We start from the raw sequence: 113,382 nt of genomic DNA on the forward strand, positions 1-113,382 counted from the left end.
GTCGTGGTCACTTCGACAACAGGAACCATCGTCGCCCCGACAACCGCGATCACAGGGAAGTTTGGTGACGCGACAATCGCGACGACTTCAGAGGAAAGCGCCCCCGCGACCACGACCACGAGGTGAATATAGTCAAGCGCCCCAACGGGCGGCGGGATTACCAAGAAGACTACAACAAAACGTTGAAGGGACCATGCCAACTGCATCCAAAGTCCAACCACACCATGGAAGAATGCCGCGTCCACAAAAGCATCTATACGCGGCGGGCTGCTCATGATGACCCCGCCAAGAAAAACGGGAAACAAGATGGGCGCGCTCACGAAGACGAGGACGAAGACCAGGATAGGGACCCACGACACCAGTATGTTAGTCCCACTGACGTGGTCCACTCCATCTTCGAGGGAAAGGTTTCCATCGAGTCTAAACGAGAAAGAAAGCACTTAAAGAGAGCCTGCCTCAACATAGACAGCACGGATGGCTTGATCGCCGATCCGAAATTTCCTCCCTGGTCCCACAGGGAAATCTCCTTCAGCAGGAAGGATCAGTGGGTCGCTATCCCGGAGCCAGGTCGTTTCCCTCTAATCTTGGACCCTTGCATCAACAGCATCAGATTCGAGCGCGTGCTCGTGGACGGAGGAAGTTCCATCGACATCCTCTTTCGCAACAGCTTGCCCGCCCTCAAGATATCTCCGGCACAGCTAAAACCCTACGACGCTCAATTTTGGGGAGTCTTGCCAGGTCAGAGTTCAGTGCCCCTTGGACAAATAACACTACCTGTCCAATTCGGCACGTCCGACCACTTTCGAACAGAGTTCGTCAACTTTGTGGTCGCCGACTTCGATGGGACTTACCACGCTATACTGGGGCGACCATCGCTGACAAAGTTCATGGCAGTCCCACATTACTCATACCTGGTCCTCAAAATGCCTACAGAGAAGGGCGTCCTGACCTTCAGGGGCAATGTCTACACCGCATATACTTGCGAGGAGGAGAGCTTCAAGATCACTGAAGCAATCGATCTTTCAATTCGCATGGCAGAAACAGCAGCCCAAGCGGCACAGCTCCCTCACGACCAGCTCCGACTACCCGAGCAGGAGACCGCCAGGAAGAATTCAAAATCCAAGGAGTACAAGGAAGTACAGCTGGTTGAAGACAGCCCCGAGAAGATGGCCCTCATCGGGGCCAACCTGGATCCCAAATAGGAAGACGCGCTCGTCAGGTTTCTAAGGGACAACGTGAGAGTTTTCGCATGGAAACCCGCAGACATGCCCGGTGTCCCACGAAACCTGATCGAGCACTCTTAAATGTCTCGAAGACCGCAAGACCCATCAAGCAAAAGCTGCGACGATTCGCTCGTGACAAAAAGGAGGCTATTAGGATAGAAATAACACGGCTTCTAGCAGCCGGATTCATAAAAGAAGTGTATCATCCCGATTGGCTTGCCAATCCGGTTCTTGTACGCAAAAAGAATAATGAATGGAGAATGTGCGTTGATTACACTGACCTCAATAAACACTGTCCTAAAGTTCCTTTTGGTCTCCCTCGCATCGACGAGGTGGTCGACTCAACGGCCGGATGCGAACTCCTCTCTTTTCTAGACTGCTACTCTGGTTATCACCAGATCTCGCTAAAGGAAGATGATCAGATCAAAACATCTTTCATCACTCGTTTCGGCGCATACTGCTACACGACCATGTCCTTCGGACTCAAAAACGCCGGAGCCACCTATCAACGGGCCATCCAGCAATGCCTCCACGACGAGATTCATGATGACCTCGTCGAGGCTTATGTAGACGACGTCGTCGTCAAAACAAGGGACGCAAGCACCCTAATCGACAACTTAGACCGAACCTTTAAGGCGCTAAACAAGTACAAGTGGAAGCTTAACCCCAAAAAGTGCATCTTTGGTGTCCCTTCCGGTCTACTACTCGGCAACGTCGTCAGCCGCGACGGCATACGACCGAATCCTTCAAAGGTAAAAGCAGTACTTGACATGCGACCACCTAAGAATGTCAAGGATATTCAGAAGCTCAAAGGATGTATGGCCGCTCTCAGCCGCTTCATCTCAAGACTAGGAGAAAAAGGCCTCCCTTTCTTCAAACTCTTGAAGGCGTCGGAAAAATTCTCCTAGACAGAAGAGGCTGACGCTGCGTTCACCCAGCTTAAGACCTTCCTCACCTCACCGCCTGTTCTCACAGCACCTCAACCCAATGAAGACCTACTTCTTTACATTGCGGCAACCGACAGGGTTGTCTCCACGGCAATAGTGGTCGAGCGAGACGAGCCAAGTCACATCTACAAGGTCCAGAGACCCGTTTATTTCATAAGCGAAGTCTTAAACGAGTCCAAGGCCAGATATCCACAAATACAGAAGCTCATATACGCCATTCTTATAACATCGAGGAAGCTAAAGCACTACTTCGACCGCCATCGAGTCTTGGTAACCACCAGTTTCCCTCTTGGGGATATTCTGCGCAATAAAGACGCCAACGGCAGAATTTTAAAATGGGCAATGGAGTTATGCCCATTCTCCCTGGATTTCCAGAGCCGCACAACAGTGAAGTCTCAGGCCCTGGTCGATTTCATCGCAGAGTGGACGGACCTCAATGAGCCTCCCGTTTTCGATATCTCCGACCACTGGTCAATGTTCTTCGACGGGTCCTTGAACATCAACAGTGCCGGCGCTGGGATACTTTTCGTGTCGCCTAACAAGGACAAACTGCGTTACGTCCTTAGGATCCTTTTTCTGGCATCAAACAACGTCGCCGAGTACGAAGCATGCCTGCACGACATACGACTAGCCGTTGAGTTGGGAGTCAAACGCCTCTACGTCTATGGCGACACCGCCTTAGTTATCAACTAGCTCAACAAGGAATGGGACGCAACCCACCAGAAGATGGATCTCTACTGCAAAGAAATCCGCAAATGGGAATCCAACTTCTATGGCATAGAGTACACTCACGTGGTCCGGGATAAAAACCAGGCAGTGGATGTGCTGTCAAAGTTAGGGTCATCTCGGGCCCAGATCCCGCGAGGTGTCTTCGTCCAGGACATCCATGAGCCAAGTGTGGGCACAGACCTGGTCGAAAAGCAACCTATTGAGGCAATGCTCATAGACGACGTTACTCCGACAACCAGCAACCGTGATTGGCGCACCCCGTTCATCAGATATATATCGGATGGGTCAGGCTTTCAGGATAAAATGGAGAACGAGCGCCTCATTCGACGATCAAAGAATTACATACTAGTGGACGGCAAACTCATGCAAAAAAATGCAAGTTCTGAAGTGCTGCTCAAATGCATATCCCAGGATGATGGCATCAAGCTCCTAGACGACATACACGCCGGATCCTGCGGCAACCATGCTGGTCGGAAAGGCTTTTCGAGCAGGTTTTTACTGGCCAACCGCGGTCACCGACGCAGAAAAACTGGTCCGACATTGTGAAGGATGCCAGTTCTTCGCCAAAAGGACCCACGTACCTGCTCATGAGATTCAAACTATCCCGTCATCCTGGCCTTTCGTCTGCTGGGGTCTCGACATGATCGGGCCATTTAAACCGGCCCCCGGCAACTTTAAGTTTGTCTTCGTATTAATTGACAAATTCTCAAAGTGGATCGAATACATGCCATTGGTCAAAGCAACCTCTGATAAAGCTGTGGAATTCCTCAATCAAATCATACACAGATTCGGGATCCCCAACAATATAATCACCGACTTGGGCACTTAGTTCACTGGCACTACGTTTTGGGACTTCTGCGATGACAGAGGCATAGTGATAAAATACATGTCAGTAGCCCACCCACGGGCAAACGGTCAAGTGGAGCACGCCAATGGCATGATCATCGATGCCCTAAAGAAAAGATTGTACACCGAGAACGACAGAGCACCTGGTCGATGGATGAAAGAGCTACCGGCTGTGGTATGGGGTCTCCGAACACAGGCTAGTCGGAACACGGGGGTGTCACCCTACTTCATGGTTTATGGCACCGAGGCAGTGCTGCCGTCTGATATAGCCTTCGGGTCTCCAAGCGTTGAAAACTTTGACGAGTCAACGGCCGACAACGCCAGGGAGCTCGAAATCAACTGCATGGAGGAAAAGCGTCTAAATTCATGTCTTCGAACATCAAAGTATCTTGCAGCCATCAGACGGTACCACAACAGGAACGTCAAGGACCATTCTTTCCTGGTCGGCGATCTGGTACTTAGGTGGAAAACAAGCCAGGAAGGAATGCACAAGCTATCCACCCCCTGGGAGGGACCCTTTGTGGTCGCCGAAGTCACACGTCCTATATCCTACAGATTGGCGTATCCAGACGGAACACGCGTGCCTAATTCTTGGCACATAGACAAACTGCGCCGTTTTTATCCATAAGTTCCAGTACCTTTTTGCTTGTAAGTTTCTTATAATTGGCAATAATAAAAGTTTTCCTTTTTCGCTATACATTGTTTACACGCAGAGCTTTCGACAAGCATAGCAATATTCCTCTACGACGGAGATCCTTAACGACTATCAGTCAAACACAGTGATACATCACTCAGATAACTTTACAGCGCTCAAAATCATGGTCATGACAAAATCAAACTTTATTACAAACTTTACATATAGAGTTTACAATAAACACCCTGACGGGCGGTTACTAGTCTACTCCTACAGACTATCCTACTGGCCTACTGCTCGAGCTGATCACCCGCCTGGCCTTGCTGCCCAGACGAAGGGGTCGGGGCCACCGGCGCCTGGCTGGTCGAGACCGCAGGCGTCGACCGCCCATCTCCGGCAATAGACGCCCCCGATAACTCCCTGGCCGACCTGTCTGACCCCGGCTGGTCGGGGGGCGTGGCCGTCCCGCATAGATTGATGTCGCCGATCACCGCTGACGACAAGTCTAGCAGGCCAGCTCGAAGGTCGTCCGCCTCCTGCGGGCCGACTTCCCTGGGGTACCCCCTCTCCAGCCTGGACAAGTCGACCAGGGGATAATGGGCGCGCACCATGCTGAGGACATGAGCGCCGCCGAACTCCCCGGCGTCCTTAACGAACTGCTGGAGCCAATCCCACGCCCGTTGCGCCTTCTCGACTGGCGTCAGCTTCGGCGCGCGGCGCTGGTCTTCCGGAAGCTCGGGGCTAATCAAGTCTAGGACCGGGGCCACTCCTTTCCAAAGCCTAATACAGTTAGTCTTCCAGGAGTCCCGATCCTTGACCAACTCATCTAAGTGCTTCTTGGTATTTACCTTGAGCACTACAAACCAAGCAGGAGGTCAGTTTAATAACAATGAAAGGAACGTCGAGCAGCCAAATAAAGGAGGGCGGCACGGTTATTACCAGACAATTCCCGATTCCTCTGGCCTAGCTCCTCGCCTGCTCGGCGCCCAGCCTATAGCGCCCCGGCAAGCTCTTGACCAAGCTGCTCCTTCTCTTGCCGAAGGCGCGCGACCTCCTCCTCTAAGTCTACATGAACAATCCCCTGGTCAACAAAACCAACCACGCGGCTACATACAGCTGCTCGGAGCATGCGACTGACCTGTCCGCTGCCGATACTGGTCGGCTAAACGCCGAGTGAGCTCGAGACGATGCTCTTCCTGGGCGCTCATCTCGGCCACCTTCTCCCCAACCTCCGACCGTAGCCGGTCCACCTCCGCGGACAGGGCCTTGTTCTCGGCCACAATACCCTCTATTTGGTCGAAGCACCTCTTCCGGTACTTTGCCGTTTTCATTGCGCCCTGCAAGAAGAACATATGTCGACCCAGCAAGATAGCACAAAAGTGTCGAGCAGTGCAAAGGACCACTTACCTTAACTTCGTCCACGAGGCGCTTGGCCGCGCGCTCCACCCTCGCGGCCTCTTCCGTCTCCGCGAGCTCCTCGTGCCCGATGAAGTGGTCCCCGCGTTGGCGCCACACATATACGTGTTGGCGGCCATCACGGGGACGACCTTCAATTTCCTCCACGTCGTCATCAGAGGCCGCCTGGGTTTCCTCGTTCTCTGCACTGCCACCGGCTGTGGTCGCAGGCATCACTGGCCCCTGGACCAGGCCCGGGGAGCCTACGGACGAAGAGGCTCCTGCCCGGGGTGGCGTTGGGACCCCCCTCTCTTCGGCGGGGGCAGGGGTCGGGACTCTGTCTTCCCCTTCCGCGACGCTACTCGGGGGAGGGGTCCTCGTAGCCTCCTCATCCCTGGTCGGGCTGCTCACCGCGGTCCTCGCTGAGGCCGGAAGCTCCTCGGCGCTCTCAGCCACGGTTGCCGCCGCGGGCTGCTCCGTGGTCTACGGCGCGGTATCCTCAGCGCCAGCGGCAGGTCCGGCCACTCTCTGGCCGGCAACGTGGTCAGGATCGACGTCCGACGCCGTGCTAACAATAAAACGACATTTAAACAGTGTCAAAATGCAGCAATAAAATGCAAAAAATCACAGCACCAAAGTAAGAATGCAAACTTACAGGTCAGAGCGCCGGTGCGTTGCGGTGAACCGCCTCCTGACTCTACCGGTCGGTGCCTGCGCACCCGTCTCCACGACGTGCGTCGGCTCGACGTGCGGAGCAGGCGGGTCACTGGTCACCCGACCAGTGGTGGCCGGCGCAACATCCGGACAACTATGAGGCCTCCGGACCAACGACGGCGCAGCCTCCTCCTCCTCGTCGTCGTCTTCGGCGATCCAGACGAGCCGACGGCGTTTTGGCGCCTGGCTGCTCTCTGCTGGCAGCGTTGGCGCAGGGGAAGGGTCTGCTGCTAATGGCCTTTTCCCCGCCACTCTGTCCTCTGTGGTCGGGGCGGGGTGGGCCTGCTCCTCCTCACTGCTGGTGTACCGAGCACACCGAGCAGCGTCGTCCTCCGGCGGATCTTCCCCCGCGGGATTCTCCATCCCAGGTGCCAGTGATACGTACACTGTGCACCGGTCAACGTCTCCGATCTGCAACCGTAACAAAGACAAGTCAGCAGCTGGAAAGAACAAGAACTAAGGAGGTACAATCAGTAAGTAACGTTACCTTAGGAGCTGGTCGCCCCAGCTTGAAGGCCTGCACCCGATCACTACCACGAATGAAGCTCCTGTCCGTAAAGTTGAACAGCTCGTTCAACAGCTGCTGCACTTCCGCCTTCTCCAAGACCTCAGGCCTCATCCTGGTCGGGTCTTGGTTTCCAGCGTACTCGTACGCCGAGTGCACCCTCTTCTGGCAGGGCATCACCCGACGACAAATGAAGTTGCCGACCACTCCTAGCCCGTCCAAACGCGACCAGTCGATCAGCTTCATCAGGTCCGCTACTTGGCCGTCGAACTCTGGGCGGTCGGTCCAACTGACCCTCTTCTAGGGGATGTACCCCACGTCGTAGAACGTGGAGCTGCCCGGCTCTTCCCTGACATAGAACCACTTCCTGTACCATTCGGTAAGAGAAGTGTTCCATGGGCAGCTTAGATACCGGTTCTTCATCCCGTCACGAAGATTGAGGTATACTCCACCTGCAATCTTGGAGCCTCCAACCCCCCCCTTTTTCCTCAAACAGAAAAGATAACAGAACAGATCGAAGTGCGGCTCTATTCCAACATAGGCCTCGCACAGATGAATGAAAGTGGAAATGAGAAGGATTGAGTTCGGGTGCAGATTGCAGATCCTGATCTCATAGTACAAGAGAAGCCCCTGGAGAAAAGGATGGACAGGAACCCCAAAACCCCTCTTGCAAAAATCTTCGAACACTACAATCTCACCGGCACGAGGGTTGGGATAGCTCTCCCCCTCTGGCGCCCTCCAGCCGCCGAGCTCTGGGCTGTGCAGTAGCCCCATGTCGACGAGGTCATTGAGGGACTTCACACTGCTTCGGGACCTTTTCCATTCCTTGGCCATCAGCTCGGCCCTCTTCTTGGAGTCGCTCTTCGCCATTGATGATTACAGGAGTGACTACGAGCTGGGTTGCAGGTGGTTGTAGAAGGCAAGAGCGGAAAGCTTGAAGGCGATGGCAGAGTAAGCAATGTGGGGGTACTGTCAGGCTTTTATAAACCACAACCCCACCCCTCCCACTTCCCGCATTCTTGGGAAGTGGGCGGGCCCAGCGGCGGACGCGGCGCTTCGGTTTTCAATAATTATCGGCAGTTAATGCGGTGGCCTTTTCCTATAATTGATGTTTTCCTTTTCTCAAACCGCGCAAAGGGTGGCTGCGCAGTTACCATGCGCAACTTTTCACGCAACCACCTGACAATACGTCAGGAGGTCTCGTCACGTCAATCATTTACGTGGTAAGATGTTTTCTTCAAAATAACAGACAAAAATTGGTGGAGGGTCAACATTCCTGGGGACTGTGCCGACCACCGAGCACTATATGCGAAGTGGACTGGTCGCCCAGTCTGTCAATTTAGGGACTGCACCGACCACCGAGCACTGAATTCTCGGGGACTGGTCGCCCAGTCTGCCATCTCGGTAATCTGGGGACTGCACCGACCACCGAGTACTGTATGCTCGGGGACTGGTCGCCCAGTCTGTCAGCTCGGGAATCTGGGGGCCGTACCGACCACCAAGCACTGTACGCTCGGGGACTGGTCGATCAGCCCGCCAGATTGATAAGTCTATCCGATAGTAAACGAGTATGAGATGCTCGGGGACTGGATAATTTTAATTTTTTAGACTTTGCTACAAGGTTCATACTTCGCCTTCCAGCAAGCTCGGGGACTACATCGGTACGATGCATCTGGCGATGCATCTCAGTTTCAAAATCTCTTTGAGGAATTTTCTTTTGACCCTGGCACCACGTGCCTACGTGACCTACTGCCAGCCTCGGGGACTAAGTGGGCACACTTCACCTTGCGGTGAATATGCTAGCTTTCTGAAAGGCTATACTTTTCAAAAAAGTAAAGTGGGCACACTTCACCAGGAAAGAAATCTTTTTTGATTAAGAGCACCATGCATTCTTCGAACAACCTACTTCTTCGATGCCAGTTTTGGTCAACTATCTTTGAAGTTGGTCAGAATGTCATTACAGCTGTTTAGGCAGCTTTTCTACTTATTGAAGATGTCAAGTTTCACTGATCGAAGAAGCTCAAGACGGCGTATTACTTCACAATACATGGTGCTCGAGGACTAACTGTGGGGGTATAGACCCCTATACCCTTACGGCTAGACTTAGGCCAGGAGGCTTGGCCCATTACGAGACAAGTTTGAAGCTTGATCCGACAGCTTAGAGTTTCGCACAAGGAAGCAAGATGTGGAGATCAAGCAGGATTCTAGTCGGTTAAAATAGAAATTGTTATCGAACTATCTATGGCAATTGTAACCGACTAGGATTAGTTTCTAGATCTGTAACCCTGCCCTCCGGACTATATAAGGAGAGGCAAGGGACCCTCCTAGGACATCATTATTCTCTCAACACAAATCAATACAACCAGACGCAGGACGTAGGTATTACGCCAGCTCGGCGGGCCGAACCTGGATAAAAAGCTTGTCCGTGTCTTGCGTCACCATCGAGTTCGTAGTTTGCGCACCGTCCACCGATAAACTACTACCGTGGGTATATCCCAAGGTAGACTGCCGACCAGCTTTCGTCGACAATAACCCTTCAGGGCTCTCGGTTGCTTGTTATATAGAGCCGGGAATAGCCCAACTGGCATGGCATACAAGATAAGGTTTGTTACAACAGAATCTCAACAAACTAACACACAAGCAACCATGTACAAGACCTGATACAACACGTCAACTAACTTACTGACTAACTAGGGAAGATATCAACCGAATATCTTTAACAAACTGTGGTAAGGATTAAGGAATGGCAAGCTTTGGAGCCCAGCAGCCCACCTAATTAAGGTACTAGCACTAGCAGTGCGGGTTCGAGCTGACGAGCGGGAAATCCTGCGGCATATAGGCCTTGTTTAGTTACCAATAAATTTTGCAAAATTTTTCAGATTTTCCGTCACATCGAATCTTTAGACGCATGCATATAGTATTAAATATAGACAAAAATAAAAACTAGTTGCACAGTTTGGTCGGAATTGACGAGACGAATCTTTTAAGCCTAGTTAGTCCATGATTAGATAATATTTGTCAAATATAAACGAAAGTGCTATAGTGTTGATTTCCCAAAAATTTTTGGAACTAAACAATGCCTATCTAGCGGCGTAGGTGAATGTTATGGCGGCGACGCAGCAAAAGCGACCTTCTCGGCGGATTTCAGAGCTTCCGGTTCATGAATAAGGATTCAGGTAACTGTATGTTAGGAAGAAGAGAAAAATACGAAACTACCCTAAGAATGTTTAATTACATTTTTTCAGATCAACAGCTGTCAATTTTTTTTAGCGGCATCTGAGGGAGCCTTTCGCCACGTAGGCTGAGGCCAGCAGTCGAAGACGGGCGTGAGCGTGCCGCTGGCTCCAGAACGGAGGGGATGGCGTTGCTGCCGATTGGACATACCCCGTGGGAATGCCGTTGCTGCCGATTGGACAAACCCCGCACTAAGGATGGCAGCGGGACAGTTTCATGTCGGATATCCGCAGGTTTTGGTTCTCGTGGGTTCGGCGGGACAGTTTCATGTCGGATATCCGTAGGTTTTGGTTCTCGCGGGTTCGGATTTGAGGATGATTTTTCATTCATGGTTTTCGGGTTCGGTTTCGGGTTTGGTTCCACTCGTAGATATCCAATGAATATCCGAAATAAATCATTAGAATTAATTTTCATATTTTATAATATGATAATAATAACGTGTTCACTTAGATTATTAAGTTTATTTTAAGCTAACTCATGAAAATATTTATTTTTATTGCCTCTTGTTTATAAATGTAAATATGTGTATATATATCATGTATATATTTATAGAAAGTCCTTCTTGTTATTATTATGTTGACATAAAAAGCAGGTTTCGAGTATTCGCGGATTTGGTTTTAGGGATGGATTATCATCCGAATCGATGTTCGGTGCAGTTTCGGATTTCGATTTCGGGTTTTGAGTTTGGAAGCACATAGACTTCACCCGATCCGAATCTGCCCCGTTGCCATCCTTACCCCGTACCCACTGGGCATACCCGTACCCATGGTTTTGGATACGGGTAATCGGTAATCCATGTTCTCGCTTCTGGCGCATGGGCATCGCTACACTAAAGCAGGGTGTCACGTCTACGCGTGACGCCAGTAGGCTTATCAGGAATGCATTCAACATTAATTTATATTGTGTCTCATTTTTTTCAAGCTTCTAAATATTAATTTTATTTGGATTTGTTGTATGTCAAACACTCTATGTTTTTTAGCATTTTTTTAAAAAAACTTAGATGTACTTATCAAATATTTATGGTTTTATAGTAATAACTCAAAAAGACAGCATTCCAAACTACTTCAAACCAAGATAAGAAGGTGACTCGAATGGTTTTGACGGTTTGGAGATGGAGGGTGTGAGATGTTTGGTTTTTGGGAGGAAGATAGAACATACTTTTTCGTTTTAGGTAGGGCCAACCGAGGCAGCAGAGGCGATAAGAGGACGGGTAATAATACATCCGGCTGCCGATGGTATGGATTTTTATAGGATCTCTGAGCCTATAGTGAATTTTTCACTATTAATATATGGTCCACTTGTCTTCACCCACAAAGTTTCTTGCTTGTTGTGTTTAAGTTGGCTATAAGTTTATAATCTGCTTCTCCTCCCTCACTTCCTCTCTCCTTCACCTCAACATATAACCTACCTACTACTTGCTCTGATTGTTCGAATGTGCCGATCGTTGGACGGAATACGAAAATGCTATCTATCTTTCTCGAGAAGGTGATCTCCACGTAACCATGTCATAAAATACAGGAGTAGTCTTTTTTTTTTTGACCTGGGCTCGTTTTAAGAGCATATCCACCACTATAGAACAGGCCTTTGGTCACTTACCCAAAATGAACAATAATCTCGGCCAAAACAGAGTCCGGGACAAAAAAATAATTAGTCCCGGTTGGTGAGACCAACCGAGACTAAAAGTCCCCTGCCCAACGGCTATTATGACAGACATCGGCAGAGGGGACTTTTAGTCCTGGTTGGTCTCACCAACCGGGACAAAAGCCTAGCCTTTAGTCCCGGTTGGTACCACCAACCGGGATTAAAAGCTTTTGTCCCGGTCCGTCCCACCGGCCGAGACTAGTGTTGGAATTTAGTCCCGGTTTTTAAAAGGAACCGGGATTAAATGTCCCTCCCCATATTTGAACTCTTCTTCCCGTGGCCGAGCCCATCGATCTTCACTCTTTTGCTGTGTTCTTCATTTGGAGTTGCTTGTTCTAGCTTGCTCTCATCTCCGGCTATTGATTCATTTCATCGTTTCTACACCGTCATCGACTTGTTAAGAGGTCACTAGCTTCATCTTCTCAATATTTAGAAGCGGCGTATGTCATTTCCTAGTGTTATGTATATTATTTTTTATTTTATGGTTTTTTTAAGAGGTTATTAGCTTCATCGCCATTTCAAAAGCGACGCGTTTTTTAGAGAAATAGTGGTAATATGTTTTTTATTTTAATTAGTTTAGAAAAAAAATAAAAACATATAATACTTTAATTTGCAATTTTTGACCGATTTAGTTAGTTAATTATAACTAGTATACATACCACATTTCATGATTATTTAAGAAAATAGAGAATTTTTGTGCTTTTTTAATTTAGCTTGTTTAGAAAAAATAGAAATATAGAATTTTAGGTTTTTTGTTACTTTAATTTCTCTATTAAAAATAAAAACATATAATACTTTAATTTGCAATTTTTGACCGATTTAGTTATTTAATTATAACTAGTATACATACCACATTTCATGATTATTTAGGAAAATAGAGAATTTTTGTGCTTTTTTAATTTAGCTTGTTTAGAAAAATTAGAAATAGAGAATTTTAGGTTTTTTGTTACTTTAATTTCTCTATTAAAAATTAGAAACTTATAATACTTTAATTTGCACTTTATGACATGGTTAATTAGTTAATTATAACTAGTATGCATGCCACATTTCATGATTAGTTAGAAAATAGAGAACTTTTATGTCTTTTTAATTTTGTTGGTTTAGAAAAACCAGAAATAGAGAATTTTAGGTTATTTGTTACTTTAATTTCTTTATAAAAGATTAGAAACTTATAATACTTTACATTGCAATGCAGACAATGACACGTCATTGGATGTACAATGTCGATCGCCGCTCCAAAGAATTCATTGATGGTGTGCATTATTTCTTAAGAGTGGCCGAGGAAAACAAGCGGGATGGATTCATATGTTGCCCATGTGCCTTGTGTCAGAATTTGAAGGAATATTCTAGCTCTAGAAATATTCACTCACATTCGTTGAAGTCGGGTTTTATGCCAAACTATATTTGTTGGACCAAGCATGGAGAAAACGGGATAATGATGGAAGAAGGTGAAGAAGAACAGTTGGAGCCTGACGACATTATTGCTCAATACGGTGACTTCGGTGATACAGCAATGGGAGAAGCTGAAGATGAGGCAGATGCAGAAGGCGCACCTGTTGAAGATGATGCTCTTGGTGATGTCATTCGTGAGGCACAAAAAGATTGCGAAAGTAAAAAAGAGAAGACAAAGTTTGACCACATGTTAGAAGATCACAAGAAATTATTATACCCATCTGCCCAGGATGGGCAAAAAAAACTGGGTACAACACTAGAACTGTTAAAATGGAAGGCACAGAATGGTGTATCCGATAAGGCATTTGGGCAATTACTGAAGATCAAAAAAAAAATACTGCCAAAGCCTAATGAACTGCCCACTACTACGTACGAAGCAAAACAGATCGTCTGTCCTTTGGGATTAGAAATCAAGAAGATACATGCATATCCTAACGACTGCATCCTATACCGTGGCAAGGACTACGAGAATTTAGATGAATGCCCCGTATGTAAAGCATCACGGTATAAGATCAGGCGAGATGACCCTGGCGATGTTGAGGGGGAAGAACGTCCCAGAAAAAAAATTCCTGCAAAGGTTATGTGGTATGCTCCTATAATACCACGTCTGAAAGGTCTTTTTAGAAATAAGGACCATGCAAAATTATTGCGGTGGCACAAAGAAGACCGTAAAGTAGACAACATGTTGAGACACCCTGCTGATGGGTCCCAGTGGAGAGCAATAGACAGGGAATTTCCAGAGTTTGCAAAAGACGCAAGAAACTTAAGGTTCGCTTTAAGTACGGACGATATGAATCCTTTTGGTGAGCAAAGCAGTAGTCATAGCACTTGGCCTGTTACACTATGTATCTACAACCTTCCTCCATGGTTATGCATGAAGCGAAAGTTCATTATGATGCCGGTGCTCATACAAGGCCCGAAGCAACCGGGCAATGACATTGATGTCTATCTAAGGCCATTAATTGAAGAACTCCTTCTTTTATGGAGTGAAACAGGTGTTCGTGTGTGGGATGAGTACAAACAGGAACACTTCGACCTACGAGCACTGTTGTTTGTGACAATCAATGATTGGCCTGCTCTAAGTAATCTTTCAGGGCAGACAAACAAGGGATATAATGCATGCACACATTGTTTTGATGACCTTGATAGTATATATTTGAAAAAATGCAGAAAGGTCGTGTACCTTGGGTATCGTCGGTTTCTTTCTATGAATCACCCAGTTAGAAAGAAAGGAAAGCATTTTAAAGGTAAGGCAGACCACCGATGCAAGCCTCGCAATAGAACTGGAGAAGATGTATTTGAGATGGTTAAGGATGTGAAAGTAGTTTTTGGTAAGGGACAAGGCAGCCAACCAGTTCCAAAAGATGCAGCGGGTCATGCACCCATGTGGAAGAAGAAGTCAATATTTTGGGAGCTACCCTATTGGCAAGTCCTAGAGGTTCGGAATGCGATCGACGTCATGCACCTAACAAAGAATCTTTGTGTGAACCTTCTAGGATTCATGGGTGTATATGGTAAGCCTAAGGATTCACTTGAAGCACGACAAGACTTGCAACGCATGGAAGAACGAGACAACCTGCATCCAGAGAAGACAGATGATGGACGCCAATATTTAAGACCTGCTAGCTACACTCTTAGCAATGAAGAGAAAGAAATCATGTTTGAATGCTTAAGCAGCATCAAGGTCCCATCTGGATTCTCCTCTAATATAAAAGGTATAATTAATGTGCCTGAGAAGAAATTTCTGAACTTAAAGTCGCATGACTGCCATGTGCTTATGACGCAATTGCTTCCAGTTGCATTAAGAGGAATTCTACCTCCACATGTACGTCTGGCCACCGTAAAGCTATGTGCATTCCTCAATGCAATTTCTCAGAAGGCAATCAATCCACTAGAACTAGCTGCTCTACAGAATGATGTGGTTCAATGTCTTGTCAGCTTTGAGTTAGTGTTCCCACCATCCTTCTTTGATATCATGACACACCTCCTAGTTCATCTGGTCAAGGAGATCAATATTCTGGGTCCTGTGTTCCTACATAATATGTTTCCCTTTGAGAGGTTTATGGGAGTTCTCAAGAAATATGTTCACCAACGTGCTCGGCCAGAAGGAAGCATCGCCGAGGGCTATGGGACAGAGGAGGTCATTGAGTTCTGTGTTGAATTCATTCCTGAACTTGACCCAATTGGTGTTCCTGAATCACGCCACGAGGGGAGACTGAGTGGAAAGGGAACACTAGGAAAGAAAACATACATCGGTACGGGGGACGATTCTTTTAATAAAGCACACTACACAGTTCTTCAAAACTCATCCGTGGTGGAGCCGTATGTCACGAAACACAAGGACTTCCTACGATCGCAATTCCCAGAGAAGTATGAAGGTTGGCTTATGCGTCAGCACATAGACACTTTCAGTGATTGGTTACGAAAAGAATGTCAGGGTAATGACCAGATTGATGAGCAACTGTATTTGTTGGCTAGGCAACCATCATGGCACATCCTCACGTACAAAGGGTACGAGATAAATGGAAATACATTTTACACCCTAGGCCAAGATAAAAGAAGCACGAACCAAAATAGTGGAGTTCGCGTAGACGCCATAGACCCGAATGGAAACAGACAAACATATTATGGTCGTATAGAGGAGATTTGGGAACTAGACTACGCACCTAATTTTAAAATCCCTTTGTTCCGGTGCCAATGGGTGAAGGTTACCGGAGGCGGGGTGACAGTTGACAAAGACTATGGAATGACAACAGTGGACCTCAACAATGTTGGTTACAAAGATGAACCATTCGTCCTTGCTGCTGATGTGAATCAGGTGTTCTATGTGAAAGACATGTCTACAAAACAGAAGAGAGGGAAAAATGACAACAAATCAACAAACGAGCCAAAACGCCATATAGTTCTCTCAGGGAAAAGAAACATTGTGGGAATTGAGGACAAGTCAGATATTTCAGAAGATTATGAAAGGGATGACCAAATCACGCCTTTCAATGTGACCAAAGATCCGAGCATACTGATAAATGCTGAGGACACTCCATGGTTACGTCAAGATCATGACCAAGGAACATACGTCAAAAAGAAGATCACTATTGTGCCCGCCTAATAAATAGATTACAATATAGTATGTGTATGTGACAATTGTAACTTAAGATGTTTATATTAGTTTTTCTTATTTTATATCATTTCAAATAATGAAATGACATTTAAGTTTGCTATTATAATAGATGTGTCAATTATTTGTCAAATACAAAAATAGTCAAACTTGGTCAAATGACAAACTAAATTACTTAAAATGAAAAAATTATGAATACCAATTTGTTAGATATCATCAAGATCTAAACTTTTTATATAGACAACTTTTCTATTTGAGAAAGTTTAAGTTCACAATACCCACCAATTTTTGAATCTCACACAAACTATATGAAACTACATGTGTCAATTGTGGATTTTGAACTACACCTTCGCAACACTTTGTCAAATGCAAAAATGGTCTATATATTAAATGTAGATTTTGATGAGTGGAACAATATTGATATTCATGACTTTTCCGTTCAAGACCATCTAGGGTTCCGAAAAACCATGCGTGGCTATGAATTCTATCAAAATTCAAAATTGAGTGGTTCAAACTTTTCCAAAAGAAAAGTTGACCATTAGACAAAATGTAGAACTTGATGTGTGCAACAAACTTTGTATTCATTACTTTTCCATTTGGGACCATATAGGGTTCGGTCAAAGTGTGTGTTTCTAAAAACCAATGCTTTGACTTTGGTCAAACTTGGTCAAATGACCCATTTGATGACTTGAAATGAAAAAAATTTGAATACAAAGTTGTTAGAGATCATCAAGATCTACATTTGATATATTGTCCATTTTTCCATTTGGATAAATTTGAGCCAATCCTAAGCACATTTGTTCAAAATCCAAGACGGGTATTGGTCAAACTTGGTCAAATGACAAACTAAATTACTTAAAATGAAAAAATTTTGAATACCAATTTGTTAGATATCATCAAGATCTAAGCTTTTTATATAGACAACTTTTCTATTTGAGAAAGTTTAAGTTCACAATACCCACCAATTCTTGAATCTCACACAAACTATATGAAACTACATGTGTCAATTGTGGATTTTGAACTACACCTTCGCAACACTTTGTCAAATGCAAAAATGGTCTATATATTAAATGTAGATTTTGATGAGTGGAACAATATTGGTATTCATTACTTTTCCGTTCGAGACCATCTAGGGTTCCGAAAACCCATGCGTGGCTATGAATTCTATCAAAATTCAAAATTGAGTGGTTCAAACTTTTCCAAAAGAAAAGTTGACCATTAGACAAAATGTAGAACTTGATGTGTGCAACAAACTTTGTATTCATTACTTTTCCATTTGGGACCATATAGGGTTCGGTCAAAGTGTGTGTTTCTAAAAACCAATGCTTTGACTTTGGTCAAACTTGGTCAAATGACCCATTTGATGACTTGAAATGATAAAATTTGAATACAAAGTTGTTAGAGATAATCTGATGTAATGGTCAATATTGTTGTAAGCATAAATAAATAAGAAATAGAGAAAAAATTTTAAAAAATAATTCGATGTAATGGTGAATATCACGTATATCATGATTTTGGAGATAAATGATGATAAATAAACAAAATTTACGTTTAAATATTGCACAAACAAATTTTTGTATCAAAAACATCTGCTTTAAGATATTAAAATTAAATAATAAATTTTTCCATTAACAAAATACTAATTATTTTTAGGGTTTAAGTTTGTTAATATAAGTGATGAAAAGATTTTATGTTTCCAAATTTATTATGTAACCAATTAGACAAAATGAAATGAAACTATTATTTTTTAACAAATTAATACCTATTATTCTATTTACTATGCAGTTAACAACATTAATCTAATTATTGTATGCATAAATAAATAAGGAACTGAAAAAATACATTTAGTCCCGGTTCCTAGCTAGAACCGGGACTAAAGGATACCTTTAGTCCCGGTTCTGGCCAGGAACCGGGACTAAAGGGTGAACCTTTAGTCCCGGTGTGTAGTACCAACCGGGACTAAAGACCTTTTAGTCCCGGTTGGTGCTACGTACCGGGACTAAAGGTCCCACGGGGTATTTAACCGAGCAGTCGTCTTCCTCCTGGATCTCGTTGCCCTAATTCTTCATCCGCCGCGCGCCGCTCCTCCCCGCTGTCGCCTCGCCCTCGTCCCCGGCCGAGCGCCGTCGTCTGGAGCCCAGGAGCGTCGCCGCTGCCACTGCAACCGAGGAGCGCCCCCACCGCCACCGCCACCGAGCCGAGGAGCGCCCCCACCACCACTTCTTCTCCGGCGCCGACGCTTCTATCTCCGGCGACTGTACCGGCGCCGACGCTTCTTCCTCCTTGCCCTCATCGCCCCCGCGGCCACCTCCTCGCCCTCGTCAGAGCGCCCCCACGGCCGCCTCCTCGCCCTCGTCAGAGCGCCCCCGGCCGTCGCTCTCCTCCCCGGCCAGAGAACTCGCGCCGCCGTCGTCGAGGGTGAGCACGTACACAGAGAAAAAATGATTATTGATGATGTGTTGTATGAATTGTTGATTTGTTGTATGAATGAGATGTGATATGTTGTATGGATGAGATGATTTTAGGCCTTGTTTAGTTCCAAAATTTTTGGCAAAATGAGCACTGTAGCAATTTCGTTTGTATTTGACAAATATTGTTCAATCATGGACTAACTAGGCTCAAAAGATTCGTCTCGTCAATTCTGACTAAACTGTGCAAAACTATGAATCGGTTCCCAAACGCAGGCCCACGAGAAATACGTACCTCTCGCCAAAACGTACTCCTACATCTACACTTGTTGTAAGCCGATCGACGAAACACATGCGCTCACGAAACGTACACTTTTTAAAAATCAAACAATTCAAAATTTTTATGACATTTCTATAAAAGATATAAATATTATTAGATTAATTATTTATATATTTTTATACTATAAATTTACTTGAGACAATTAAAAACCTTGTTTTGTATCCAGTGTTGTAATTAGTTAGTAGGGATAGATATTGAGATGAGATGTATAATTTCTATTTTATAATTTATCTTTTGTATTATATAATTTATATGATATAATTTATCCTATGTTGTAATTAGTTAGTAGGGATAGATATTGAGATGAGATGTATAATTTCTATTTTATAATTTATCTTTTGTATTATATAATTTATATGATATAATTTATCCTATGTTGTAATTAGTTAGTAGGGATAGATATTGAGATGAGATGTATAATTTCTATTTTATAATTTATCTTTTGTATTATATAATTTATATGATATAATTTATCATGTGTTGTAATTAGTTTGTGGGGATAGATATTGAGATGAGATGTATAATTTCTATTTTATAATTTATCTTTTGTATTATATAATTTATATGATATAATTTATCATGTGTTGTAATTAGTTTGTGGGGATAGATATTAAGATGAGATGTATAATTTTTATTTTATAGTTTATCTTTTGTATTATATAATTTATTTGATATAATTTATCATGTGTTGTAATTAGTTTGTGGGGATAGATATTGAGATGAGATGTATAATTTTATTTTATAGTTTATCTTTTGTATTATATAATTTATATGATATAATTTATCATGTGTTGTAATTAGTTAGTAGGGATAGATATTGAGATGAGATGTACAATTTGTATTTTATAATTTATCTTTTGTATTATATAATTTATATGATATAATTTATCCTATGTTGTAATTAGTTAGTAGGGATAGATATTGAGATGAGATGTATAATTTGTATTTTTTAATTTATCTTTTGTATTATATAATTTATATGATATAATTTATCTTAGTTGTTGTATCGAATATTGTCTAAGTTTTAACACTTGATTAAATTTGCAGAAATGGCCAATCCGAATGACAACATGGATGATGCAATGATGGACCTAATCAACAGCGGTGCCAATCCAGATCCCCAAGGCGAAGATGATGGGAGTCAATACTTTGTTGATTATGAAGAACTTATGGGAGACAATCCTGATCAGGTCTATCTACAATCTAGTATATATGTATATATATGAAATTAAAATAAATGACATTTATACTAATATATTTATACTTGTTTGTGTAGCCCTCTAAATCGGCGACAACTTCTGAGAAGAGTAGAAAAGTGCGCGGCCCGAAGAAGCCGTTGGAGGGTCGGTACATTCTGTCGGAATTCGATGAGGGTACAGGACAAGTACTTGGAGCTTCTAAAAAATTTGTTGCGCACTGTGGCTACCTTGTAAGGGACAGGCTCCCGGTCAGTGCTCGTGAATGGAGGCAACGGAAAGATAACCCTAATATTAGTTTTGTCTCAGATCGTGACAAGGAATTGATTTGGTAAGATATCCTTCAACATTTCACGCTCGATACACAGGATGAAGCTTTGAAGGAGAAGGTTAAAATCTGGGCTATGCAGAAGATGGCCAAACAATTTCAGGCTTGGAAGAAGACATTATACAAGACTTTTGTTGCACAAGGCCGGACACCAGATTTCACCAACAAGGCCTACGTCAAGTTGAGGCCTTTTTGGGATGAGTTCGTAGAGTTTAAGAACTCAGAAGAGGGTCAGTCACGGATGATCAAGAATCAAGAAAATGCTAAACAAAAGCAATACCACCATCACTTGGGTTCAGGTGGCTACAGGACTGCTATTCCTAAGTGGCAAAAGCTGGAACAGGAGATTCTTGGGAGAGGGATCGAACCAGAATCAATGCACTGGCCCGAACGCGCCAAGTATTGGTTCTTTGGTCATGGGGAACCATAGACCTAGAGACCGGAAAGATAGTGTACGGCGAAAAGCTCGAGAGAGTAGGACAAAGAATGGCCTATGCTAGAGGATTAGTTGAAAGCGGCACCTGGCAGCCAAATAGAGAAAAGGATGAGCTGACATACGCCCTGGAGACTGCTGAACATGGTGGGCGAACCAGAGGCTATGGGGAGATATCATGGGAGCATGGCTTCCCTAAAGATAGACCGACTTATAGAAGCCGCCAACGAAAGAAGGAAGAGGAAGCAGAGCGGTTGCATAGGTTGGAGGCAATGGTGATTGAGTCACGCGAAGCAGCTCGTGAAGCGATAGCGCGAGAGAAAGCGCTTGAAGAGAGAATGAACGAGGAGATCAAAAGACAAGTGCAGATTGCAGTAAGTTCTATACAAGGGCAAACTGCATCAGAGCCTAGAGTCAACATTAGCCCCCCCGGTCTGTTGAAAAGTAGTTGCGCTTCCACAGAGATGCCAACTATTCAAGACGACGTGGGGCTGCACTTTCCGGTGGATGACATCACTGAGCCTCTGACAACATGTGAGCTGCACATTCCACAGGGGACTGCCACAGTCATGGTTGCTGTCGCTGTTGTAACTCTTGTCGACCCTACAAGGACACCAAGAATCCATGGGGCGATAATTCCACCTGGATATGCTAGTGTCTCGGTGGATAGAGTTGTCAAAGGCTTCAGTAATGTGCAGCTTGAGATAGAAGGAGGTGATGGAGAGAAGACTCTAGGAGAAGCAGAGAAGACTTTTATTTATTGGCGCAAGCGCTACATCATTATTCCTGGGGCATCACCTAGTAGTCTACCACCACCTCCTCGTCATGAATCTAATCCTAGGTGCGGATGAAAATTGACTATACATTTGTTCACTATATTTATTTTGCATTCTCTTAGTTAGCGGTTTACTCATATACCTTTTATTTTCACAGGTGGTCACCGACATGTCATAGTGCTGCGGGTGATGACGAGGGAGTGCAAGACATGGCTGCATCGCCTCGGTCTCCAACGCCACCACCTAGGGCTCCAACACTGCCACCTCGGGCTCCAACACCACCACGTAGAGCTCCAACGCCACCTAGGGCTCCAACGCCGCCTCCTCGGGCTCCAACACCGTCACCGGCCGCCCCATCGCCTCCACACGTGGCTCCAGCACGAAAGAAGAGGCCGGCCACAAAATCAAATGTGTCGGCCGCCCCGCCGCCAAAAAAGAAAGCCTCCGAAAAGAAACAAGCTATCATTCCTAAGAAGCTGTCCTATGATCAGATGACTGATGCAGAAATAAATGCTTCAGTTAAATCAGATGTGGATAGTTTCTTCAAGAAACTTAAGACTGAAAGAGAAGCCAAGCGAAACCCTGAGAAGCCGTACCTCTTACTACGGCCAGAAGATCTACGACAAAGGGTTGAGGCTGAACAAAAAAAGAGGCGTGAAGCTCAGAAAGAATCATCATCTTTATCAGACTATGATCGCACTTTAAGAAAATCCATAGAAGAAGAGAAGAACAAAGAGAAAAGAGCACGCAAGGGTGTAGCACAGCTCGGGGAACAATCAAAGCAATCAGTGCCCCCGCTAGTCATTGGAAATGAATATGGTTCAAACATTGACGTGCTAGACCAACAGATACCGGCAGATTTAAAAATTGAAGAGCTTGAATTTTTTTTTGCGGAAACTGGTCTTAGCTTAGCCCAAATGATAGCGGAGGCACCGATTGAAAGTGCTCCACAAATTGATCATTGGCAGAAGGAATATACATATGGCAAGAGTTTATACAACCCTGCGGCCCTCAGCAAGCTTGGAACGCAAATGTACATGCTAAACAAATGGTACATGGAAGCGTGTGCCAGAAAAGCTGATGACTATATTTGTGTCCGAATTAGAAACTATCATTACTTCCGTGGTGATGATATTATTTATGTTCAATTTAATGAGCTACAACAACTATGCCACATGGACGCTCTTGACAAATCTCTAATGAGTTGCTTCTGTCTGTAAGTGATTCTTCCTTTCAATAATGTCTCTGTAACTTATCATGTATATATATAACTAATTACAGAAACCCGCTATACATATGCAGAAACATGATGAGGGATCTCAGAGTTAGAAATGACAAGGAGATTGGATTTGTGGATCCAAATATTGTATTCAAAGACCACAAGACCCCGTATGTTTTATGGAGAACTCAAACGGAGAGAAATTTATGGAGATTCTTGATCAACCAAAAAGATAAAAGATATATACTCTTTCCCTACAACTTTAAGTAAGTGTCGTTATCGTGTGTACATTCTATTTAACTAATTATTCAGATCAATATGAAGATATATACTAATTTTGCCTACATATGCACACAAATGCAGCTTTCATTGGATACTAATTGTCATTGATCTCTGGCAATGTCAATTGGTAATCTATGACTCATTGAGAAAACCACAGGATGATTACCAAGAAATGATAGATATTATCCAAGGGTAACTCCGATCTCTATATATTAAATTCTGCTCTTTTAACTTGGTAATGGATAATTAATAATGATCGTTTTATTGCTAGGGTTTGGGCTGGGTTCGTGCAGAAACACCGTCCAGAGTTGAATGCATCACTTTCAAAGCCAACTTACTTCAGTGGGTTCTACGGCAGACACCGGGCAACAATTTGTGTGGCTACTATGTGTGCGAGTTTATGACGGTGTATGCCAAAAGAACTAATCTTGAGCACCTAAAAGTATGTAACATGTATATATAATAAGTATATTTCATTTATTTGTTGCTATTTAATAAATCCTATCCATACCTCTAACTTTTTTCTTTAATGTCTATTAAAGGAGATGTGGCTGAAGGAGCAGGTGTTGGATGCGGTGCGCCTAAAAGGAATTCAGGAGACAATCGCAGGATTTCTTAACGACCAAGTCCTGGATTCCGGCGGCGAGTGCTACTTCAACCCTCAGGAGCAGATGAAACCAAATAACGATGATCATTTGTACGATGCTTGAGTGGTGGAGATAAATTGTGTTGTAAATACTTTGTCCGTGAAGCATATGTGTAAATATTTTATTATGGACCTATAGATACATATTATTTATATATATATATATAGTGTTTTATAGTATATTTATATGTAATCCTTTAAATTATATAAATTATAGGTGCGCGTTCCATAAACTACCAGCAAACAATACGCATTTGAAAATAACAATAACATAATTGTAAACCCTAAATGGAAAACCAAATGAAAAGAAAAAGAAAAAAGAAAAAAGTCTTTAGTCCCGGTTGGTAGCAACAACCGGGACTAAAAGTGGAGGCCAGGTGGCACACCCTGGCGCACCTTTTAGTCCCGGTTGCTGTTACCAACCGGGACTAAAGGTGGGACATTTAGTCCCGAAACCTTAGCCCCGGTTCCGTAGCCGGGACTAAAGGCGCTTACGGCCCACCAACCGGGACTAAAGGTGGGACATTTAGTCCCGAAACCTTAGCCCCGGTTCCGTAGCCGGGACTAAAGGCGCTTACGGCCCGGGGCTAAAGCCCTTCCCTGTACTAGTGATCTAAGAATTAATAAAATGAAAGTTCCAAAACCTTGCTTTCTCAGCCACCCAAAAACAATTGGGAGCAGAACAACACGGCCGACTCCGGATGATGAGGGGATGGCTATTTGCTAGGCACCAATGAGGAACGAGGTGTGGCAATATCAATGGCAGACGACGTGTGAGAAGAAGAGGAAATGCACAACTGGTAGGGCCGGGCAATGTGGAAACTTAGCGAGTCTCGCGAGATTTTTTTCACCACGAGGAAAGATGGGAATTGATGATAAAGAGTTATTATTGGTGGTCCGTTTTTCACTCTCAACAACAAAACCGATTTTGGAGTTGATTTAGTGATTTGTTTGAAGATGTTGTAATCCTTTTATAAGTTTGTATTTTGTCAAAAACTTATTTGCAGTAAATTTCAGGTTTGGCTCCCGCGGCGATATGACAATAAACCCCGCACCTTTCTTCACTATGGTTAGAGGATCGTAGGTAGAAAGGTGTGGGGTTTGTTGTCATATTGCTGCAGGAGTGAAGAAACGTGTGGGGTTTGTTGTCGTATCGCCGCAGGAGCCAAACTAGCAGCAGCCCTTCTCCGTTGACCTCAAGACCATGGAGGTGGCGCCTGCAACAGAGGATACAAGGGAAGGGATGACATGCATATCGGTGTGAGTTTCCATGGCCACCAGTTTTGCAAGTTTGCTTGGATAGATGATGGATTTACTAAATTCATTTATGTTTTTATTGATGAAAAACATAGGTGTTTCTTCAATTTTTGCTTATGTTGGTAAATAATATAGATGTAACTTTTTTGATTCCAATGGAGACATCTCTCCCACTTGTGTTTCCTTTTCCCTTGAAAACCCTCCTTGCCGTGTACAACGTCTTCTTCAAATCGAACCTATGCACATTGAGGGGGTGCTACCATTCATTGGTTTTAGCTTCCTAGGATCTATTGGACCTCAGCTTTGGGACCTTCTAAAAGCCAAAAAACTCCCACGAGTTAAAAGCCCAAAAGCTCACTTTGTTGAGGAGCTTCTGGCTATTGGCTTCCTTGAGCTTTTTTTATTTTTGGAAGCTCCCATAGTTGTTGACGTCCACAAGGTCTTAGGAATCCCAAACAAACAAGTCCCAAGTCTGTATCAAATTAAAATACAACCTTGATAGATTTTGTTTTTCATTTGTTCTAAGACATTGAAATATATCATAGCTTTAATTTTTATACTATCTATATGCGAGTAGAGATAGATATCAAGTTCCATGACTTGTTTTGAGGACCCATAAATATATATAATTCCAAGGAGTTAGTTGCCATTATTATGTCAAAAACTAATCTATCTGTTGATGAGTATGACAGAGATTTCTCTCAATTTTCACATTGCAGTTTTCCTCGAGGATTGCACTGATATATGTGTATAGTTGAACATACATTTATTTTGATCAAATTGAATAACTATCTACTTATGATTATGATTTCAGTTTAAGGATTAATTGAACCATCGCCTGATCCAAGCCCAAATAAAAAATAACTTTTATTTCTACCTAAACTATATAAAAAATGTTGTGGTAAAAATATTATTTATTAGAAAAAATCATGGGTTTAAGGATTCATAATATTATATTTATTATTTATTTTTAATATTATAAGAAAAAGAGATACTCTCATAGAAAAGAGTGGGAAAAAAGGAAGGGAAACACCGCCCTTTTGACCAGGCAGACGCTTGACAGAAAAACAAAAATACAAAGAACACTGACACCATAATTAAAATTGTTACTAATGATTTGGCTCGGATTAGAATGGTGTTTTTGTGAGCGAATGATCAAGCCTGTTCCGCGATTTGGCTGGACGAAAATATAAATGCAGAAAATTGGACTCTTTAAGTACAATAAATATATGTAATATAAAAAAGTAATTGCCTCGTCGAGATAGAATGATCTGCTATAGATAAGGATGAAAACAGTTGGAAACATAATATAATATAGAAAATGAACGCGGTTGGTTTGGGATATTTCTACATTTTAGCAATTAAGGAGTACAAAAAATGGTTGCAAATAGTTGTGAAACCAAATGAAACCAACAAATTTTTTTGTTTGACAAAATTTAGAAATGGTATCGTAATATAGAAAACGGTATCATATATAATACAGAAAATAAAAGCGGTCCGTTCTGTTTTCATCCTTAGCTATAGATACAGTGATTTGGTGGTGTTGAGTTGATAATAACTATCACAAAAAAAGAATTGATATACAACTGCTCTATATATTTAGAGTGGGACTAGGGATACTAATCCTTTCATCGAGAAGAAAGGTGGAATTAATCAACTTAGTCAATGGGTAACTGAGACATTAGGAGCTGTGAGAACAAGATTGGTTTGTAGATCCTAGCGAACCACACCTTCCCACCTGTGACGATTATGTACAAACAAATGTGTAAGGGCATCTTCATCTTTTTGATGAGTCAGATTATGTGTAAATTAGTTGTAGTTAGGTGTTTCTGTGGTTAGGCTCGGTGATCGTAAGTGAATCAGATCTAACACAAGTGACCAATACAACAAGTGGAGCTCCATAATGTACTCAAAACTCATCATAAGTTAAAAAATTTAATAGAAGCAGAAGCTTGGTGTTTAGTTATGAAATGTTCCACTGTTTCACTTACTGTATACTTGAGAACATACAAAATGGTTATTTGTTTAAATCATTGACATGAGATGATGAATTTGTAATAAAGAAGGAGCCAATGTGCAATTTTCGAATTAACAGCACTACTAGTAGGTCTTGGGGAAAAAACATCATCAATAATAGAAAACAGATGAAACAAAACAAACACTAGGAAATTCGAGCAGTAGCAGCGAACATGGCGTAAGGTAATCTTCGTGGCACGCCGAGACCTCCAACAGCGGCGTACACAGACTCCAAGAGCGAGAGGCTATGGGCACAGCCACACGGGCAGAGCAGCAGGCAGCAGCGTCAACTAGTAGAAGCGGGCTGGATGTCACTGTGGACAAGCAGAGAGAAGAATTGTGAGCATAAAGACACTATTCGTGTTGACAAATTCTGCTGAAAAAAAGGAAACGAGAAGGTAAAGTTGTTAGTGCACAGGATTCACTGACCTGTTGGTCGTTGTTGGTGTGATCACTTGTGAGATCTCTCCAGCGTGGTCAGGAAGGGATTCTGTTGCTTCCACCAACACATTGGATCCATCAACGTCTCCCAGGTCATGGTAGCTTCGTCCCTGTGGCAGCCGCAGGACAGGACGATTGGGGTGTTTGTTCACTTCCTCTTCCAGCATGCGAAGCCTTAACACCTTAGTATGATCGAATAAAATCACCTTGAGCCTTGGAAGGTGCTTGATACCATTAATCCCTGACTTCAAATTGCAGTACCTGATTTCTATCCTTTCCATCTGATGGGAGGTGCCCTCCTCAAATCTAATCTCTTTCAGGCCGTCCATTTGCCAAATCTCAAGTGCCCTAATGTTCAGGAATGCTCCGGTTCCAAACACTAATTTCTCCATCGTTTTGGCAGTGGACGGGAGGTATCCACTGGAGAAAAATTGAAGGAGCATGAGTTTTGGCAGCTCCCCAAGTATCTCCATCGTTTTATCTTCCTTTAGCTGGCTCTTGTATAAGAAAATCTTAACCAGGTGTGTAAGATTCCTGAACCAATCAGTCATCTCTCCTATATATCCGTACAAGCTGAGGCTCCTCAGGTAGGGAGGAGGGGAGGAAGAAGAAATCAACCATCCAAGTCCTCTATCTTGGTTTCCGCCGACCAACACATGTGAGAGAACGAAGGGAAGAGAGCTTCTCAATGGATTCACAGAGTATCTTACACTTTTTCTTGGAAGCCCCGTTTGTTCCCATGACTAGTTTTCTTAATCGGGTCAGCTCCCCGAGCTCTTTAACTGCTTTGCTGCTAGTTCTTCTAATGTCCACAGACTCTAATATCTGCAGCTCTTGTAAGTTGCCAACTCCTCTTGGAACCCTGACTCCATCTCCACCAGTCCTGGACCAACCACTAGAACAGCCCATGTGTAGATCACCAATTGCTCTGGCGCGGCTTCTTGAATCAGCTAATAGGAATGGCAGGCGCAATGTCCCAAACAAACAGTCCACTGGTTCATTTGGATCCAAATCATCATAGGTTTCCCTAATACAGCGGATGACACGGAGATCTTCAAGTCTAGTGATTTCCGTTGGTAGAGTTGTAAGATAAGTGTATCCCATGTCCAAAATTTGTAAGCCTTGCATTTTTCTTATGTCACTCGGAAGTGAATAGATTTGTGACTGGTAAGACTTGACATTGAGATATTTCAAGTGACACAATAGCACTATCATATTTATACCATCTTGTGTGATTCTAAAGTGTTCACCCACTAAATCCAAAACTCTTAGCATCCTCAACTTAGGTGATGAAATTGAAGGGGTGAGATCCAGGACATGAGCAACCTCAACAGTAAAAAATGTCAATGATCGAATGTGCCTCCAATCCATGGATTTCTTGTGGTACTTGCTATCATGGTATGTGACATGACGGAAATTTTCCTCTTGTACATGATTTCCATTACTCCGGATTAAGCAGACAAAATTTTCTTCTCTACAAATTGAGACTATGATATCACGCATGATGTCATGAACTCGACAAGTTTTAACACTTCCCTCTATACCCAACTCTGATGATTGAATCATACTCCGGCTGATTAGCTCATCAAAGTACTCTTTCCCAACGTCATCAATGGTTGTCCCAACCTTTGCTCTTACAAACCCTTCTGCTATCCATCTATGTACCAGATGACTTCTTTTGATTTCATAATCCTCAGGGAAAATGCTGAGATACAGAAGACATGGCTTAAGACGTGAGGGCAAGTGGTTGTAGCTGAGGGTCACCACCCTCCGTATTGCTTCAAGGCTTGGGTTACTTTCAAGCTCCGAAGGGAGCTTATTATAGAAGTTTTCCCACTCTGTTATCTTCTTAGTAGCAAGAACGCCACCAATTGTGAGTATTGCCAATGGTAAATATCCACATTTCTTCACTACTTTTGTAACTAGTGTTCTCAGGTTCCCATCATTGTTCATGTCATCGTCTGCTATCTTTGTCTTCCTTTGTAGCAACTTTATGGCGTCAGGTATTTGTAGGTGCTTCAGGTGGTAGATATTATTTTCTGATGAAGTACAGTGCAGAGCCAAGCCCACATCTCTGGTAGTAATCATTATCCGACTGCCTCTGTTATTTGACATAGGAAGTGCAATACCACGAATGCAGTTCCAGTGATCTATTTCCCATAGGTCATCAAAAACAACAAAGTACCTCTTATCCTCAAGCTCCTGCCTAAGGTAGCTGGCAAGGTCCTGTTCCAACACTTTTCCAGCGGATTGTTTTAAGAGATCGTTCAGTGCATTAACACCAAAGAGTTTACTGATCATGTCTTGGAGTATCACCCTCCTAGAAAATGACTGTGACACGGTGATCCAAGCTCTATAAGGAAAGCTCTTCAGAGTATCATCCTTGCTTTCATAGGTTTTCCTTGCAAGAGTAGTCTTCCCCAAACCACCCATGCCAACCACACATACCACCTTATCAGGACCATCCATAGTGGTGACATCAATCAGAGCAATCAACTCTCTTTTAGGTGCTTCAAAGCCCACAAGTTCTGCTTCGTCAATGTTGCAACCTGCATTGTTGCGAATATATTCCATGTTGGAATCCACGTCATCAGTGATGTTGGAGGATTCAGTCTTGATTAAGTTGTACCGTGCATTCCTGCTGCTCACTTCTTCGATTCTTGTTTTGAGGTTGCGAATCTGGACAGCTATTCGATGACGATATTTGAGCTTCAACAACTGTTTTGACAAGCTATGGCTCCTCACGTGGACCATAAACTCATCAAGGCAGTCTTCAATGTCATAGGACAGATCTCGTACTTGCTCTGCCCAAACCTTCACTAGTTTATCCTTTTTTTCTGTTACTTGAGGAGCTTGCAGAAATGCTTGCATGGTTTTTAGCTCATCTTTGATAAACCTGTGAAACAACGTTCAAAACAGATTCACATTCACATTTACAGAAAAGAAATAAATTTGTTTATTATACATGACCCAAATCTTTATCCAGCATCCTTCGACTTGGCACATGCAGCACCTTGATGGAAGGAGTCTAAGGCACATGGAACTATGAAAAGAGTTGCATACATTTATTCTAATCATTCTATAGAGCCTATATGTATCTTAGGATGGCCAAATTAACACGAAAGTAGTATTGGATGTTGATTTCAGACCTTAATCATGAACCTACTTAGTCTTTATTTATTTGAAGCATGAAAAAAATTATATGACAAGTTTGGTTTTTGTTGTGAATGAATCAGCTGGGAGTCGGTTACAGTTTACACAACGTGCTTACCACATCTCCTTCTGCACGCCCATCAGCAAGCTTATCTCAGTACCGGCAGCTGACGCCGCCTTGCTGACGGCGCTGCCCAGGATTGACTTTGCCAAGACAAGCGCCGCCTCCGCCATCTCTGGTTTACCGGTTACTCTCCAAAAGTTCCAGCTCGCAGTTCTCCCAGATCACATCTGGAGAGGCTGAAATCAACAGTACAATCACTGAATATCTTTCTACACCTACTTTCAGGCTGAAATCCAGCTCACAGTTTTCGGTCAATAAGGGACCGACAAAGCTGATGACGTGAAAAGATACAAGTAGAAACCAAAACAAATATCATATCATCTAGAGAACTGCAGGAAATGGATTTCACTTACTCGGCAAGCACACTGTGTGGGATGATTTCTGATTCAGGAAACTTGATTTCCGAATTGTGGAGAACAGAGGGAGGAATGCTCTTGGTACGAGATGTGTGGGAAAGTGTGCTTGTTGAAGGCACTCCTCTAGAGAGGTGGCAAGCTAAGATCAGAAGGTTACGCCAATACTTCAGTAGGATGGGCAAAAAATGTAAGTGGTGCATACAAGAAAGAAAAACAGATATTATTAAATAAACTCGATGAATTGGATAAAAAGGCAGAAAGTTCTTTGCTCGATGAAACAAAATTAAACTTAAAACATGTTTTAAATGAAAGGCTAGCTGAATTACTTCGAGAGGAGGAACTTAAATGGTACCAAAGGGCTAAGGCGAAGCATCTATTGGAGGGGGATGCAAATACAAAATACTATCATTTGTTGGCAAATGGTAGACACCAAAAAAACTCATATATATTTTCTAGTTGAAGGATGAAAACAATTTCATTAATGGTGATGCTCAACTCAAAAGGCATATTACCAACTATTATAAGAATTTGTTTGGTCCATCGGAAAGTTTTCCTATATTCCTTAATGAGCAAACAAATTGAGGATATTTCTCAGGTATCTGTACTGGAAAATGAGTACTTGACAGATGATTTTTCAAAATATGAGGTAAGGGCTGCGATTTTCCAAATGGAACACAACAAGGCACCTGGCCCGGATGGCTTTCCTTATGAGTTTTACCAGGTTTTCTGGAATATAATAAAAGATGATCTAATGGCTCTATTTAAGGGATTTCATCAGGAAAGTTTGCCTTTACAAAGTTTAAACTTTGGAACAATAATCCTATTACCTAAAACAAAGGATTCGAAAGTGATTCAGCAATATAGACCAATCTGTTTGTTGAATGTCTTTTTCAAAATCTTCACAAAAGTTGCAACTAATAGACTAACTACTATTGCCCAAAAGATCAATAGACCAACTCAAATAGCCTTTCTTCTAGGTAAAAATATCCTCAAAGCGGTAATCCTCAATGAAACTCTACATGAATTACATTAAAAAAACAGGATGAGATCATTTTTAAAATATATTTTGAAAAGGAATATGATAAGGTAAAATGGAGCTTCCTACAATAAACTCTAAGGTTGAAAGGGTTCCCACAAAAGTGGTGCACCTAGGTTGAGCAGTTCATGCAACGCAGAAATGTTAATATTAAGGTTAGCGACCATCTAGGATCCTACTTCCAAACAAAAGAAAAGGTTTACAGCAAGGTGACCCAACATCCCCAATACTATTTAATATTATGATGGACATATTTGCCATATTGAATGTCAGAGAAAAGGAGCAGGTCGGGTAGAAGGGGTCATTCCTCATCTTATTCAAGATGGCATATCTATTCTCCAGTACGCGGATGACACGGTGATTTTTATGAGCCATGATGTTGAGAAGACAGTAAATATGAAACTAGTTCTTACTACCTTCGAGCAACTATCAGGGCTTAAAGTAAACTTTCACAAAAGTGAAATATTTTGTTTTGGTAAAGCAAAAGAGCAAGAGGTGTTTTATTCACAACTGTTTGGATGTGATATTGGGAAATACCCCTTTTGTTATTTAGGCATACATATGCATAGTAGAAAATTAAGCAATAAAGACTGACAAATAATTGGGAATATAATTGAAAATAGACTCAGTGGGTGGAAAGGAAAAATGCTCTCGATAGGAGGTCGTTTAATTTTAATAAACTCAGTTCTTTCTAGTCTACCGATGTTTATGATGTTGTTTTTTGAAATCCCAAGAGGAGTGCTAGAAACGGATCAAGATTCTATTGTCAGAATGACCAATACAAACACAAATATAGATTAGTTAAATGAGAATTTTTGTGCCAACCAAGAATTCAAGGTAGCCTAGGAATACATAATCTGGATATACAAAATAAATGTTTGAGTAAATGGCTTTTTAATTATTAAATTAAGATGGTATGTGGCAAGAACTCTTGAGGAATAAATATATCAAAGATAAGACTATAGGGGGCTCACTAAATAGCGAACGTTCATCAGATTTGAATCTAGCGAACGATCAGACAACCCCCATGTCGACGAAAGCTAGTCGGCAGTCTACCTTGGGGTATACCCACGGTAGTAGTTTATCGGTAGACGGTGCGCAAACTACGAACTCGATGGTGACGCAAGACACGGACAAGCTTTTTATCCAGGTTCGGCCGCCGAGTTGGCGTAATACCTACGTCCTGCGTCTGGTTGTATTGGATTGTGTTGAGAGAATCTTCCGTCCTAGAGGGGCCCCTTGCCCCTCCTTATATAGTCCGGAGGGCAAGGTTACAGATCTGGAAACTAATCCTAGTCGGTTACAATTGCCATAGATAGTTCGATATCAATTCCTATTCTAACCGACTAGAATCTTGCTTGATTTTCACGGCTTGTTCCCTTGTGCGAAACTCCAAGCTGTCGGATCAAGCTTTGAGCTTGTCTCGTAATGGGCCAAGTCTCCTGGCCCAAGTCTAGCCGTAAGGGTATAGGGGTTTATACCCCCACAGCTAGTCCCCGAGCACCATGTATTGTGAAGTAACACGCCATCTTGAGCTTCTTCGACCAATGAAATTTTGACATCTTCAATCAGCATGAAATTCACCCAGACAGTTGCGACGGTATTTTGACCAAATCTAAACATATTTGATCAACATTGACATCGAAGAAGCCAATTGTTCGAAGAATGCATGGTGCTCTTGAGAAAAAATATTTCCTTTCCGGTGAAGTGTGCCCACTTTACTTTTCTAAAAAGTATAGACCTCAAAAAAAAAGCATATTCACCGCAAGGTGAAGTGTGCCCACTTAGTCCCCGAGCCTGGTAGTAGGTGACGTAGGCACGTGGTGCCAGGGTCTAAAAAGAAAAGTCATCAAAGAAATTCTGAAACTGAGATGCATCGCCAGATGCATCGTACCGATGTAGTCCCCGAGCTTGCTGGAAGGCGAAGTATGAGCCTTGTAGCAAGGTCTAAAAAATTGAATTTACCAGTCCCCGAGCATATCATGCTCGTATGCAATTGAATAGACTAATCGACCAGTCCCCGAGCATATAACGCTCGATGGTCGGTACAGTCCCCGAGTTCTCAAATTGGTGGGCTGGTCGACCAGTCCCCGAGCGTATAGTGGTCGGTGGTCGGTGCAGTCCCCATGCTCTTAATTTGGTGAGCTGGTCGACCAGTCCCCGAGCGTCAAGCGTTCATTGGACGCCGGAATTTTCGAAATTCCAGGCTGATAGACTGGGCGACCAGTTCCCGAGCATCAAGTGCTCGGTAGTCGGTGCAGTCCTTCAGATCCGAGTTAATAGACTGGGCGACCAGTTCTCGAGCATCAAGTGCTCGGTGGTCGATGCAGTCCCCAGATTGTTGACTCTCTGCCACATTTGTCTTCTTATTTTTGAAAAGATCTTTCCAGTTAAAGTTGACGTGACGAGGCCTCCTGACGGGGTGTCAGATGGATGCATGAAAAGTTGTGCCTGGCAACTGTGCGGCCACCCCTTGCATGGTTTGAGAAAGGGAACCATCAATTGGTACGAAAACTCCGCCGCATTAACTGTTTATAATCATTGAAAACCGAAACGCCGCATCCACCGCATGGCCCGCCCACTTCCCGAGAATACGGGAAGTGGGGGAGGTGGAGTTGCGGGTTATAAGGGCTCGACAGATCCGCCTGTACTACTTACCCTGCCATTGCCTTCAAGCCTTCCACCTTTGCCTCCTTCAATCACCCATATCTTCATAACTCAAGCCCACTTCCTCACCTCCAATGGCGAAGAGCGATTCCAAGAAGAGGGCCGAACTGATGGCCAAGGAATGGAAGAAGTCCCGCAGCACCGCCAAGTCCCTCGGTGACCTCGTCGACATGGGGCTCCTGCACAGCTCGGAACTCGGCGGCTGGAGAGCGCCGGAAGGAGAAAGCTTCCCCGACCCCCGTGCCGGTGAGATCGTCGTGTTCGAAGATTTCATTAAAAGGGGCTTTGGGGTTCCTGTTCATCCTTTTCTTCAAGGTCTCCTTTTGTATTATGAGATCGGGATTTGCAATCTGCACCCGAACTCAATTCTCCTCATCTCCACTTTTATCCATCTGTGCGAGGCCTATGTTGGCATAGAGCCGCACTTCGATCTCTTTCGTTATCTTTTCTGCTTAAGGAAGAAGGGAGCAGTTGGAGGCTCCAAGATTGCAGGTGGAGTATACCTCAATCTTCGGGACGGGATGAAGAACCGGTACCTGAGCTGCCCATGGAATACCTCTCTTACCGAGTGGTATAAGAAATGGTTCTACATCAGGGAAGAGCCGGGCAGCTCCACGTTCTGTGACGTAGGGTACATCCCCGAGAAGAGGATCAGTTGGACCGACCGCCCAGAATTCGACGGACAAGTAGCAAGCTTGATGAAGCTGATCGACTGGTCGCGCTTGGACGGGCTAGGGGTGGTCGGCAACTTTGTTTGCCGCCGGGTGATGCCCTGCCAGAAGAGGGTGCACTCGGCGTACGAGTACGCCGGAAGCCAGGACCCGACCAGGATGAGGCCTGAGGTCCTGGAGAAGGAAGAGGTGCAGCAGTTGTTGAACGAATTGTTCAACTTTGCTGACGGGGGCTTCATCCGTGGTAGTGATCGGGTGCAAGCTTTCAAGCTGGGACGACCGGCCCCTAAGGTGATGAGCCTGCTTATGCTGCTGGAGACGCGGCGCCGCAGACAACGGATCAGCCTGCGGCGGCAGCTGCTGCTACAGGCATCGAGGGAGAGTCTGCTCCGGCGAGTGCCGCGGCGAGCATTCCGCCGAGGGATGGGGAGGCAGGAAGGACCCCTCCCCCGAGTACTATTGCGGAGGAGGGGAGCAGAGTCCCGACTCCTCCGGCCGAAGAAGGGGGGATGCCGACACCGCACTGAGCAGGGTCTTCTTCACCCGTGGGCTCCCCTGGCCCATACCAGGGACCAGTGATGCCCTCGACCGCAGCCGGAGGCAGTGCGGCGAACGAGGAGCCCTAGGAGGCCTCCGATGACGACGTGGAGGAGGTACAGGGTCGTCCCCGTGATGGTCGTCAGCACATCTATGTGTGGCGCCAGCGCGGGGACCACTTTATTGGTCACGAGGAGCTCGCAGAGACGGAGGAGGCCGCGAGGGTAGAGCGCGCGGCTAAGCGCCTCGTGGACGAGGTTAAGGTAGGTAATCCTGTGTGTTGCTTGGATAATCTTTGTGCAGTGTTCCCGTATTCGACATGTGTTCTTCTTTGTTTTGCAGGGCGCAATGAAAACGGCGAAGTACCGGAAACGGTGCTTTGACCAGATCGAAGGGATCGTGGCCGAGAATAAGGCCTTGTCCGCGGAGGTAGACCGGCTGCGGTCGGAGGTTGGGGAGAAAGTAGCCGAGAAGAGCGCTCAGGAAGAGCGCTGTCTCGAGCTTACCCGACGCTTAGCCGACCAGTATCGGCTGCGAGAAGGTTAGTCTCGAACATTTGGGCGGCTGTGTGCGACCGCGTTATTTGAATTTGCTAATCTGGGAATTATTCGTGCAGACATGGAGGAGGAGGTCGCGCGCCTTCGACAGGAGAAAGAGCAGCTCAGCCAAGAGCTTGCCGGGGCGCTGGAGGCCGGACGCCGAGCAGGGGAGGAGCTGAGCCGAAAGGACCAGGAGTTGTCTGGTAATACGCACCGCCTCCGTTAGTCGTCGTTTATCATTTTTTTATTTTTGACACACTGAATCTAACATCTTGCTTGTCTTGCAGTGCTCAAGGTGAACGCCAAGAAGCACCTAGACGAGCTGGTCAGGGACCGGGACTCCTGGAAGGTCAACTGTTGTAAGATCTGGAAAGGAGTGTCCCCGGTCCTGGACTTGATCAGCCCCGAGCTTCCGGAGAGCCAGCTCCGCGTGCCGAAATTGACGCCAGTTGAAAAGGCGCAACGGGCGTGGGACTGGCTTCAACAGTTCGTGAAGGACGCTGGGGAGTTTGCTGGTGCGCACATCCTTAGCATGGTGCGCGCCCACTACCCCCTGGTCGATTTGACCAGGCTGGAGAAGGGGTACCCCAAGGAGGTCGGCCCGCAGGAGGCGGACGAGCTTCGGGGTGGTCTGCTGGGCTTGTCGTCGACGGTGATCGGCGACATCAACCTGTGCGGAACGGCCACTCCCCCCGACCAGCCAGGTTCAGACAGGTCGGCCAGGGAGCTGTCGGGCGCATCTATTGTGGGAGATGGGCGGTCGACGCCTGCGGTCTCGACCAGCCAGGCGCCGGTGGCCCCGACCCCTTCGTCCGGGCAGCAAGGCCAGGCAGGTGATCAGCCCGAGCAGTAGGCCAGTAGGATAGTCTGTAGGAGTAGACTAGTGTCCGCCCGTCAGGGTGTTTATTGTAAACTTTGTATGTAAAGTTTGTAATAAAGTTTTGAATTTGTCATGACTACTATTTTGAGCGCTGTGAAGTTGTCGGAGTGACGTGTCACTGTGCTTGTTTCACGGTCGTTAAGATTTTCCGTCGCAGAGGATATTGTTGTTCTTCGTCGAAAACTCTGCGTGTAAACAAAGTATAGCCAAAAAAGAAAAACTTTTATTACTGCCAACTATAAGAGACTTACAAGCAAAAGTTACTGGAATTTATGGATAAAATCGGCGCAGTTTGTCTATATGCCAGGAGTTAGGCACGCGTGTTCCGTCTGGATGCGCCAATCTGTAGGATGTAGGTCGTGTGACTTCGGCGACCATAAAGGGTCCTTCCCAGGGAGTGGATAGCTTGTGCATTCCTTCTTGGTTTGTTTTCCACCTAAGTACCAGATCGCCGACCACGAAGGAACGGTCCTTGACGTTCCTGTTGTGGTATCGCCTGACGGCCGCGAGATACTTTGCTGTTCGGAGACAAGAATTCAAAAGCTTTTCCTCCATGCAGTTGATTTCGAGCTCTCTGGCGCTGTCGGCTGTTAACTGGTTGAGGTTTTCGATCCTAGGAGAACCGAAGGTTATGTCAGACGGCAGGACTGCCTCAGTGCCGTAAACCATGAAGTAGGGAGGCACCCCTGTGTTCCGACTGGTCTGAGTTCGGAGGCCCCAGACCACAGCCGGTAACTCTTTCATCCATCGACCGGGTGCTCTGTCGTTCTCGGCATACAGCCGTTTCTTTAGGGCGTCAATGATCATTCCGTTTGCGCGCTCAACTTGACCATTTGCCCGTGGGTGAGCTACTGACACATATTTTATGACTATGCCCCTGTCATCGCAGAAGTCCCAAAAAGTGGTGCCAGTGAACTGAGTACCCAGGTCGGTGATTATGCTGTTCGGGATGCCGAATCTATGTATGATTTGACTGAGAAACTCCACAGCCTTCTCGGAGGTTGCTTTGACCAGAGGCATGTATTCGATCCACTTGGAGAACTTATCGATTAACACGAAAACAAACTTGAAGTTGCCGGGAGCTGGTTTAAAAGGCCCAATCATGTCAAGCCCCCAGCAGGCAAAGGGCCAGGATGACGGAATGGTTTGAATTTCATGAGCAGGTACGTGTGTCCTTTTAGCGAAGAACTGACATCCCTCGCAGTGTCGGACCAGTTTTTCTGCGTCACATACCGCGGTTGGCCAATAAAAACCTGCTCGGAAGGCTTTCCCGACCAGCGTTCTGGATGCGGCGTGATTGCCGCAAGATCCGGCATGTATGTCTTCTAGGAGCTTGATACCATCATCTTGGGATATGCATTTGAGCAGTACTTCGGAACTTGCGTTTTTTCGCATGAGTTTGCCGTCGACCAGGATGTAGTTTTTTGACCGTCGAATGAGGCGCTCGTTCTCTGTTTTGTCCTGAAAGCCTGACCCGTCCAATATATACTTGATGAACGGGGTACGCCAATCACGACCACTGGTTGTCGGATCGACATCGTCTATGAGCATTGCCTCAGCGAGTTGCTTTTCGACTGGGCCGGAACCTACGCTTGGCTCGTGGATGTCCTGGACGAAAATACCCCGCGGTATCTGGGCCCGAGATGACCCTAACTTTGACAACGCATCTGCTGCCTGGTTCTTATCCCGGACCACGTGGATGTACTCTATGCCGTAGAAGTTGGTTTCCCATTTGCGAATTTCTTTGCAGTAGAGATCCATCTTCTCGTGGGTTGCATCCCACTCCTTGTTGAGCTGGTTGATAACCAAAGCAGAGTCGCCATAGACGTAGAGGCGCTTGACTCCCAGCTCGACGGCTAGCCTTATGCCGTGCAGGCATGCTTCATATTCGGCGACGTTGTTTGACGCCGGAAAGAGGATCCTAAGGACGTAACGTAGTTTGTCCTTGTTAGGCGACACGAACAGTATCCCAGCGCCGGCACCGTTGATGTTCAAGGTTCCGTCAAAGAACATTGACCAGTGGTCGGAGACATCGGGAACGGGAGGTTCGTTAAGATCCGTCCACTCAGCAATGAAATCGACCAAGGCCTGAGACTTAACTGTGGTGCGGCTCTGGAACTCCAGGGAAAATGGGCATAACTCCATCGCCCATTTTACGATTCTGCCGTTGGCATCTTTATTGCGCAGAATGTCCCCGAGAGGGAAACTGGTGGTCACCAAGACTCGATGGCCGTCGAAGTAGTGTTTCAGCTTTCTTGACGTTATTAGGATGGCGTATATGAGCTTCTGTATTTGTGGGTACCTGGCCTTGGACTCGTTTAAGACCTCACTTATGAAGTAAATGGGTCTCTGGACCTTATAGGCATGACCTGGTTCATCTCGCTCGACCACTATTGCTATGGAAACAACCCTGTTGGTTGCAGCAATGTAAAGGAGTAGGTCTTCATCAGGCTGAGGCGCTGTAAGGACAGGTGGCGAAGTGAGAAAAGTCTTGAGCTGAGTGAATGCGGCGTCGGCTTCCTCTGTCCAAGAAAATTTTTCCGACGCTTTCAAGAGTTTGAAGAAGGGGAGGCCTTTTTCCCCTAGTCTTGAGATGATGCGACTGAGGGCGGCCATACATCCGGTGAGCTTCTGAATATCCTTGTCATTCTTGGGTGGCCGCATGTCGAGTACTGCTTTTACTTTTGAAGGGTTTGGTCGTATGCCGTCACGACTGACAACGTTGCCGAGCAGTAGACCAGAAGGAACACCAAAGATGCACTTTTTGGGGTTAAGCTTCCACTTGAACCTATTAAGCGCTTTGAAGGTTCGGTCTAAGTTGTTGATTAGGGTGCTCGCGTCCCTTGTTTTTACGACCACGTCGTCGACATAGGCCTCGACGAGGTCGTCACGAATCTCATCGTGGAGGCACTTCTGGATAGTCCGTTGATAAGTGGCTCCGGCGTTTTTGAGTCCGAAGGACATGGTCGTGTAACAGTATGCGCCAAAGGGAGTAATGAAGGATGTTTTTATCTGATCGTCTTCCTTTAGCGAGATCTGGTGATAACCAAAGTAGCAATCCAGAAAAGAGAGGAGTTCGCATCCGGCCGTTGAGTCGACCACCTCGTCAATGCGAGGGAGACCAAAAGGATCTTTAGGGCAGTGTTTATTGAGATCAGTGTAATCAACGCACATTCTCCATTCATTATTCTTTTTGCGTACAAGAACCGGATTGGCGAGCCAATCGGGATGATACACTTCTTTTATGAATCCGGCTGCTAGAAGCCGTGTTATTTCTGTCCTGATAGCCTCCTTTTTGTCACGAGCGAACCGTCGTAGCTTTTGCTTGATTGGTCTTGCGGTCTTCGAGACATTTAAGGAGTGCTCGATCAGGTTTCGTGGGATGCCGGGCATGTCTGCGGGTTTCCATGCGAAAATGCTCATGTTGTCCCTTAGAAACCTGACGAGCGCGTCTTCCTATTTTGGATCCAGATTGGCCCCGATGAGGGCCGTCTTCTCGGGGCTGCCGTCGACCAGCTGTACTTCTTTGTGCTCCTTGGATTTTGAATTCTTCCTGGCTGTCTCCTGCTCGGGTAATTGGAGCTGGTCGGGGGGCAGCTGCGCGGCTTGGGTCGCTGTTTCTGCCATGCGGATTGAGAGGTCTATTGCTTCGGTGATCTTGAAGCTCTCTTCTTCGTAGGTATACGCGGTGTAGACATTGCCTCTGACGGTTAAGACGCCCTTCTCCGTAGGCATCTTAAGGACCAGGTAAGAGTAGTGCGAGACTGCCATGAACCTTGTCAGCGATGGTCGGCCCAGTATAGCGTGGTAGGTCCCGTCGAAGTCCGCGACCACGAAGTTGATGAATTCTGTCCGAAAGTGGTCGGGTGTGCCGAATTGGACAGGCAATGTTATCTGTCCGAGGGGCACTGAACTCTGTCCTGGCAAAACCCCCCAGAATTGGGCATCGTAGGGTTTTAGCTGTGCAGGAGATATCTTGAGAGCGGGCAGGCTGTTGCGGAAGAGGATGTCGATGGAGCTTCCCCCGTCCACGAGCACGCGCTCGAATCTGATGCTGTTGATGCAAGGGTCCAGGATCAGAGGGAAACGACCTGGCTCTGGGATAGCGGCCCACTGGTCCTTCCTGCTGAATGAGATCTCCCTGTGCGACCACGAGGGGAATTTTGGGTCTGCGATCAGCCCGTCCGTGCTGTCTATGTTAAGGCAGGCTCTCTTTAAAAGCTTTCTTTCTCGCTTAGATTCGATGGAGACCTTGCCCCCAAAGATGGAGTGGACCACGTCAGTGGGGCTGACGTATTGGTGTCGGGGGTCCCTATCTTGGTCTTGGATGCTTTTGAGGACGCGACACTCTTCCATGGTATGATTAGACTTTGGATGTAGTTGGCACGGTCCCTTCAACGTTTTGTTGTAGTCTTCTTGGTAGTCCCGCCGCCCGTTGGGACGCTTTACCGTATTTACTTCGTGATCGTAGTCGCGGGGGCGCTTTCCTCTGAAATCGTCACGGTTGTCGCGTCGCCGATCCCAACCTTCTCTGTGATCGCGGTTGTCGGGGCGGCGGTGGTTCCTGTTGTCGAAGCGACCGCGACCGTCATCTCGCCGGGGAGGCTGGTCGGGACCTCTCGCATCGTCTCGGATTAGTTTTTCTGCGTCGTCGGCGTCGGCGTAATTTTTGGCTGTGGCGAGGAGCTCTGCCACCGTTGTTGGCCGTTTACGCAACAACTTGTTCCTTAGCGCCTCATGGAAACGCAGGCCCTTGATAAAGGCAGAGATGGCCTCGTCGTGGGAAATCTTCGGGATCTTAAGGCGCATATCCGAGAATCGTCGGATGTAATCGCGAAGAGGTTCGTTCTTCCTGTCCCTTATCCTTTCGAGGTCATACTTGTTTCCAGGCTGCTCGCATGTGGCGATGAAGTTGTCGATGAAAGCCTGGCGTAGCTCTCCCCAAGAGTCGAAGGAGTCCTCGGGCAAGCCAAGAAGCCACTGATGACCAGCCTGGTCGAGTACTACGGGGAAGTAGTTGGCCATGACGTGCTCATCTCCCGCTGCTGATCGGACGGCGATTTCATAGAGAGTGATCCAGTTCGCTGGATTTTCCTTGCCATCGTATTTTTTAAGTTTTTCGAGCTTGAAATTGCGGGGCCATACGACCTGGCGGAGGTGTGAGGAGAACTGTCTTAGGCCCGGAGGGCCGTGCGTTGCATCGTACTCGATACGGCGCAGGTTTTCGTGGACTGCTCTCTCTGTGGCGCGCCTGTTGATGCGGTCCCGGGCATCTTTGGGAGGGATGTTGTGCCGGAGATCCCTGTGCTGGTTTACTTCTTGACCGCGTCTGCGGTTCTGCTCGCGGTGACCGTCAGTGTCCCGACCACCATCGTCACGCCGTGAATCTTTTCGACGGTTGTCGGGAGAGCGGCTGCGGTGACACCTGCTGGGAGGCGGTGAAGTCCGGCTACGATTAGTCTGGTCGGAGGTGGCTTCCGTGTAAGAGACGTCCTGGACTCTCTTGAGCAGAGTGGCTGTCTGTCCCATTGCGGCGATCAGGTGTGCTCGGATGCTGGTCCGGACTCCCTGGCACTCAGGGGTATCAGGGAGCCGGTCTAGGTTAGCCATGGCGACAGCCACGTTAGCACTTGGCGTCTTGTAGACTGGCTGATCCCCGACCATGTCAAAAGCGTCGTTCAGATTATGCGGTGGAATTTGCTGTTGCTCGTCTGCACGTCGACGGGCGCGATCGGCGTTGCGCTGCTCGCGGAGTTGCCTCTGCTCATCTGTTTCTCCATCTACGACCGGCTCGTCGGCGCTGACGTTGAAAACAATATCTCCTCGCCGGGGGGGGGATACCAGAAAACGAGGGAAACCCGGAGGGTGTGAAGACAAATCCAGGTCGTAGTCCTCGTCTTCGGTGTTTATAACTTCGGTGGGGACGGAACCGATGCTAGAGTTGGTGCTGGAAGCCTGGCCGTCCCGTAGTTCTTGGACTGTCACCATGTTGACGTAGTGACGACCGTTCCTTTTTGGCGGCCAACCCGCTTTGCTGAAAACGGATTGGATGTGCCGCGAGTAGAGAGAGGCCGAGTTGTTCAGGCCGCAAGGATAGTCTCCCTTCTTGAGCTTGACAGATCGTCCTGAGGGAGTTGAGGTTATCGTCAGAGACGTGCCCAGCCGTTCGTGTGTAACGACACGAGTTGGCCGACGGGATTTGAAAAAACCCGTTGGAGCAGCTTGATCAGGCTGACGCAGGATTCCGTCCACTAGTTGGGAAGCTTCGAGTAGCTTGGAATCAGCGCGATCGAGCGCTTGGAGAAGGTCCGAGCAGTCGATCTTCTTTCCCTTGTAGAGCGGGAGCGGTGGTCGGGCGCTCGGTTCCGCCACGCGAGTGGTCGGAGACGACGTGTTCTCAGATTGGATCTGAGTTTCTTTCGGAGCCGTGGTCGTGAGGCCGCCGCTGCGCGTCGTCCACGTGATCTGGCCGACGGTGAACGTGAGGCCTTCAGGCACGGCCGCGGAAGCTGGGATCGTGACCATCTTGTTCGCCGAAGAAGTTGCACGCACACCCCCTACCTGGCGCGCCACTGTCGACGAAAGCTAGTCGGCAGTCTACCTTGGGGTATACCCACGGTAGTAGTTTATCGGTAGACGGTGCGCAAACTACGAACTCGATGGTGACGCAAGACACGGACAAGCTTTTTATCCAGGTTCGGCCGCCGAGTTGGCGTAATACCTACGTCCTGCGTCTGGTTGTATTGGATTGTGTTGAGAGAATCTTCCGTCCTAGAGGGGCCCCTTGCCCCTCCTTATATAGTCCGGAGGGCAAGGTTACAGATCTGGAAACTAATCCTAGTCGGTTACAATTGTCATAGATAGTTCGATATCAATTCCTATTCTAACCGACTAGAATCCTGCTTGATTTTCACGGCTTGTTCCCTTGCGCGAAACTCCAAGCTGTCGGATCAAGCTTTGAGCTTGTCTCGTAATGGGCCAAGTCTCCTGGCCCAAGTCTAGCCGTAAGGGTATAGGGGTTTATACCCCCACACCCCACGACTTTCCTTTTTTGGCAAAAAAAATCCCGTAATTTTCTATTTTTTGGAAAGTTTTCTATTTTAGGCAAAAAAATCGCTACTTTTCTTTTTTGAAAAATTGTACTTACAACTTTTACGTAAAACTTATGAAACAAACTTTTACGTATAACTTATATACATGACTTTAATATATACCTTCACTGTGACAAAGTTACACACATAACTTATACATATAACTTACTACATGATAAAGTTATACGCATAACTTTTATCTATAATATTTTATGGAACAAGTTTATCAATATAATTTATGACGAGACAATTTAGCGAACGTTCAAAAAAGTTACAATTAAAACTTAAGCATATAATTGAATTATACCAATTTTAACATATAAGTTAATAACTGCAAGTTAAGCACAAAATATAATAAATCAAATAGCTTTGCAAAAAGTTAGACATAAAAGATAATAATTATAAGTTAATATCTACTAGTTACATGTAGAAAGTTAGATATAAAAGTTGTGTACAAAAAGTTAGATATAAAAGTTACGTGTAGAAAGTTAATAATTATAAAATTTACATCTAGCATTTTAAAATAAATCTTTTATTTTTTTTATGACATCAGCGGTGGTTATAGAAAAACACGCTAGAAGAGGAGATAGTTTGAACCTTTGTTACATCAAATCTAAGTGAACGATCGCCCAAATAAAATAAGGGTTGACAACATATATAAAAAGAAAAAAATGATAGACTTATATAAAAAATAAAAAGAGAAAAAAAGGCAAAAGAAAAATTTAAAAATGTTTTATAACTTTTGTGCTTCAAAGTTTTGGCATAAGTTGTAAGTTATATGGTATAAGTCATATGGTGATAAGTTTTGCGAAGTGTTATACCAAGTTGTTAGTATAATTTATAAAAAAAAGTTATATTCTATAACATATATGTATAACTTAGTCACCTTCTAAAAATAGAAAGTTACGGAAATTATCATTTCCAAATAAGGAAAGTTGCGGGAGTAGTTGATGATTCGCTGGATTCGTCACTATGTCAAAACGGTAGATTTGAGACGCGCGTTCAACTCCTTACAGACGAGTTTGCGCACGTCAGTGCTAGTGCGTCTGTAATTCATTTTAGTATACAGACGCGTATAAGCTCGTCTGTAATATTAAAATTACAGACACGTTCTTGCAACACACGTCTGTACTTTCAAAGTGAGGACGCATCTGTAATAGACGCGTATCAGCAGAGCGCGTCTGTGAGGTTTGTTAAGCTACAGACGCGCGTACGCAATACCTATCACTAACATCATGCAAGTCATGAGGTCCATGCTATCACTGTGACAACAAATACATAGTTCGATCACTTACTGGAACAGAATTCACACAAATATCACTCAGAGAGTTCAGCTATTAACTGGGTACAACAAGTTAATACATAAAGTTCATCTAACAAGACATGCCAGTTCATATAATTAATTGACCCAACGCGATCGATCTTCCAAGTTGAGATTGCATAGGATCATATATATATGCTGCATTAAGCTTCATCGCCTTTGGTTCAATTGTCCATATTGCAGACGACACAATGAAACTCGCCATTTGGTTCAATGATCTGAGACACAATGAACGTGGCGATCTTCTCTCTAATAGCACCCAAGTCGATTTTAGTAGACGTAAAGTCAAATCCCTGTAAAACAGCAAGAGAGTCGGATGAAGCGTCATATATAATTAAGTTCTCTTGCATTGCATATGAAACAAATATCATAAAGATTCAGCTTCATACTTCAGATATCTTGCACTATCTATTTCCCAACATCAAGAGACTTTGACGAAGATGTGAAAGATGCACTTAATTAATTCTGTGCTGCATTTATTGGTAACAAAGAATAGCATCCTGTTGTTGAAGTTCCAGCAGTGGTACAAGATGCTCTTCTTTGTTAACAAAAAATGCAGCTCATAGCTAGGTTTGCTTCTTTCAGGTCTTCTTCAAAGTAACCTAAGTTCCAGCACTGGAGTTGCACTAATATTATTAATGCCCACGCGGCCAACTCTAAGACTAAGGAGTAGACCATGCATCTTAATTCTATACATGCTGTGAAAACAATTCCAGATCACCATCTAAAAAACAGATATCCAATAATTCTCCAACCACTTGTACTATACACTACTTCACAATATTTGATAGATGCCTACAAGAGCTTATGGAATAAAAAAAGAGGACAAAAGATTATTTTTTTATGGGTTCAAGACTCCGAAACAGCTGTTCAGAAAATGTGGAGTTGAGACACAGGCAACTCAATGATATGTTATTCCTTTAGGGGCATAAGGTGATGTTGTACTAATTTGTTTGTGTTCTAAATGTTAACACTTCGCTAGGTTCAGTTTGGAGAGTTTCAGCTTTGAACATTCTGAGTAGATTTGAGATCTTCACCTCTAAATAGCCAAAGTTGGTAACAACTTTGATCATTGCATTGCTGATGCTTTCTACACCCAGACATAACATTTATGGTTTTACTAATTATTATCTTGAAATGGTTCCTTTGATTACAATTGTTGGGAGACAATAGGTGCCTAAACACACACATTTTATTTTGAAAGGCAATCATATTTGTACTATGTCTAGAGGTTCTTAGAACCCTAGCACTGAAGTCAGTGTCTCCTATGTCGGACACTTCTCCTCGGATGCTGGTCACCTGCTGCTGCAATCAGTAGTAGCAGAGATGTGTTTAGAGAGTGGAAGCTTCGAACTTGGGTCAACTTAAAGTGTGAATTTTGTGCAGTCATGTGGAGATATCATGGAGATATATATAAAGTGTGCCTCACTCACAAGAACTCAATAGGCTGCAACCACCTCCACAGTTCATCATGGAGATATCAAGCGTATATGCCAATCTCTCTCCACTTGCTTTCCTCTCTCTGGCTCTAACCAAGACCACAAAAACACACAACCGTTCCTCTCTCTAGCTACTGGGCACTGGCTCTGGCCAAGGGTAAAAAGGCACAAGTAAGGTACTTTTGCAATAGTTAGGGCATTGTAGTCAAAAGCAATCATGCAAAGCAGGACTGGCATTTGTGCAGCTGTGCTACTTGTGTGTGGTGTTGTGATTCCCTTCCCTCGTCCTCTCTCCTCTCTCTATAGAGTGCAACAAGTTGGTCTCTATGGTAGTACAAGTACAGTACCACACTACCAACTCTTTGGCTCTCTGTAGGCAAAAGCTCAAAGAGAATAAGTTCTGGTCACTTTCACTGCCACAGTGGTCCCACTTACCTTCCCTTGTGATCCCAATGCATCCTTTCAGTTTCATCTTGATCTCCTCTCCCCTATGATATCTTCTTGCATCTTAGAAGTTTAATAATGTGATTCTGAACATGGTGTTATTCTGACAACTTAATTATCTGAACATTTTATTTGACAGCGCTTATGTGTTATTTCTTACTTTCGTAGTTAATTGAACTCCTTGGAGGGAATCACTTCTTTGTTTTTACCCAGAAGAGCTAATTGGACAATTGGACTCACAGACCTTTGTCAAGCGAGAAAAGTTCTCTATTTGGACTGGCAATTCATCTGTTCGATGCGGTAAATGTGTGCTAGACGCTATGTTTGTAGCAATAAGATACTACTAAAGATCAAGGCTACAAAACTGGCGAGAAAAGAAAATATATTTCTCCCTAACTTTTGACATAATTGATGTGACCTCTAATTCGATTATTTGCTCTGTTTTTTATCTCTCAGGAAGGGCTTAGCCAGCATGACCAGTACTGATCTTCCTTCTGTGTTTGAGGCATTCAAGGACAGAAAACACAACAAAGAAGGATCTGGGGGGCAACAACAGTGGCAAATCTAGACACTCATTGCAGGAAAAAGAGCAGAGAATTAACCTACAATTTGTGATGATTAATGACCATAAAGTTACTTACTTTGTCATTTGGAAAATTGCATTAGCTTATGCAGCTATACATGCTACTGTCACTTTGTGTCACTGGCCTGGGAAAATGGGACCATTAGATCTTAGTTAGCTGTTGGATCAAAACCCATCTACCCCTCACCTTAGCCTCTCTTTTGTCTTTCCTGTGAATAAAGTTCCTTGTATATGGTGTATGGTTTCTTAGGTATCTGAAATGTTAACAAGTTAGTACATGAATGATTTGTGCATGCTCCTACAATTTTGGATCCAAAGTTGCTAGTAACTTATCTCATAGCACAAACTCTCGGCTTCCAGTTGCTAGCAAATTGGGGCATTTGTGATGCATTTGACAAGATGGAAGACTGACTACACATCTCGTGAGGTAATGACGCATAGAAGAGTTAGCATATATTGCTAAGGCTGACATCACCACCTCTCTTATTGCAAGAAACTGCAATTACGGCTGCCGCAAATCCAGCAGGTCAAGTTTTGATATGAATATATATTATTATATATTTACTACAATAGTTTCACTATGGCAATTTGCTTCAAGCATTAAGGGGAAGGTGCGATATAAAAACTCCAGCAGAAAATATAAATCTCACTCAAGCAGTTTGGTCTAGTTTTGACCATTCGAGAAGTATCGCATTCAATTTCGAACAACATATACTAAGTAAAAAGATCTGCCATACCTCATCATCAACCAAAAAGGTCTGTTGCATCGCAATCATCAAGTTGTTAGCTGCATAGAACCCACATGTGTTGTCCGGAGGTTGCGTTAGGCACTGTGAAGATATCAGAGACACACAGTTAATAATGGTACTGAAACACAGTTCACGAATGGAATTGGAAGCGAAGCATCAACTTACTGGAACTTTGGTCGCATGGGTCAACTTCAGATTTTTGGGCTTCTTCTTCCCCTTGTTTTGGGATTTGCTAAAAGCCCTACATAGAAATTTTTTACTTTGAATAACATATATAAATAACAAATAAACACATGTGTCGAACTGTGGATAGTAGCAGGTTACAGAACACTCACTCATCTATCACAGATTTCAACCCACTCAAATCTATCTCGCGGCCTCTATTGGAGTCGAGGTACACCACCTTCATCCACTTGGGAATGATGATGACAGCGATCCAGTGATCACCACTGTTATACGGAAACATTACATACTCTTTCTTGGCATATTTCCTTAGGCCTTTTTCCAGATACTGCAAGCAGAAATCTCTAGAACTGGTCAAGTTTTGGATGGATAATGCATATGGATCAAGAAGGCCAACTGGGACATGCATGTCCCTAGCTTCTACAATCAGGCATCTACAAAAAAAAGTAGGATCGTACAAGGAACTTAGTAAGGAAATATATAAAGAGAATCCCTAGCTGAAAATTAAAAGACAAGTCTGAGAACTGAAAAAATTGTACTTACAGCGTCAAGCAGCGAAGGATGGATGTCTCCAATGCATTTAGTGTGAAGAGGTCAAACATATCTTCAAATCCCACAGGGAATAATAGATTAGGCTTAATTTCATGCAAGAAATGCTCGGGCGTTGTCATAACAAAATACGGGTTCTTCCTATTCTGTGCACATGCTTCCATGTAGTGGGTATGAAGAGCAACACATCCAGGTCCTGCATTAGCAACTTCAATTGGTGGTAGCATTGGCTGTCCAAAAATGAAGTCGGGGTTGAGCCCTCCCCAAAAACAAACCGCAGGGGCACTTTTAGAAGATTTCATGTCCTTCTTCTTCTGCTTGACAACCACCTTCTGATCCGGTTGGGTGCCACTCTTGGCTCCTCGAGAGGCTTGCTGCTGTTTCTGCTTGAAAACCACCTTCGAATTGAATCTGGTGTCACTCTTGGCTGCTATATGGTCAGCTAGCTGAGGTGCAGTTGGATGCTTTCTGAGCTTAGATTCTTTCTTGCCTAACAGATGTGCCATGGAAGAACAGTTTGTAACAGTAGAACCATATGCTTTGTCATGTAGTAAAGGTGAAACATTGGGTACCACAGGGAGGCTTCGGGCAAACCCATGCATTGGAGCAGAGGATGCCGCACGAACAACAATCCATTCCCTCCTCCACTTGAGCCTTTTATACATAGCCTCTCCAAGAGTTCTTACATATTTGTTTGAGGGTGGCTTCAGCAGCCATCCCACATGTTCCGGATATACATGATCAATAAGTACAACGGCATATCCCTCCTCTACTGGTTCATCTCGATGTATGATAGTTTTGTTTGGCCATACCTTACCCATTGCTACCTCCACCCGAAAACCTTCATGGTCTATGAGTACAAGTGTACAGGCTTTATGCACTGCTGGATCTGAAGTTCCACCAGTTTTGTCCAATGTTGCATTGCATACTGCATCTGAGGCTGAGGCACTGTTCTTACCACCTGCAGAGGGACGGGTGTTGGAAGATGAGCTCAAAATTACTCCTTGTGCACGCAGCCTGCAGACTGTGTCTGAGGCTGAGGCACTGTTCTTACCACCTGCAGACGGACGGGTGTTGGAAGGTGAGCTGAAAATTACTCCTTGGGCACGTAGCCTGGCTATGATATCATTTGTGACCTTCTCGGTAATTTCAAGTTTCACTTGTTCTTTAAGTTCTTCCATATCCACAGGCCTCCTCTTTCTGTACATGTCGGTGCAATCCGGCCAAAACTTCCAACCAATGGAGCTAGACAGACCACGAATGCGGCCGGTCTGTTCTGGCTGTCCCAATGCCAGTGTGAGCAGATCTTTATCCCTAACCAAAATGTCCCCTGAAGACTCAATTTGTGCTTTCTTCCTTAAAAGTTCCTGAGAAAACAAATCAGCTTCCGGACTCCCCCAAACAATCTCAGCTTTATTACCTTCTGATAGAACCAATTTACCCCGTGCACGCATGAAATTCCTAGAGCGGCCAGGAAATTGGTCCCAAGGATTAGGGATGCCATGAGCGGCTAAAACCCCGTCCTCTTCCTCCCATTTTGCCACTTTCCCAGCATACCCTCCTGTCCCCAGATAATGGTCATGCTTGCTCCTCGCCCGAAGCTTCTTGAATTTCGCACTTTGTTTCATTGCATGTTCGCTCTGCTTTAGTCTCAGAAATTTTTCCCAATCTGGCGGAGGAATGTATGAGTGCTTCACCGTGGCATTCAACCCTTTGCTGACAAATCTGCGTACAAGATAACTTTTGTGAGTTCTCCAACATTTGGCTACCATCTGCATGATCTTCTTACAAGCCCTATCTTCTAAACCTTCTGCAAACTCCAACCAAGGCTGGACACAATCTTTAAATAACCTACTCTTGTCATCATTAGTTAGGTCACTGAATTTTGGCAAGTACAATCGTATCCTTTGCCTCGCAATCAGACCAGCAAGCCTAGTCATTCTTGCCTTTGCCGCCGCCTCTTTGGGCATCCCAACCTCCGTGAGCTCTGTGACAACTATCTTGTCTTCTGGCCACTGTGTTTCTGTCCTCTTTCTCCGGGGTCCACGCTGACGTGGAGATGCCTGCACCTCTACATCAGCATCTAACTCTCCCTCCGGTACATCAGCATCTGTCCTCTTCCTCCAGTGTTGACGCTGACGTTGAGATGCTTGCACCTCTACATCAGCATCTGCCTCTCCCTCCGGTGCATCAGCATCTGTCATCTTTCTCCGAGATCGATGCTGACGTTGAGATGCCTGCAACTCTACATCAGCATCTGCCTCTCCCTCCGGTGTGTCAGTATTTGTCCTCTTTCTCCAGGATCGACGCTGACGTTGAGATGCCAGCACCGGTACCTCTACATCAGCATCTGCCTCACCCTCCAGTGCATCAGCATCTTCCTCTACCTCCTGTGCATCAGCATCTCCCTCTCCCTGATCATGTGCAGAATCATCACTATGTTGGTCTTCTCCATCATGTGCAGAATCATCACTAAGTTGGTCCTCTCCATCATGTGCATAATCATCACTATGTTGGTCCTCTCCATCATATGCAGAATCATCACTATGTTGGTCCTCTGTACTAGCATCTCTTTCTTCCTCTTCACAAGATATTTCATCGGCAGCGGACGATGAATATTCCTTATCAGAATCCTATAAAACAAAGTATAGTAAAGATTCTTATTCACCATGATACAACTCTGATATCTAACTAGCATTACTGTTAGTATATCACAAACTTTGCTTACCATTCTGAAAGGGATCTGTACGTAATCAGCTACAGCTCAGAAGACACAACAACTAACAGCTTGTTCTTTGTTAGATTCCTGGAAACAGCGAGCAAGATAAGTAACTTAATAGTACAACAATGGTAGTACTTGGTACAAGACTTAACTTGTCTAGCTTGTTCTTTGCCAGAATCCTGGAAACAGCGAACAAGATAAGTAACTTAATAGTACAACAGCGGTAGTACTTGGTAAAAGACTTAACTTGTCTAGTTTGTTTTTGCCAGACTCCTGGAACAAACCAGCGAGCAAGAGAAGTAGCTTAATAGTACAAAGGCGGTAGTACTTGGTAAAAGACTATAACTTGTCTAGATATCTTTGTGTCTAAATGGACAGTTTGTGCCTAAAACTATAATAGAATTTTTCTAGGATGACCAAATATAAGCAAACATACAGGAGAGAATGAGAGGGGGTTCCTGAGTGCAGGGACCAACAGGATCACCTAAGATGGCATCTGTTTGGATATCCAAACACATGGGGCATGGCAGTTTTGTAACCATTTAGGGCACAAGGATGGACACAATAGATAGAAGTATTCTTAGGAGCTGGAAATATTGTAAATTAGTTAAGAAATATATCAACTATATATGTTATTTTTTACTAAATTTGTATAGTTTATAAGAATTGCATCAATAAAAAACAAGTTATGTTTTGAAATAAATAATCACCACTTGCTAACTCCATGAATAGGATGTTTCCTAAATCTATTAAACTAGTAGATGGCCATGCGTTGCTACAGAAGCTTCAAAATTTTCTAAAAAACAGAAAAAAATCTGGTCAAGAACAACAAATAATTTTGACTCAGCTATAACATACTATTTTAAGCCATATTCAAATAGATAAGTATCAACTTTAGTAACAATGTCAAAACAAAATGCATGATAGATAAAGTTCTCCACAACTCTCTTTATTCATTCATAGTTTTTTTAATGGTACAACTAGGATATATATATTCTTGTATGGATGTAGAATCATAGATCACCATGAAATCTCCATCACACAACAATAGGTCAAATCGGAGAGGCCATGTGCCTTTGAGTGGAAGTTGGAAAGGAAAACTCAAGTCAACTATCACTAAAAATGCTATTTCAGAAAGGAAAACTCAAGTCACTAACCGTTAACCATAATGTGATTTAGAATTTTATTCACTTCAACTGAGAATCAAGGGTCCAATAAATAACTTCTGTCCTAGCTTTTAACAACTTGCGCAGTTAAAAGTAAAGTGCTGACATTGTTCTGGCCGGCCAAGACCACCCTAGGCGTTTGCACATTCAACTTTTCTGAACAGGATCTATTTGATTTGGACTTTAATACAACCCGAACACCAAGCAGTCAAAATTAAACAGGTTTGAATCACCTTTTGTAGATTGAGCTAGGTGCCTATTTTTGTAGAACAGTAGGTTTCACTGTAAAATAGTGAATCTGACAACCAAATGCTCAATATCATAATACATGTATACACTTGTAATTGGGTCAGCTCTAAATAAAAAATAGCCAGCATACTAAACATTAGTCACTATTATAGTCTTATGCCACTAAATTAGCTTCTCACCCCAACGAGGCTCAAGACAATCACAAACACTGGTGGAGCTTGGACCGAAACCCAGCAGGAGCCAACCATTAAATTACAGCTATATTTGTTTAATATCTGATATATACATTTAGGCCTTTTTTTAGAATAAACATAGCATCATGAGAATATTTCTACTGCTCAAAACAGGATTGATGTACTATACAAATATTTTCTACTGCTAAAAAAAATTAAAACATGCCCCTTGAATTCTGAGATAGATAATAATTAACAAATGCAATGAAGGTTTAACTAAACTAAATTGAGTAATGTACTTAAATCAAATCAGAAGCCCATAATTTACCTTGGTAGAGATTGATTTCAACCCAATATTTTTTTAACTAACAACGATTCATATAGTCATTCTGAGTTTGTAACACAAAACAGCCATAACGGATATGCATTTGATGAACACAGGGTAACAAAGCTCATGGTGTTTAATTGCTTTTTTCTAAATGGAAAAGCTCACCAAGCTTATTATTTAATAAACTTCTGTGTCAACTAAATTAGCAGCCCTCCTACATGTTTCAAAGATAACCAACAAAGAAAACAGAGACATGTTAGAATGCAGCTAATATTTCAGTCCTTTGCAAACCCTAAACCCTAAACCCTAAACCCTAATATTTCAGTCCTTTGCAAATTCTATTTAAGTGCTTTGAAACGTATATATACAAAATGCATATCCCAAAATGCATATACCAAGCTTATGAGTTGAAGCATTAGGAGTGCAACCATATTTGAAGTTTCAGTGTTTCAAAACACTCATAATATTCAGTCCCAAAAGAATAACACTGAAAATAAATCATAAATTGGGTAATGCAAATTTCGTATTTATTGTGCCATAGAAAATCTGTGTTAGAAGTAGAGTGATTAATGAAAAAAAAAACATAGATCCATTGTATCCAGCTAGTGATAGAAAAGATAGATTTGCAAGAAAATACCCATTGTCATTTTGATTAATCTGCCGATAACGATGAACTAAATACACTGTAGTTCTCAACTTTCTCATAACAGCAAATTGTTCGGTCATTTTAACAAACACATGGCAGAGATAGAATGTGGCTTACACTGCCCCAGGGGCACAACTCATGCATTCGTGCTGGAATCAATCTTCGCGGTTGTGGTACTGAGGTGCGCCCGGGTTATTGCCGTCGAGTAGGGCGGGGCCCACGCCGGTGTACCCGTTGTTGTCGTCGTCGCCGCCGCCACTGGAGGAGGAGACAACGGATACGAGGGCACCGTTTCCCACTTCTGTGTCCACGTCTAGTGCCCTCAGCAGCGTTGGGGGCGCTCGGTGGCGGCGGCTTCAGGGGCGTTCGTCGTCATCAGCAGGCGGCTTCTGCGCCCAGCGACGGTGGCCTTGGCACCCGGTGATGGTGGCCTCGGGGGCGCTCGGCGGAGGGGCGAGTCGAAGGGATGAGGAGTCGGTCGCCTCGGCGCCCGGCGACGGTGGCCTCAGGGGCGCTCGACGGAGGGGCGAGTCGAAGGGATGAGGAGTCTGTGCTTTCTTTTCTCGTTACGGTGGAGGGAGGCGAGGGTTCGGGTTGAGGAGGTCGCTCCGTTGGAGGCGGAGCGAAGGGGCGGGTGTGAACGATCCCCGTGTGAATAGGACCGAATCTGGGGGACTCAAAGGAGTCAAGAGGCACTAAAATGGAGTAGAGTTAGGCCTTGTTTAGTTCAAAAAAATTTGCAAAATTTTTTAGATTCCCTGTCACATCGAATCTTTAGACACATGTATAGAGTATTAAATATAGATGAAAATAAAAACTAATTACACAGTTTGGTCAGAATTGACGAGACGAATCTTTTGAGCCCAGTTAGTCCATAACTAGACAATATTTGTCAAATACAACGAAAGTGCTACCGTGTCGATTTCTCAAATTTTTTTAGAACTAAACAAGGACTTAAACTGTGTTGAGTTTGAAGTAGCGACTGAGTCTAAAACCGAGTAGGATGTATAACTGGAGTCTGGCCAGGCAGGGGCGAAGCCATGTTGAGTTTGAGTGGTGCACGGGCACCGGGCAAGAAAAAATATTTAGTACTAAGTAGGTTATTTTGACCACATAAATCAGTTGAAAGTAGGCATGTTTCTACACTGTTGTTAGGAAATCTGAAAAATGTTGCAATTTTTTTGGGAACTAAACAAGGCCTAAGTGTTGTGGTAGTTGAACCCTAACTGTTGAACCATGTTGAAAGGGTTTTCAGATATCAACACAAAAACAAATTGTACGACTTGCCTATAAATAGCGAGACGATTTTATTAAAACTGATTAACCTATCATTAGAATGACAGAGCTTGATTAACCTATCATTAGAATGACAGAGATTGCAAACTAATGAGGCTCAAAACGTTCTCCTTAACTTACATGCAAACTATATTATTAGTTTTTATTTTGTTTACATTTAGTGCTCCATGCATTTGTCCCAAGATTACATGTGACAGGTGAAAAAGCTTTAAAAGTGAAACAAACATAAGGTCTTTGAATGACATGTGTATGCATAACCTTGCATATGTTGCATGCTGCATGGACATGTAGCCGTTTCACTCAACATTTAATTTTATTCATACAAATGGTGCTAAAAGCGTCATGGAACCATTAGAAAAATCATTACATGTCCTCAACAAGTAAAAAAGATGTCCTCAAACATACACGGCCGAAAAAATATTACATGTTCTCAACATACATAAAGCACGCATCCTCAAACTTACACAATTTGTCAAGACCTATTGATCGGCCCAGAGCAATGGGCAATAGAGTCATGAAAATGCATTCATAGGCGCAGGAAAACATGGTGGCAGCCCCTTTCAATGACATTTCTAAGAGATGAATGCTCGTAGTTGAATATCTCCTTTCTACGATGATGTGGTTTTGTTGCGTTTTGGAATTCTTGAAGATGATACTTGCTTCCCTTGTGAGCAAGGTAATGGGGTCGGTTTGGATAGCAGACGTCCACCAGGTAGTACTTCCCTACATGAAGTACCTGTAAGTGTAGAGTGTTTCAATAGAGGTAGACTTAATTGGTTGTAGATTTAAGGCCATATGTTTTGTCAAACAAATCATGCAGCCTATAGAACATAGTTGGGCTCATTCTAAACATGTTGTGCAGTACTATTGGCCAACTTCCTCTCTACCCATTCCAACCCAGTCAAGAGTGGTTTCTTATACTCAGCCCTATTGTAGTACTTGTACCAGATGCGTAGCATACTCATACATACCGTAGCTGAATCCAGCTGCATTATTATAATCTTGGGCCAGTTTTAAAAGCCCCCCCTCACAGTTATCTTCAAAATTCTCCTCAGCATCCCTCTGTGCAAATAAAAAAAGTCAGCACTTCCTGAACTCTATATATAGCAACAACTCACATTATGTCAATCGGAATTAGATTTCTTTTGTTGATTTTGTCAAATAAATCGAGCTGCAGTTTTCTCTTTCAGTACTTCAGTGTCGCAGCACCTAGTGTCTCTCTGTTTTGTTTTTCAGTGTGGCAGCCTAGTGTCTCTCTGTTTTGCCAAATGGGAATATTGGTAGTGATTTCATTTCTGTAGCTCAAATGTGGCTGAGTAACAAAAAACACTTAGTTGAAAATTGCAATTGTGTTGCGGCCCTGTGGGGGCTTTGGAAGCTAAGAAACTGTATTTGCCTAGCGGCCAATGGTAGTGTTCCAAAGGCACTAATTCAGTTAGGACAACATTGATTTGGACGGAAGAAACTTGGATCGTTGAAAATGAAGGATCTCATCGAGAGAATGGCCAAGAACATACATACCTTGAGGAGTGGTTTTCTTTGGATGTCACATGGCTGCGATCCACCAAGATCCTTGACCCCGGCATAGTGCTTAATGATTTTCAACCTTCCAGCTGGGTCGGACGCCATGAAGAACTTGGTCGCTCTTTCGTTACAGGCGATATCCATCACAGTTGGCCACAGATTGGTGCACTCACTTGCACCACACTCCCTAGCCATCTGCTGCACTTTCTCAATCTTCCTTTCCATTTTCTTTTGCTTACGACAGAGAAATTTCTGCCTAGCTTCCCAGCTGCTCTGCATAATCTCTAGAAGTTCCTTTATTCTCTTGTCAGTGTACGCAACTTCTTCTGGGCTCATTGGCTTCTCGTTCGGGTTGGATCCAATGCTGCGTACACTGCCGCTGCTCCTCCTGTCATTGCTCCCAGTGCTTTGCAGGGTTAGGTGGTCATCTTCCTCATCTTCTTTGCTGGATCCATCAACTGCTACTCCAAGGAAGTCCATTTCTGGCTTCTTCTGCAAAACGCGAAACAACAAGATCAGAATCAATAACAGATCAGAAGTAAACCTGGGAATGGCTTGGGCTGAAACCGGGTTCTTAGTTTGGTTTTTCATTTGGATCTTCACGATTCGAGTGAAAATGGGGTAAAGAGGCCGGTGGATTGGTTCGATCTGGACTGTCAGTGAACTGGATCGGCGATGGGTCCCGTACGTCGTCGTCCGCCGACCGCGACCTCGTCCAGGTAGCAGATGAAGGCCCCGCGCACCCGGACCGTGGGCATCGCGGCCACGGCCTTCTTCCTGGTCGGTGGCGTGTTCTGCCAGCTCGATCGGGTCGGCATCGGCCACGTACTCCAGAGCAGATCCAGCCCGGCCCGAGGAACAGGTCCCCGAGCATGATCAGGCCGTCGGGGCCAAGGGCAGCGGCGCCGCAGTCCCCGCCCCTTCGCACTTGTCCCATGAGCATGGCGCACGTGTCAGCGGGCCTCATGAGCACGACCCGCTCGCGCGCAGCGTCGGCGTCGATCGTGTTGAGCAGCTGCAGGAGGGCGATGTTGCAGTACTACCTTTGCGCTAGAGCCACGAGGTCCCCTCTAGGCTCTAGCTCCGCCGCCGTCGAGGCCGTGGCGAGCCTCCGGTCTTCCCAGCAGTTCCGCCCGACGCCCGTCCCTCCTCTGCTCAAGGGGCCTCCCGGCGGACGGACGGCGAGCGAGTTCATGAAATTCATCCACGGGCTAGGTTGGTTTATGTTGACGAGGGATTGTGGTGGGGTGGGCTAACTAATGAACAATGGTGAAGCAATAACAGATCATATACCTTGCCATTAATGTTCTCGTTGCCCACAGTGCAGTGGATGCGCTTGTCCACCGTTGGCGCCGCCATCCTGGAAGATGTCCCCGCTGGCGCCGGCGCTGTCGAATTCTTCTCCTTCCTCACCTCAAGCATGAAGGGGGCCGCCGCCGCCGAGGGAAGGCGTTTCTTCTCCAATGTTAATGCTGAAGAAGAGGGCGCCAACGCTGACTTCCACATCAATCCCAGCGGGGCGGCCGCGATGGCCTCCTGCTTCACCTCTTTTAACGGGGGCGCGGCAGAGGAGGCATCCGCAGGGGTAAACCTCCCAGTGGGTGGGCCGTTCACCTCCCACGGCGTCTCTGGCCTCGTCATCTCGGATTCGGAGGCTCGAGGGAGTGTATGGAGGGCGGTCGCGGCGCGTGTGGAGGTAAGAGGGCAATCAACTAAATAGCCCGGCGGGCGGGGGAGGCCCTCAAGAGGATGACGACATCCAGAGGCGGCGGAACGAATGAAAACAGTCATGTGCACAGAAATTGAAAAATATATATTATTGGGTTTAGTATGGAAAAATGAATAGGTTATTTTCGGTCCTCCGCGCTACGTGACGGCCGCTGCGGCACCTACGACTACGAACACCTAGCCCACCAACACGGAAATTTCACACACATGTACGCACAAACAGAAACTGACACATCGTAAAGTAAACACACACACCCATACACACACTCACACACAACTACACGCTGACACACACACGCGTTCAGGTACGGAGAGGATAGAGGACGCCATTCTGGCTTTCTCCCTCACTCGTACTATTTGTGTTGCTGTGCTTGTTGTTACTTTTGCTCTTATAAAAAAGCATCAATTTTGGGCCTTGTTTAGTTCCCCAAAAATTTTGCAAAATTTTCCAGATTCCCCGTCACATCGAATCTTTAGATGTATGCATGAAGTATTAAATATAGATAAAAATAAAAACTAATTGCACAGTTTGATCGAAATTGACGAGACGAATCTTTTGAGCCTAGTTAGTCCATAATTAGACAATATTTGTCAAATACAAACGAAAATGCTACTATTCTTATTTTGCAAAAAAAATTTCGAAGTAAACAAGGCCTTGGTTATTTTTGTAATGTAGTGTAATGTAATGTAATGTAATGTAATGTAACGACTCGGTCTTGTTTAGTTGGTGAAAAACTTTGCAAAATAATACTATAGTATTTTGTTTATATTTAACAACTAATTTGTCCAACCATGAACTAGTTTTAAAAAATTCGTCTCGCAAATTATAGAAGAACTTTTTTTTGGAGTTTTCTAGGGAGGTCACTAGGATTAGATCGACACCAAATCTTAGTATTAGAAAAAGGTTATATGCTACATCATTGACCATTGAAGTCTGGAATCTATACTATACTCCTAAAGTACAGTAACATTTTACCACCGCACATTATGTACTATTCCAAGCACAGTAACATTTTACCACCGCGCGATCTCTGACCTCCCCACTACAACCATCCATGTCTCCCACCTTCCAGATCTCTATCCTATCGCATCCCCTCCTGAATTAAAAAAGAGCATCTCATACCTTCCAGGCCCCTGTCGTATTCCCTCATCTCAAAAAAAGATACTACATCTACTGTATCCTCGCTTCAGACCCGAGCACAGTTTTCGCGATTGGGGCTGCACGCTATATGTAAATATTCACTTCTGCTTTTACCGCTTCATGTTTCTACACTATACTTTTAATAACAGGGGTGAGCAAGATCCACTAGGAATCACCGGCTCGATCTGTCTGCCAGGTATTGCAGAAAAAAAAAAGAATAGAAGCTTTTCTAGGGTTTACAATATAAAATCTCCTAACACATTACAATACACATCAGCGCACGTTGAAAATAACGAAAGTATAGAGGTCTAGGTGCAAAATGTTTGTCCTATTAGTTTCCTTTTCTTTTATTCTTTAAATCAGCTAAAAATTGATAAATGCATAGTAATTCATAGAAAAATCTAAAAATTACAAAACAAAATTATTGAGCTCCACATATGTAGATCCATGCAGTAAACAAAAAATATCACAAATTTTAGTACATTTTTTTGCTGGAGATGCTTGCTTATGTTTTTAATGTAAAATTGAAATGGTATCTTGCTTCAATTATTATGAAAATTTTATGGTAGCCTATTTAATGTGGTGCATGATTTGTGGTAAAAGTTTTAGCACCATTCAAGCATATCTCACTAATTTACTAATTTACCTAGATTTATGCTTGCTAAATAGTTTATAGTCAATTTGAGTATGTAAAAATAAAAAAGGATGCTTCTACTACCTTTGCATGATGTATTGGTATGTTATATGAACACTTTATAAGCCTATGTGTTCATAATCTATATACATTTAACTGATATATCATATTTCATAAGAATCCTAATCTAAATAAAAAATAAATCTAGCAACAAACTTCTCATGTTTTAATATAATACTAAGGTATATTAAGAGGTAATATTAGAGTAAGATAAGGTTTGCCTAATTTCTATTTTTATTATTAAGTAAATATGTCTCAAAGCTACATATTATTGTAAATATTAACTACTGTAAATATTAACTATCTATACCAATCAATAAAATAAATTATGGTCTTCAAATTTTATAAAAAGGATAAATATAAATAGATATGTAACATTATGTCATCACTTTCTATGGTCATTTGATGTTTTTTCCGTCGCAACACACGGGCATATTTACTAGTTATTACATAACAATAAGATGTTTAAAACATACAAGATAAAATAGTTCAACTTCAAACAAATATTACATCAAATGCATGGATACATAGAAACACAAATGATAAGGGCGTCTCCAATAGCGGAAGCACATGCAACCAATCACTAGGAGAAAGGTCACCGTTTTCTAAATCACTCACAGTTCCTAATCTTGTGGTACCATGCACGCCTCTAATCACCATTCCCAGCGGGGAGGGTGATTGATGTTGTTCGCGATCTCTTCCGCATCCCTTTGGATGATAAGCTTTCTTCCGTAGTCACTAGACGAAAAAAAGAAAAGCACCCTCTGAGGGTTGGCCACTATCCGATTTAGCGCGAGCCATTCATTGGGGGTATCTTCCGGAGTAATGTTACACCTTTCTGCGAATGCCAACATACGCTCGGTAGCCGAGCGTGCACTTGAGTGACTGCCGGAGCCCTGAAAAGTATAAAAAATACCTTTGATTATATGAGCATCGGAGGTGTTCTTTTCTAAAAATGCCTTTAATTATACAATTTAGTTTAGAATATGTTCCGTCCTCAACTCTGCCTCGCACACGCAAAGCACCCACCTACCGTGCGGCTCTGCACGCCTGGAGAGTGGGAAGGTTCCATCCGTCCGCCGACAGATGGGCCCGCAGAGACGGCGACAGCCGACAACCACGTTCCGTGGCGCCTTCACTACCAAGTGGACCCAGCAAGACTAACGGTGACGGCCCGACCGACGGACCTGTTGCGTCCTGCCGTGTCGTTCCACCCACCCTCCACTTCAACGCACACGCACGGATATATCCCACACGCACACCCCGTCCCTCGGCACCCACAACCGCTTACACATCACCGTCCCTCCTTCCCCAATCTCACGCCACTCCCACAGAAATCCCCTCCCAAAATCTCGCCTCCCAGATCGATCGCCACCCTTCTCGACGCGCGTAAACCCTAGCGGGCGCGGCGGCTGCGACTCCCGCGATTCACCACCAGCGGCGGCCTCGCTCCCTCGACCGATGGCGGTGCTGCCCTTGTCCACTTGAGGACGATGGCCCTGCTCCCATGGAGGCATGCCCTCCGCCGGCCGCTGCTGCCTAATCGCGGTCGCGGCCAGACCAAGGGATGGTGAGAAGCAGCAGGTCGGGCTGATCTAACGCGGTCGGCCTGGATCCGGCTCGTGGAGGGCGAGAGATGAGGACTGTTGAGTCATTCAATCTCGGTTGATCATCTTGCCGCCGCCGGAGCCATTCTCCAGGGGAAGGTCGTTTACTGTCCCCCATGCTCCCCGACTCCTCCGCATACAACTGCAATTGTACCTCCTATCGTTGATCCTGAATTCTCCGGGCAGCCAGCTGAGTTATTCGATCTCCGTCCTCACAGCCTGTTAGGTTCGTGTGTGTGTGTTTGCAGGTTTGCTACCGCTCCTACTAATCATGCTTAAATTATCACTAGACAATTGGACAGCTCATGTTTCATACAACACGTCATCAGTGAGTTTTGGTTTTGTTTGGTTTCAGTATAAATAAAAGGAAGCAGCGAGGGCTTGGTACATCTACAGGCCTCGGTGGATCAAAAGGGGCCACAAATTTTGGCCTTGTTTAGTTCGCAAAAATTTTCAAGATTTCCCGTCACATCGAATCTTTGGTCGCATGCATGGAGCATTAAATATAGATAAAAATAAAAACTAACTGCACAGTTTACCTGTAATTTATGAGATTAATCTTTTGACTCTAGTTATTCTGTGATTGGACAATGTTTGTCAAATAAAAACGAAATGCTACAGTAGCCAAAAACAAAAATTTTTGCCAACTAAACAAGGCCTTTGATTGCGAGGGTACATATATTGTATTCAATGCTGCTGACACACTGTTCTTCAGCGATCTCAGTTCTCAGGAGAAGGTATTCAGTTGTTTTACCGGATGCAAACTACGCACAGTTTTTGGTTTCTTGCTCTTTTCTGATAATCTGTTTACTTGCACTAGGATCCACTGAGATCGAAGTCCATCCATTTCAGCAACTCAAGAACCCACTGTGCCATACATTCGACTCAGAGGCCAAAGAGGGGCATGACCTCATCATTGGGATGGGATCAGGGGATGGTTAGTGGAGATGATTAGGTGAGCCCCGTTATGATTCAAACTGGACTGTGCATAAGTATGGGACCTTCATTTTTGTTTCTTTTATGGGCTGTTGTGCAGTCTATTCAATGTTGCTGAGGCAACAGTTACAAGATCCTCGAAGAAAACCCATGGCAGCTCTACATTACAATAAGGGTGATAAAGATGTATCGCCCAATGGAAGGTATATGATTGGATTTTTCATTACTAATTTGAATGACCTACATGATACTTCTCATCTTTTGAATTTATCAACATTTTTCATAATATTCTGATGGAATGTATGATAAAAAGTGAGCAGCTGCTAGTTATAGAGCTTGATAATAATTTGGCAGACTTTATTTTGGACTTTTGGTTGATTTTGAATTGCTGTTCTATCTTTTGTTGTTTTCAGAACAAGGATGGGATGGGAACAGAGACTGTACATTTTCAGCTGTGAAGGATCAATTCCGCTGTGAATGATCAAGTAAGGTAACTTATGTTTCTCCCGTGACTGCTTTCCTAAACTGAATTACTTTGGTGGTGAAGCAAGATGCTTTAGCCATAGAATCAATTTTGTTCTGCCATGTGGGACATGTAATTAGGAGCATGAGTAGAGGATCATAGTGTACCTGCTGATAATATGGATTGTTGTTGAAGTTCTGGGGCGGCGGCATGTTGTTGTTTTGGGACGGTGCCATGTTGTTGAAGTTCTGGGGCGGCGCCTGCTGTTCAGAGTATTGCTGGTGCTGGTATTAGGATTTTGAATAGAGTAAGTTCAAAACACACTTCAAAACAAAGAGCACAAGCAACCTAGGAAATTAAAATTATTTTAGTTATTGCATAACAAGATTGACTTAACACACCCAAGATTTACAAAACATGACCAAGCATTGCATACAAGACATATTAAAACATGAATATATTAATTCCATGATGCTCAATAATTATATTTATTAAAGCACATAATTCATATTTAATTATGTATTTACATATGTTACAAGTTTACCTGAGGGGGAGGTTGCATGTTGAAGTCCTGGGCCGGCTCTAGTTGATAGTCTGCCTGAGGGGGTTCATTTTGTGCATGAGGGAGATGTTGGTTGTTGATGTTCGGCCGTGGTTCATTGTCTGCGTGAGGGAGAGGTTGGTTGTTGATGGTCCAGAGTTGCTCTGGCAAGTTCAGGTTGTAGAGGCCGGCTATCTCTTCGGCGCCAAACCCCTGTGCGAAGTAGAACACTATGTTCTCTGGATTAATCCCGTTTTGCAGCAAGAATTGTGTCTGCTCGGGTGTAAGCATATTGTTGGGCTGCTGCTGGTTCAGGTCCGGGACCTGGTGCTGCTGCTGGTTTTGGGTTCGCGATCGGCGGCTGCTGCTGCTGGGTCGACGGCGGCTGCTGCTCATACTATCCCGGATCGGCTGCTGCTGCTGGGTTGGGCCCTGGATAGGCTGCTGCTCGGAGCTGCCGGCGTAGGTGTGGTATGGGTGTTGGATCGGCTGCTGCTCGAAGGGATTGGGCGTGGGTGGCTGTGAGCTGGAGCTACCGGCGTTGAGGTGGTATGGGTGTTGTCCAGCCATGACGAGGAGATAGGCGAGGAGGACGGGTGGATTTTGATTGGGAGTGTGTGTGCCAGTGAGGCGCGTGGGGCTTGGCGCTTCTACTTGTAGTGTGTCTACTATACTATAAATAGAAGTAGTGGGGGAAGTAGTAACGCCCTGTTTAGTTCCCTATCCAAAATTTTTTCATCCATCCCATCGAATCTTTGGACACATGCATGGAACATTAAATGTAGATAAAAAAATAAACTAATTACACAGTTTAGTTAAGAATCGCGAGACGAATCTTTTAAGCCTAGTTACTCCATGATTAGCCTTAAGTGCTACAGTAACCTACATATGCTAATGACAGATTAATTATGCTTAATAAATTTGTCTTGCAGTTTCCTGACGAGCTATATAATTTGTTTTTTTATTAGTTTCTAAAAACCCCTCCCGACATCCTTCCGACACATCCGATGTGACACCCAAAAAATTTTCGTTCTCAATCTAAACAGTCCCTATATCCAAAAATAGTGTAGGACCTACCACTACCCATCATCTCTCCTTCACTGTTGTCATGCATGGCAAAAGAAAAGGGTTTGACAGCCATGAAGGACAACACGAGAGAGATTCCGGGGCAGCCTTCCATTCGTTTCTAGAGGACAGCGAGAGAGATTCTCTGGCTGGGTGCGCAGTGACCGGTGCACTGCAGTAACCGCTGGACCGCCTGCCTCCCCCCTGGCCGGGCATCCAGAGCGCGGCGGAGCCAATGTGGGTGGCACGCACGACATACGCAATTAATGCTGCATTCATATACTCATTGCATGCAGTTGTAGGCTAGAGGTGAGACAAAGCAAGAAAGTATCTATGCTCTATTCAGGCCTTGTTTAGTTCTAAAAAATTTTGCAAAATTTTTCAGATTCTCCGTCACATCGAATCTTTAGACGCATGCATGGAGTACTAAATATAGATGAAAATAAAAACTAATTGCACAGTTTGGTCGAAATTGACAAGACGAATCTTTTGAGCTTAGTTAGTACATGATTGGATAATTTTTGTCAAATACAAACGAAAGTGCTACAGTGTCGATTTTGCAAAAAAATTTGGAACTAAACAAGGCCTCAATGATCTGATCGAAAGCAATGACACGTCTACTGTTTACATGTGCATGATCCATAAACTCACACAGCTAAGTGCAAGTATGTAGCCTCAGGCTTTGCAGCAGCCTTCATCACCACAGCTACATATGCTGCATCAATCACAAGCTCTTTGTGTGTTTGTGTGTGACAACACGAGGCAGCAGGCCAAGCAAGGAAAAATATATATACTGTGTCAATCACAAGCTCTGTGCGTGTGTTTGGAGTATATGCACAAAGCAGCTAGCACAGGCGGCAGAGAGAGAAGAGAGAGAGATGTTGGCACTACTTGGCCTGGCTAGGTACCAATGCACCACATGCCAACAAATATGAACATTAATTCCAAAACCCCTCTATTACTCTCTCTCTCTCTCAGCAGAAAGGACAAAGGAAAGAGCCAAAACAAAGGTAGAGATGCATCCAATGCGTTGCCCGCTCACCCCTGTTCCCTGATGCCTTGAGGTGACCAGCCAAAGCCACTAAACACCAATGCATGCAAATGTAGGAGTACCTAAAGCCTGAGTTGTCATTCAGGCATGGCTTGCACACTAATCCAAGTGTTGGTATTCACTTGTTCAAAGCAGCCATGTAATCAAAGGTAAATTGATGAGCCTCCTCGTTATTATTATTCCGATATAGTGTAATTATGTATTTACAGGTGCCCTCTCCAAAATGTAAGGATCGACACCAAATGTATCCATCAACAAGTGACCTATCTGCTTCCTTCTCTCGACTTTGTAAGTTTTTCCTTTCAGCCATCTACATTCTGAGTTGTAAATTAATAAAGCATGGTTATTTTCAGAACTTAAATAAATTCAGTTATATAAAATCTTCATACATACTTTATGGGAAGTAAGTGCAAGTTCGATTGTAGACACTTTGTGTCATTTTAACATAGGTGCAGCTTTGCCGCTTGTATATAACTCCTGCTATTGATGTGTTCAAAATTAATGATTTCTTAGTCTACAAACTATATGATGCCTATAGTTCGGTTGGAATTATCAAAGTTTATTAATCTGGGCATCTGCTATTGTTTTCATGTATATGATGACATTGGTTCACAGTGACTATGGATTTTAGGATCTAGGAAAAATTACCGACTTAGCGAGAACCCATACAAAATATTTTGCTATAGGAATTCAAATTTTCTAGGCATTATGCTTGCATCATTTATGCACAGTTAATTAAGTTTTCTCTATATTAGGACAAAAGGGCCGTCTTTTAAGCCTTTCTTTGTCAGACAAAGTTTCAGGGACCATCCTATCTCTTATTCTCTTTCTTGCTTGTTCCTGTATCAGCTTGGTTGGTTCCAATTGTTTCTTTCATCCTCAGTTATAATAATTTAGCAAACCTATTAGTCATATCAAAAGCACTCTGCAAATATTGACACAGATTCCTCGCTGGACATCTCCGACGACAATGAACATTGCTGGGAACCTGACTGTAGCTGCAAGTCTGCAACTTCTGATCATCATTGCACCCATGTCGAAGCCGAACAGAGACCGCACACACATTGCTTCTGTATATAATATTTCTACTCAACACTCTATTATGCTTTTGGATACTACATCTGACAAAGCATACAATGGACATCATACTAATTTTGTATAATATATCAACGCGCACCACTGTAATGTTTTTCTATATGCGCAGCTCAAATCTGCCATCCGACAAACTTGCGAGCCAAGTAATATTATGTATATATAGCTATGCTTCCTAAATGATACTTCAATCTATAAGCACTATCATGTTTGCCACTATTACAACAGTCGTGTTTCAAATAACCATACAAATGTTACATGCTATTGTCGACACAATGAAGCAATTTAAGATGCTTTAATCTCACGCGCAAAGGCGTGTGCCATCCACTAGTATATATGCATCGCTAGCTGCATGTCTGGCCAGCCCTGTTGGCTCCTGCTGTGCAGTGTGCTCCATGCCTCCACTAGCAGCATCGCTGTCTTGGCCACCAAGCCCCGTCTCCACGCCTCCACCACCGCATGCATCGCACTGATGGCCACCAAACCCTGACTGCATGCTGCATGTGAACGCAGAAAAAGGTGTAGGAAGAGTGCTTTCGTGCTCCCTCGACTGTCAGCTAACATCGGGCTTTGGTGCTGGACTGTCAGCGCCTCAGCGGCATGCCTTGCACCCATGGTCAGCCAGCCGCGCCGCACAACGCATTATTAATTGACCTATACATAAGACACACGTATATACTAGAATATGGATATGCAGTGGCCTACAGGACACACGTATATACTCGATGAAAATGGTACAAATATTTAACCGAACGTATATACTCCGAACGTATATACTCCATGGAAACCGATCGATTCAGCCTGTTTTACCTGTCCGATAGCACAAATGGTCTTTAATTGAACCGAGCTAGTGTCCCTATTCGATCTTTAACCGGTCCACCACCGATTCTGTCCTGTCTCAATAACTAGGGTTGACGTACAAAGTATTGTGCACCGCCAAGAGAGCCCGCATTCCATCCATGGTTGCATGCTTTGGTGTGGCCCGCAGCCCTGCCGCCTCCGTCCATTCATGGCCGGTCAAGGCCGCCTCTGTCCATTCATGGCCGGTCAAGGCCTCCATCGAGCAGTCAAGCCTTTGGATCATCGTTCAGGTCCCCGTTCAAGTGGCTCGAGGAGACGAGTGCCACGCATGCCTGCATGTTCGTACTTGGCAGAAGTTCGTGAAAATAGTCATATCCCTCGAGTCTACCATGTATTGCTGTGAGTTTTACTTTATATTATTGCATATTACTTTTATTTATTTATATCAATTTACTTTCTTGTATATATTAAAATCTTGTAGATTTATTTTATTGCAATTTATGTTCTTGGTATAAGTTGCAAAGTAATCTTGAAAATTACATATCAAAGACCAATAGGGGTGCTACCCGTACTGGGCTTTTATTATAAATAAAAGGTAACTTTAGAAATGGCAGCTTAAAAAGATAAAAAAGGAAACAAAAAAAAGAAAAGTTACAAATGAGATTATAGTCATAAATTATAGTTGCTTCGGATGGGCGATGGGGACAGTAAATGAGATTATAGTTGCTTCAGATTTTAGGTGAGCCATAAATCTGCAGACTGAGCGGTAGGCAGCTGCTCACCACAGTGCATGTGGGCCACCACTTCACTGTCGGCCGTGCAGTTGAAAAGAATGCACTTGCATGTAAGTACTAGTTCTCAAAGAGGTCAATAATAAGGTACTGCAATAACCGATTAAGGACACTTACAATGCAGATCTAATTTTATTATTTATTATCTCGAACAATGTGGATTTAAAGTCTAAATAAGACTTGGAGTCTTATTTTTTTCACCTCTTTCTTTAATAAATATGCTGACACATCAGCAAAATATCACAAATAATATATAATTAATTGTCTTCGACTCTGTGATAAAGTCTTATATTGTGAGTGCCATAAATAAGCCCGCTTTTCCTCTCTATCATACGTCCTCTACTTAGCGCCTTTGGTTAAGCCTGAAGTCTTTTTAATCCCATAGTGTTGTGCTCGAGACCTAGGCGGTGACATTATTTATTTATTTTTTGTTTACGTTTTGGAATTTGATATCAAGAGAAGATAAACAATTTAGAAAACTAATTAACCTCTCATCACTTCTATTAGTCTAAAATTTTCATACGGTAAATTTAGACTTCTCTCCAGTAATTTTTCGGCACAGGAAAGCAGTGTGTGTACGCATAGACTTAGAGGCGAGCCGCACGCGTGTACGCAAATAAAGGCTCTGTCGTACACGTTCTCATCTGACATCTCTGCTGCACTGATCATGTTTGAATCTTTTTGTTTATTCAACAGTCTCCGTATCGATCCTCAGCTAGCTGCAAAGCGGTGCGATCGAGCCCACGAGCGCCCAGAGGATAGTTTGATCAATTAGCTCACGGCGGCCGGTCCATCGTGGCGCCCGCGCGCGCCTGCCGGCGGGAGCTATATCCGGCCGGGCGCACGGCATCGGCAGCCGCTGTCGGCGGTGCGCAAGGCCAGGCGAGGCGCGCTGGAGGCACTCATCGGCCTTTTGGGCGGCAGCGCGCATGGCCGGGCACTGGGGGCACGACGCATGCATGCAGCCCGACACAAAATCTAGGTAGTAAGCGCACACGCACTCTAAGCCCGCGAGTACCGGCCATTCTAAGCTCTGCTCGATCTGGATATATGGTCTGATTTTGATCATCCATCGTCCATTCCGCCGCGCGACGACATCGATCTCTTCCCGACGTGCTCACGCCGAGCTCGCTTCTATCAGGTATCATAGCTGCTGCATGAAACTATCCTGGCAGATGCAATCCATCCGGCCGTGTGCTTAATTCTATATCTTGATCTCTGCAGAGCGTGCTCGATCGCTTACTTCTCGAATGCCATCCTCCGGCAGTACTAGTACTGCTTCGCCTCCCGCAGTGGCCAGGTGAGGTAGCTCAGCAAATAAAACTTGCAAGTTTTGCATTCTAAACTTTGATAGGATGACATTAATTATATCCACAATTATGTTGTGGTGGTTCATTGACTTGTTCTTTCATTTTTCAATTTTGTTTAGACTATGGCAGATCGAATCCGCTGGATGTATCTTGGGAATCGTACGAGTCTTCAGTTCGTCAAGGGTATTCAATCTTTTGTGACAGCTGCACAGACAGATATGTTGAATGGACATAAGTCATCAGTGTGGTGTCCATGCATTGATTGTAAGAATGAAAAGCAATTCTCTGATTTGGATGTAATCAATGAACATCTAATAATTCGAGGATTCATGGATGACTATACATGTTGGAACAAACATGGAGAAGAAGGTGTCAATCACCGAGACCAAGTGCAGGCTGCTGGTCAACAGTATGGCGAGGATGGCCTCCATGAAAATGATATCGGTCGTGATGATGAGGAAGCACCATTTGACCATCAAGAACTTTGTGATGATGATGTAACAGATATAGCTGCGAACTTTGATGAAGACCATCTTGCTCAGAATCTAGAGGAGATGCTTCGTGATGCCTTTGGCTTTGATAAGCGTACTGATGCAGAGTTAAAGAAGTTGGAACAACTTAAGAAAGATATGAAGACCCCACTCTATCCGAATTCCAAGAGGTATAACAGGTTGTCTGGTTCACTAAAGCTTCTCCAGTTGAAGGCATCAAATCATTGGACTGACGATGGCTTCAAAAAATTACTAGAAGTGCTTGCAGATATGTTTCCTGAGGGGAATGTGATACCCAAGACTACATATGAGGCTAAAAAGATTATTTGTCCAGTGGGATTGAAGTTTGAGAGAATTGATGCTTGCAAGAATGACTGCATCTTGTACCAAGGTGACAATAAAGAGGCCACACAATGCCCCAAGTGTCAAACCTCTCGTTACAAACATAGAAGTGATATGGGTGATGACGGCATGATGATGCGTCATAAAGTTCCTAGGAAGGTTGTATGGTACTTCCCTATAATCCCTCGCCTCAAACGATTGTTTGCAACCTCTAAGGACGCACAACTGTTGACTTGGCACTCAGATAGCCGCAAGGTTGATGATTGTATACGGCACCCAGCAGATGGTATTCAGTGGCGATACATTGATTCCGTGTATAAGTCTTTTTCTGATGAACCAAGGAATCTTCGGTTTGCACTAAGCACAGATGGTATGAACCCATTTGGTAAAATGAGTAGCTCACATAGTGTCTGGCCTGTACTGCTAAGTATCTACAACCTTCCACCCCACTTGTGTAACAAGCGGAAGTACATGATGATGGCAATTTTGATTCCTGGTCCGCATCAACCAGGTATTAAAATCGACGTGTATCTACGGTTGCTTATTGATGAGTTCAAAGATCTTTGGAAGGAAAAGGGCATTAGGGTGTATGATGGTTTTAGGAAAGAGTTTTTCGACTTACGTGCCATGTTGTTCACCACTATCACTGATATTCCAGGACATCGTAGTGTTTCTGGGCAGAGCAAAGGAGAAAAAGACTGTTTTCACTGCTTAGATGTGACCGAGACTGTTTGGCTAAATAACTCAAAGAAGAGAGTTTATGTAAAGCATCGACGTTTCCTTCCTATGACTCATTCATATCGGAAAATGAAGCGTCAATTTGATGGTACGATGGAGACAGGATCTGCTCCAGGGCATTTCAGTGGTGAACAAGTTTATGACCAGGTGATAAAGGATACCACACCTACAGTTCACCCGAAGAGCACTATCATTGGAAAGCGAAAGCACAATGCAAAAGCAATTAAGCCCGATAAAAAGAGGTGGAAGAAAGTATCAATCCTATGGGAGCTACCTTACTGGAAAGACCTTGGGGTCCGCCACAGCATCGACCTCATGCATGTGAAAAAGAATGTCTGTGGGAGTTTACTTGGGACACTCATGAATGATAAAGTTAAAACAAAAGACCATGCAAAAGCAAGAGCTGACCTAGAGGAGTTGGACATAAGGCCCGAGCTCCAACCTGATGGTACTAGTGCCCGACCACCTTTATCTGCTGTAAATCTAACTCAGGAAGAGAGGCAAGAATTGTGTGACTTCATTCGCAGTGTCAAAGTTCCCTCTGGATACGCATCTAATATTCGAAAACTTGTACATCCAAATGAAAACAAAATGCTCCCCATGAAGGCTCATGATTGTGATGTCATGCTCACAACAATGCTTGCTGTTGGTATTCGAAACATATTGCCAGAAAAAACCCGAAGGGCAATCATGGGCCTCTGCTTCTTCTTTAATGCAATCTCTCAGAAGGTCATTAAGGAAGAGTTACTAGCAGATCTTGAAGAAAACATGTATGTGGTAATGTCTCTGCTTGAGGCTTACTTCCCACCGACTTTCTTTGACATATCCGTCCATCTCATTATACATTTGGTTAAGGAGATAAGATATCTTGGACCGATGTTCCTCCACCACATGTACCCATATGAGAGATTTATGAGTACTTTGAACAAGTATGCTAAGAGTCGAGTTCACCCTGAGGGAAGCATGGTGCAGTGCTATTCTACTGAGGAGGTGGTCGATTGGTGCCTCACTTACAGTGACCCCAAAAATCCAATCGGCATCTCCAAGTCTCGCCATGAGGGATGGATACAAGGGAGAGGGTTTATTGGGGAAAAGAAAATTACTCCAGTTGCAGCTGATTTTGAAAGAGCCAAGTTTCTAGTGTTACATCACACAAAAGAAGTGGAACCTTATATTAGAGAGCATAAGGAGATGTTGAGGAAAAATAATCGACATCGGAGCGAATTCTGGGTAAGGAAGACACATGTGTGTGAGTTCAGTACTTGGTTTAGAGATCGAATTGACAGTTCAAGCTGCACAGATGATAGGCTACGACAGCTGGCATCCGGCCCGTTCTTCACAGTCACAACTTATCAGGGCTATGACATAAATGGCTACACCTTTTACACCATTGATCAAGACAAGAAAAGTGTGTACCAGAATTGTGCTGTTCGTGTAGATGCATTTGACTCAAATGGCAAGAAGACAACATACTACGGCCAGATTGAAGAGATATGGGAACTCACATATCCAGGCTTCAACAGGCCCCTTTTTCGGTGTAGATGGGTTCAGGTCGGACAAGGCACCAAGATAGACCCATATGGCTACACCACAGTTGACCTTGAACACGTTGGGTACAAGGATGAACCGTTTGTACTTGCAGAACAGGTTTCCCAAGTTTTCTTTGTTCGTGACACTAGAAACGCTAAACGACAAGTGGTTCTTCCTGGGAAAAAGAGGTTTGTCGGAGTTGAAAATCCAATGGAAGAGGAAGAGTTCAAGCAATCCAACGAAGTCCCTCCTTTTGATGCTTCCATCCTCCCTGTGATTTCGGAGAGCGATTTAACCCCATACCTAAGAAATTGTTGTGAAAAGAGTGCTCTTGTGGCAAAAACACGCAAAAAACAGCAAGCACGCAGAAAATGATCTGCTCATGTAAGTTTTGGAACAAATGCCCTTGTGATTTTTTAGAACAAGCCTCCTATTGATTTAGCAATGTTTAACTTGTTGTTTATTTATGCAGGTATATGTAGGAGCTCCTCAACTGCTTAGCTTGCTGCTACGTACCGAACTTCGAGCACATGGAATCTGATTTACTTGGTAGATAGGAGCTAGCAGCTGAAAATGTTTAACTCTACCAGATTATAAGTTGGTAGCTTTTGGGTGTAAAATTCTAGAACTGATCATTAACTTATTCAATATATGGTGGTGTTGCAGTTGGGACAATGTACTTTATTCTTTAATTTTGGCCTCTTATATATATATAAGTTGAAGCTTTTGTTATCAAAGATATATAACACCGTTATCAAAGATATATAACACCCATATTTATGGTTTCCTGCAAACTCAGAATATGATATTGACTCATCGCAGAGCAGCAGCAGTGAATCATACATATTCTATGACTCAGTAGTTTGTGACTGAATGGTCAGGAGTGCAAGGCCAATTACTCCAGCACGGCATGGAGAGACTGCAAATCCATTGCCTAAAGTTTTGTAAGCTGACCAAACTTTGTACATTGTACATAGTAGAACATACATGTATCCTGAGAGCAGAAACTCTCAAAGATGGGTTTGTCTGATGTAATAAAAGCTGTGATCCCATTCAAGGACGAAGAAAAGAACATCCCTGCAAGGAGTTTTGGGTGGAGATCTTTGGCCTTGGCCTTATCTTCCTGTATGCAAGTTACATGGCCGAAATCAAGAGTACCTGCTCTCTGTGATGGAAGGCAAAGTGCAAGCCCAGGCGTAGCCACCACAGCCTGACAAGAAAGAATTGAGAGTTAAACTAGCCATGACAGAATTTGATCAATATGGTTGCTCTGGTTTGCAGCCACAGAACTTGACTTTAACACTATACACTGCTAATAAATACATTGCATTGAGCATCATTACCACCATGCGGATCATAGGACAAAAGCAGAGGAGCTGGAACATAGTTTCATAACAGCAAGATATATATAATTTTTAGCCATCGTCAACATGTTCCAAACAAGGACAGCAAATTAAAAAGTCCCACATTGTTAACATTGTCACTGACTACTACTTAATACAACACATTGAACTGCCTGGCTGGCTTCAAGCCATGTTATTTCAACAGAACGCGACCACCAACACCAAGGTGATCACTAACACACACACACCACAACCTGCATTTCATGTTTCTTGTCGCCCACCTGATCCTTCTGCTTGGCTAGCAACTGCATCTCCTTGGAGTCCACAACTTCTTCCTTCTTCCTCAGCTTAACAAAATGTTGGTCACAACAGATCACAATTTTGGTCACAACACTTCACAAGTTCATTGACAAACCATTTCACATCAAGCATTAATATAATAAACATGTTCCTTACATTCCACAATCAGCAAAATAACAGTTTGCATTGTTTGCCAAACTAGCATTGCCTAATTACAAACACTTCATGCTACTTGAAGGACAAACTAAGTACTACTTCTACTACAGCCAACATAGAGGCATCATGCCAATTTCACCTTAAACACAATGGCTATTAAGGCCACTGACAGAAACACACACATCCACACTAACATGCCAATGTACCTATCCTTCTTCTTCATCTTGGCTTCCAAATCGTGCATACACATATCCTTAGCCTCCACTAGCTTCATATGGTCATGCAATTGCTTGTGCATCAACTTCAACTCGGTGTCATTTGCGCACAACCGTGCATCTTTCTGGGCAACCACCTTCCTCAAATCCCAAATAGCACCTCGCATGTCATTCAACAGCTGCTTGAAGAAAGCTGAATCTGAATAATCCAAGTCGACCCAGCGGAAGAAACCACAGTCTGCATCAGTCTGCATCTTTCAACATTTTGTTAATGCTGGCAATACATTAAAATTGATAACAATTCGAAACACGTGACGATTTCAACAAATTCTTACCCGTGCTTTCTGGCATTTCAGGTACCTCATGCCTGGATTCTTAAAGCTCCAAGAAATCCATTGGCATGCCTTCACATTGCAGTAGCATTTCGTCTCCGGCTGATAATCCAGAGGTCCGACGCGGTAGGGCACCGGCGATCCATGCCCGTCGTAGGCGCCCCCGCCTCCACCTCCGCCGAACGAAGGGGACCAACTAGAAGAACGCGAGCTAGACGAGGACATTGCCGTGGCCAGAGACGACCGCGACGAACTGAAGCAGCAATCAACGCCGGTGCCGCTCGCCTGAACCCTAAGCAAATGGGGCTTCTGGAGCAGAAGGGGGCGGAGTGAGACAGGGAAGTGGATGCGGGCAAGGCGTATTTGAGGGGGGCTCGTTTCTTATTTAGGTGGGGCCCACCTTTTCAGGCAGTTTTCTATGTCCGGATTTGCCAGCACCCACGAGCAGCAGCGTCCACAGCCCATTGCTGCGACTCACGACCCAACCTATCTTGGCCTTCCTGCGGCGCACGAAGGCAAATTTGAATAGGCTAAAACGGGCCAGAAAATAGGCCTTTTCAGACGGCTAAACGGCCCAGCAAGAACGACGGCTGAATTAAAAAAAGGAAGAAGTCCACTTCAGGTCCCTCAACTTTTGCAAAAGTCTGTTTTTCATCCCTAAACTTCAAAACCGAATAAAATACATCCCTCAATTTTTGAAACCATGCATATTATGTCCCTGACATGGTTATGAGCGGTTTTGAAGGCAGTTTTGTCTTTTTCATTTTTATTTATTCTGGCTAAATATTTGTAAAATTATAGTAAATCACATAAAATTCATAAAATAGTAATTCTATCTTTGTTGAACTTCAGATAAGTAGATCTACATAGTGAACATATAATATAGTATGCTTTATTACAAATTTTTTATTGTAGCTTTAGATCTGTGTTTTTCTATAATTAATTAGAATAATGCATAGCTATAGTTTGTATGGTGCAATTGTGGTGAATTTTTTATGTTAGACTAATTATTATATATTTAAACTATGGTAAAAATTTCATACTCATTAGATCATGTATAACTTAGTTATAGATTTATTATAATTTAACAAGCATAAACCTAAATAAATCTATAACTAACTAATACGTGATTCAATGAGTATAAAATTTTTACTATAACTCAAACATAGAATAATTAGCTCACCATATAAATTTCATCATGATTAGACCATAGAAAATGTAGCTATAATTAATCTAATTAATTAGAGAAAAACATAGATCTAAAGATACATCAAAAAAATTTGTACTAGAACATACTATATTATATATTCAATGTGTAGATCTACTGATCTAAAGTCCAACAAAAATTGAGTTTTCTATTTTATGATTTTTATGTGATTTACTGTGATTTTTCAAAAAATTCAGCCAAAATAAATAAAAAGAAAAAGGTAAAACCGCTTTCAAAACCAGGTCAAGGATGTAATGTGCATGGTTTTAAAAGTTGAGGGATGTATTTTGTCCGGTTTTAGAGTTCAGGGATGAAAATTAGACTTTCGCGAAAGTTGAGGGACCTAAAGTAGACTTTTTCCTTAAAAAAAAGGCAGCACGTCACCTCTTCTTCAACCTCTCGCAGGCCGGCCGGCCGGCCGCGCGTGCACTACGGGTGAGGGAGCTCAGCACCGGCCACACCCTTGCCGCGATGGAGGTCAGCACCAATGGCCGCGCGGCCGCACGCGATGGAGAGCGGGACAGCACCGGCGAGCGCGATATGGATCGAGCTCATCAGCCACGCAGCGCTGGCACTATAATACCGCCAATTCGATCGCTGCACCATGGCCGGCAATCTGCCCGGCGGCCGGGCACACCCTGCCCCAAAAAGCCCGCGCCGTGCGCGTACGTAGCACAGACGCGTGTTTTTTTTTGAGAATATGTATCTGTATTACTGATTAAGTAAAACATACAGTCGAGCATACAAATGCAGACACATACATACTGGATACAGAGACCGCTGTGCCACCGAAACTACACGAAGAACTCCGAAGAAAGAAAAGATTACATTGATGCCTCTGGATTCTTCGTGAGCCATCCGCCTTCGACTGCTTCGCGAAGAAGCCGAACGCCACCCTGAGCTGAAGAGGTCCCTTCGCACGCATGCTTTGAAAGGAGCCGAAATAGACACCCGTCACGAAGAACGGGATGAAGCCAACGGCGATTCTCCAACAGCCGGGGCAGCGCCCCAACGGTTCCAGCTCCCAAATCTGAGCTCGCAGCTGGTAGAAATCACCACCGAGCGAGAAAGGAGCTCGATTCGGCCGGCCAACCACCACATCAACCAGACAGCGCCCCACATCCAACCAAAATAAGGACAACAGCACAATCACCTGGCACAGACGACGAGCCGCCGACCTCGGACTCCATTGCCAGGGCTCGACATCGAGAGCCCCATCTCCACGAGCTCGTTGACGGCGCCGGAGGGAAACACCGTCAAGGCGGGGAAAAGCTCGAGAAACTTTATTCGACGACACCGTCGCCGCCTCCGCCTCGCCGACGACGCCCACAAAAGCAAGCCGCAGAGGACCACCAACCTCCCGGCAAACCCAAGCTCCACCACGAACGGGCGGTGAGCAAACCCTAGACCTAGGACATTTGAAACCTAGCCTATCTACAACATCCGCGCGGCGATTCCGCAGCCAACCATCCGTTCCAGCACCTCGACGGTGGCCGGAGAGGAGGAAGGCCGGCGAAATCGCCGCCGGAACACGGCTTCGCCTCCCTGTCACCCTTTTTCCTGTAGAGAAGGGGAACGGGAGAAGGAGATGGGAAGAAGACCCTTGGAGCTCGTGAGATCTCGGAGTTGAACCCACAGACGCGTGTTAACACGGCCACCGAACAAAGATTTTCCTGCATCGAGTAGTTCAGACGAGCGTTTGTTATACGCGTCTGTGATCTTGATTTACAGACGCTTGTTCTCCACGCGTCTGTAAGCAGAATAGTAAATAAAACGCGTTTTGGCATAGTGCGTTACTGGTGAACGACCGTGGAATTGGATTTGAGAGACTATAGGGAGCTATATCAAAAAACAACATACTCTCATTTCTGGAAAAGCCTGATGAATGTTAAAGATACTTTTTGGAGTTTTGAATCTTTCAAGGTGAAAGACGGAACATAGACCCGCTTCTGGGTTGACACTTGGATAGCCAATCAACCACTTAAGGACAAATTCCCTGGATTGTTTAATATTGTGAGAAGAAAACAAGATTCTATAGCAAAATTACTTAGCGCAATCCCACTAAATATTTCTTTTCGTTGGAATCTAGTGAGTAGAAAACTAAGGGATTGGCACAGGATTGTTGCCTTTTACATGATGTGAACTTATAGGGGGATAGGGATGCTTTTGTGAGGTCTTTATAATGTGTCATAGGAAATGTGGCAAATTAAAATTCCCAGAAGAATAATTTTTTTGTGGTATCTAAAAAAAGGTGTGGCTTTAACTAAAGACAACTTACTTGACGAAATTGGAACGACGATACGAGGTGCAGTTTATGTCACTCAACAGAAAGTATTCAACATCTCTTTTTCGATTGTTTATATGCCAAATTCTTGTGGCGCGCTATCCATTTAATGTTTGGGATATCGCCTCCTCAGAGTATAGATGACTTGTTTAACAGGTGATCTAATATAGGTGGTAATAATCATAATTTATTGTTGTTGACCCTAACATCAGCTTTGTGTTGGGTAGTTTAGATAATAAGAAACGAGGTGATTTTTGACAAATGTATACCAAATTTTTTTTGTAGATTCTTTTCAGGGGAACCCACTGGCTCCATCAATGGGCAAGACTGCAGTGGTACGATGATTATCGAGATCAGCTGATGCTTGCATGCCAGCATCTAGAGACATCGTTCTTGCATATCGTTACTTTAAAAGGATGGTTGTCGAATAGGTCTATTGGTTTTGTTTAGTCAAAAAACTTTACTTTATTCTTCTGTGTGGGTGGTTGTAAGACTACTTTATGGCTCTTGTGCTGGCCTACCGGCCGAACATTGTAATAATTGGTCTGATTCTGCCCGTTGTTAAATGAAACCATAAAGTATCTTTTATCTAAAAAAATATGACCCAACTCTACATCCATCAACCTTCCACTTGGCACATGCAGTTCACACCTTCATGAGAGGAGTTTAAGACACATGTAACTATATGAAAGGAGTTAACACCTTTACACTATGAACACGAAAACATTGTTGGCTGTTGTTTCTAGGCCTCAATGACAAGCCTACTTATTCATCATTTATTCAAAGCATGAAAAAAAAAACATGTCTGGACAATGGGCTTCCTAGTTGTATTGTGATCTATGAATGAATCGGCAGGGAGTCATAGTTACTGCATGCTTACCACATCTCCTTCTGCACGCCCATCAACAAGCTTATCTCAGTAGCAGCGGCTGATGCCGCCTTGCTGATGGGCTGATGGCGCTGCCCAGGATCGACTTTGCTAGGCTAGCTGAGCGCTGTCTCCGCCATGGCTATCTCCGGTTACTCCCCAAATAATCCATGTCGCAGTTCTCCGCGATCACACTCGAAGTCTGAGGCTCAAAAAAAGAAAGAAAGCATCAGTACAAGCACTGAATATCTTCGATTCAGTTGTATAGGTACTTTTTATGTCTTCTTTCTTGAATAAAAAAATCCTGCCAAGGACTTGCAAGTTGGGATAGTTTTTTCTGTCGAAGAAGGTACAGTATGTTTGTATGTCTGTTGTTCTATATGAAAAATCAGTAAATACCACAAACGGGAGGGACATAGCTGGTGACGTTAAAAGATACAGGTACAAACCAAATCAAATGTCAGATCATCTAGAGAACTGCAGAAAAATCCCTAGGTCAAAAAAAAGAGGACTGCAGAAAAAGGGTTTCACTTACTCAAACGCGCCCTCTGTGATGATTTCTGATTCGGGAAACTTGATGTCCGAATTGAAACCCAGAGAGTTTTCAGGGAAAGCAGGAATGCTCCTGGAACACTGAGGACTGAAAACCCGAGTGTTGACAAGCCACGGAATGCATGGAACAGTGGGAATAACCTCGCTGCCGTCCCTGAACAAGGCATCCACCACCTGCTTAAGATGCTTCGATAGGCAAAGGCATTTGCGTGGTGCTAACCAGCTTTGTTAGCGTGCGAGGCAAGTAGCTAGTAGGAATCTGATGCTTGCCTTTGGTTTTTGCCTTTTCTCTACCACTGAAACCTTCCACTTTAAGGCCTGTTGGGCTTGGTGGGTTTAGGAATCTTGAACTTAGAGACTTAGAATAAATGTCTTCTAAGTAAGTGGCATTTTAAGTTAATAAATGAAGAGGGGCCTTGGAAAAGCGTGCTCAAGAAAAAATATCTGAAGAACAAAACTTTGTCACAAGTAGTAGAATATAACCAGGCGATTCACAGTTTTGGGCAAGAGGAAAATTTAAAGTTAACAGTGGTCAACAAACAAGATTTTGGGAGGACCATTGGGTAGGAAATGAGACTTTGATGCTTAAATCACCTTTGCTTGGCCTTGTTTAGTTCCAAAATTTTTTGCAAAATAGAAATAGTACCCATTTTGTTTGTATTTGACAAATATTATCCAAACATATACTAACTAGACTCAAAAGGTTCGTCTCGTCAATTCCGACCAAACTGTGCAATTAGTTTTTATTTTCGTCTATATTTAATACTTCATGCATGCGTCTAAAGATTTGATGTGACGAGAAATCTAAAAAATTTTGCAAAATTTTCTGGGAACTAAACAAGGCCTAATTAGAAGGAAGAATACCATAGTTTCTCAAGTACGAGTACAGTAGCTTTAAACGTTCTGTTCAGACGAGCTTTGACAGGTGAGGAACTCATAGAGTGGCTTTGGTGTCCTCTATGCTTTCAATTTGTTTAAAGAGTAAAATACATTGGCGACCCTTTAACTTGTCGCCCTGTGCCACTTTGGTCTATAAACTTGTAAACGCTAAAAAGTGACCCCTGAACTTGTCGATCCGTGCCACTTTGATCCATGAACATGTAAATACGAGAATAACACCAGCTGCATGGCACTGTTCTGCCACGTGGCCGCCTCTGGTAGGCCATGCATGGCACCGTTTATGGTGATGATGTCAGCACTTCTTTTTAAATTTACGAAATTGATATATTTTTATTCGTAGCGCCAAATATATCAAATAATATATCAATTTTAATCGCTTCGTCGAGCTCTTTCTAATGGTGTACTCCGTTTTGTTGTTTGAGATAGTTTTATTTAAACATTTTGTACAGGTTGATATCATCATAAAACATCTATAAATCAATTTTCATAATTTTTCAATATTTATTTTGGCCTACAAAAAATCATAAAAGTTGCATTATTAATTAAAAGAGATAATTTTAAAACAAGCAAAAATTATTCGTTTTCTAGGTTTCATATTTTTTTTCTAGGCAGAGTACATTTCATATTTTTCATGTAGATGTACTAAGTGCAATTTATGTAGCTCTGAAGAGATTATTCAATTGATTGTCATATGACAAGGTGCATCTGAAATGCAGTGCCTACCATTTTTAACATTCAGCCTCCTACTAGTGTGGCTCATTTGTTTGGTTCTTGCCGTGCCAGTTTCTCAAAAGCTTAGAAATCAAATTTTAACAGGTGCTACTGCCTTGTGTTGGGCTATATGGTTATGAAGAAATTGTGCTGTTTTCAAAAGGACTACTTCTCATTCATTCTTCGCAGCTGTCTAAACTCTAAAGAGGAATATAGAACATCACTAGAGGAGGACAGCCGTTTGTTGGAGACTTTGGTGATGGAATTCTTCTACAACTTTGGATAGGATAATCAGAAAAGAATGGATGCCTAAGCTTTGTCTCCTTTTTTGTTAGTTAACTTTATTTATCTTTAAAGTGGAATTTGGTCTAAGAACTGTGGGTCCGTGTTATTTGACTATACTCATTCATTCCTGAATGTTGGAGGCCGCAATATTTATATTTGTTAGTTTAAAAAAAGAGATCTTTTACAATGGCTGGGAACATACCTTGGTACGGGTTCTTTCATCTTTTTTTCTAATTTCTAAGTAATTAATTCAGAAACATATTATAGTGGGTATTTAATTATTGTGCCTTGGCACTCTGGTGCCTTGCCTTGCTGCCTTCCTGTGCCGCTCCAGCCATTCTATACAGCGGCTTGTCACCTTCCTGCGCCACCCGGAACTCCGGCGCCATCTCGGCCCTCTGGTGCAGCACCTCGTCAAGTCTATTGCCCCGGCACTTCGTCGTCGTCTTTCTGCTTTGTGCTGCCCTGGAGGCTGGAGCATGAGAGGTTGGTGTTCAATGGTGTCGAGCTGCACCAGGGATGCGTGGGCCTCGGCCATGTCGCTGCTGGTTCGCGTGGTGCGCGACGGGAGTGGCCTGGATCGAGGCGAGGATCGACACGGATGTTGGATATTTAGTCATTTTACACCATGCATTATTCCATAAAAACGATAACCAATATACTAACACAAGTATTACACTAGCAACAGTTTCATAATTGCTACTCCTACTACTTCCATCAAAACATTTTATGCAAAGTAATAGAGCTACAGTAATAAAATAAAGCGCATAGAGAGTATTAGCATTATACCCTAGCGTGGCACTTCCGGTACCCGCGGAAAGTGAGCCACCAGTCATGTTGACGTCGCTACCGCCTCCTGCGGTGTTGTCGTTGGTGACGTCATTCCCGGCAGCAGGGGTACTTCTGGTACCGACAGCCATCACAACAGCAGCAGTTGACGAAGGTGAAGCAGTCGCAGTCACGTTGGGACAACAGGAAGCAGTCGCACCGGAAGGTGCTCCCAAAAACTTAATTTCCCGCCTACCCCGAGCAGAGTACGCTTGACGGGAGAAGTTCCGGAGGCCTGCTACCAGAGACCTCTGTGCTCGCAGAGGCTCTGGTCGGAGATGCAGCCCAGCACCTCGAGCTCAAAAAAAGGTGGCGGCTGGAGAAGGGAAATGGACACACAAGAGATGAAACCCTAGTGTGCAGACAGGGGCCTTTATATAGGCACGCCCCTGTCGGCTTCCACCCAAGGGGGAATGAACCTGGACAAGGTGGTTGGGAGTTGGCGGTTGAGCAGCTGGCGGCGGCTTTAGGGTTTCCCCTTATGGCCGTTGGACTGCGGCGGCGGCTAGGGTTTCCTCTCGGTTGGGCCGAGTGGCAAAACCTAGCCCGGGCCGGCCAACGCCCACGGCCCGACGCACGCGGGCGGCTCGGCTCGACGGCGGCGCGCGTGTGGCTTCCCGGTTCTCCTCCTCATCTTGTCTATTGGAGCATCCCAAGGCTCACTATTTAAGTTGATAGCCTTGCTAGTGATTAGTCCATTTGGTACTAATCACTTTTGCATCTAACACTAATTGTGTGCTTTTGAGGTTTATTGAATTATTAGAATGGGCTAGGCCCAATTACTCTAACAACGGATAGGCTGACGGATTACTTGGTCGCCAATGTGGCTGACGAGGCCTTGTTTACATTCAAATTTTTTTTTGATTTCGGTACTGTAGCACTTTCGTTTGTTTGTGACAAATATTATCCAATCATAAACTAACTAGAATCAAAAGATTCGTCTCGCAATTTACAGTCAAACTGTATAATTAGTTTTTGTTTTCATCTATATTTAATGTTTTATACATGTGTCATAAGATTTAGTGTGACGAGAAATCTTAAAAACTTTTTAGTTTTTGGTGTGAACTAAGGCGGCGGCGGCGGCCAGCCGAGTCGTCCGAGCTACTGTCCAAGACTTTTTCCGATCATACCACCCGGATCAAGACTTTTGGGTTGTTATTGCAATCAGTACTGCTAGCGTCAGGACGTCCGATCCGGGCGCTAGCGTCCGGACGTCAGGACCTTCGTACCGTGCTTCACCTCTTTCGCACAGAATCACGCTCGCCCCGCTTGAAACAGGAATAGAGATCAGAACCACCCTTCCCCTCCACTTCCCAACGTATTTCTGACCCATGTTCGCTTCCATCAGTACGTCTCCCCCACATGCCCGTATCTCGCACCCCCACACCTCATCCTCGATCTGCATCCCCATTCGTTCGCGTTGCCCCCAACCCTGAAGTAGCACCCCAACCGCGCCGTGCCCTCAAGGCTTCGACGATGCCTCTGCTCCGCAACACGCTCCTGTCCACCTTCCCCAACGCAACTCTTTTTCCAACTACAACATCGATAAACATGTACTGCAACATCAAAAAATATTTACTACAACAACAAAAATATCTACTGCAACATTGGAAAATATGTATTACAACATCGAAAAAGCATACACTGCAATAACGAAAAGTTTTGTAATGCAACATCGAAAAATTATGCTGCAACATTCAAAAAAAAGTATTGCAACATCTCAAGCAGTAGTACTGCAATATTACAAAAACATTTGTTGCAACGATCCAAATTAAAAAAATCACATTGCAACATTTGAAATCATCTGATGCAACATCTGAAAAAAAACCATTGCAACACGGTGAGATCTGACCCGAGAACTCACGGTAACTTTAGGCACCACCGCATCCTTTAGATCCAAAGGAGGAGGAGGATGAAGAGGAGGAGGAGGAGGAGGGCTCAAATCCAGACAGGAGGAGGGCTTAGATCCCAGATAGGAGGAGGAGGAGCAAGCCTCAGATCTAGATCCCAGCACGCCCTACCTCGTCACCTCGTCGGAGCCGCCGTCATCGTCCTTGTCTTCGGTGGAGGCGTGGGAGCCGAGTCGCAGGGAAGAGCGAGGTGCATGGAGGTTCGCAGACAGGTGAGCGATGGAGGGAGCAAGGATGGGCGGGCGCGCAACGAGCTCTCATGCACAGGTGTAGTGTCCCTGTCCGGGGATGGCCTGGAGAGCGCGCAGCAAATCGGGCGGAGAAGAGCGAGTGCGGGGAGCAAACAGAGTGCGAGTGCGGAAAGAGCACGGGGAAGAAAGGATGAGCAGAGAGAGCAAAAAGGGAATAGATATGTGTGTATAGAAAGCGTAGATGAGCGACGACTTGGTTGAGTTTGTGCGGTTCCGTCCGTTCCGTCCGGACGCCGTTACGTATCATTACCGTATTGCAAACATAAAAAGAAAAACGCCTCAACATACCACACTTTTTTTCCGAAGTTTATCGGGCACGAGCCACGTTCACGTCTTTAGCCTTATTGTGTGTTCGATCATGGATTGACTTGTGGGCGCCGCCAATCTCACTCGTGCCATTCACCGCTTTTTTTTCCCCACGCTGCTCTGTGCTGCTGTGACCGTCTCCTGCTGTCCAACACTGCTCCTCCTCTCCTCGACATGAACTCGCCGTCTCACCCATACAAAAGACCAAAAGCTCAATCGCGCATGAGCCCTGTGAAGTCGACCCTGGTCCATGAAGGAACATGGTCGTGAGAGCCAGGTTGTCCATGGGGGTCTTCTGGTCCGCGGCTGTTCAGACGGAACCTACCGTCCGGCAGTTCAGCATCAAATTCAGGTTGTCCATGGGGGTCTTCTGGTCCGCGGCTGTTCAGACGGAACCTACCGTCCGGCAGTTCAGCATCAAATTTCTATTGCTACATGAGATTTTTGGAACTAAACAAGGCCTCTTTCCTTCACTTCATAGTACTATTTCTATTGACCGTCTAACCCGCGTCAGTAGCAGCAGGACAAGCGGACAAATGACATGCTATCCCATCATCTACTCACCCACACATACAAATCACTTTTTAACAAATTAAAAAAATCATAACTCCTAAACCAAACATCTAAATTAAATTACAATCACACTATCAAATTTCTTACAATAAAACCTTCAAAACAAGATCTCACATGAATATATTTAGATAAAATTTTATTAACGAATAATTATCTTAAGAAGATAGAACATTTTCTTTTATTGAAGGGAGATGATGTTCTAGGTTTAGAAAACAATATTCCGTCTTAGTAAAAAAATATTCTGAGTTTACAAGAACAATATTCTAGTTTTAAGTTCATGATATATATAGGCAATGTATGCTATGCAAACTGATTTCGTGCAAACTTGATTTAAGGCCACAAGATTCTAATCTGATAGTTTAAGTGGGAGGTGGAACAATTAAGCACTTAAACCCTCCCACCACATCATCTAATCTATTCATTTTCTCTACAACCAAAACGTCATTACGTTGTTTCTTTCCGTCCGTCGCCCGTCCCCGACTCCCGTTGGTTCCTCTTCCCTTCTCCGATCGGCCATGGACGGGAGAAACCCTGGCCATGACGGACAGCCGCAGCCCTGGCCATAGACGCCCTCAGCCGTGGCCATGGATGCCCGCAGCCCTGACCTTCTCCTGCCCGCCGCCCTAGCCCCCAAGTGCTTGCGCCGCCACCCCATGGAAGAAGACCAGGAGAACGACGCCGCCCATGGAGATCGCTATTATGGGTACATGCTGTCAAAATTTAGAGAGTAAGTATGCTCCTCTTCATTACCAAAGTTTAGAGAGTAAACATTTGTAACATTTTTTTAGTATTGTGTCAATGATGTTGTCGTGCATGCTCCTGTTCATCTGTAATAGCAGAGAAGGCCACTAGCCTCGGCGTTCGTCCGTCGTGGCGGCTACTAGCCCTGGCCATGATGTTGCCTTGGCGTCCCTCCGTCGTGGCCAGGGCTGCGGGCAGGAGAAGGCCACGGCTGAGGGCGTCAATGGCGGCCAAGGCTGCGGCCACAAGATTTCTCCCGTCCATGGCCGATTGGAGAAGGGAAGAGGAACCGACGGGAGTCGGGGACGGGCGACGGACGGAAAGAAACAATGCAACGAGTTTGGGATGTAGAGAAAAAGAATAGATTAGATGATGTGGTGGGAGGGTTTAAGTTCTTAATTGTTCCACCTCCCACCAAAACCATCAGATTAGAATCTTGTGGCCATAAATCAAGTTTGCATAGTTTGCATATGAAATCAGTTTGCATAGCATATGATATATACACACATATAAAGTAATAAAATCTAGAGCAATACATAAGAAAAACAATAAAAGCATGTAATAGAGAATTTTTTTAAAAAATATCACGTCGATACTTTTCAGACATCCTAAAATATACTATAGAATAACACACACCATAGAACATTACTAAATGTATTATAGAACATCATATATATATATATATATATATATATATATATATATACATACACGCAAACATCACTGAATATATCATAGAACATCACATGTATACTAAGCGAATATCACATAAAACATTACGTATATATATATACTATATGAAGAACACAATCATCATTGAATATTATATGAACACTACGTAACCATGACATAACACAATATAAAATATTAAACATATATTGCGTGAATATCACATATATAGAACAAATACAAAAGTAAAAAAATTTATTAAAAAAATTAATTAGAGTAAAGCGACTAAGAAACATACAACATAATTATTAACAAATGAAAATAATAAATATGTAGAACACATAAAATAAATGAGTACCTTAAACAAGGATTTAAAAAGTTACAAATAATAATGAAAAAATCACATAAAAGAAATATTAAATATAAGAAAAGAAAAGGAAGGTAAAAAAGGAGGAAATAAATAAAAGAAATATAAAAAATAAAAATTGAAAAAATAACAAAAATTAAATAAAAAAAGAGAAATAAAAATGAAGCACGAAAAAGGAAAAAATAAAACAGAAAATAAAAAAGAAAAGAAAAGAAAAGAAAAGAAAAGAAAAGAAAAATAAGAAGAATAAGAAAAAAAGAAAAGCAAATAAGAAACTAATGTAAGTACCTGGTTGGGTTAGATCTGAAGCTTGAAAAGAAAAAAAAGAAAGAAAAGAAAAGAAAAAGAAAAAGAAAAGAAAAGAAAAGAAAAGAAAAGAAAAGAAAAGAAAAGATGAGAAGAATGGAAAAAGAAAACTAAATGGGAAACTAACTTACCTATGATCCCGTAGCTTCCGTCGTCTGATTCCTGCCGCTGATTCCCGCGCACAGTCCAGCACGTCATCGGTGGAGGGATCGGGTCCGGACGCTCGGACCCGATGATTCCCAGAGTTTGCCGAGGGTTGTTAGGGTCAGACTGTTCAGACGGAATCCACAATCCGACAGGTTCCCGCTCAAAATTTTCCATGTCCGCATTCCAGCGCGTTGTTCATCTTGTTTCATCACGTGCAAAATTTTCCATGTCCGCATTCCAGCACGTTGTTCATCTTGTTTCATCACGTGCAGGTATAGACGAACTGTTTTCTCAGTGGGCTATTTCTTGGACAGCATAATCGGTTCTGATGCATGCACGGACGGCTCATGCACAGGAGCACATGCATGTCAGCAGCTCTCATACATACACACAATAATTTCTAAACAAACTAAAAAAGTCATAACTAACACCATCAAGTTTCTTGCAATAAATTCTTCAAAATAAGACCCCACATGGATATATTTAGATAAACTTTTAATAACGAACATTTATCTTATGAAAATAGAACATTTTGGTACTTCAGCAGAGACAATGTTCTAGGTTCGAATAACAAATGTTTGTCGACGAAAGCTAGTCGGCAGTCTACCTTGGGGTATACCCACGGTAGTAGTTTATCGGTAGACGGTGCGCAAACTACGAACTCGATGGTGACGCAAGACACGGACAAGCTTTTTATCCAGGTTCGGCCGCCGAGTTGGCGTAATACCTACGTCCTGTGTCTGGTTGTATTGGATTGTGTTGAGAGAATATTCGCCCCCTAGGGGGGTCTCTTGCCCCTCATTATATAGTCCGGAGGGCAAGGTTACAGATCTAGAAACTAATCCTAGTCGGTTACAATTGCCATAGATAGTTCGATATCAATTTCTATTCTAACCGACTAGAATCCTGCTTGATCTTCACGGCTTGTTCCCTTGCGCGAAACTCCAAGCTGTCGGATCAAACTTTGAGCTTGTCTCGTAATGGGCCAAGTCTCCTGGCCCAAGTCTAGCCGTAAGGGTATAGGGGTTTATACCCCCAAAGCTAGTCCCCGAGCACCATGTATTGTGAAGTAACACGCCATCTTGAGTTTCTTCGACCAATGAAATTTTGACATCTTCAATCAGCATGAAATTCACCCAGACAGTTGCGACGGTATTTTGACCAAATCTAAACATATTTGATCAACATTGACATCGAAGAAGCCAATTGTTCGAAGAATGCATGGTGCTCTTGAGAAAAAATATTTCCTTTCCGGTGAAGTGTGCCCACTTTACTTTTCTGAAAAGTACGGATCCTTAAAAAAGCAAGCATATTCACCGCAAGGTGAAGTGTGCCCACTTAGTCCCCGAGCCTGGTAGTAGGTGACGTAGGCACGTGGTGCCAGGGTCAAAAGAAAAGTCCTCAAAGAAATTCTGAAACTGAGATGCATCGCCAGATGCATCGTACCGATGTAGTCCCCGAGCTTGCTGGAAGGCGAAGTATGAGCCTTGTAGCAAGGTCTAAAAAATTGAATTTACCAGTCCCCGAGCATATCATGCTCGTCTGCAATTGAATAGACTAATCGACCAGTCCCCGAGCATATAACGCTCGGTGGTCGGTATAGTCTCCGAATTCTCAAATTGGTGGGCTGGTCGACCAGTCCCCGAGCGTATAGTGCTCATTGGACGCCGGAATTTTCGAAATTCCAGGCTGATAGACTGGGCGACCAGTTCCCGAGCATCAAGTGCTCGGTAGTCGGTGCAGTCCTTCAGATCCGAGTTAATAGACTGGGCGACCAGTTCCCGAGCATCAAGTGCTCGGTGGTCGATGCAGTCCCCAGATTGTTGACTCTCTGCCACATTTGTCTTCTTATTTTTGAAAAGATCTTTCCAGTTAAAGTTGACGTGACGAGGCCTCCTGACGGGGTGTCAGATGGATGCATGAAAAGTTGTGCCTGGCAACTGTGCGGCCACCCTTTGCATGGTTTGAGAAAGGGAACCATCAATTGGTACGAAAACTCCGCCGCATTAACTGTTTATAATCATTGAAAACCGAAACGCCGTATCCACCGCATGGCCCGCCCACTTCCCGAGAATACGGGAAGTGGGGGAGGTGGAGTTGCGGGTTATAAGGGCTCGACAGATCCGCCTGTACTACTTACCCTGCCATTGCCTTCAAGCCTTCCACCTTTGCCTCCTTCAATCACCCATATCTTCATAACTCAAGCCCACTTCCTCACCTCCAATGGCGAAGAGCGATTCCAAGAAGAGGGCCGAACTGATGGCTAAGGAATGGAAGAAGTCCCGCAGCACCGCCAAGTCCCTCGGTGACCTCGTCGACATGGGGCTCCTGCACAGCTCGGAACTCGGCGGCTGGAGAGCGCCGGAAGGAGAAAGCTTCCCCGACCCCCGTGCCGGTGAGATCGTCGTGTTCGAAGATTTCATTAAAAGGGGCTTTGGGGTTCCTGTTCATCCTTTTCTTCAAGGTCTCCTTTTGTATTATGAGATCGGGATTTGCAATCTGCACCGGAACTCAATTCTCCTCATCTCCACTTTTATCCATCTGTGCGAGGCCTATGTTGGCATAGAGCCGCACTTCGATCTCTTTCGTTATCTTTTCTGCTTAAGGAAGAAGGGAGCAGTTGGAGGCTCCAAGATTGCAGGTGGAGTATACCTCAATCTTTGGGACGGGATGAAGAACCGGTACCTGAGCTGCCCATGGAATACCTCTCTTACCGAGTGGTATAAGAAATGGTTCTACATCAGGGAAGAGCCGGGCAGCTCCACGTTCTGTGACGTAGGGTACATCCCCGAGAAGAGGATCAGTTGGACCGACCGCCCAGAATTCGACGGACAAGTAGCAAGCTTGATGAAGCTGATCGACTGGTCGCGCTTGGACGGGCTAGGGGTGGTCGGCAACTTTGTTTGCCGCCGGGTGATGCCCTGCCAGAAGAGGGTGCACTCGGCGTACAAGTACGCCGGAAGCCAGGACCCGACCAGGATGAGGCCTGAGGTCCTGGAGAAGGAAGAGGTGCAGCAGTTGTTGAACGAATTGTTCAACTTTGCTGACGGGGGCTTCATCCGTGGTAGTGATCGGGTGCAAGCTTTCAAGCTGGGACGACCGGCCCCTAAGGTGATGTCCTTTACTTGACTGTGACTCCTTAGCATTAGTTATATCATCGGATGCTGACTTGTCCGTATTTCTCTTTGTAGATCGGAGATGTAGACAGGTACGCAGTGTATGTATCACTGGCGCCTGGGATGGAGGATCCCGCAAGGGAGGATCCGCCGATAGAGGACGCTGCACGGTGTAATCGGTACACCAACAGTGAAGAGGACCAGGCCCGTCCCATCCCGACCACCGAGGAGAGGGTGGCGGGGAAAAGGCCAATGGCGATAAATCCTTCGCCTGCGGCGACGCTGCCAGCGGAGAGCAGCCAAGCACCGAAGCGCCGTCGGCTCGTCCGGATTACCGACGACGACGACGAAGAGGAGGAAGCCGCACCGTCGCTAGTCCGACGGCCTCGTAGCCGTCCAGACAGTGCGCCGACCACCACTGGTCGGGTGGCCAGCGATCCTCCTTCGCCGCGCGTTACAGAGACGGGAACCCAAGCACCAACCGCCCGGGCTCGGAGGAGGTTCACCACGACCCACCGTCGATCGGATCTGTAAGTGTTCGACTTACGTATTTTGGCGTTTTTTTTTGCTGAAAATGCTGCTTTGATTTTTAGCGCGGCGTCGGATGTCAACCCCGACCACGCCGCCGGACAAAAGGCGGCCGAGCCTGCTTATGCTGCTGGAGACGCGGCGCCGCAGACAACGGATCAGCCTGCGGCGGCAGCTGCTGCTACAGGCATCGAGGGAGAGTCTGCTCCGGCGAGTGCCGCGGCGAGCATTCCGCCGAGGGATGGGGAGGCAGGAAGGACCCCTCCCCCGAGTACTATTGCGGAGGAGGGGAGCAGAGTCCCGACTCCTCCGGCCGAAGAAGGGGGGATGCCGACACCGCACCGAGCAGGGGCTTCTTCACCCGTGGGCTCCCCTGGCCCATACCAGGGACCAGTGATGCCCTCGACCGCAGCCGGAGGCAGTGCGGCGAACGAGGAGCCCCAGGAGGCCTCCGATGACGACGTGGAGGAGGTACAGGGTCGTCCCCGTGATGGTCGTCAGCACATCTATGTGTGGCGCCAGCGCGGGGACCACTTTATTGGTCACGAGGAGCTCGTGGAGACGGAGGAGGCCGCGAGGGTAGAGCGCGCGGCTAAGCGCCTCGTGGACGAGGTTAAGGTAGGTAATCCTGTGTGTTGCTTGGATAATCTTTGTGCAGTGTTCCCGTATTCGACATGTGTTCTTCTTTGTTTTGCAGGGCGCAATGAAAACGGCGAAGTACCGGAAACGGTGCTTTGACCAGATCGAAGGGATCGTGGCCGAGAATAAGGCCTTGTCCGCGGAGGTAGACCGGCTGCGGTCGGAGGTTGGGGAGAAGGTAGCCGAGAAGAGCGCTCAGGAAGAGCGCTGTCTCGAGCTTACCCGACGCTTAGCCGACCAGTATCGGCTGCGAGAAGGTTAGTCTCGAACATTTGGGCGGCTGTGTGCGACCGCGTTATTTGAATTTGCTAATCTGGGAATTATTCGTGCAGACATGGAGGAGGAGGTCGCGCGCCTTCGGCAGGAGAAAGAGCAGCTCAGCCAAGAGCTTGCCGGGGCGCTGGAGGCCGGACGCCGAGCAGGGGAGGAGCTGAGCCGAAAGGACCAGGAGTTGTCTGGTAATACGCACCGCCTCCGTTAGTCGTCGTTTATCATTTTTTTTATTTTTGACACACTGAATCTAACATCTTGCTTGTCTTGCAGTGCTCAAGGTGAACGCCAAGAAGCACCTAGACGAGCTGGTCAGGGACCGGGACTCCTGGAAGGTCAACTGTTGTAAGATCTGGAAAGGAGTGTCCCCGGTCCTCGACTTGATCAGCCCCGAGCTCCCGGAGAGCCAGCCCCGCGTGCTGAAATTGACGCCAGTTGAAAAGGCGCAACGGGCGTGGGACTGGCTTCAACAGTTCGTGAAGGACGCTGGGGAGTTTGCTGGTGCGCACATCCTTAGCATGGTGCGCGCCCACTACCCCCTCGTCGATTTGACCAGGCTGGAGAAGGGGTACCCCAAGGAGGTCGGCCCGCAGGAGGCGGACGAGCTTCGGGGTGGTCTGCTGGGCTTGTCGTCGACGGTGATCGGCGACATCAACCTGTGCGGAACGGCCACTCCCCCCGACCAGCCAGGTTCAGACAGGTCGGCCAGGGAGCTGTCGGGCGCGTCTATTGCGGGAGATGGGCGGTCGACGCCTGCGGTCTCGACCAGCCAGGCGCCGGTGGCCCCGACCCCTTCGTCCGGGCAGCAAGGCCAGGCGGGTGATCAGCCCGAGCAGTAGGCCAGTAGGATAGTCTGTAGGAGTAGACTAGTGTCCGCCCGTCAGGGTGTTTATTGTAAACTTTGTATGTAAAGTTTGTAATAAAGTTTTGAATTTGTCATGACTACTAGTTTGAGCGCTGTGAAGTTGTCGGAGTGACGTGTCACTGTGCTTGTTTCATGGTCGTTAAGATTTTCCGTCGCAGAGGATATTGTTGTTCTTCGTCGAAAACTCTGCGTGTAAACAAAGTATAGCCAAAAAAGAAAAACTTTTATTACTGCCAACTATAAGAGACTTACAAGCAAAAGTTACTGGAATTTATGGATAAAATCGGCGCAGTTTGTCTATATGCCAGGAGTTAGGCACGCGTGTTCCGTCTGGATGCGCCAATCTGTAGGATGTAGGTCGTGTGACTTCGGCGACCATAAAGGGTCCTTCCCAGGGAGTGGATAGCTTGTGCATTCCTTCTTGGTTTGTTTTCCACCTAAGTACCAGATCGCCGACCACGAAGGAACGGTCCTTGACGTTCCTGTTGTGGTATCGCCTGACGGCCGCGAGATACTTTGCTGTTCGGAGACAAGAATTCAAACGCTTTTCCTCCATGCAGTTGATTTCGAGCTCTCTGGCGCTGTCGGCTGTTAACTGGTTGAAGTTTTCGATCCTAGGAGAACCGAAGGTTATGTCAGACGGCAGGACTGCCTCAGTGCCGTAAACCATGAAGTAGGGAGACACCCCTGTGTTCCGACTGGTCTGAGTTCGGAGGCCCCAGACCACAGCCGGTAACTCTTTCATCCATCGACCGGGTGCTCTGTCGTTCTCGGCATACAGCCGTTTCTTTAGGGCGTCAGTGATCATTCCGTTTGCGCGCTCAACTTGACCATTTGCCCGTGGGTGAGCTACTGACACATATTTTATGACTATGCCCCTGTCATCGCAGAAGTCCCAAAAAGTGGTGCCAGTGAACTGAGTACCCAGGTCGGTGATTATGCTGTTCGGGATGCCGAATCTATGTATGATTTGACTGAGAAACTCCACAGCCTTCTCGGAGGTTGCTTTGACCAGAGGCATGTATTCAATCCACTTGGAGAACTTGTCGATTAACACGAAGACAAACTTGAAGTTGCCGGGAGCTGGTTTAAAAGGCCCAATCATGTCAAGCCCCCAGCAGGCAAAGGGCCAGGATGACGGAATGGTTTGAATTTCATGAGCAGGTACGTGTGTCCTTTTAGCGAAGAACTGACATCCCTCGCAGTGTCGGACCAGTTTTTCTGCGTCACATACCGCGGTTGGCCAATAAAAACCTGCTCGGAAGGCTTTCCCGACCAGCGTTCTGGATGCGGCGTGATTGCCGCAAGATCCGGCATGTATGTCTTCTAGGAGCTTGATACCATCATCTTGGGATATGCATTTGAGCAGTACTTCGGAACTTGCGTTTTTTCGCATGAGTTTGCCGTCGACCAGGATGTAGTTTTTTGACCGTCGAATGAGGCGCTCGTTCTCTGTTTTGTCCTGAAAGCCTGACCCGTCCAATATATACTTGATGAACGGGGTACGCCAATCACGACCACTGGTTGTCGGATCGACATCGTCTATGAGCATTGCCTCAGCGAGTTGCTTTTCGACTGGGCCGGAACCTACGCTTGGCTCGTGGATGTCCTGGACGAAAATACCCCGCGGTATCTGGGCCCGAGATGACCCTAACTTTGACAACGCATCTGCTGCCTGGTTCTTATCTCGGACCACGTGGATGTACTCTATGCCATAGAAGTTGGTTTCCCATTTGCGAATTTCTTTGCAGTAGAGATCCATCTTCTCGTGGGTTGCATCCCACTCCTTGTTGAGCTGGTTGATAACCAAAGCAGAGTCGCCATAGACGTAGAGGCGCTTGACTCCCAGCTCGACGGCTAGCCTTATGCCGTGCAGGCATGCTTCATATTCGGCGACGTTGTTTGACGCCGGAAAGAGGATCCTAAGGACGTAACGTAGTTTGTCCTTGTTAGGCGACACGAACAGTATCCCAGCGCCGGCACCGTTGATGTTCAAGGATCCGTCAAAGAACATTGACCAGTGGTCGGAGACATCGGGAACGGGAGGTTCGTTAAGATCCGTCCACTCAGCAATGAAATCGACCAAGGCCTGAGACTTAACTGTGGTGCGGCTCTGGAACACCAGGGAAAATGGGCATAACTCCATCGCCCATTTTACGATTCTGTCGTTGGCATCTTTATTGCGCAGAATGTCCCCGAGAGGGAAACTGGTGGTCACCAAGACTCGATGGCCGTCGAAGTAGTGTTTCAGCTTTCTTGACGTTATTAGGATGGCGTATATGAGCTTCTGTATTTGTGGGTACCTGGCCTTGGACTCGTTTAAGACCTCACTTATGAAGTAAACGGGTCTCTGGACCTTATAGGCATGACCTGGTTCATCTCGCTCGACCACTATTGCTGTGGAAACAACCCTGTCGGTTGCAGCAATGTAAAGGAGTAGGTCTTCATCGGGCTGAGGCGCTGTAAGGACAGGTGGCGAAGTGAGAAAAGTCTTGAGCTGAGTGAATGCGGCGTCGGCTTCCTCTGTCCAAGAAAATTTTTCCGACGCTTTCAAGAGTTTGAAGAAGGGGAGGCCTTTTTCCCCTAGTCTTGAGATGAAGCGACTGAGGGCGGCCATACATCCGGTGAGCTTCTGAATATCCTTGTCATTCTTGGGTGGCCGCATGTCGAGTACTGCTTTTACTTTTGAAGGGTTTGGTCGTATGCCGTCACGACTGACAACGTTGCCGAGCAGTAGACCAGAAGGAACACCAAAGATGCACTTTTTGGGGTTAAGCTTCCACTTGAACCTATTAAGCGCTTTGAAGGTTCGGTCTAAGTTGTTGATTAGGGTGCTCGCGTCCCTTGTTTTTACGACCACGTCGTCGACATAGGCCTCGACGAGGTCGTCACGAATCTCATCGTGGAGGCACTTCTGGATAGCCCGTTGATAAGTGGCTCTGGCGTTTTTGAGTCCGAAGGACATGGTCGTGTAACAGTATGCGCCAAAGGGAGTAATGAAGGATGTTTTTATCTGATCGTCTTCCTTTAGCGAGATCTGGTGATAACCAGAGTAGCAATCCAGAAAAGAGAGGAGTTCGCATCCGGCCGTTGAGTCGACCACCTCGTCAATGCGAGGGAGACCAAAAGGATCTTTAGGGCAGTGTTTATTGAGATCAGTGTAATCAACGCACATTCTCCATTCATTATTCTTTTTGCGTACAAGAACCGGATTGGCGAGCCAATCGGGATGATACACTTCTTTTATGAATCCGGCTGCTAGAAGCCGTGTTATTTCTGTCCTGATAGCCTCCTTTTTGTCACGAGCGAACCGTCGCAGCTTTTGCTTGATTGATCTTGCGGTCTTCGAGACATTTAAGGAGTGCTCGATCAGGTTTCGTGGGACGCCGGGCATGTCTGCGGGTTTCCATGCGAAAATGCTCATGTTGTCCCTTAGAAACCTGACGAGCGCGTCTTCCTATTTTGGATCCAGATTGGCCCCGATGAGGGCCGTCTTCTCGGGGCTGCCGTCGACCAGCTGTACTTCTTTGTGCTCCTTGGATTTTGAATTCTTCCTGGCTGTCTCCTGCTCGGGTAATTGGAGCTGGTCGGGGGGCAGCTGCGCGGCTTGGGTCGCTGTTTCTGCCATGCGGATTGAGAGGTCGATTGCTTCGGTGATCTTGAAGCTCTCTTCTTCGCAGGTATACGCAGTGTAGACATTGCCTCTGACGGTTAGGACGCCCTTCTCCGTAGGCATCTTAAGGACCAGGTAAGAGTAGTGCGGGACTGCCATGAACCTTGTCAACGATGGTCGGCCCAGTATAGCGTGGTAGGTCCCGTCGAAGTCCGCGACCACGAAGTTGATGAATTCTGTCCGAAAGTGGTCGGGTGTGCCGAATTGGACAGGCAATGTTATCTGTCCGAGGGGCACTGAACTCTGTCCTGGCAAAACCCCCCAGAATTGGGCATCGTAGGGTTTTAGCTGTGCAGGAGATATCTTGAGAGCGGGCAGGCTGTTGCGGAAGAGGATGTCGATGGAGCTTCCCCCGTCCACGAGCACGCGCTCGAATCTGATGCTGTTGATGCAAGGGTCCAGGATCAGAGGGAAACGACCTGGCTCTGGGATAGCGGCCCACTGGTCCTTCCTGCTGAATGAGATCTCCCTGTGCGACCACGAGGGGAATTTTGGGTCTGCGATCAGCCCGTCCGTGCTGTCTATGTTAAGGCAGGCTCTCTTTAAAAGCTTTCTTTCTCGCTTAGATTCGATGGAGACCTTGCCCCCAAAGATGGAGTGGACCACGTCAGTGGGGCTGACGTATTGGTGTCGGGGGTCCCTATCTTGGTCTTCATCCTCGTCTTCGTGGTGGTGCTCGTCTCGCTTGCCATTTTTCTTAGCGGAGTTGTCTTGGGCGGCCTGCCGTGTATAGATGCTTTTGAGGACGCGACACTCTTCCATGGTATGATTAGACTTTGGATGTAGTTGGCACGGTCCCTTCAACGTTTTGTTGTAGTCTTCTTGGTAGTCCCGCCGCCCGTTGGGACGCTTTACCGTATTTACTTCGTGATCGTAGTCGCGGGGGCGCTTTCCTCTGAAATTGTCGCGGTTGTCGCGTCGCCGATCCCAACCTTCTCTGTGATCGCGGTTGTCGGGGCGGCGGTGGTTCCTGTTGTCGAAGCGACCGCGACCGTCATCTCGCCGGGGAGGCTGGTCGGGACCTCTCGCATCGTCTCGGATTAGTTTTTCTGCGTCGTCGGCGTCGGCGTAATTTTTGGCTGTGGCGAGGAGCTCTGCCACCGTTGTTGGCCGTTTACGCAACAACTTGTTCCTTAGCGCCTCATGGAAACGCAGGCCCTTGATAAAGGCAGAGATGGCCTCGTCGTGGGAAATCTTCGGGATCTTAAGGCGCATATCCGAGAATCGTCGGATGTAATCGCGAAGAGGTTCGTTCTTCCTGTCCCTTATCCTTTCGAGGTCATACTTGTTTCCAGGCTGCTCGCATGTGGCGATGAAGTTGTCGATGAAAGCCTGGCGTAGCTCTCCCCAAGAGTCGAAGGAGTCCTCGGGCAAGCCAAGAAGCCACTGATGACCAGCCTGGTCGAGTACTACGGGGAAGTAGTTGGCCATGACGTGCTCATCTCCCGCTGCTGATCGGACGGCGATTTCATAGAGAGTGATCCAGTTCGCTGGATTTTCCTTGCCATCGTATTTTTTAAGTTTTTCGAGCTTGAAATTGCGGGGCCATACGACCTGGCGGAGGTGTGAGGAGAACTGTCTTAGGCCCGGAGGGCCGTGCGTTGCATCGTACTCGATACGGCGCAGGTTTTCGTGGACTGCTCTCTCTGTGGCGCGCCTGTTGATGCGGTCCCGGGCATCTTTGGGAGGGATGTTGTGCCGGAGATCCCTGTGCTGGTTTACTTCTTGACCGCGTCTGCGGTTCTGCTCGCGGTGACCGTCAGTGTCCCGACCACCATCGTCACGCCGTGAATCTTTTCGACGGTTGTCGGGAGAGCGGCTGCGGTGACACCAGCTGGGAGGCGGTGAAGTCCGGCTACGATTACTCTGGTCGGAGGTGGCTTCCGTGTAAGAGACGTCCTGGACTCTCTTGAGCAGAGTGGCTGTCTGTCCCATTGCGGCGATCAGGTGTGCTCGGATGCTGGTCCGGACTCCCTGGCACTCAGGGGTATCAGGGAGCCGGTCTAGGTTAGCCATGGCGACAGCCACGTTAGCACTTGGCGTCTTGTAGACTGGCTGATCCCCGACCATGTCAAAAGCGTCGTTAAGATTATGCGGTGGAATTTGCTGTTGCTCGTCTGCACGTCGACGGGCGCGATCGGCGTTGCGCTGCTCGCGGAGTTGCCTCTGCTCATCTGTTTCTCCATCTACGACCGGCTCGTCGGCGCTGACGTTGAAAACAATATCTCCTCGCCGGGGGGGAATACCGGAAAACGAGGGAAACCCGGAGGGTGTGAAGACAAATCCAGGTCGTAGTCCTCGTCTTCGGTGTTTATAACTTCGGTGGGGACGGAACCGATGCTAGAGTTGGTGCTGGAAGCCTGGCCGTCCCGTAGTTCTTGGACTGTCACCATGTTGACGTAGTGACGATCGTTCCTTTTTGGCGGCCAACCCGCTTTGCTGAAAACGGATTGGATGTGCCGCGAGTAGAGAGAGGCCGAGTTGTTCAGGCCGCAAGGATAGTCTCCCTTCTTGAGCTTGACAGATCGTCCTGAGGGAGTTGAGGTTATCGTCAGAGACGTGCCCAGCCGTTCGTGTGTAACGACACGAGTTGGCCGACGGGATTTGAAAAAACCCGTTGGAGCAGCTTGATCAGGCTGACGCAGGATTCCGTCCACTAGTTGGGAAGCTTCGAGTAGCTTGGAATCAGCGCGATCGAGCGCTTGGAGAAGGTCCGAGCAGTCGATCTTCTTTCCCTTGTAGAGCGGGAGCGGTGGTCGGGCGCTCGGTTCCGCCACGCGAGTGGTCGGAGACGACGTGTTCTCAGATTGGATCTGAGTTTCTTTCGGAGCCGTGGTCGTGAGGCCGCCGCTGCGCGTCGTCCACGTGATCTGGCCGACGGTGAACGTGAGGCCTTCAGGCACGGCCGCGGAAGCTGGGATCGTGACCATCTTGTTCGCCGAAGAAGTTGCACGCACACCCCCTACCTGGCGCACCACTGTCGACGAAAGCTAGTCGGCAGTCTACCTTGGGGTATACCCACGGTAGTAGTTTATCGGTAGACGGTGCGCAAACTACGAACTCGATGGTGACGCAAGACACGGACAAGCTTTTTATCCAGGTTCGGCCGCCGAGTTGGCGTAATACCTACGTCCTGCGTCTGGTTGTATTGGATTGTGTTGAGAGAATATTCGCCCCCTAGGGGGGTCCCTTGCCCCTCCTTATATAGTCCGGAGGGCAAGGTTACAGATCTAGAAACTAATCCTAGTCGGTTACAATTGCCATAGATAGTTCGATATCAATTCCTATTCTAACCGACTAGAATCCTGCTTGATCTTCACGGCTTGTTCCCTTGCGCGAAACTCCAAGCTGTCGGATCAAACTTTGAGCTTGTCTCGTAATGGGCCAAGTCTCCTGGCCCAAGTCTAGCCGTAAGGGTATAGGGGTTTATACCCCCACAGCTAGTCCCCGAGCACCATGTATTGTGAAGTAACACGCCATCTTGAGCTTCTTCGACCAATGAAATTTTGACATCTTCAATCAGCATGAAATTCACCCAGACAGTTGCGACGGTATTTTGACCAAATCTAAACATATTTGATCAACATTGACATCGAAGAAGCCAATTGTTCGAAGAATGCATGGTGCTCTTGAGAAAAAATATTTCCTTTCCGGTGAAGTGTGCCCACTTTACTTTTCTGAAAAGTACGGATCCTTAAAAAAGCAAGCATATTCACCGCAAGGTGAAGTGTGCCCACTTAGTCCCCGAGCCTGGTAGTAGGTGACGTAGGCACGTGGTGCCAGGGTCAAAAGAAAAGTCCTCAAAGAAATTCTGAAACTGAGATGCATCGCCAGATGCATCGTACCGATGTAGTCCCCGAGCTTGCTGGAAGGCGAAGTATGAGCCTTGTAGCAAGGTCTAAAAAATTGAATTTACCAGTCCCCGAGCATATCATGCTCGTCTGCAATTGAATAGACTAATCGACCAGTCCCCGAGCATATAACGCTCGGTGGTCGGTATAGTCCCCGAATTCTCAAATTGGTGGGCTGGTCGACCAGTCCCCGAGCGTATAGTGCTCGGTGGTCGGCACAGTCCCCGAGCACGGCGTAGGGACCGGTGGACAAGTCCCCGAGCGTGGTTGGGAACGTAAACGTGCTCGGTGGTCGGCACAGTCTTCGAGCACAGCATAGAGAGTAGTCGACAAGTCCCCGAGCGTGGTTGGGAACGTAAACGTGCTCGGTGGTCGGAGCAGTCCCCGGGCACAGCGTAGGGAATAGTCGACGAGTCCCCGAGCGTAGCTTGTCGACTGGGTCAAACTCCTGAAAAATAAATATAGAGAAAATAGGTAGTACATGATGTATAAATAAACTCTAGATAAAAAATCAGCACTGAGATAAGTTTTAGATTTTTTATTATAAAATTAGCACGAGTAGTTAATTCATGCTAGAGCTTGTACCAGCTCTGGTCTAGCCAACAATCAGCATGAGGTGCGGAACCTAGGCACGCGTAGGATTGTCAGCCACGTCAGAGAGCTACTGCCGACCACCCGGAACGCAGAGGGCGGATCTCGTGCACGTGTAGGGAGGAGTCGGAGACAGTACCGGCTCTGGAAAGCTCGTGTAGGAGAAAAAACTAGTTGGCTAAAAAGTTGTTTTGAAGAATAATAATATTAAAAATATTATGCCAAAAATAAATAAGATATTAGAAGTGTACTTATCTTTGGATGAAAGTCTGGTCGGTGACAACAAAGTTGTGTGGCCCTCGAGCTTTTGGACTTGTTATCGGGACGGTGGTCGCGGTTCTCGTAGCACCGTTCTTCGCGGCGATTATTATTGCGACTCGTGATCAGAGCAAGTAGGCCAAACAACTTGGTTGATAGGCTGAGCAGGTCGGTGTCGTCGATCTGCCTCCCTTTGTAGCAGAGAAGCGGCGACGCGTTGTCGGCGTGGTCGGAGACGTTGCTGGTGTGGTCGAAACCGTAGCCAGCGTGGTTGGAGCCGCAGCCGACGTCGGTGAAGAAGTGATCGGCACAGATCGGATCTACGCCTCCTCTACGGTCATGGCGGTGAAGCTGTTGAAGCCGACGATGAACGTGAAGCCGCCCGCCATGACCGCGAAGTCGGGGATGATGGCCATCTTGTTCGTCGGGAGAGCTGTACGCACACCCCCTACCTGGCGCGCCACTGTCGACGAAAGCTAGTCGGCAGTCTACCTTGGGGTATACCCACGGTAGTAGTTTATCGGTAGACGGTGCGCAAACTACGAACTCGATGGTGACGCAAGACACGGACAAGCTTTTTATCCAGGTTCGGCCGCCGAGTTGGCGTAATACCTACGTCCTGCGTCTGGTTGTATTGGATTGTGTTGAGAGAATATTCGCCCCCTAGGGGGGTCCCTTGCCCCTCCTTATATAGTCCGGAGGGCAAGGTTACAGATCTAGAAACTAATCTTAGTCGGTTACAATTGCCATAGATAGTTCGATATCAATTCCTATTCTAACCGACTAGAATCCTGCTTGATCTTCACGGCTTGTTCCCTTGCGCGAAACTCCAAGCTGTCGGATCAAACTTTGAGCTTGTCTCGTAATGGGCCAAGTCTCCTGGCCCAAGTCTAGCCGTAAGGGTATAGGGGTTTATACCCCCACAATGTTCCGTCTCTATAAGAATGTTCTAGGTTTAGAAAAACAGTGTTCTAATTTTAGATTCATAAAAATAGTATTATAATATACATAAAAATTAAAAATTAAAAATAAATAAAATCTAAAACAAAACATAATAAATAAATAAAAACACGTAACAGAGTATAAAAGAACGTCATATGGATATTTTTTAGACGTCCTAAAAATATATTATAGAACATCGATCATATATATATACTGAGTGAATATCACCAAATATACCATAAAACACCACTAAAAACATTATAGAACATCACATATATTATATAAACATTACATATATATTCTATAAATATCATTAATACACTATAGAACATCACATGTATACTATGTGAATATCATAGAAAACACCATAGAACAGCACCTATATCCTATGAGAACATCAAACATCATATAACACCACCTGTATACTAAGAGAACATCACATATATATTACGCGAACATCACAAACATATTATAAAATATATATATAACATGTAAACATCATAAAAAATATCATAAAACATCACATCTATGATATCGCTGCGGGAGCCAAACTAGCAGCGGCCCTTCTCCGTTGACCTCAAGACCATGGAGGTGGCGCCTGCGACAGAGGATACAAGGGAAAGGATGGCATATTGGTGTGAGTTTCCATGGCCACCAGTTTTGCAAGTTTGCTTGGATATATAGATGATGGATTTACTGAATTGATTTATGTGTTTATTGAGGAAAAAATAGGTGTTTATTCAATTTTTGCTTATGTTGGTAAATAATACAACCGTAACTTTTTTGACTCCAATGGTGACATCTTTCCTACTTGTGTTTCCTTTTCCCTTGAAAAGCCTCCTTGTCATACAACATCTTCTTCAAATAAAACCTATGCACATTTAGGGGTGCTACCATGCATTGGTTTTAGCTTTCTAGGAGCTATTGGACCTCAGCTTTGGGACCTTCCAAATGCCAAAAAACTCCCACGAGTCAAAAGCCCAAAAGCTCACTTTGTTGAGGATCTTCTGGCTATTGTATTCCTTGAGCTTTTTTATTTTTGGAAGGTCCTAGAGTTGAGATCTAGAAGGTCCTAAGAAGCCCAAACAAACAAGTCCTAAGGCTGCATCAAATTAAAATAGAACCTTGATAGATTTTGTTTTTCATTTGTTGTAAGGCATTGAAATATATCATAACTTTAATTTTTATACTATCCATATGTGAGTAGAGTTAGATATCGAGTTGCGTGACTTGTTTTGAGGACCCATAAATATATATAGGCCTTGTTTGGTTAGTGACTTTTTTTGGGTTTGGCTACTATAGCACTTTCGTTTGTATTTAAAATTATTATTCAACCATGGACTAACTTGGCTCAAAAGATCTTTCATAAATTACAGACAAACTATGCAATTAGTTATTTTTTTTATCTATATTTAGTGCTCAATGCATATGTCCAAAGATTTGATGTGATGGAGAATCTTGAAAATTTTTGGAAAATTTTTAGGAACTAAACAGGCCTATAATTCCAAGGAGTTAGTTGCCATTATGTCAAAAATTAATCTGTCTGTTTATGAGTATGACAGAGATTTCTCTCAATTTCCACATTACAGTTCTCCTCGAGGATTGCACTAATATATGTGTACAGTTGAAGACACATTTATTTTGATCGAATTGAATAACTATCTACTTATGATTTCAGTTTAAGGATTAGTTGAACCATTGCCTGATCCAAGTCCAAATAAAAAAATAACTTTTATTTCTACCTGAACTATATAAAAAATGTTGTGGCAAAAATATTATTTATTAGAAAAAACCATGGGTTTAAGGATTCATAATATTATATTTATTATTTATTTTTAATGTTTATAAGAAAAAAAGATACTCTCGTAGAAAAGAGTGGAGAAAAAGAAGGGAAACACCGCCCCTTTGACCGGACGGACGCTTGAGAGGAAAAACAAAAACAAAAAGAACATGGACGCCATAATTAAAATTGCTACTGACGCTTTGGCTCGGATTAGAATGTTGTTTTCGTGAGAGGATGGTCAAGCCATTCCATGATTCGGCTGGATGAAAATTCAAATACAGAAATTTTGACTCTTTAAGTATAAAAAGGTAATTGCCTCATCGAGATGGAATGATCTGTTATAGATATACAGTGATTTAGTGATGTCGAGTTGATAATAACTTTCGCAAAAAAAAGAATTGGTATACAGCTGGTCTATATATTTAGAGTGGGACTAGGGATACTAATCCTTTCATCAAGAAGAAAGGTGGAATTAATCAACTTAGTCAATGAGTAACTGAGACATTAGGGGCTTTGAGAACTGTTAGAAAATTAGACATTTTAATATTTGATTTAATTCAGAAAATTACACATAATACACTGGTGGCATATATGTGTACGTGTGCAATTTTATCACTACTCAGATTAGAGATAAACATTGCAAGAACTAATGCAACTACAGCAGACATACTAAAAATAATAAATAATTATTTAAGATTGTATCCAGAAGAGGGACCAGTGCCGAAGGCACCGGCGGCTGGCTCCATTCGCACTAGACGACATAGTGCGTTGCTTGAAGTAGTGGACCTCAATCGATGCAGGTAGGTGTTCGCAATGCAGTCCCGCGAACGTCCATCAGGAAGAAGACGAAGTAGCCGATCTCCACTAGGAAGAAGAGGATCTGCAGAAAGACGAAGTAGCCGATCTCCACCAAGAAGAAGAAGATCTCCGTCACCAGGAAGAAGCCGATCTCGCCGAAGGAAGCGAGCAGGTGCGGAAGACGCTCCCCAAAAAACTGAGTGCACGGCACACTGAAGGGTCGAGATGGCGTACTAGAGGGGGGTGAATAGTCCTTTCTAAAACTTTAACACGCCGGCTAAACGAAACAAGTGCAGAATTAAAACTATCGGTCTAGCCAAGACTACACCCCTCTATCTAAGTTCTCTAGCACCTTGTAAAAGATTCTAAACAAGCAAACAAGGTGCTACCTTAGCAAGAGCTCACCTAACCAATTCTAGGAGCAAGGTCACACAAACCTATGCAACTAGTACTTTGCAAACTGAGGAGCTCCTACACAACTAGTAAGCAAAAAGCACAAAGCTCCTAAGCTCACTAGCAAGCTCAATAACAAGGCAACTAATGCCAAATTAGAGAGCGCAACTTACTTAGCTACACAAACTAAGCAATGTGACTAACAAGGTTACACAAACCAAATTAGTCACGCAAGGGGAACTACTTCTAGCTACACAAGCAAGAAGGTAACTCGCAAGCTACACAAGCTAACTAATTACAAGAGCAACTACACAAGCACAAATATAAGAATGTAAATACAAGCTTGTGTTAGGGACTTGCAAACCAACGGGAAGAACAAAGTTGACACGATGATTTTCTCCCGAGGTTCACTTGGTTGCCACCAAGCTACGTCCCCGTTGTGTCGACCAACACTTGGTGGTTCGGCGGCTAAGAGGTGTTACACGAACCTCGTCCTCACTAGGACACCGCAAGAACCTACCCACAAGTGAGGTAGCTCAATGACACGCACGATCCAATAGAGTTGCTCTTCGCGATCCCCGCGGGGTGAGCACCGTACCCCTCACAATCTCTTCTCCGGAGCACCGCACAATCTCCTTGCGTGCTTCGACGGAGTTACCAGCCACCAAGCCGTCTAGGAGGTGGCAACCTCCAAGAGTAACAAGCACCACCGGCTTGCAACACGAACACCTAGTGCCACTCGATGCAATCTCTCAATGCAACGCACTAGAATCGCTCACTCACACAATCGGATGATCACTATCAAGTATATGTGAGTTAGAGGCTTCACTAGCACTCCCCAAGCATGGACACTAAGTCCCAAGGGTGCTCAGCCCCAGCCAAGGCCGGCCACCACTTCTATTTATAGCCCCAAGGGCTAAACTAGCCGTTGCCCCTTCACTGGGCAAAACTCGAGGGCACCGGACGCTCACAGGGAGCCACCGGACGCTCAACTCCCAGCGTCCGGTGCTCAGGCGTCGGCCACGTGTCACTAGCCGTTTGAAAACGACCATTGCCGCCAACGGCTACTTCGCACGTGCGCCTGCACAGCACCACCGGACGATGGGCACCGGACGGTCCGGTGCTCACCGGACTCATGCGCAGAGAGTTTGTCAAACTCGCGACCTCACCGGACGCTAGGCACCGGACGGTCCGGTGCTCACCAGACTCGTGCGCAGAGAGGGTTCCAAAAACCCCTCACACCGGACGTTGAGCACCGGACTCACTCCGGTGCGTCCGGTGCACTCTTCTATACCCGACAGCACACCGGACGCTAAAGGCCAGCGTCCGGTGCCTCCGCACAGAGCGTCCGGTGAGTGTTTCCTACTGAGAAACACTCCCGCGACTACTCCAAAATTCCCACCGGCGCAATAGAAAATATACACTTATTTTTCTCAAAAGCGCCGAATCCCGCCTCGCAAGCTCGGCGGGAGGGAGAGAGGAACCCACACCCCTCTCAACCCTAGGAACTCCACCTCCTTTGAAAATGTGCTAACACCACCAAGTGTACACCACCATGTGCATGTGTGTTAGCATTTTCACAAACATTTTCCCAAAGGAGTTAGCCTCTCAAACTTGCCACGCCACTCGATCCTAACACGTATGCAAAGTTAGATCGCTCAAGTGGCACTAGATGACCGATATGCAAACAAGTTTGCCCCTCTTGATAGTACGGCCATCTATCCTAAATCCGGTCATAAACTTCTCTACACACCTATGACCGGTGAAATGGAAATGCCCTACGTTATACCTTTTCCTTGCGCTTTCCATTCCATCTCCTCCAATGTTGATGCAACACATGCACCAACCAATCACCAAATGATATGATCCACTTCATATCATCACATGACCGTATTGGTTCACCGATCTTGACCTCACTTGCTCTTCACCGTTGCCTCGGTTCATCGGCGCCAAGTCTTGCTCAAGCTTCACCGTCACACGCGGTCCCTCGCTTCAAAGCCTCCGACTTGCCCTTCACTCTTGCAACCGGTCCATCAAGCCAAGCCTCATCTTGATCTTCTCCACCTTGGTCACATGACTCCATGTCATGTCTCATATGCAATGAGCTCCTCCATCATCACATAATCACCTGTGGACTAATCTCCTGTGTATCTCACATAAACACTATTAGTCCACCTAAGTTGTCACTCAATTACCAAAACCAAACAAGGACCTTTCACACACCCGAGCAGGCGTCTCGAAGCAGAGCGTCGGGTTCCAGAGGCCTGCTCTTCCGTTCTCTATGAGCGCAGAGGTTAGGGACGGGGATGAACAGAGTACAACTCGACAGGAGGAGAGGGATTGTGTTGTGTCTCGCACAGGGAAAGAGTGACTCAGGTATGGAATATATAGGCTCAGGAGGAAACGTCTGAGTTAATGGCAATCAATCGCAGTTAATTGCCTTTAACGAGACAACGGTCAGATCATCAGATCCCGATTCTCCTCCCTTTCCTTATTCACCAGTCAAAACATTCACGTTCACGCGTGTGTCACGTCACGTCACGTCACGTCTCGACTCGACCTTGACAAGACGCACGCTCGCTCGCTCGCTTCGGCTCGGTGGCGGCGGCGCATGCACGCGTGTGGCACCCTCTTTCTCTTCCTCAACTTCTCCATAGGAGCTATCACAGGCCACCTATTTAAGTTGAGTTAACACATGGTCAACAATCAATATGGCATTAAATTGTTTTTATTATAGCATTTATTATAGGCCCTTGAATTAATCATCAAATAGAATATGGGCTAAAAGCCCACATTATATTCAACAATCCCCACCTATTTCTAGGGCACATAAGAACAGCTCTCAAATTTCCATGTCGTTTCATATACCAGTTGTTTTGGTGGAGACTGTTAAGTTGAACTTTCACCTAGAGTACAGATTATACTTAGTCACAACTTGAACAATGGATTATGCCTTGAATAGCAAGTTTTGTGTGATATAAGTTTCATCTAAACTCATAACTGATACATTGTTGTTTGAACATCCCGTCTGGTTGAAGCATATAAGTCATACTTCTGGCCCATTCATGAGTATCTAGAGACCACCCAAATCCCATAGACTGTGACTAGCAGTCAAACTCATATAGGTGTATTCCATAAAGATGTTTTGTAGGACAACATCTTCGCTTCACAAGCCTTTTTGGAATACATTAAGGTATATAACCAGCCTTCCTTACAGACTTAGAAAAGAAGTACAATTGAGATGAGTTAAGTAAAGGATCTTTCCTCACAATCTACTTCTGGCTTGTTTCACCATTCTACTTCATGGGATCTCCGATCATATAGAACAGGTTGCCACCATGGTAGACCTTACGTGGGTCTCAAACCCATCTCACTCGATGCACTATCTATCACATTACATGATAGTCCCTTTGTGAATTGATTTGCTAGATTCTTAGACGTATGGACATAGTCCAACGCTATAACTTCGGAGTTTCTCAGTTTTCTAACAGTCTTCAAACGTCATTTCACATGCCTTGTGGTCTTCATGTTGTCCTTAGAACTGTTGACTTTTGTGATCACCGTTTGATTGTCACAGTTCATGGAAATAGTCGGCATAGGTTTTTCAACCACCGGTAGATCTATTAGGAGTTCACGAAGCCACTCGGCCTCAGCGCTGGCGGTGTCTAATGCTGTGAGTTCTGCTTCCATGGTTGACTTTGTTAAGATAGTCTGGTTGCAAGACTTCCATGAAACAGCGTCACCTTCAAGCAGAAATACATATCCACTTGTGGCCTTTAAAATATCAGCATCAGATATCCAATTTGCATCACAATAACCCTCTAATACCTTGGGGTATCTGGTATAGTGAATGCCTTAGCTCACAGTATCTTTCAAATAGCGCATAACTCTCTTAAGAGCTTGCCAGTGAATATCTCCTGGATTTGATACAGACCGGCTAAGTTTGCTAACTGCAAATGAGATATCAGGCCTCGTGGCACTTGCAAGGTACATCAGTGAACCTATAATTTGAGAGAATCTTAGTTGATCCCTTGCTATTCTTCAATTTTTCCTCAATAGCACACTAGGATCATAAGGCGTAGGAGCAGATTGACAGTCACTATAACCAAAGCTACTTAAAATCTTTTCCACATAATGGGATTGCACAAGTGTAACCCCACCATTGCCTTCTCTTAAAAGCATAATGTTTAGAATAACATCAGCTTCTCCCAAATCTTTTATCTCAAAGTTATTAGACACAAAGTCTTTAACTTCCTTGATCACATCAAGGCTTATCCCAAAAATCAGTATGTCATCCACGTACAGACAAAGGATCACTCCTTCACCCCCACCAAACCGATATAGTACACACATTTGTCAGCTTCATTAATAGCAAAGCCGACAGAAGTTAAAGTTCTATCAAACTTCTCATGCCATTGTTTTGGAGCTTGTTTTAGGCCATATAAGGATTTTAATAGCTTACACACCTTGTCTTTTTGACCACTTGTTACAAATCCATCAGGCTGATCCATATAGATATCTTCCTCTAACTCTCCATTTAGGAAAGTTGTCTTTACATCCATCTGATGAATTAGAAGACCATAAGAGGCAGCCAAGGATAGTAACACTCGAATTGTTGTCAAACAGGAAACCGGTGAGTAACTCTCAAAGAAATCTTCCCCTTCTCTTTGAGTATAACCCTTAGCCACAAGTCTAGTCTTGTACCTCTCAATTATACTATCAGGCCTAAGCTTTTTCTTGAACACCCATTTACAACCTATAGGTTTACACCCATAAGGCCGTTCAGCCACTTCCCAAGTTCCATTAGACATTATTGAATCCATCTCATTCCTTATTGCTTCCTTCCACAAGTCAGCATCAGGAGAGGAAAATGCCTCTTTAATGGTTGTTGGGGTATCATCCACGAGGTACACAATATAGTCATCTCCGAAAGACTTCACTTTCCTTTGTCTTTTGCTCATTCGAGTGACTATATTATCATCCTCCTCAGGATAGTGAACATGGGATTTCTCAGATTGTTCTATCGGAATAAATTGCTCATAGGAATTTATAGACTAATGACTAGAAATATTAGGTGTACTTTTCATAGGATATTCACTTTTAAAGAATGTTGCATCTCTGGATTCCATTATAGTACCAACATGCATATCTGATACTCCAGAATTTATAATTAAAAACCTATACCCTACGCTGTGAGTAGCATAACCAAGGAAAATACAATCAACTGTCTTAGGTCTAAGTTTGTGTTTCTTGTTTATTGGCACATTCACTTTAGCCAAACAACCCCAAGTACGCAAATAGGAGACATTTATTCTCTTCTTTTCTCATTCCTCAAATGGTGTGATTTCTTTATTCTTTGTAGGAACTCTATTCAGGACATGACATGCTATCAGTATCGCCTCACCCCATCATTCTTTAGATAGTTCCGAAGTCTCTGACATGGCGTTAACCATCACAGTTAGAGTATGGTTCTTTCTTTCGGCAATCCCATTGGACTGTGGTGAGTATGGTGGTGTCCTCTCATGAATAATTCCATGTTCTACGCAGAAATCAGAAAAATCACTTGAAAATATTCTCCACCAAGATCAGATCTTAAGCGTTTAATTTTCCTCTCAAGTTGATTTTCTACTTCAGCTTTATAGGCTTTAAAATATTATAATGCTTCATCCTTTGTTTTAAGCAAGTACACATGACAAAATCTAGTACAATCGTCTATAAATGTAATGAAGTATCGTCTACCACCTTTAGTCAATTCACCATTCATCTCGCATAGATCGGAATGGATTAGTTCTAATGGTGTCAAGTTCCTCGCCTCTGCGGTCTTGTGAGGCTTGCGAGGTTGCTTGGATTGCACGCACACATGACATTTAGAATCTTTGACTAAATTAAATTTCGGGATT

General features: G+C 45.0%; 1 protein-coding gene and 1 pseudogene across 1 annotated transcript; both read right to left on the reverse strand.

The window, feature by feature from the left end:
• LOC8073598 lies at positions 27,368 to 82,010 on the reverse strand (annotated as a pseudogene).
• On the reverse strand, positions 62,260 to 65,942 carry LOC8070673 (protein transport protein SEC31). Its single transcript, XM_002450291.2, has 3 exons — positions 65,317 to 65,942; positions 64,940 to 65,056; positions 62,260 to 62,662 (listed from the first exon to the last, which is right to left on the reverse strand). Exons 1-3 carry the CDS (start codon positions 65,881 to 65,883, stop codon positions 62,420 to 62,422), a joined length of 927 nt encoding a protein of 308 aa, XP_002450336.2. The 5' UTR covers positions 65,884 to 65,942; the 3' UTR covers positions 62,260 to 62,419.

This window comes from Sorghum bicolor, chromosome 5, assembly GCF_000003195.3.
Source record: "Sorghum bicolor cultivar BTx623 chromosome 5, Sorghum_bicolor_NCBIv3, whole genome shotgun sequence".
In the NCBI taxonomy this organism is placed as follows: Eukaryota; Viridiplantae; Streptophyta; class Magnoliopsida; order Poales; family Poaceae; genus Sorghum; species Sorghum bicolor.

Excerpts from the sequence above, each read along its gene's own strand:
- LOC8070673 (XM_002450291.2), bottom strand. The coding sequence starts at position 65,883 with ATGGCTGGACAACACCCATACCACCTCAACGCCGGTAGCTCCAGCTCA. Across the intron at positions 65,057-65,316 it reads ACATGCAACCTCCCCCTCAG|CACCAGCAATACTCTGAACA; the intron begins GTAAACTTGTAA and ends TCCTAATACCAG. Across the intron at positions 62,663-64,939 it reads ACAATCCATATTATCAGCAG|GGCTCCGGCAGTCACTCAAG; the intron begins GTACACTATGAT and ends TATACTTTTCAG.